The sequence below is a fragment of the Carassius auratus genome, chromosome 27 (assembly GCF_003368295.1).
Source record: "Carassius auratus strain Wakin chromosome 27, ASM336829v1, whole genome shotgun sequence".
NCBI classification, from domain to species: Eukaryota; Metazoa; Chordata; class Actinopteri; order Cypriniformes; family Cyprinidae; genus Carassius; species Carassius auratus.
The window spans coordinates 15,286,743-15,430,921 of NC_039269.1; positions in this window are offsets into that span (position 1 = coordinate 15,286,743).

The following is a 144,179-nucleotide window of genomic DNA, read 5'->3' on the forward strand; positions in this document are numbered from 1 at the left end:
TGTGTATGTGCAATTGTTTTCTAAACCGTTAATGAAGCATTGATGTAAAATATTACTTATAACATTCACAAACAAATACAATGGAAGGCAAATTGATGTAAATGATAAAATTATAGTGCAGTTAATTTCTTAATACTTGCATACTAATAGATTATGTCTTTAATATACAGTATTTATTTACAAAGAGCTAACATGAACGTGTTTGTCAAATGCAAATTAATATTTTATCAGGCTTTATTTATTGTCAGTGTTGTTTAATCTTTTGAAACCTTGCCTGTTGAGCTACTATGTATGAATGTATGTTTTTTACTGGTTACAATTTATTTTATGGTGTCCTTGTTTCAGTGTAATTATACATTTATACAAGTACTGAGTAATATTAATTAACTACTGTAAATGTACTTACTATCTCTTTAGGGTTAGGATTAGGGTTTGGCTGCGGTTAATTGCACGCAATTATGCAAAATTAGTTGTTATTACAAATAATTAGAAGTAATGTGTAACAAAGACACCTTAAAATAAAGTGTTACATTTATTTATTAAGTAATTAATTTGACCTTATACTATACAGAGAACTTACTTGTGTCAGTCTATGGAGAAGCTGGGTTCATACTATATAGTTTTCTCTTAGATATGTTGTGTTCAGCATTGTTATTATAAAATACAATTATATATATATATATATATATATATATATATATATATATATATATATATATATATATATATATATGTGTGTGTGTGTGTGTGTGTATGTGTATGTATGTATATATATATATATATATATATATATATATATATATATATATATATATATATATATATATATACATATATACACATTCACACACATTCATGAATTCATTGTAGTCGCCAAACTTAATTATCTTTGGTTGACTATTAAGATCTACTTTGAGTGGGCTTGAAGTGAAAGTATTATAGGGATAATTTTAAATGAAACCATTGCACCCATTGTTCCGGCCCAGAGCTGAATCTGCAGGTACAGCACCCAGAGCATGACTAGCAGCTCAAAAATAGGTCTTGCTGAACAGCTAAAGCGACTGGCGTGATATTCCAAAGTCATTTGTACAGAATTGAATTTATAATAACGCTGAATGAAAACAGAACTCTGAATATTTTCTGCTCCCTTTCTGCCATTATAGCTGGGGAGGAGGGCAAGAGGGGAAAGCAAAAGCATGGTTTATGGAAATTAGGGGCACTGAAATATGGAGGAAATCATTTATTGTGGCTTCATGAAACTTTATGTCTCGTTGATAAGTCTCTCAGCCTTCTGAGATGATATCGCTGAGAGCCGATGATGAAAGGAGAACGATTGCCGCTCTTTACATTGTGCTCTTTATTCTCAAACACATCACAGCAAAATAATGTGCTGCCCTCTTTGAGACTCTGTGAAGTTTTCAAGCTCTTCTAAGCATTTCAGGTCAGAGGATGCTTGCTCACACCATCTGCCATTGATTCAAGGGGCAAGAATCCTCATTAAGCTGCAAATTCACAGTGTCTGATAAGGTTAAGTTTTTAATCTTGTATCAGCTCTCTGAAAATAAAGAGTGCATTAGATATTTTGACAATGATTGCATTTGATATATGCAGGATGAAACTGACAGATCATTAGAATCTATCCATGAACAATCTGGAGTGTGAAGGAATCATACATTGTTAGCTTGTATATTTGCAAAGCAACACCTTTTCATTAGTATGTGGTTGCTACCTGTACATGTCTTAAGGTGTCAACACATATTATTTGCTACTCCAAAATGGTAATCGTTACATTTTGATTTGATTAATTTGCACTGCCATGCATTACCCAAATATATTAACCCATGGGCCCTTTTGAACACAAGTGCCAGGAAGATTAAGAGTTTGTTACCCCTTCGGACTAAAATAAATAAGTAAATAAATTGCATTTGTTGTGCAAAATTAAATTAATAGAAATACATGTACAGTAGTTAGGATTTTTTGTTAATCAGAATAAGTAAGTAAATAAATAAATAAATAAATATACATACATACATACATACATTTGGTTTTTGTTTATGGGAATAAATATGCTTAGCTTTTTTTTAAAAATACTCCCAAACAAGAATACAGACAGGGCCTTTTTTCATTACTAGTTTAAGTAAAATATTATTGGACAATAAAACATAAGTGACAGCACTCTTCAAGCCTGGAATCTGGGTTTTAAGTTATTTAATGGTTTCAAGCAAGACTCAATCAGCCAATCAGATTTTAAAGTCTACTATGAAAAGGCAGTTTTCACCACAAAGTGATTGAAGTTGTTTATCTGTTAAATGACTGTCTCTGGTTAAAGCTGGCCAGTAAGCTTTATGGCAGCTGTATTGACACAGCATTCATTTCACTGTCTAGACATGCTCAATTAATGTTAACACACTTTGTTTGAACCTTTTTGTTGAACACAGGCCCCGTTGTCGATGCAGCTGTCCTGTCACAAACCAAATACATTCACAAAAGAGGAAATTCAGTATGACTGTTCTGTAGCTCTGAAAGAACTCAAGCTTTGTCGGTAACACTTTAGTATAGGGTCCAGTGCACAATAATAACTAGTTGCTTATTAGCATGTCTATTATTAACATATTGGCTGTTTATTAGCGCTTATAAAGTACATATAATGCATGACATCCATAATCCTACCCAGTACCCTAAACTTAACAACTACCTTATAAACTATTAATAAGCTGCAAATAAGGAGTTAATTCAGGCAAAAGTCATAGTTAATGGTTAGTTAATAGTGAGAACTGGACACTAAAATAAAGTGTGACCGCTTTTTCCAATTTTCTTGATTATGTTTGAAGCATTAAGCATGCACTGAAATCATTCATTCAGACATACTCTATAGAGTATGGTATACCTCACATCTCTCTCATTTATGTACTTTTCACACTCGCCACTTCAGTTTGTTATGTTTGTGGTTTTTGACACTTACTTGATAAAGGATCTGTGTATTGTAAATTTGTAGTAATAGTTTACATTATAATTGTTCTCAGCTCTAAATATTACTTTATTCAATGTGTCTAGACAATGGAAGTGTGGGGAACCCAATCTGGTGCCTCTATTTGGCATTTGTATATTTTTGGCATGTGGCTTGAGTAATGGGGACATTGGACTGATAAGGGGTTATTAGTATTCTGGCTCTGCTAAAAGCAAAGCGTCTTGGCAGGCCTGAAGTATTTAGGTTTGAGGCAGCAGAAGGTGGGAAGGTTTTCTCATGAGATATTATAGCTACTGTGGCCCTGAAACTCAAAATAATTAATGTGTTCATGGTCCACTGGGGAAAAATAGGCCATGAACCTTCCTCTTTTGCGCAAGTTTAAAAATGTCTTGCACATTTCTGAGTTGTTTGTATTTGTGCAGCCTCAGCAAGGACCTTTTCCACCACTGTTGTCACTTTTCTCTGGACAGGCCCTAGACGGACTCATGGTCATTGTTTAAGGTGAGATTTTCCCGGAGCAAATCAGTTTTTTTTTTTTTTTTTTTTTTGAAGATGTACAGTAGGTGAATGTAATGGAAGTGGAGAGTGGCCCAGCTCAGCACTAAACAACCACAAGCTGTGCCATAAAACCCATTCCAGTGTGACTGTCTGACCTGTGTTTCATGGCCCATTGAACATGTTTCTGACAGACACTGTTTGATGGGACACAGCGGTAAAACCAAAGCAATGGCTTTGACATTTTGTACCACATTTGTAGCTGAAAAACCAACCTCCAGTCGATTTACAACAGTTTACTTGTGAATTCATTGACACTCATTATCTAGTAGCCAGGAAACAAGCAGCTCAATGCTTGTCACTGATACAAAAGCCTCACCAGAGATGAATAAAGGTTAGCTGATGTTTGAGATGTACTGATGACCTTAGCATAGCTGTGACACAATTCTCAACGCAGTTTAGGATCACCATGGAGTCATCAGCATTATGTGTCAGCGACATAATGTCTATGAGATTGTCATCTCTAATCAGGACAGAAATGTGGTCGTATACCATGCATGTGGGAAGAAGGAAGGAGATGGCACCCGGAGATAAGGTCAGCTGTTAAATGTTATCTTAGGCCACAGGAGAAAACACTGCAGAACTAGAAAAGACAGGTGAAGTTGTAAAATGGCTCTATAAATGCCAGTCTTTGTGAATCAGCCAAAAGCTTCAGAGAGGGAAGACTGGAATCGCAATGTTGAATCGTGTGTGTTGCAGATACTGTAGGCTTGGTCTGTTCCAGCAAAATTTTAGGGTAACATAAACACAATCCCAGTGCCAAGGCTTTTATAAAAGCTAGGCAACCCACCATATCTTAGCTAAATAAGACAGTATTAAATGTCCTTTACAGATAAAGCAATCCCAGAATGCACTGTGACTATAAAATATAGGCTATGTGAAAACATAAATCCAATATGGCATAAGAGATGAGAAAAACATTTCAGTGTAGTTAAAAGTAGAGTTTATCCCAAAACTGTGTGTATTATCAAGTCAAGTCACCTTTTTTATATAGCACATTTAACAATATAGATTGTAACAAAGCAACTAAACAGCATTAAATAAGGAAATATTGTGGCAATAAAACAAAAAGGCAGTTCATCATTGAATTCAATTATGTCATTATCCAGCTCAGTTCATTCTATACAGTGTCTGTCCAATCAAGTCAATGAAATCAATGGTAATTAAGTATCCCTAAATAAGCAAGCCAGAGGCGAAAGCATCAAAGAACCAAAACTCCATCGGTGACAGAATGGAGAAAAAACCTTGGGAGAAACCAGGGTCAGTTGGGGGGCCAGTTCTCCTCTGACCAGACAAAATCAGCAGTTCAATTCCAGACTGCAGCAAAGTCAGATTGTGCAGAAGAATCATCTGTTTCCTGTGGTCTTGTCCCGATGGCCGTCTAGGAGACAAGGTCTTCTGTATCATGTACGTTTATGCTGAAAATATTTCAGAATGTTTTTATTAAGGCTGGGCAAGTTAACTAATTATTATCATGTTAATGCATTAATCTATCGCTTTTGTCGCTCAGAAATATTCACACAATCATGCAGTACGTATCAGAGATCTGCACTCCGGTGCGGTTAGCGCTTACATTCACTGATATATATATAACTGAACCAAGCTCTGGCCCACCATTGCTCAGGGACTGCTAAAAAGAGTGATCACACTAGTCAGATGTTTTTGAAGTGCAATTCAAATCTGGAAATAAACTTTTAGTTTGTTAAAGAAAAAAAAAATTCTACATGTAAAAATCATGTTATGCTGGTATGTCATGTCAACTCCACTGGAAGACAGTCCTAGCTGAACCACACTGCTTGACTTGACTTGAACTTAAAGGGATAGTCCACCCAAAAATCTAAATTATGTCATTGATAACTCACCCTCATGTCATTCCAAACCTGTGAGACCTCAGTTTATCTTCGGAACACAGTTTAAGATATTTTAGATTTAGTTCGAGAGCTCTCAGTCCCTCCACTGAAACTGTGTGTACGATATACTGTCCATGTCCAGAAAGGTAAGAAAAACATCATCAAAGTAGTCCATGTGACATCAGAGGGTCAGTTAGAATCTTTTGAAGCATTGAAAGTACATTTTGGTCTAAAAATAGCAAAATCAATGACTTTATTCAGCATTGTCTTCTCTTCTGTGTCTGTTGTGAGAGTTCAAAGAAAGCAGTTTGTGTTATCCGGTTCGCGAATGAATCATTCGATGTAACCGGATCTTTTTGAACCAGTTCACCAAATCGGACTGAATCGTTTTAAACGGTTCGCGTCTCCAATAAGCATTTAAATTAAATTAAACTAAGCTGTTAACTTTTTTAATGTGGCTGACACTCCCTCTGAGTCAGAATAAACCAATATCCCGGAGTAATTAATTGACTCAAACAGTACATTGACTGAACTGCTGTGAAGAGAGAACTGAAGATGAACACCGAGCCGAGCCAGATAACGAACAACAGACTGACTCGTTCTTGAGTCAAGAACCGTTTCTGTCAGACGCGCCCGATTCGAGAACCGAGGAGCTGATGATACTGCACATGTGTGATTCAGCGTGAAGCAGACCGACACAAAGAACATCTGAACTGAACTGGTTCTTTTGGTGATTGATTCTGAACAGATTCTGTGTTAATGTTATGAGCACTGGTAAATCGAAGGCTTGAATCAAGGGCAATCATCGGCAATGACGCCATTACGTCGAGCGCAAAAGAACTGGTAAACCGTTTTTTTCAACCGGTTTATTGAATCGAACTGTCCGAAAGAACTACTGGTGATCTGAAAACCGATGCAACCGGTTCCGGTGTTCATCTTCAGTTCTCTCTTCACAGCAGTTCAGTCAGTGTACTATATGAGTAAATGGATTACTCCGGCATATTGGTTTGTTTTAACTCAGAGGGAGTGTCAGCCACATTAAAAAAGTGAACAGCTTAAGTCATTTGTGGATCAATGCGTATTGGAGACGTGAACCATTTAAAACAATTCAGTTCGATTTGATGGACTGGTTCAAAAAGATCCGGTTACATTGAATGATTTGTTCGCAAACCGGATATCACAAACTGCTTTTGTTTTGAACTCTCACAACAGACACGGAAGAGAAGACAATGCTGAATTAGGTCGTAGTTTTTGCAATTTTTGGACCAATATGTACTTTCAATGCTTCAAAAGATTCTAACTGACCTGACCCTCTGATGTCACATGGACTACTTTGATTATGTTTTTCTTATCTTTCTGGACATGGACAGTAAACCGTACACACAGTTTCATTGGAGGGACTGAGAGCTCTCGGACTATATCTAAAATATCCTAAACTGTGTTCCGAAGATAAAAGGAGGTCTCATGGGTTTGGAACGACATGAGGGTAAGTTGGGTGAACTTTCCCTTTAAACTATGCATTTACATTAACATGACTTGACATAACCAAACCATAACATTACCTTTGTTTCAGCAGTCCATGAAACAAAGGTAAATGTCACAAAATACATGACATGGGCCATGCATCTCTCTTTCAAAAATACTGCATGCTCCCTGTACGTACTAAACCAAATCAGACTGCAATAGAACAAACCGCTTTTCTGTGATCATTTTCCGAGTGTTTTATCACTGTCTTGGCATGAGCAACCACATCATTCGCCTGCCCTGAGGCTAGCATCATAATTCTGGTCAAAAGTACAGTCCTGAATTGTTTTGCTCCTGTGCTCTTGAGCAGTGTTAAGATGCTGTGGAGGCCTTCCACTACCTGGATCACCTTAGTGGATCACTCTAATAAGCAGCGGTCAAATTGCTCCTATAAATCAAAGACTTGGCACCTCTGCCCTCGTTTCTGAAGCACTGTACAGTAATCGTACAAGAACCGAAGATAAATTGTTTTTACAGCACTGCGGTACAATAATAACCCAGCAGAACTGGTCTCCTTAAGTGAAAAGAGAGGAGAAGAAGAAGAAAATCAATTTTATAATCACATGTGTGGTAGAGGAGGAAAGGGCAAGATGAAAGGATTCAGTTCTCTTTGGTCATTTCTCTTGATGAGGCCAAACATGGCCTTGTGGTCTAGGAAGGGCAAGAATGGAACATATGGAAAAATCTGTCATACCGCTGGTGCTAATTCTTGTTAGGATGAGGGGAAAACAGCTGAGCTGCTTTAACATTCCCATTTAACATACATTTACTTGTACCTGGAGTCATTTCATTAGCAAACACAATTTTCGTCCGACTCATTGACCTGAATGATAAAACAACCCTCGTGGAGACAAATCCAAACAGGCTGGAATTCATGGCTGCAAATTAGTAATGTGCTCAGCTATTTTCTTTTTGTTTGGACTCCTGGTAAAACGTCTACACAGGTGTCATACTTTGCAGAGCCAGAATCCTAATCAGCAGCCTTGGGAGATGCCTGCCGGAGGAGTCAGGTAGGCATTAATTACCAGGCTGTCAGCACACTGAATGGAAGCACTGAAGTTGGGTGCAGTGTTGTATGACTGTATCAACTTATCAGTGCCAAGGAGAAAAGGAACCTGACTGCCAGGAGAGGAAAACTGACTTTTTTATTTTTCTATAACCGAGGGACGAGGCCGCTATTTTTCAAGGCTCCATCAATAGCACAAAATCAATTATTTAAATTTAATAGCAATTTACTTGAGGTACTGGATGTGTTTCACCATGCAACAGTGCACAGAATGCCTAAACTAATTTGGGTCAATATTTAGCGTTCATTAAATCAGAAAGATGTCAAATTTTTCAGGAATGTTTATCTAAAAAAAAAAAAAAAAAAGGTCTGCCTGCCATTTTTAACAGCCCTTTGGAGTAATCTGTCAAGACTTTTTTTCTGTTTATGTGTCTGTGATCTGAATTCGATCCACAGTTGTATTAATGGGGAAAACTGTAGAGGTTGCATTTTACTGGCAAAAGATATATTTAAAGTCTGAAATTGCTGTCAGTTTACAGTCATACCTGTACTGTCCTGAACATGAGATAAAGCTATATTTACAGAAGATGTAAACAGGAAAGCAAAGTTCACCTTGGGCATCTTTGGGCATGAATGAATTAATAAATTAATAAATAGTATTGATTTATTTATTTATTCCAGGAATTATAATTAAGAACTTTCTTTTGCACTAGAGCGTTGGTTTGCAGTTTGAAAAACAAATATGTTTGATGTCAAGAATATTTAAAATGCATATGAACACTACATTTCTTTAAAAAGGGAAGGGAAAGCAGTAGTAATACTGTTTCATACAATAATAAAGAAGTGCTATAGGACACACCATAGCCAACCAGGAGCTTTCCAGTTTATGTATAGCCTATATATATGTCAATGTTTGAAGTGGATCAAAACCTTTCATCAAAGCTGTCCTAAAACCAAAACAATATCTGGTCTTGTCTTAGGACAACTTTGATGATTTATTTATTTTTTATTCCGCTTCAAATGTTGACTAGTGTGTGTGTGTATATATATATATATATATATATATATATATATATATATATATATATATATATATATATATATATTGATATATATACAGTACAGACCAAAAGTTTGGACACACCTTCTCATTCAAAGAGTTTTCTTTATTTTCATGACTATGAAAATTGTAGAGTCACACTGAAGGCATCAAGGACTATTTGAGCAAGAAGGAGAGGGATGGGGTGCTGCGCCAGATGAGCTGGCCTCCACAGTCACCGGACCTGAACCCAATCGAGATGGTTTAGAGGTGAGCTGGACCGCAGACAGAAGGCAAAAGGGCCAACAAGTGCTAAGCATCTCTCGGGGAACTCCTTCAAGACTGTTGGAAGACCATTTCAGGTGACTACCTCTTGAAACTTATCAAGAGAATACCAAGAGTGTGCAAAGAAGTAATCAAAGCAAAAGGTGGCTATATATATATATATATATATATATATATATATATATATATAGTAACACTCTACCATCTTTTGAGAAAGATTCACTGTACTAAACAGACTTCCTACTTAATTCAGATATGAGATGATTAGTCACTGATGTTCATATAACCTCAGGCTTTCATCAACCCACATACAGGCCTTTAGTGTTCCAGAGATGTTTATATTTGGAAACATCCCTGCAATTAACTGCTACAGAGTGCTCAGTGAAGTAAATCTAAATCTATTTACATAAATCTATAATCTACAAACCATCAATAATTTCCAACTGAGAGTTGATCAAATGTTTACAGCTGGACTAATAATATCTGCAGTAAAATGTTTGATGTAAAAAAATTAAATAAAACATACTGTGAAATAATATTTTAATATAATGGTCACGCTAATGGTGTAGAAGGTACACACATTAAGAATTAACAATCTTTAATAATCCACACAAGGTTAATCCATACGAGGAGGGCAGGAAACACACGTACACGTGATGCTACAACCACAATAACCAACAAACGAAGACTGATACGACACGAACATAAATACGCATGCAAATTAAGATAATTAATAGAACACAGGTGAACAGAATGACACAATCAGATATGAGGGAAAAAAAGGTCACACAGTTTGACAATAATGTTTTCTCTATTAACATAATTAATATAAAATGTAATTCCAGTATTTTCAGCAGCACCTGTTTTTTTTGGAACTTAATTTAATTTAAATTAAATTAATTATAATATGTATTTATATATCATTTTCTAAAAATGACACATGAACACTATTAACTAATCAAAGCAGTTTAGAGTGGCAAATAATACAGTATTGATTATGGTTTATCTACAACATATAAAACAATAGCTACAGGTTCAGACTGGCTATAAATCTCTTTGCAGACTAGACCTGTCTGCATCATGCTGATAATGTAGGAGGTCCTCTGAGTGTTGTGCACCTGGCTGTTAGTGAAGAATATTACTCTGAGATGGCATGATGACCAGATTCACAGGAAAACAACACAACGGGAGATGAGAAATCAGCACAAACAATAACTCACCGCAAACCTGAAGTTTGTGTGTGTTTGCTTTCTAGTGTGTGACTGAGTGTGCATGTTGGTTTTCTGATAGCAAAGTAATAACAAGGAATGTGAGTGTTCAGATGGACTATAACTGCATTAAGCCCATACCTTTTATTAGACAGTACTGTACAATATTATATTTCTGTTTGGCACTTATTTGACAGTCAGTCTTTCTATGCTGCAGGCTTTGTGGAAAATCAGATTAAAACTAGATCTAAATTTCTGAGGAAAATGTGAGTGGTATTTCTCCAGTCAAGACTTGTGTTGTGGATGGTCACCATGGTGTTCATGTTGTAGTGTAATGAAAGTAGTTCACTTTTTTATTTTTTTATTTTGACAACGTTTACTCACTCTCCTCTCATTCCATGTGACTATTTGTTCTGTGGTGTGTTTGTGTGTGTGTGTGTGTGTGTGGTTGTTTCTGCTAATTAGAATATGAATGAAAACTATAATAGTATGTCAATGATACTGACTTTGGGTCAATATGCTTTGGACCCCATTGAATTATTTATGCATCCTCATCAAGGGAAATCTCTAAAGTTCAATTGCTTATAAAATGAATAGCACACTTTCTCTTCAACAAACTTAAGATAAGTTTAAATTCATACTCCTAAGTTTAATGAGTCTGAGTGTTGAAACACCATATTATGTAGTATTTTAAGGGAATTTCATACATTCTAAATGTAATATAGATATGGTTTTTATATGCTACATTTTATTGGACAGTATTTAATTCTCCACTAGGATGAACTTTAGTTCCACTCCATAAAGAGCTTGTTGAACATGGTAATTATAACGCTTTGAGCACTAATAGTTACATTGCTAAATTAAGCCGGGGGTGAACATGAAGCTCATAAGGTGTGACTTGGTCTCCCCCCTGCTATCAGTCAATAATAGGTTAAATGACTTCAGATAGAGTCGTGATTGGAAAGGGACTATGAGGAGTCTTCTTAATTACAGCATGATTCACTCCGTCCTCAATCTCTTCCTTGTAGGAAATTACAAGCTGGTGTGCAGTATGATTCCCACCCAGGTATGTGGCCGTAGATGTACCATTTCCCTCATTTGACAGTAAACTGTTCATTTTACAGCAATTATGTATGCAAAAGGATATAATCATCTGTGATTACTCTGATGAAACATTCTCGAGAGCATATCAACCTCAGCATCCTTGATTCCCAGTTTATGCCCCAGCAAATGTACAGCACATCCAAACACCTTTTTTTTTTTCTTTCTATGGCGTTCAGTCCAATGAGTATAAAATGGAAAGGGATTCTATCTATAAATGTACAATTGGTGAGACCCACGTCATTATGGATTCACAGATGAGTCGGGCTCTGTGGGGTCCATCCCTCCTGTTCACCTGTCTGATGTTCTCAATCTTTACATCACTGGCACTTCTGCAATCTACTGATTATCATGAGCCTGCTTTCTCCTTGCATGCAGCCACCGCTCTATTATTAGACATAGGTGGTTTCATAATGTCAGCTCAGAAACCTTTTCTATACCTGTCCAGAGTCTGTTTATCTGGATGTAAAAGGCTATTTCACTCTGCTCAGTTTTTTTTATGATTATAGCTCTCAGTGCTGAAATAGAAATGGAGATACAGCATGAACCCTTGATGGCAGCAATAACGCTGAATAAGATCCCATATGTCTGCGTATTTCCCAGCCAGCCAGGAGCTCTACTGTCCTTTGGGCTTTTGTTCTGATAAGTAATTACTGGGGGTTTCATAGTCCCTAATGTCCTTGCTAGAGAGCACTTTATAAACATTGAGCACATAATAGCTGTCTGAATGCATTGGCAACATTGTGGGCCAATGTGTATGGAAAACAAACAGCAGGCTGAAAGATTGCTTGGAATTACAGGTGCGGTGTCATTCACTTTATCCTGTTTGGAAGTAACGCAGGGTATTGTGCTCTATGCGGCCTCGCATCCGCCCTCGGCCATCAACACAACTCATTGAAAACACATTAAGCTGTCAATTCTGGCAAAACATCAGTTAACTCCATCCTCTCTTCAGCTTCTTCAATGCTAGTTTTTATACGCCTTTTGATTTGTCGCACAAATCTTGAATTTAATCTATGTTCCTTTATTAAGTTACTTTTATTTAACAGGTAACTTGTGTTTTAGTCTTGATCCCTCTATTTTTATTTATTTTTTTGGATTTTGTCATTATATCTATTATTATATGATATACAATGTTTGTAATTATTTTTAATTTTAAATTATATAATATTAATTATAATTATAAGTATTTCAAATGTAGTATTCATTTCATTGTAAGAGTGTATTGTGATAAATACAGATATATAGACAGTTAAACAATTCAGGGTTTTTTCAAGCATGAATTCATTAAATTGTTAAAAAGTGACAGTGAATACATTTTATAATGTTACAAAATATTTATATTTCAAATAAATGCTGCTCTTGTGAAGAAGAAAAAAAGTATCAAGGTTTTCACAAGAATATTCAATAGCACAACACTGAAAATAATAAGAAGCTTTTGTGTGTGTGTGTGTGTGTGTGTGTGTGTGCGTGCGTGTGTGTGTGTGTGTGTGTGTGCAAATCAACCTATTAGAATGATTTTTGATGAGTCACATGACACTGAAGACTGAATTAATGTCTGCTAAAAATGCCGCTTTGCCATAACATGAGTAAATGACATTTAAAAATACATTCAAATAGAAAACAGTTATATAAAATTGTAATGATATTTCATATTACTGTTTTACTTTCATATTACTATTTTACTGTCTTTACAAGTTTAATCAAATAAATTTAATTTAATTTTTAATTTAATCTAAATAAATTAGAATGTTGTGGAAATGTTTATTTATTTCAGTAATTGAACTCAAATTGTGAAACTCGTGTATTAAATAAATTCAATGCACACAGACTGAAGTAGTCTTTGGTTCTTTTAATTGTGATGATTTTGGCTCACATTTAACAAAAATTTACATTAATTTAGTGGTAAACATCAAGTTTGAGATCACAATTTTTTTTATTTTATTTTTTATGTAGATAATTTTCATTACTAAAACATCTAATTCTTACATTTCCACAAACCTTTGCTCTCGAGCATCACATCATGCAAAGTTTGTCTGCTCCTGTTTCTGTTCCCTGTGTTTACTAGATGTACTCTTTAGTGGAGAAAAAGAGAGAACTCATAGCAAGTCTATCCCTTTACAAGAAGAAGGTATATGTTGGTTTCATTATTTAATTGGCTCTTAATGAAGGCTCTGTTGGCTAATAAAACCTCACTCTTTCCCTTTTTGAGCTAATGAACCTCTGGAGGAAGTGATTAAATTTGTTATTAAACAGGTAGAGGCTCAGACGCTCGAGTGATTAATTCCCATGGTAATGCTTTTACTATTTTCTAAGGCACAGTCTAAAAATAATAATAGGTGCAATTTAACTCATTTTACCTAGCTTTCTTACTTGCAAATCTTCTGCCATTTATGAAAAAGCATGACTATTTTTGGAAACCAGTGAAAGAGAAAAATGTGTTATGGCTCTGAAACAATCTTACAAACACCTTTGATTATGACTGATTGTGTTTGCATCCTAAGTATATACTTATGTAATGTGAATAATCATCCCCTCTGTGGTCAGAACTCATTACTCATCTGTCACATGTACATTTCAAGTCAGGTTTACCTATATCATGGCCGCCTGAAAGATAGAAGCATTAATTAATTATTGTGTGGGAAGACCGTGGAGATGGACATGAAGGTCGGGAGATTATACTGCCCATTTAATCTGCAGAGAGAAGCCAGACTCATTAGTTAACATAGCTTCAGACTGACAGGGTTGTATCCTAAAGTAATAAGGGTGGACTCCAGCTCCCTAATTGCACTTGCACAGACTTCAGGAGCAGATTCAGACACAGCAGGCTGGCTGACAAGCTGAGAGACTGACACCATGAGAAATATATCTCATCTGAGAAGGAAAGGGAAATTCAGATGTAGCTTCATAGAGTATAACATGAAATTGCTGAAGATCTGCAGGGAAGGGACACAGAAATCTAGTTATGTTCATAGATGCTGTTAAACAAGTCACATTTACCAATATTTGTGAGTTCATCTATCATTTTAAAGGAATTCCAGGCATCTGAAGGAATCTTCTGTGATCTTTCCCTGCAGTTGTGGCAATGGTCGAGCACTTCATGGGATTCTTTAGGTTTAGCCGATTAGCTTTGACCTTAACCGCAGAAGGTCACACCCATCGCTAATCCTCATTGCTATTTGTCAGCCATTGTTGCTACAGTACATGCCACCAACTCTTAAAGGTCAGGCATTTCGATTTTTCTTTTCTCACTGTTCCAGACCCCAAGTATGGAGTCAGCCTCACTAAATCAGGAAGTTTTAACCCCTATCTCTATTTTCTGCCATCCAGCTGTGTGGACACAGAGATTAAATAATTGCCTCAGGGTAGCAGCAATGTTTCCTTGGTGGCTTACATAAAGTGTAGGAGAGTGGACGTCTCCTTTGGCGCTAATAGAGCGACTCTATTAGATGTCTTAGAAGATTAATATCTCAAGGCTTGCCCTTTTTAAGATTCATTTATTACCCCCAGCTCATCTTTTTACTGGAAAAAATAAGGTAATGAATCAAATCCTCCTTGTGTCATTGGCCTTTATTTATTCATCATTTATTGTTCCTGAAAAAAAAGAAGCAAATTCTGAATATTTTTAAATATATATTTATATATGATACAAATAATAAACTTACTCACAATATTTTCACTCCGTGTCACGTTTGTTCCAGATTGCTGATGAGGCAAGGATCTATTTATAAGCAGTAAGATTTATTGCAATTAACAAAAGAGATATTACCTGCAAAACAAAGAAGGGAGTAATCTAACACAGGGAACACACAAAACACAATAGAGGCTTCACAAAATGTCTAAAGACAATGACCAACATACTGAAACAGAGTGAAACAACCTGTCCTCCAACCAATACACTCATATAGGTCGTTTGTCCAAATCCCTGAAATACGACCCATCAGAGAGTATACTACAATTGTGCCCTTTATCTGCAAAAGGTCATTTTCATATTAATGTTTTGTACTCTTTTATTTGCACACAGCTTTGCGTTTTGTGTAGCTCAGTTGGTAGATTATTGCGTTACACTGTGATATTGTCAGGAGAAAATGGGCAGGATTCAGATGCGGGTTTACGCAAGGCTTTATTTAAAGGAGAGGCGGCAGATCAGATGAGTCACGTTCACAGGATTACTCGTAGTGACTGGAAGAATAGTCGAAGCAGATGAATCAAACCGATGAGTAACGTTCCACAGTTATTTGTATGACCGCTGAGACCGGAGGGATGACACTGAAGCTTCCAAGAGCTCTGCGCTGGGGAACAGGGGGCAGAGAAAACAGCTAAACACACTGGAGCCTGAGGACAAGACACGACAAAGGTGAGTGCCAAGAATAGCTAGAAGATCGGAGCTATTGATACGAGTAACAACAGTCTGACAATAGACAGAGAAACACGGGGACTGATAAGGGGAAAAAATTTGAAGAACATAGAAAACAGGTGGTGAGTAATTAGGGTTCACAACACTGAAACAAGGAGGGCGGGGAAAACTCAAACAGGTAGACGCGGTGAGCTGACAAGAGACCCAAACACACACAAAAGGCAGGTGATTAGCCCCGAGACCCTACAGTACCCCCCCTCCCAGGAGCGTCACCTGACGCTCTAGGAAGGGGCCTACCTCGATGCCGCCGGAAGTCCTCGATCAACGAGCGGTCCAGAATGTCCCGGGACGGCACCCAGCACCTCTCCTCTGGACCATACCCCTCCCAGTCCACAAGATACTGAAACCCCCTGCCGCGTCGCCGCTCGTCGAGTAATCTCTTAACCGTATAGGTAGGAGATCCATCCACAAGACGAGGGGGCGGGGGGGTGGGCCGACTACAAGCAGGATTAAGGGGGGAAGAGAACACCGGCTTGACCCTGGAAACATGAAACACCGGATGAACCCGACCAAAAGTGGGAGGGAGCTTGAGCCTGATCGCCACCGGACTAACCACCTTGGTGATGCGGAATGGCCCAATGAATCTGGGTGCCAGCTTACGAGAAGGCGCCCGGAGAGGCAGATCCTTGGTAGAAAGCCAAACCCGCTGACCACACACATAGGCAGGAGGAGAGGACCGGCGACGATCAGCTGCGGTCTTGGTTCGGCCAGAGGCTTGGACCAGAATCCTCCTGACTTTCTCCCAGGTGCGCCAGCAGCGCTGGACGAAAGCCAGGGCGGATGGAACCGCTGCGTCGGGTTCCTGTGACGGGAACAGAGGTGGGTTATAACCAACAGAACACTCAAAGGGGGACATACCTGACGCGGCCACCGGAAGCGTGTTATGAGCGTACTCTGCCCAGGAGAGCTGCTGGCACCAGGAACTCGGATTGTTGGACGCTAGACAGCGGAGCATTCTTCCTAGATCCTGGTTGGCCCGCTCACACTGCCCATTGGTCTGGGGATGATACCCTGAAGACAGACTAGCAGAGGCTCCAATCTGTCTACAAAATTCCCTCCAGAACCGGGAGACGAACTGGGGACCCCTATCAGAAACCACATCCACCGGAAACCCATGGAGACGGAAGACGTGGTCCACCACCAGTTGGGCGGTCTCCCGGGCGGAGGGCAGCTTGGGCAGGGGGATGAAATGAACCGCTTTGGAAAAGCGATCCACCACTGTGAGAACAACAGTGTTACCCTTCGACGGAGGAAGCCCTGAGACGAAATCAAGGGCAATGTGTGACCAAGGGCGGGAAGGGATAGGGAGAGGGTTTAGCAAACCATCAGGAGGGCTATTGACCGGCTTACTTTGGGCACATGTGGGGCAGGCCAACACAAACTGTCTAACATCTGCGGCCATAGTAGGCCACCAGAAACGCTGTCGGATGGCAGACAACGTCCTCCGAATCCCTGGATGGCAGACTAACCTGGATGAGTGACCCCACTCAAGGACCTCAGAGCGCAGCGTAGCCGGCACCGGCAACCTGCCCGCCGGACACTCCCCCAGCACTTGCACCCCTCGACCGGCCTCCTCAACTCGCTGCTCGATACCCCATGAAAGAGCCCCGACCACCACCCCCTCAGGAAGGATGGCCTCGGCCGCAACCTCCCCCCCTGGAGCACCGAACAGACGAGAGAGGGCATCGGGTTTGGTGTTCTTGGCCGGTACGAGAGGGTGAAGTTGAACCTGGCAAAGAAGAGTGCCCAACGGGCCTGGCGCGAGCTCAGCCTCTTGGCTGAACGGATGTATTCCAGGTTCTTGTGATCCGTCCAGAACAAGAAGGGCTGCACTGACCCCTCCAACCAGTGACGCCACTCACCCAAAGCCAATCGTACCACCAACAGTTCTCTATTGCCGATGTCATAGTTACGTTCTGCAGGGCTGAGACGACGAGAGAAGAATGCACAAGGGTGGAGCTTCCCATCGTGGAGGGAACGCTGAGATAGAACTGCGCCAACCCCGACGTCCGAAGCATCAACCTCAACAATGAACTGGGCCTCAGGATCTGGAACCAACAGAACAGGTGCAGAGACAAAACAGGACTTTAAAATGTCAAAGGCTACCTGCGCTTCCCGGTTCCATCTGAAGGACACCTTAGTTGAGGTTAGGGCTGTGAGCGGTGCAGCAATCTGACCAAAATTTCTGATGAATCGCCGGTTGAAGTTGGCGAAACCCAGGAATCGCTGCAGAGCCTTCCGGGAGTCAGGAACCGGCCACTGGGCAACAGCTTCAATCTTAGCGGGATCTGGCTTGATCCCCTCCGTAGAAATAATGTGGCCAAGGAACATAACAGACTCAGCGTGGAATTCGCACTTCTCCGCCTTGACAAACAACTGATTCTCTAACAACCGCTGGAGAACCCGTCTGACATGCTGGGTGTGTAATTGGAGAGAAGAAGAGAAAATCAAGATATCATCCAAATACACGAAGACAAATTGATTGATCATGTCACCCAACACGCTGTTGACGAGTCCCTGGAAAACGGCTGGAGCATTGGTAAGACCAAACGGAAGAACCAAGTACTCGTAGTGTCCCGAAGGGGTGTTAAATGCCGTCTTCCACTCATCCCCCTCCCGAATGCGCACCAAGTGGTAGGCGTTGCGCAGGTCTAACTTGGTGAAGACCCGAGCTCCCTGTAATAATTCAAAAGCAGAAGACATTAAAGGTAGGGGGTACCTGTTCTTAATAGTAATTTCATTCAAACCTCTGTAATCAATACAGGGGCGCAGGGAGCCGTCCTTCTTCTGAACAAAGAAAAAACCTGCACCAGCGGGAGAGGAGGAATGGCGGATGAGCCCAGCTTGAAGTGACTCACGTATATACTTGTCCATGGCCTCTCTCTCAGGACCCGAAAGGGAGTATAACCGACCCTTAGGCGGAGAAGCGCCCGGGAGAAGATCAATGGCACAGTCGTAGGGGCGATGCGGGGGTAGCGAGGTGGCCCGGGCCTTACTGAAGACCGCCCGAAGATCATGGTACTCCGCGGGGACACCGGACAGGTCAGAGGGATCCTCCTGAGGAACACAAGACACAGAGACAGGAGGAAAAACAGCACCCAAACATGACACGTGACAAGACTGACTCCAGGCTAAAACAGCATTGTTGACCCAGTCAATGTGTGGGTTGTGTTTATGTAACCACGGGTGCCCCAGGATTAAAGGAGCCTTAGGGGAATCAATAATAAACAGTTCAATCAGCTCGCTATGGCTGTCAGCAATATGAAGGCTTATCTTGGGGGTGATGTGAGTGATGGTGGTAAGGGGACGGCCAGCTAAAGACCATGCTGATACGGGACTAACCAGAGGAATAAGCGGTATTTTCCAACGTTGAGCAGAAGCAGCATCGAGGAAGTTTCCCTCAGCCCCTGAATCGACAAGGGCGAGCCCAGCGTGAGATCGACTCTGGAAAGAGAGTTGGAACGGCAGCTGAGTCCGTGCCGCAGGAGAGCTTGAATTAAGAACCGTGCCCACCAGGACTCTCCGCCTCACTGGTGGACCCTGGCTTTTAACGGACAGTGAAGGGCGAAGTGTCCTCCCCTGCCGCAGTATAGACACGCCCCCGACGACAGACGCTCCTGCTTCTGTTGTGGTGTAAGCCGTAAACGACCCAACTGCATGGGCTCCTCCTCCGAGGGCTGTCGGCCGGCAGAACTGGCTGAACTGGCTGAAGAGGACTCTAGGTGGCGCCACGGGGCGGGCGCTTGCCGTTGTTTGCGGCATGCGGCTAAGACGGCCCTCAATACGGAGCGCGAGATTAATGAGATTATCCAATTCCCGCGGGAGCTCTATGGGCGCGAGTTCATCAGAAATGTGAAAATCCAACCCCTCAAGAAAACGAGCGCGCAGCGCGCTCTCATTCCAGCCACACGCCGCCGATAAAGTCTGGAACTGGATGGCGTAATCCGTGACAGAGCTCCTCCCCTGAGTCAGACGCGATAACTGGGCTGCCGCCTCGTCTCCCTGAGCTGAGCGATCAAATAACTTTGCCATCTCTCGACTAAAATCAGTGAAGGTAGCACAACAGGGAGCCCGCGATCTCCATACGGCAATTCCCCATTCGCGGGCACGGCCCGAAAGAAGTGTAAGGACGTACGCAACCTTGGCTTCCTCATTTGCGTAACGCCGGGGCTGCAGAGAAAACACCAGCGAGCACTGGGAGAGAAACGCTTGACAGGCGTTAGGATCGCCATCATAGACCGGCGGATTGTTGGCATGAGGTTCGGACTCGTGGGCCATACCGGTGTGAAGAATGGACCCCCGGTTTGTTGCCTCTCACTGAAGGTCGTCCACCCGTGTGAGGAGCTCGGAGACTCGGGCACTGAGAGCGTCCACATCCTGCGCGGTGGTGTTGAGCTGGGTGGCATGCTGTCCTAACAAAACTCACTGCTGCACGAGAGCCGAGCGGAGTGGACCAGATCCCACTGAATCCATGATCTGGTCAGACTGTTCTGTCAGGAGAAAATGGGCAGGATTCAGATGCGGGTTTACGCAAGGCTTTATTTAAAGCAGAGGCGGCAGATCAGATGAGTCACGTTCACAGGATTACTCGTAGTGACTGGAAAAATAGTCGAAGCAGATGAATCAAACCGATGAGTAACGTTCCACAGTTATTTGTATGACCGCTGAGACCGGAGGGATGACACTGAAGCTTCCAAGAGCTCTGCGCTGGGGAACAGGGGGCAGAGAAAACAGCTAAACACACTGGAGCCTGAGGACAAGACACGACAAAGGTGAGTGCCAAGAATAGCTAGAAGATCGGAGCTATTGATACGAGTAACAACAGTCTGACAATAGACAGAGAAACACGGGGACTGATAAGGGGAAAAAATTAGAAGAACATAGAAAACAGGTGGTGAGTAATTAGGGTTCACAACACTGAAACAAGGAGGGCGGGGAAAACTCAAACAGGTAGACGCGGTGAGCTGACAAGAGACCCAAACACACACAAAAGGCAGGTGATTAGCCCCGAGACCCGACAGATATGTAATCATGCTATCATGGGTTCGATCCCAGGGAACGGATGTGCACGAAAATGTACATGCTCAATAAATCATTATTACTTTAATAATGCCGTCCAAGTATTTGGACGGCATTTACTTTAAAACGTAAATATAGGTCGTAATAAGGTGCTTGTACAAACGGTCTACATTGTCGTTTTTTGTTGGAGGACAGGCTCCTCATAATGAAAAATTATAAGATGGGAATGTTCTGAGGGCTAAGATGTGGACGACAGTTGTACCACTGAACTCCCACCAGATTATTTTAGATAAGAATGTAGACAGCTTCACATGTTGTCATCTTGGAAGTACACAACATGGTGTGAATCCAGCAATAAACACAGGATAACACAGGGTAAATGGGATAGTTCACCCAAAAAATTAAACTTCTTTCATTAATTACTCACCCTCACGTCGTTCCAAATACGTAAGACTTCAGTTCATCTTCAGAACACAAAATAAGATATTTTTGATGCATCGTGAAAGCTCTCTGACCCTCCCATAGACAGCAAGGATCCTTACACAATCAAGGCTCAGAAACATAAAATAATCCACGTGTCATAGGAATCCAACTGTAGTTTAACAAAACTACGAGAATATGAAAAAAAAAAGACTATTCAAATTTCTAGGGTTCTAGGGTGACACAGAGGAGACGAATTGTTGAATAAAGTTGTAATCATTTTCTCTTTTGTGCAAAAACAAAATATTCTCGTAGCTTTGTAAAATTAAGGTCGAACCCCTGATGTCATATGGATTACTTTACCGATGTCCTTGTAACATTTCTGGACCTTGGTTGTGTAAGGACATTTGCTGACTATGGGAGGGTCAGAGAGCTCTCGGGAGGCATCAAAAATATCTTAATTTGTGTTCTGAAGATGAACGGAGGTCTTAAGGGTTCGGAACGACATGAAGTTGACAGAATTTAAATTTTTGGATGATCTAACCCTACAAGGCACAGGTGAGGGTAATTAGTAACTGAAGAAACAAACTAGAAACTGAAACACAAGAAAAATCCAGGTTAAGGAAACTGAAACTGATGAAAAGAAACATGACACCAAGGTGGATGTTTACTGTTGCATTAATTAAAGTTAACTTACAGAACATTTTCAAAAACTGTTACCAAATTATGATTACAATTGTTACACTAGAAGCTCTATAAGCAGTCTGGAAAATTTAGAAAAACAATTTAGACATTAATAAAAATGAATCTGTGTTTATCACTTTGAACATATGAATATCTATGACTGGGAACGGGACAAATGAGATCAGTATCCGTTCCTTTGTTGTCATTTTGACAAGTTAAAATGTAATTTACTATAAGCCATACATTTGCACGTGAATCTACAATTCAAAAGATTTCAGAATAGATTCAGAAAGACTGGCATCAGATTTATTTGGGGAGGAGAATTTTTGTTTGAAAATAAAAGTTTCATCTATTCTATTGAAGAAGACTGAGCTAAATCTGACACCTCAGGCAGGAGTTTCTGGATTCCAATCAGAGATAAGCACGAGACACAGAAGAGACTAATCAACTGCTGAGGTCTCCAGAGACTGGTCAAACAGAGGAGGAGAGCGGGTTCATGAAGCTGGAAGAAAAGAACAGGGATTTAGATGAGATGGCGGTTACACCATTTAAGGTTCTGCAGCACAATCTGGTGAATTAAGCAGTGGCGGACTGTGACATAATATATTTATTTATACAGCTGCATGGACTTAATGCTGGAAGAACATGGAGATAGCTTTAGGGGAGGAATTCACAGTACATTTGGTGAACACAGATATTTTGTAGATATCTTAAAGTGACTGCTCTTCCAAAATTGAAAATACTGTATAATACATATCCAGTATTACCAATCTGACATTGTTTGTCGGAATGTGAAACACTACTTTTTTTTTTTGATGAATGCTAATTACACCATTTATAACAATGTCTGTTTTCATTCATCCATTCATTCATTCATTCAATCATTCATTCAGTTTAGACAGGGAAATAAACGTGATTTGTGGATGTTGGCATAACAAAAATGGATGTTATTTTTTGGGGATCAGTACACTTTTTTGTATGCTATGATTGGAAAATACAAATTGTATTATTATTAGTAGTAGTAGTAGCATCCCACTGTCATGGTCAAGGTTATGTTATGGTCAAAAGAAACAAACTGCATTTTAAAATGTAGTATTGTCGCCAACTTGTGCAATTTTCCTAAAGATTCATTATATCAAAAAGCTAAACAATACTTTTTTCTTGTTGAACAGTAATGTTCCTACTAAAAAATAAAAAATGATTCTCCTTTTTATGTTCCACTCCATTATATTCCACTACATAGTTTAATTTTTTATTATTATTTATTTTGAGTACATGTAACTATCATGATTCGCTGGGGCGAGGGATTTATTTTTATTTTTTTTTCACAAAACAAGAGTCTTTAATGATCCAACAGGAAGACACTGAGCACAAGGATGAAGTTCAAGTCCCAACAAGGAAAGATGAGGCAGACTACACATTCATACTAAAGTTAACGAGGGACAGACAGGTGCGGGGAATCAACTAATAATGACACAACAAGCACAGGAACATGACCACATAAGGGAACACTGAAACAGAAACAGGGGCAAAACCACAATCCTGACAGTAGCATATGTAACAAGGACACATTAAAATAAAGTGTTACTCAGCTTTACATTTGGTCTTCCCTTTAGATCCAGCAAAACCTTTGCTGATGACTCACGCTCCTTAAGTACTGTAATTTTTCTAAATTACTGTTTTCTAGCCAAAGTTTCAAGCGGACACATACATTTAAAAAAATAAATAAAGTTAATTTTCCCAGCCTCCTATGTGCTGTCACACCTTATTAATTTTTAAAGCAAACACTGTCTGAGCCCAGAGGATTCAAAGAAATAGAAACATATATCCTCTGACTGCAGCAGAATCATTGGCCTGCATTCAAGCTGCTGTGTTACTAATGGGGTTTAATTGCTGTCCTCTGTGGCCCTGAGACGAGGCCTTAGTTTGAGTTATAACTCAAAGAGATTTCAAGACCAAGACAAAGGTCTTGTGTATCAAACCCAGCAGGTCTCGAGAGGCTACGCATGCTGCCCAATGGAGATATCCTTCCACGCTAGAGTATTACTGGCATGCCCCGAGGACACTGGGCCATGGTCCTAATTGAAGTTATCCGTGGCCCTTCGTTACCCACTCTTTATGTAATCAATTATTCATAGGTCAAGTCATTAGTTGAAATGGGCAGCCTGCAGATAGCAGAAAGGCTATTCTTATTTTAGCTGTTTGGCTGTGTTTTAATGTGACATATGCGAAGGAAAGGGATGCAAGGAATATGGTCCATTGCAGAGGGGGCATTTGAGGTGCTAGAAAATCGATAAGTTGTTTTATATCCAATTTCACTCACAAAAAAGAAAAAAAGTCCTCTTCAGAGCTCATTACCAGCCTCAGCTGGAGCTAAATTTGTTTTGGCACTTACTTTAGTTTAATTGGTTTTTCTATGAGATGCTATGTCGCCCACTTCTATTGGCATCGTTTTTTTCTTTTTTGACTTGTTTTGTCAGTTTTACATTTCAAACTGTCTCTATTTGTGTGGCTGAAAAAGAGTGTAGCTTTTATGGAACTGAAGAGGCATTTCCACGTTTAGTCGATAGTCCTTGCAGTGACATGCAATGCTGTTCCTGAATCCAAAGGTCATGATGTGACGTTCAGTGTAGAGGTTTGTTAAGCATCACCCACGAAGAAAGCATTTTCTTTCACCAAACGCAAGTTTTGAATTTTTTTTTTTTTTTTTTTTTGAGTGAAAGCTGGTTGATTCAGACATAAATCAGCATCTGAAAACCTTTCTATCAGCACATAAATGAAACATGACAGCTCAGAAATGTCTCTCTCTTACGGACTCTTATGGAAATGAGTGGAACAGAGGATGGTATCTTGCAGATATTGCTTATTGTTGCTAATATCATTTCTTTATTTTCTTTTTTTTTGTGTAATAGCTATTTGCGAGCTTGATTTAAATCTTGCTATTTGTGAGCTTTTCTCTGTCAAGCAGTAGAAGAATTCCTTTATCTGCCTGGTATTTCTGCAAAAAAAAAAAAAAAAAAAAAAATTCATTAACTATTAAAGTGAACTTTTTTCCAATGCTGTTCTATTGCAGAAGTTCAGTAATCTTTGTGAAATGTCTTTAGAAAATTGCAGATATGGCAAATGGAGAGGAAACTCTAGATTCACTAAAATTGATTTTCTATTATACAGTGCTGAATATATTTTTAGAATATAAATTAGAATATAAATTCTTGTCAGGGCCTGATTTTAGAGGAGTTTTGAGCACCTTTTGACAGGCCAGGCCAATCCAGGCTCATTTCCATCCATTCATTTTCCACCCCTTATCTGGGATCAGGTCCTGGTGGCAGCAGGCTGAGTAAGGAAACCCATACATCTTTTTCCCTCACCACCTCCTCTAGCTCATCCTGGGGAGGCATTCCCAGGCCAATCAAGAGATATATCCCCTCCAGTGTGTCCTGGGTCTGCCTTCGGGGCTCTTCTCGGATGGACATGCCTGAAATTTCAGGCATTTCCATCCGAGAAAAGCCTCAATTTGGAAGGCATCCGAGAGGCATCCTAACCAGCCATGCGAGCGATCGATTGAAATATTTGTCCTTTGGTTCTTTGAAATTGACCTAAGAAGCATCATCACCTTTACCGAACGTGAAAAATTATTTTCCGACTGAGAAAAATGCACGTGAACTCAAGTCGGAAAGCTCTAATAATACAAATCCAACAAATCTTTGTAGTAACTAGAGTGTCAATGTTGTTAAGTCACATTTCAACAACTCAAGAAATGAGAGCATCCGAGGAGCATGTGAATGCAGTAATTACACTTGCTCTGATGGCAGCGGGTAGCCTTCCGTTAACTAAGCAAAACATGCTTAAATTAAAATGCATAAAGCAAAATTTTCCTTGTATTCACATTTCTAAACCTGTTGTCCAACAAAAGAGAACATTATAACCTTTTTACTCCACAACACCAGTCAAATGCTTCCTTCTGTAGTCTGATGTGGCTTCTTATCACAGAATGAGGCAGAAAATATGTTCCATGGGCTACTTTAAAAATAATACATCGATTAGCAATGGATTATAAATACTTAATTATGAAAATACCAGAGATGGCTTAAATAACACAGATAAACTATATTGTCACAGTCGAGTGTTTATTGGCTTTGTTTTATCATTCCAAACATTTATATGTTCTGTTTACTCAGTTACAGCTATGATAGCGATGCCTGTCCAAATGAGTTCTGGTACTCTGACTAGATATATGGGTTTTTGCATAAATTACCCATAAATCACAATTATAGACAAACACAATCTGACTCAGCATTTAACATAAATAGCCAGGGATGGACTGGGAGTTAAAAATGGAGCATATCACCTCTATTTTAGCACATTTGGCTACCAGTTAAATTCAGAATTGAGTACAAGGTTTTACATTTTGTGTTTAAAGCCTTGCATGATCTGTCTCCAGTCTACATCTCAGACCTTATTTGGCCATACTCATCCCGGAGATCTCTTAGATCATCCTCGGATAATCTATTAACCTTTCCATTGTCTCGTTTGAAATCTAAAGGTGATAGAGCTTTTTCAGCATTATCCTAAACTGTAGAATTCATTATCTTAATCTGTTAGGTTATCATCCTCTTAATCTGAAATCATCATCGTTACAAACATTACAAACCATCAACTTTTAACCTTTAAAAGCATTATAATAATGGTTTCTTGTAGTGTGTTTTGGCACATATTGCATAAGGATTTAGTGGCAACAAAAGCCATGAATAGAAGGTGACCAATTACCAGTAGAAACCAACATGTATCATTGCAGTTTCCATTAAAACCAATACAATTTTCATTATAACCAGTAAAACCATTACAAATTATGTGATGCTTTTTTTTCAGCAGAGAACCGAAACAGGCTAACTATATTAGCCTATTGTATGTACTAAAATACTTAAAATCTACATGAAAAGAGCAGAATTCAAAATATATAATATTGCAACGATACACATAAGCCTAGAATCTAGAAATCAGAAACAATTTTTCAAACTGAGGATTCATACAGTATGTGTGTCAGACTAATCACCTTACAGGCTACTTCACTTACTCTATTTTCTAACTCAGTAGCCCTAAAATGTAACCCATTGTAAATCGCTCCTGTTTCTTTATGAATTAATAGAATATTAATGCCAGACAATGCTGATTGATACAAAGCAGTGGATGCTCGGACTAAGGGTGTCCTGGGATTTTAATTTAGTGGTATAGGCTACATGCTATGTGTCTTGAGAGAGGTGGGCAAAGGTAACCTTATGTAATTGTTCGCTATTTTTCCCTTTAGCTTCTCCCTACCACATTTATCTTCACGTGTTTCGCTTGTAATCACGAGCCCACTCTCTTTCACATCAGTTTGTTAGCCTACTTATAAACAAAAATATATTGCATTGTTGCCTCCTTTTGTCAGCCATCAACGTAATCTGACACTTCTTAAGGCGACTTCTACAGAATGTCCAGATGACTAGTCCACCCCTGCAAATGGCTGTACTTTCAACATCTAATTGAAGACAATGGGTGTTAATTGACATAGAACACTGGAACAAGTAAATCAACCTCTGTGTTATAATGCCTCCGAAAAGTGTCAGTTAAGGAGATGGATTTGAAAGGTGTGCAAAGCCTGCTTACTGACAAATCTGTTCTTCTCAAGAATGATTGGTTAGAAAATACATTGTCAAGATATTTTCAGTGGATTCACAAAAATAGACTTTTATATAGATGCTGTTGTACAGAGTCCCAACCACCTACACTACTGTTCATAAACCTCAATAATGGTGACAGTCAACAAACTTCATCTACATTTACTTCATAAAGCAACAACAACAACACAGTAATATATGTCTATAAAATTGACTGTGTCATTTAGACATGCTGGGAGCTCATGAATCCGTAACACTCTTCAGTAAAAAACTGGGTACAGAAAACTTCAAGCTAGTTTGGCATCTGGGGGAATGTTGCTGGTCTAATGTATTTTTATACAGACTGAAATTAATCAACATTTCTCAGTTTAATAAAGTGGTGTCGTGAAACCAGTGGTTTTACTCTAGACAGCAGCATATTGGCTAGTTTCTGAAACTGACACAACACCTCAGTGTCTTTGAGTCTGTGGTAAATCCAATGTTGATGTGATCTCAGAAGGATGACATGTTTTGTGAGTGATGTAGTGATTGGATATTGAAGGACTTGGGGATCTGGAGAAACAGTCCTGCACAGCATCCAAATACGAGGGCTAAAACAACAACAACGAAACCAACAACAATGTGACATAGTTTAGTTGGAGAAAAATGGCATGAAATTGATGTGAATTTGTATGTGTGCAAATCAAAAATCTTCTACCCTTTCATCATGAGATCATTTTGCAGGATTTGCTTGAGCTTTTATGAACAGATCTTGATGGTCCAACCAGCAAAAATCCAGAAGCCATAGCCTTATGACTCATTCCCTTATCACAAGGTCACTGCCAACTCAGAACCACTGGATAATCTGTGGATACTGGAGAGTCCCTTGTGTGGTGTGGATAATTCTGTGTTCCAGTGTTTCCTGAGTAGAGGCAAATCAAATCATCAGTAATTCCTAACTCTGTATCCAAGGAACCCAAATTTCTTCCAAAGAGATTTTAATATGATATGCTGCTCTGGAGTTTCCAAGTGACCAGGACAATTTAGTCATCCATCACTGGCTGCTGCAGGATCAGAACGCAGTATGAGAAAGACACATTACCATGGAGACTAAAGCAGAGGAAATTAGAGGCCACGATCCAACTCATCCCAGCTAACCTGAGTGTTTTCCCCCGAGTTACTGTATGCATGGAAGATTTTGGTGAATTTATGTGCTATGGAATGTAACAATTGCATAATTAGTTAACTGGCAGCAAAACTTATTCATTTTCACACTTCTGCCGTTGTCGCACAAATATTTTGACCCAGCCATTGTTACTGTGAACATCTAAAACAAATAGAGATATGAATAAATCCCAGTGACAGTGTGTTGGAGAGGTTCACAGCTGCCGAGTTTGTGTGGGAAGTCAGGGCTTTATGTGTCACTGGCAGAATACCTGAACAGCTGCATTGGCAGTGAAAGCAGTGAGCGCTCTTGCTTCCATTTCTTGCTTCTCCAGTTTTCCGTGGTAAGCTGAAGTTCGCCAACTCACCTTCTGTTTCCTCCACTGGGCAAAGCAGTTTCAACTTATTCAACAAACAGCATATTTGGAGCGGAATATATGTTTTATTTCACTGTTTTGTTTCATTTTTGTCCTTCTCAGAATATTGATTGTTGTTTTTCTGTCTCAGATACAATCATTTGACCATACATGGTTTGCATTCACACAGACAGTTTTCGAAATTCATCTGTAATTACTGACAGATACAGTATGACACTCAAATTGAACTTTTTTTTTTCTTTTTCTTTTTTTCTTTCAGGAGCCAAGGTTCAAGAGTGTATGTCCTGCTGTGATACACTTACTGTAAATATTTAATGAGCAGAAGACTGTTAGATCTATTAGAAATGACTCAGCAGACAGTAGCATGTTGTCTTCGGGTGGCTGGAAAGGCTTTTTTTTAATTTTTTTCTTGCCAAAGCTGAAAAACCACCTACAATACAGATGGCATGGTGATATAATGAGATAAATATTTGGATAAAATCACTTGGCCTTGCCATCTGAGATGTTTTATAACATACAATACATCTGAACATAGTATATGGGGACGAATTCGGCAACACGTGTTACTGAATGACTACCTACTGAAGCATCTCTCTAACAATAATGCAGCTTTCCTTCTAAATTCTGAATGTAGCCACTAGGGGGAAATCTGAGTCTACTGTAGGTGGAGTGATCTGGGTGGACAGCATTTCCCCAGCATGACATCATATGACTTGTCAAGCCCCCTGCAGTGGTTGCAGATATCCACTTCTCATTTATAGATGTGTTTCTAGAATACTGTATACTTTAGTATACAATTTAGAATTCAGTAAAATGCCAACCTCCTGGTTCTTTATCAATATCTCAGTACAAACAGGGTGAAGGCTGCAGGTTGAATATGCATGATAAAATGGCTTAACATTTACTAAAGCTGCAATTCAAAAACAGTATATGCCTGTACATGACAGTACAGTCCTCAAATTAGCAAACGTGAAAACAAATGATCATTATGAGGTTATTTCAGCACTGTGTCCAATTGTGTCTTTCAAACAAATCCTAAAAATATTCCAGAATGTAAACATAATATATGCAAGCAGATTATATTAATAATAAGCTTAGTTGACTTAAATGGACCCATATGTAAATATGCACCACATGCTAATTGGAAAAACATGCATGTGGCAACATTTTCGCTAAATTTCTTGCATGGTTTGCAACACTTTCAAAGTAAAATGTCTAGTTTTATCTGAAACAGATGAGGCAATGTTAAATTACTTAGTAATTAGCAAAATATTGGGTTAGCATAATATTAACAAAATATAAATTACAGCAAAATCTTATGATGTTTCTTGCATGCTTCGCAACACGAAAACAGATGAACATGAATCTGGTAACAATTAAAAAATATGCAACATTTTAAGTTGTCTCTTGCAAATTTCATAACACTTTAAAACAGATCAATATGAATCTGGCAACAAATTATTACATGAATTATTGTATGTAACATGACAGTTCCAAAATGAAATGTCTGGTGGTGAGTGACGCTAAAAGGTTAATGTTCTATCATGTGAAAATATGCACCACCTACACTAAACCTAACTAATAAGAAAAGCAAACATGAGATAAAACACAGCTGCTGATGCAACCATGCCATTTTAGATCGCTTCTACAAGTGTTGAAGCAAAAGGCCTGTCTGTCAGCCCTCGAATGACTTTGGATGTAGGAAAGCTTTTTGTAGACACTTTTGTAATTGAGAGATTCACTCTGCAATCTCTGTTTGATCCGGTTTTAACAGGACGAGTAGCCTACTGTACTTTACAACTACTCTTGTACCTCACAGGGAAATCAATGAAATTGAAATTTCCGCCATGACCAAAAGTGTACATGCTGTCTCTCTTTCGTTTTATTTCCTTTTCCCTTTTCCTTTGGCATTCTAGGAAGATATATCTAGCAGATTTACTCCTCGAAAATTGGTTTCTCAGGCCACATACCACTGAGGAAAAAAATAGCCATGAACTCCTCCTTAACACCAGACACAAGAATACATTTGGGTAGGCTGATTCTTAAAAAAAAAAAAAAAAAGTCACTCAGACGTCTGAACCGGAGTCATTGTACTGAATCAGAGGAGGACAGCTCTCATCCAGGTATAAGTTCCGTTTCACAGGCTGCTCTCCTCCGTGACTGTCACAGTGTATCGCTACACCTCCTTCCCAGCATCCCTCTGCTCTAATAAGTCAATGGTTGGGAGGGATCCTGTCATGAAGTTATCAAATCAGACCGCACAGAGAGGGGGAGAAAGCCAGAATCAAAATAAACACAATTTTCTGCTCTTCAGGGATTGGATTAAATGATTCTCTCTATCGCTCAAAAGAGGGTCTTTTTAAAATCCCATCCTTGTGTTGAGTGTCAGTGTCGCAGTGTGAGGTGGGGAATGAATAGGCTGTCAGTGTGTATGTGGAGAGTGAAAGACTGGAGGAGGGGAGACCTGCCAGTACTAGGAAGAAGAACAAAGCCCAGCTGTCCTCGGAGAACAGCAGCAGGTGAGAATCATGATGCAGGCTTTGGGCTGTTTGTGAAGCCACGTGACTGTGAATATGGGAGGAGGTGTGATAGAGGAGTGACCACGGCAGTGAGAGAACGAGAGAGATGTTCAGTACTCTCTTTAACACACTTCTCCACATGTGTCATTGCCTATTCTACGACTTTGGTAACACTTTACAATAAGGTCCTCTTAGTAATCACTACTTGATACATAAAATGGTTAGTCAACCAGTGACTTACTGCACATTTTAGAGGCCCCCCGTAAAATAACGAGATGAGGCCTCCCACCAGCAGTGATGTCATATATGAAAATGTATTGTGCACCTGCTGCAAAAATACTAATGAGTCCGTCTATTCCATTTACATAACTGATTTATCAGTAATGAATGTGGTGAATTAGTATTGCATTAATGCATTTGACATTATTATTGAATAGCATGTATAAGTTATATAATGTGCATATTTGATATTGCTTATAAGTCAGACAGAAATCCCTGCAGGAATAAATATTTAGTCAATGAACGTGGAGGTAAAAGTGCTACTGCTCCTATTTGATTGTTATTTTAGCAACAGAAGGAGGATCCCTCAACAATAATAATACAACAACATCTGTTATAGGCCACAAAAATGAAAATTACCCTGTGATTTACTCACCATCAAGTTATCCATGACTTTCTTCTTTCAGACAATTCCAGTCAGATGTATATTAACAATTGTCCTGGCTATTCCAAGTGTTATCATTGCAGTGGGTGGCTGTTTCTGTTCAACAGCCCAAAACACGTCAAATAAAGTGCACACATCCAAAATAAATGTAATAATAAAATGTCTTGTTAAATAAAAAAAAAAAAAAAAAAATCTATAGGCTATATATATATATAACTTTAAAAGTCATTTCAAGTCGTTATGTATACATATGCATTCATTCATTTAATCATTCATTTTATGTTAGAGCATTATAGTCACAGTCCTCATTCTCAAATTTATTTTTGGGGAAAAAAAGGCATGCAGTGTATTTAAAATAACATAAAAAATGATGTATGTACAATAACATATTGCATATATGAAGATATAGAGAAACACTACATTTGGAGTTAAGCAGGCCCATAATGAAATCTGCATCCACAGACATGCAGAAAGCTCAGCAGATTTCCACAGAATTACAATGCACATCATTCATAAAGATCATCTTCCCCAAACTATTGTCATTTATTAAATATTGTGACAAATTTATGGTTTCAGCTACTTTACTAAGTGTGCAAAAGATTCTCTTCTGTTCTTGCATGGTAAAATTGAGGCTCGATCTGACCAATCAGGACTGGAAACTGTGTTGACTTCCCAAGTGGGACACGAGAGAAAGAAAAAAAAGTGCTTTTGTTTTTGATCTTGATTCTCAGAACTGTCAGCATCTTAAGAGAGAGCACACTCAGGTGGCATTTTGCTTTCAGGGTAGCACAATAAACTTTGAGACGCTGTCATGTTTAATTTTAGGCTGCGCCTCAGAGAGACGCTAAAGTATATGTTTCTTTTTACTATGCCTTTAGAAACATAAGAAATTTCAAACAGTATGTATTAGAGAATTCTGATGAATTTGATAAAAAGATGCATGCTTGAAAAAAACATGCATGACATCACTATACATGTACATTAGACAACATATCATATTTCCTATTTGTTTCAGTTGACATGTTACCTTGCCTCAGGTTTAGGTCAAATATGCTGACTTTTTGTATTGTACTGTGCAGATTTTGTGCAAAGTGATTTAAATATGGTAAAATGTGTCGATCAGGGTGACGTGTCCAGCAGGCTTATAAGTAGGTCTAAGCATAATCATATTAGCCACAATATTAAATAAACGAGATTGAGGTTTAGGGAGTGAGATCTCTGACAGGTGTTGCAATTCTGCAGAAATCTACATGTCTGTGGACGAAGATTCATTGTGGGCCTACTTGTAAGTAAATCAATCTGTATTTTTTTCTCAAACTACAATTATCCTAATCATTATTGTACGCCAGCACTCAGCATTTTGTTAAATATATAGGATTCACTGATTTTACAAGGGGTTCTATGTTTTTTTTTTTTTTTCAGCCATTATACAGTCTTCGGTGTTGGTGTCAGAAATCATTCTGATATACTGTTTTGATGCTCGAGAACATTTCATATTTTTATTCATATAATTTTTCAGAATTCTTTGATGAATATGAAGATCAAAAAGAACATTTGTTTGCAAAATAAATCTTTTGGAACATGTATTTCCTAACTGTCAATCACTTTTAAGCTATTGCTGAATAGCTTAAAGGTGACATCATGAAAATCTGATTTTTCCAGGTTTTAAGCACTATAATCAGGTCCCCAGTGCATCTACCAGCCAAAGAAATGCGAAAAAGATTATCCCAGTAACTGTTTTAGTAAGCCTTTTTGTGCAAGTGTCTGAGAAAATGAGCGTGTCTGATTTTGCTCCCTTGGTGACGTGGCAATGGGATATCATTAAAATATTTCTGCTACTTAATCTGTAACAAACTATTTATTTCCCACTTGTTTACCTTCACAGACATAACCGACTGTTTTTGGAAACAGTCTGTAAAAAGGGACTTCATATTTCTCCTTTAAGAAAGAAAGAAAGAAAAAAGAAAAGAAAGAAAGAATGAAAGAAACTTACTTTTGAATGGTAGTATATTTGAGAATTTTTATATTTTCTGAGCATTATAAAATTGTGTCCTAGTAGGCAGAAGTGAGGCTGTTAAGTACAATGATTCATTCCTTCCCTTGACCTTCGCTCGTCATCGCTGATAAACACCTGTGCCAGCTCAGAGTCTGGCTCTCCTCCCCTGTTTCCATTCATCCATCTGCCAATCCATCCTGCATCCACTCCTGCTTGATGTATCATCTCTGTTTGCTCTCTCCTGTTAGCGTAAAGTTAATTTTAGAGACCACTGGCAGTGAATAATGGTGTTCCGTGAATAGACCTGCACGACTCCTGGCGTTTGTTAGCTTGTGTTACATTGTTTTAGCATCTGTATCTGCTGATAATGTTAAGAAATAAACAAGATTAAAGTCTTGTCTGCTGTTTGAGGTGTGACCCGTGATGTTACCCAGAATGCATCAGCAATTTAGACCAGAATATTTGGGTATAGGCAGAGAAATTCACATGCATCACCACACTGACTTTATGAAAAACACATGCAGTACAATTAATTTATTGAGATCCACAGAAGTTTGTGACACTGCTCGGTGAGCAATGCTGATTTTTATTTATTCATTCTTTCTTTGTTTTTATGCTTTCTTTTGCCTTGGAAAAACACTCTATGGGAGCAGTGCCAATACAACTCTGTCAGCTCTAGCATTGTGGCTGAAGCCTATAAGGAAAGGCCATCCTTGCCAAAACACACTGGTGTCTCAAAGTCACAGGCAATTATAGGTCATAACGAATTCCACTGTTGTTTCTAAAACAGCATCAGGGCGTTCGTATGCACACACCTTCGTGTTAAATGCTGATATTATTCTGCCTGACAGCTCGACACATGCACAAAGAATAAAAAGAGAAGCCCATGAGATAGGAAAAGTCAAGGGAGAGAGTATGCCTCCTGGCTCTTCATCTCTTTCGTTACAAATTCCTGTTGTCAAGAGCCTTGCATGGAGAAGCGAAAAAAACAACCAGAGGGTTCAGTATTAAAAAAATATGTAAAAGAAAAATCATTTTAGCAGCATTGTGACGTCACTTTACAGCAGTGTGATGCTGGTGTTTGAAGTACAAAGTCTTTAGCACAACACATTTCTCATTCACGTCCCGTAGCGCTGACACAGTCAGGTTTACCTGCACCTTTCCGTCTAATAATAGCCTGATGAATGAATGGCCTATTAAAGTCAACAGAGACATTAAATTATTTAATGTTAATGTCTCAATTTAAATGCAAATCACCGCCTTATGGCCTGATACAGTGGAGCTGTAAAGTTCAAACCTCCTGTTTGCATGTTTTGTGGCGTCTTGTTGTGCACATGCTCTGAATATGTGGTTTATACATCCTGCAGTGTTTAATGAAATCGAGATTGTAAATGTGTATGATTTGACATTCGATATTTGTCAGCTGTGTGTATTTCTATAATATATTTACTTTCGTACACACAGTTCAATAAACTGATGCTGACCTACCAACATCCTATGATTATATGCTGGTAATTCAGTCTCAACAACATGGCTAGTTGATGGCTAAAGCTAAAGTATGTAATGTCTAATCTAGTGTGTAATTTTTTGGTTTAAAACATTCAAGTTTGGAGATAGGTTTTAAGAAAATATTAATTTTATTACACATATTATTATAATAATAAAAAATCATTAATTTGACAAAAAGTAACAGTTAATGACATGTATAAATTCACATATAACTATAATTTAGACTTAAAGAAGATGTATATTACAGATAAGTGTTGTTATTTTGAACTTTCCGTGCATCAGAGAATCTTAAGAAAAATAGTAAAAAAGAAAATCAAGAAAATTCACGTTTCTCCATAAAAATGTTAAGCTGTACAATGGTTTTCCAAATAGTTGATAAGAAATGGTTCTTTTGCACCAAATCAGCAAATCAGAGGGATCATATGAAGACTTGAGAATGGCTGCTAACAAATCAGCTTTGTCTTCACAGATTTTCATCTTTGATTAAATAAATGCACCCTTGGAGAGCATACAAAGCTTCTTTAAAAAATAAAAAAAAAATCTACCTGACTAAACTATACACTATGGTAGAGTACAATATGTACAGAAATATTTATACACAGTGTTTCCTCGGATTTAAAGTGATACATCTGTGTCGAAATGTGACAAATTGCACTTCCTGTGTGTGTGTGTGTGTGTGTGTGTGTGTTTGTGTGTGTTTGTGGGCCCTGTGGGCTAATATAGGTCAGCATCTGCTGTAATAAGTGTAATCAGCAGGTTTAGACTTTATGCAAATTTACATTACTTTATAAATATTTAAAGAGGTAATTTCAAAGACAAAAGAAGGAAATGCAGGTGAAATTAACCACAAATGGAGTCTGCAGCATATTCTTTATTCCTGGAATGATACAATTTAACCCTTGTGTCTAACGACTCAGATTGAATTGCAGGGTTTTGACATTATGACTTCCAATATGTTAAGTCTAAACCCAAAATTGCCAATTTGTTTCAAACATCCTCCTTGGAAAGTGTCACAACAAGAGTTCAAAATATTCAATCAATCACAATTTTTGCTCATCAGCTCCCATACATAAACTATAAATGTTTCTAACCCTTTCTGTCTTCATAAAGCTTTGCTTTCAGTGTATATTTTTAGCCTGCATTCAAGTTCAGGTTCAGTTCTTTTATTTATTGTATTTATTTATTTTATTTTTGTGTGGGGGAGATGGGGTGGGGGTTGATGACTCAGGCTTGTTTCTCCCGATTTTATTTTCTTTTATTTTTCTTAAATAAAAAAACTTTTTAATCCTACAATTGATAAGAGAGTCACAGTATAATTATGATGAGTCTGTGGGCTGATTGGCTGCAGCAGAACTGGGTCAGGGATCAGGATGAGCAAGGGGAATAAAAATTGCCCTAGAATAAAAATTCATAACATCCTTTTATCAGAATTCAAAACGCAAAAAAGCACATGCTTTAGTCTCTCCATAGGGCAAACAGTAATTACTCACTTGTACATGAAGCCCAGGCGAGCTGCTGTAAGAATATGACATCTTTAACAGTTACAGACTGACTTCATAATTTAGGTCAATGTGATGCCTATGGCAGGCACAACAAAGCTGCATGCTTCCAACATCTTCTCAACAGCATGTTTTCAGGTTTATTTTAAGACAGTCAGCTATGACATTGTACTCTCTTTTGCCAGTGGAAATAATATTATAGCATAAACAGCAGCATATGAGATGTCCCACTGTTTGCCTTGTTGCAATGTTAAGGTGAAGTCATTATGTACAGTAAAACAGGTGCTTAAAAATATTACATTTCAAAGATGCCTGTCTGTTGAAACAAAATATGGCAGTGAATTTACAAAAACTATTAAAGAAAATAATGGCACAGGTTGTAATTATGTTAAAAAAAGTACATTAAATGCATATAAGTTGACAATTTATAGATTATTGTATTCCCCCCGTTTGTTGAGCAAATTCTGTAAATGCATTTTTTATATTTTATTCATTATTTGTAATCCATTCCATTATTTGTTGTTGTTTTTTTTTTGTTAATGCATTGGCTTTTGGGAGGTGGGTAACTGAATACAGCACACATCTTATTGTTGGATTACTTATCTGCAGATGATGCTGAATAACAGATGATGCAACATAAACCATAGCAAATCTTAAAGCATTAGCATTAGAGCATGAAGTAAAGCTTTGCTTTCACTGTTTGGCAACACAAATGTTTGTTGTGGTTACATACCTGTATTTATTCACCAGGAAAACATCATTACAGTGATGTTGAGTCAGTTTTAGTTTGAAGCAGACTCTGGTTTACAGTATATATAACCAATAAGAAGTATACAGTATCTAACTGATCTTTAAGCTTTGTTTAAACTTCCTTGTTTCACTTTCTTCTGGAACGTATCTACAAAGATATCTGTAAATTAGCAAGTCTTTCCAGCTGGCCTTTTTTTTTGTTTTTTTTTTTTTTTTTTACCTCGTGTGTTACTCAAATAAAAAGCAATTAAATATAAAAGACTTACCAACCAAGCAGAATGGCATGAAACTGTTGTCTAAGGGTTTGTATTTCTGCCAAGTTTACAGGCGTATCAGACGACAAAGTGAGCTTATTGCTTTTTATAATCTTTCTGCAACCGCTTCAGAGAAACACAATAGATGGTAAATGACATTTATTCCTATTCATACAGTGAAAAAGTGTGTGGCTTAAAGAAGCTGTAGAGTCTGTGGAGACAATTTAAGGCTCTGGGTTCATTTCAGAGGCATAGCTTTCTTGTCAGTGAATTCTGATTGATCTCACAACTGAAGCTGCTGCCTCCATCCCTAATTAAAGTTTTACTTTAAATAATTATCATTTTTTAACAGTGGATCCCATGCTAGTTTGCAGGGGGGTCCATGATTACGAAGGTTTTAGAAAGTCTGTTTCACTTTCAGAATGATTTAGGTTGTTGAAAAACCTTTCATGCAAGCCCTGACTTGTGCACAAACATTGAATTTAGATTATTGCTTTGACTAAGATCATTCTTGTCTATACACAGTAGCCAGAGCAAGAGATAGGACAGATTTATTTTGTTTATCATCTGACAGTGTAACATTAAGTAGAATTATTTTGAATGAGTTAAACCTGTATCCTTTTAACATTGAGAATATCACTATATATTGTTACAAAACCTCCACCAAACACCTGACTGGGTTCGAGCTTTAAACATGTTTTTTTGTTAATTTATTTAACATTTATCCAGTTTAATCACGATCAGTTTTTTTTCAAGATCCTGCATAATATTTATATAAAGTACAAGTAAACATTTGAGATCATGAAAGTGTCTTTTCAGGTAAAGTAGGCCTTCTCAGATTTATCAAAATTGATCCTGTATCTTGATTACAAGTTATAAAAAACATATTTATAAAGCTATTAATATGTTATAGTATGTTTATTTTTATATTTATTAACACACAGTATCTAACAAATATATTCAACAAAGGCCATATCATTTAGTTTAGGCAATAAGTCATAAGTTCTCTCAATGTTTGCGTAAAATTCAAAACACTTGAAATGTAACAGAATATTCATAATTAACATAGTAAAATGATATTGTGACTATAACACATGCAACAACAAATAGTCTAAGAAAAAAAAAGTTAATAAGACGAAAATTTCAAACTTTCTCTTCAGTTTTCTCTAAACACTTTGAATGAACTTTGCGATCATATTTTAAAGCTTCACACTCTGAATCTACATTTTGCTTCTCTCGTCCTTTTTCATTCCAGTTTAAACTTCAAACCTCGCCCGAGGTTCTTCGCTGTCTTTTCTGTATTCCAACTTTGACTTGAATTTCATTGTACTCATTAACGTTTATATAAAAAGTTAATTACACAAGACCATTGTTGTGCTCTGAAAGTGTAAACCCTCTGTGCACAGTACAATCAAGCTTTAACGGTCCACTTTATCTGATTCCACGCTATATTATTTGAATTGGATACTTGAATCACATGTTATTTTAACCAGAAAGTAGGCAAAAGGTCTAAATTCATAATGAAGGGTCATCAGGTTCACACTTCGTTAACATTTCCAATCATCTCAGACACAGGAGCTCAGCTATTTCTCATGACCCTCCCTGAGAATGTGATCTGCATGATTCTAGCCTTGCAAATGATACCACAGAACTTTTTAAACCAATCAAATGAGCTGTAAATGTCATGTGACCGATAAGGCTTGAGAACGCTTTATGACTACAATGATGATACCATAAGAATACTGTATGTACACTGACAAATTCTTCACTAGAAAATGATCCTGTGCTCTGGAGACCACACACAAGGAAAGAAAAGAAAAACATTAATGAATGATGTACTGCACCATCAACAGAGACATTCTGTCTGGACAGAATTAGGATTTGCAGAGGCTTGCTTTTACTAGATACAAACTAGTCCTGTCCAAAAACAGCTTTCACTCTGCTGCCATGGAACAGTATGGCTCTGTGAGTTAACACAATCCACTATCCATGACCTGATACTTGGTTTTTATAGGATTTAGACTGTTTTAGTGACATGCCGTTTTTAGCTTTAAGTTACAGCACTTAAATGTCTTTTTTGTTGGCCGAAAATGCTCTGCCCCAGGCAGATTGTCCATTTGTTCATAATGCAATTTTTATTCTCTGTCTCTCAGAAGACACAGTCTAAAAAGATTAAACCGTGAATGTAAGTCCATTTACATCATAAATCCATTTAAATGTTTTGCCAAACAGACTCATAGACTGGTTATATTTGATTATGGTCTAAACTTTTGTTCCATTTCGTCGTTAATGTCTTTTGAAATAAAGCTGTGAGCGTAATTGGACACTAAGCTGTTTTGTGTAAAATTTCATGGGCGAGGGGCAAATGGCTGTTGTCAAGTTGGCTTCTCAATGCCTTTCCACTTCAGTGTGTTTTAAATGACTGCAATGCTGCACTGGCATCTAGCTGACAGTGAAAGGAAGCCAATGTCTGAAACAAATGAGGAAATTAGTTTTTAATAATTCAGGGTTAATCAACCATTCAACAGGCCCCACTTCATTGCATGCCAACTATATTGACATTCATGCTGCTAGTACATTTCTCTTCACTACGAATGTAAGATAAGGAAAAAAAGAATCCTTTGGTTTGTCAAAAATACATTTCTGAAATTAATTACAGACATAAGCTATGAATTCTAATGAAGTTTAAGGGACTCCTTGAATGTGCATTTTTATTTTATTTTTATTTATTTATTTTTATTGAATGAAACATACACTCAACATCTTTAAAGTCCTTCACTTCTAAAACCAAATTAAAGTTACATATAAAAAAATTATCCACATAAACAATAATAAGTTACAATTTAGGATAATATTTAATTATCAAGACTATTCAGCACTTTCAAAACAGATGTAAAGGCTGTTTTACAAGTTTTTGAATACATATTCCTTTACAAACATCTAGTACTGTATACGCGGCATGGAGGCAAAAGAAAAAAAGAAGTCACATTCATCCCATAGGATTTTCATATGGTGGTCTTGTTCATCACATTTGTCTTTATCTGAGCAGTTGTGCTTTGGAAATTAATTTCAGCCCAGAAATACTTGGGAAAAGTGGTGGTTCAGCCCTTTTTGTCAATTTTCAGCTCAATTTGAATGGTACAAATGCTTTTTTTCCAGGGAAGCTGCAAGTGTCGCCGCAGACCATTTGTTTGTAAACAGTAATTTCATTTATAAACTACATCTGTTTAGTCAGGGTGTTTAGTCGATGCTGATCATACAGCTAGTTTCAGTAGTCCATCATCTGAGGGATGCTCCAGGCCTCTGTCTGGTATTTCTGGATTAAACAGGGCTATTAAAAATTAAAGTGTGAAATGGAAAAATTATCTGGCTCCCGCTCCCTCAACATGCCCTCGGACCTACAGCATGGGTGATGGCTTATCATTAATTTATGACATATTAGCCAAAGAAATGAGAATTGGCCATGCAAAGCAAAGCGAGGTTGATCCTCTTGGGAGAGGGAATGTGGAAACGTCCCAAGACGCTGCTTATAGAGCGAGACAGTATTTTGTGGGTCTGTTCGTTTCACCTGCTGTCATGTTTTCTTCATCATTGCTCTCAGAAATTTCTCAATGGTAGGGCTGGATTAGTAATCCGGCATACCGGGCATTTTCCTGGTGGGCCAGGGCACATTGGAGCTATTAAAAAAAAAAAAAAAAAAAAAAATATATATATATATATATATATATATATATATATATATATATATATATATATATATATATATATATATATATATATATATATATGTTTTATTTTGCCAAGTATTGTCAGATCAAGCAGAGGCTGCAGCCCATTGGTTTGTATTGTATTCATCCAACACTGGAAATATATGGAAATACTACAAAGTCTATAGACAGGATGTAACCAGAAGGCAGAAAATAGCAGAGAAAATATTGTTCCAGACAGAGCAAGCTCACTTTAATGCTTGAAATATTGAATTGGGGCTGGAGATGCTATGAATGTATCTCTGGAGTGGACTAAAGTTTTGATGACATTTTCTTTTCATCTAGCTTCCTTATAATGCATAAAAATGTAGCATTAATAAGCGCCACCTACAGGTAGTGAACGAATTTGCATTTTCTTCATATAAATATTGAAATTATACAATTTATTTTAATATAAAAAAATAATAAAACTGCTCATGCATGCGTGTGATGTCCTTGAGGGGGCAATTTGCATGCATTGTGAGTGTTTTCCAATGAAAAAGCTCCACTTTCGTTTGTCTCCCTTTTCGAGGAAAGAGGGGCAGCCATCTGTTTACGGTAGTTCAGGACCTGCTGCTACTGAGGTACGGAGGAGAATTAGCTCGTGGGGAACGCAGGCGGATCCGGTCGATGAGTTTAAAGAGGGGCTTTCCCTCTCACGCTCATCAACTGTGGATGAGAGTCCATGCTGATGAACTCTGGTCAGAGATACAGGGTAACATAATGCAAGTATAACCGATATAAATATTCATTTTTACCGTTGTCTATTAAATTAATTAATGAGCAAATGCAGGAAGATAAATAACGGTAATAGAGGGTACAAGAGGCAGGAACTGTGTTGTGTGTTTTTATGATGTATGTTCTTGAATTGAAATGTGTTTTACTCTTCATTGTATATGTTGAATGCTATATGTGTTATGTCTTGATGTGGCAGCAGTTTCCCTAATCTAAAACAAATTTATCCTAAGGGTGGCAATAAATGCTACCTTGACCTTGACCTTGACCTTGACCTTGACCTTGAGAGAGAGCCACTGGAGGATGATGTTATTTCCTTAACATCGTCTGATCCGGGGGCCAGTGCTCTGCTGGGTTCGGCCCAGGAAGAGCAGGAGATGTCTGAGGACGATGAAGAAGCTGAGGCTGAGCCTTCCCAAACATTATGCCTTTCTATGATGGGCTGTTTTAGGTATCGTGCCACGGTGAAGCTGGACTTGACGTGGAACCGGGCTAAGAAAGTGACACCACAAAGTCATCTCGATGAGCGTTATCTTTCTGGCCATAGTCATCCAGCTTAGGTGAGCCTTCCATTTCTTCTAGATCCCCATACAGAGATCAAAAAGGAATGGAAGATGCCATTTTTCTCACGCATTCATCAATTGCGGCATATGAGTTATGTCAATATCGAGGCGATGCATGAAAACAGCTACAAGAGAATGCCCCCTGTAGAAGAGATGCTGGCTTTATGGGTGAGATGTCCTCACTTAATACTCCCTCCTTGCCAGCTAAGCCCCTTCAGGATACACCTAGCTTAAATGGCAAGGCATACACAGCAGCTGGTCAGACTGTGGCTTTGTTGTACACGATGGTGGTGTTCCAGGCATATCAGGCTTATTTACTGAAAGACCTGGGTAAAGACGAGGGCCTTTCTCCTAATGAGGTAGCTGAGCTGCACTGCACCACAGATCCGTGCTACTAAGCAGACAGCCTCCAGTATGGGCAGGCCTATGGTGGCTATGGTTGTAACGGAGAGAGATCTGTGGGTGAGCCTGGCAGATATCCGGATGAAAGAAAAGGGCTTTCTTCTTAATGCTCCGGTTTTGCTTTCAGAACTTTTCAGTACTTCCATTGAGATGGTGGTCAAGATGTTCAGGGAGGCGAAGGTGCACTCAGCGGCCTTCAAGGCATTCATTCCATGAAGGTCCAGGTCTGAGCCCAAACATCAAAGGGGTCCTGGTCCATCTCGGTCTGAGGATCAGAGACGGGCATAGAAGGCTAGTGTCTATTGAGCTATTTGAGTTTGCCTCTCTCGTTTCGCTCAGTACTTCTGGGCATCTGTGACAGATGCTTGGGAAGCTTTAAGTACAAACACTAAGCTCTGTGTACTTTCTGAAATCCACATGATTGCTAGTTTGCCCACTGAGCACTTTGCGCACTTTAAAAAAAAACACATAAGTGGTGAGGGTGCACACAAGACTGCGCACTCTCTGAAATCATGTCCTGTAAGGGTTACGCGTATTATTCTTTTTCTCTGATCTCGTTAGACCCCGGTACCTTGGGCTCCACTCAATCAGTGTGTCTATTAACACACTTTAAAGCATCACTCCCCTCAGCATTGAGAGTTATTGTAAGCATGATGCTTCATTTCTTTCTTGGCAAGTCACAATGGCTAGCATTGTTCATTGGTTGAGCATCGGGCAATAAAATGTCTTATTTTGCACCAAAGCCCTGCCCCCGGCTCTGCTCTCTCACATCTGCATATACAAGTGCAAAAGTGAGTTTTACAACAAGAATACTACAAAAGGAGTAGCAGAAGTCAGAGGGCTAGGATTTGAACTTGCACTGCCAGATCTGAAAGTGCAAAAGTAGAGTGCAAAAGTAAATATGTCGTAAACATTTGTGTATGTCATTTTCTTTGTATGAATGCCATTTTACACATTTGTGACTTAATCTACAACTTCTAATTCAAAACAAGGGTGTTTTGATCATTGTCTGTGTGTGCAAATTGAAAGATTCAGCTTTTCACATCAGAGCTGTGAGTGTAAATTTCAATGTACAAATATTGGCCCGGTTCCCCAATAACGCTCACTCTTAGCGTGCTAAGAAAGACTCGAAAGATATATCTTACCAAAGTTGTTTATGTTCCTAAGTGTGTTCCCCGAAGTGTCCCTTAGGAAGCTTCTTAGCACGCTGCCTCTTACGTCCGACGTTACAAGAGCGCTGTCCAAAGTCAGGGTGCTGAATTAGTTGGCATCGATTGCTCATGAATCGATGTTCCACTTCACACGAAGGTGCAATACAGCGTTAAGAAAGACAACACGTTCTATGCTAATGAGACATTCCTCAAATTATTACAGTAACATTTATTTTAACATAGTTTAAGTTATCAGTAGAATATAGACTATAAATCAAATGGTCAGTAATGTGTTCACACGATATGTTGTGACGGTTAGTCGAACCCTTGCTAATATTCTACCCTCCTTATCCCGTTGTGCCACTTCTTGACATGGGTTTAATGACTTCTAAAAATTATATAATACACTTTTATATTAACGGTAAGGTACTTTACAATCAGAATTGATTAGCAAGCAGTTGCGGTTACTTCTGTTTAATGTGGTATTGATTGCCATTGGTTAATGTTTTCAATAAAAAGCAACCTATCTACAATGAACAGAGAGAGAGAGTTAGATACAGAATATGCTGAGGAAGCAACGTAAAAAAGGGCACCAAGCTCCTCGTCAGAGGAACTTGAAGTTTTGCTGGACCTTGCCACCAGGTCGGAGATCACACCCCTATGGTCCACTATAACCTGCATGTTTATAACCGTGTATCCCTTTCGCGATATGTACACCTGATTAATCACTGATGGATTGGCGATAGGGATGAGTGTGTCATCCACCAGGATGTAATCCCCGGCATGGCCCAGAAGGGCGTTGGTGACAGTGTGTACTCACCTCCACACCAAGGTCTTGATTAGGCCATAGTTCTCGATAAAGCTCTCTGTAGCAAAAAACAAAACAAATAAAAAAACGTAGCACTGCAAGCAGCTGGACTTCAGAGCTTAAAGCAAAATTCTGCCATGTTAGCCTGGCAAGCGCAGGTCTGAGAAGGTCCAGCAGGTCCATGATGAGCTGTCTTGGTAGGCAATTTTTTTATATATATATTGCCACGTCAGGCAAAATGTCAAAAGGGCTTAAGTTTTGCCGCATAAAAAATTGACATGGACTAAACGGCTACGCGTCCGGCTCCGTCTTTGAGTCAATACAAGGACACGTTGGATCGCTGCCATAGTTGGTCACTTACTGGACACCACCATGCTTACCTATTTATAGATCTTAGCCATTTAGAGCCAAATTGTTTGCCAGATTTTCATTATCAAATGTGATTGCCAATCTGCTTTAGCCTAGGCTAATTTCCACCATATTAGTTCTGATACCACATAAAGTCAACTTCATAAATAGGCCTGTATCCATTGGGAACATATTTTATTATGAGTCTTAACAAGTCCATAACATAAAATCATTGTTGAGCCACAATATTGTCAACATACCATAGTTTGACTTGTACTTCGCTGCGCTGATTTCTAAAGACTGCTGCACAGTGGCAGTAACTAGCATCTTGAGCTCAAACAAAGCTAAGAGAGAGCTCACGAATGGTCCAGACCAACCTTACGAAAGTGTGACTTACATAAGATATACTTAGCGTACGAACGTGTCGGGAATCATGCCATAATGTTAAGAGAGAGGTTAAAGAATAGGTTAAGAACTACTTCACGATAAGAACGTTTTGGGAAACCGGCCCTGAATATTAATAAGACAAGTTCTCACATTCAGATTTTCAACCTCTCGAGTTATGCTACTGATTTACCTCCATATTTACTGCTAGCCACTCCAGCATCATACCACAGATTGAGTTGATGACTCAAACATATTGGTTTTGGGATGTACCATTCCATCTATGAGCTGGAGTTTCAGATTGTTCCCCGAGAGTGCTTTAGAACAGTATCCTAAAATCCATGTTATGGTGAGTTCGCACACTAGAACTCTGCATGATTTTCTAAAAACCTATATAGTAAGGGCTTTGCGTAGTTGCTTCTTGCCCTTTCTTGAGCTGGTTCCTTCCACAAGCTTATGCAAGAGCAAGCAGTAGCCCCTGTGTCACAGGCAAAGACTTAGTATGATGCTAGGCTCTTGGTCGTATTCAATTTAAGGAATCTATTCTTGATTCAAAGCTTTGAGGGATAATATCACGGACAGCTGTCTAATGTCCCAGGAGCAATTTCCATGGAAATGGTAGAGTTGGTACATAGTGCTTGCCATGGTTCTGGCCTGCACTTCCCTCAGCATGGTGGCATGGGTATACTGTTCCATCGAGACTGTACCCATAGCGACCCCTAGAGGATGCAGTTAAAAATTCCCTTGAAAGGGAACGTCTCAGGTTCCTTAAGTAACCATGGTTCTCTGAGTAGGAAACGAGACACTGCATCCTCTAGCTTCCTGCAATGCTTCAAACACAAGCTTTAGATGACGAAGAGGATGACTTGTTCTCCTGGCACCTATTTATACCATAGTCGCACCAGTAGTGACGTCATGGGTTGTCGCCGACCAACGTGGGGTGGTTGGTGTTTTTCAATGTATGCTTCAGACACGGATCACAATGAGGCTTTCCCATAGTGACCCATAGAGAACGCAGTGTCTCGTTCCCTACTCAGGGAACCATGGTTACATAAGTAACCAGAGACGTTTCAAATGGTTAGATAGGTAGTTCTCACTGCAGTTTAAAAAAAAATTTAAAGTGGGGGTGAAATGCTATTTCATGCATACTGAGTTTTTACACTGTTAAAGAGTTGGATTCCCATGCTAAACATGGACAAAGTTTCAAAAATTAATTTGTACGTTTGAAGGAGTATTTCTGTTCCAAAAATACTCCTTCCGGTTTGTCACAAGTTTCAGAAAGTTTTTTTCGAGGATGGCCCTGTGTGACGTTAGATGGAGCGGAATTTCCTTATATGGGTCCTAAGGGCACGTCTGCCGGAAGAGCGCACGCTCCCGTATAGCAGAGCACTGAGAGGCTGAGCACAGACATACACTGATCAGAGTGAGAGTGTCACAAAAGGACATGTCACAAAAGGAGTGTGTTTTTGGTTGCCAGGGCAAGACAACCCTGCACAGATTACCAAAGAAAAAACAGCATTAAGGGACCAGTGGATGGAGTTTATTTTTACAGAGCATCAACGGAGTTGTGCAAGTGTTTTTGTTTGTTCCCTGCATTTCGAAGATGCTCAGGCCCAGTTTGACGACAGATTTGCGTATCGTTTATTTCTTAAGGATGACGCAATCCCAATGAAAAAGGGTCACGATCGTGTGTTGGAACCGCATGCGGTGAGTAAAACTGCTTCAAATATCTCTGCCTCCTTGTTAATGCGTCCCCTCCCATGCCGGAGACCCGGGTTCGAGCCCTGCTCGGAGCGAGTCGTTGCTGCTGCTGCTCTCGTTCAGTTTCAGCCTCGGGATCTGATTCTGGATCATAAATAAACGGCTGAATCTGACTGTTAGCCATGGTTTGTTTTGGATGATGTTTTTTTTTCCTCACGGTAATGTCACAGCTTCCAAACGCTCTCAACGCAAAAGCCCACTGGCGCTCGATTCTTTAGCTCTGCCCACACGTCACGCCTCCAGCCGGTCGTGTTTTTCCGGGAAAAATCGGTACAGACTATCTTTCTCTTATGAATAAAATAAAACTAAAGACTTTTTGGAGTTATGAAGGATGCAGTACTACTCTATAAGTACTCAAGATTAACAGGATATTGAGTGAAAACAAGCATTTAACGAGTGGAGGGGGAAGAGGACAGACAGCACAGAGCTTTGGGTTCAGACAGTTTCATTTCGCTCCCTTCAAGTTAAAAACACAAATAATAGCACAGCCATTTGCACTCTGAATCAAAAACATATATTTGAATGTGCTGTTGCACCTTTGATTACTTTTAAGGCTTATTCTGCATGCATTATGGGGCGGCAGTGGCTCAGTGGTTCATGTAGGTTGTCTACAAACCGGAAGGTTGGTGGTTCAATCCCCGGCTCCACCTGACCAAGTGTCGAGGTGTCCTTGAGCAAGACACCTAACCCCAGCTGCTCCCGACGAGCTGGATGGCGCCTTGTATGGCAGACACCGCCGTCGGTGTGTGAATGTGTGTGTGAATGGGTGAATGTGAGGCAAATTGTAAAGCGCTTTGGATGGCCATGTGGTCTGTTGAAAGCGCTATATAAATGCAGTCCATTTACCATTTACCATTTATATAAGCCTTTTGATGGGTTGTGTCACGGAGCTGTAAAAATGGTTATACTCACTAATTGTACTGTAGTCCATTTACATGTCACAAATTGTTATGTCAACACAATGTAGATTTTAAACCTAGAGGATGAAAAAAGCATAAAAAGCTTAAGATTAACCAGTTTATGCACTCTTATGCACTTTTGATTAAAGGAAAAGATAATTGGTATCAGAATCCAATTAATTAAATTTAATTAAAAAGAAAATGGGCTGAGAATTTTAGTGTTCTTCATTTTAACATTACAAAATAACACATATTTGGTAACTGGGTGCCAAAAACAGAATATATCATATACAATGAACGGGGAGTAATATGTTTTTAAAGGTAACATACATATTTTCACTAACCATTAGTTAGTGAAAAAAAAAAAAAAAAACACCTTTTGGTCTGTAATTTGTATTCTATTCATATAAAGTAAGAGCACTTTGCAGAAAATGTCTTTTGTACTGATTTCACACATATGTGCTTGAACAACTATCAAACGTCAAACTCTGCAGGGTATTAAATCCATTTGACACTTATGTAACTCGTCACATGACTCATTACAGTTATGATTGAGGGAGCTGATACATGTTGGTTTTGTTATTGTTCTCTGATTAAAAGTTAAAATGCAAATGAAGACTGAGGAAGTGTGAAAATGATGTAGTCACTATATCATAGGATGTTGTATTTAATTTATGCTGTCACTCTTTGCTGCCTTTGCACCTTTTGTAGAACAGATTTGACATCAATGTTTTGCTTAGTTTTTCTTACTAGCTGTAGCCTGAAACTGATTGTTTTCTCATCATTTTTCCCAATTATCTAATCTATTCCAGTGGGTGCTTTCTGAGTTCATGTGACAGGCATCCATGAGGAAGTGGAGTCAGTCATTAGTGAAAGCGAGGCACTTATGAATTATGCTCTTTGTTTGAGTGCTTGCCGTGGGACACACAGCAGAGCAATTGAAAACCGTTAACGAGCAAAGAGCAATTCAAGTTCAGGGGTCAACTAAAAGATTGTTCACATCTTCTGAGTTAAGTTCTCTTGTTCCTGTACTTTTTATGTTCTTCTTTTGTTTATATACAGTAGTATATAGTATATACAATAGACTTTTACCAAATTTTTATCATATTACCAGACCGGAGAGAAAAACAAGTAATCAAACAAAGAGTGAGGGAAGATCGTTGGAGAACATGAAAGAGACCAAACAGTATATTGGAGTACACACACTGACCATGATACCACAACACATGCTGTACTTTCCCCATCGTTTTTTAAATAGTAAAGAACTGAAATGGGTATATTTTCTCATGAGATCGGGTTAAATAAAGTTAAGAAACGGTAAGGTTTATTGATAATGCAGATATGAAGAGGATTGAAGGCAGGTGAGTATGGTTGATTAGAAAGTTCTGGGGTTCTTAACTCTTGATAATCGTGGGTTGGTTTGATGCAGGAATCCTGGGGAGGAATGGGTGCTGTGGAGAACCGGGATCACGGAGACGTTGGAGAATACAGGAGGTAAGGAAACAACTGGTAAGTTAACAGGTAAGGAGTCGGTATAGTTCAGGATAGTGAACGGTAGACCAGACAGTGGGATACTGAGTGTAGTGAGAAGATATAGCAGGCTTGTTTAATGATTGCATGATTGCAGGTACAGGAATTAGAATTCGGGTGATTGAGATCTGGTGTGTGTCGAAGGAGTTGACTGTGCTGATGTTAATGACTGTGATGTTGCCCTGACAATACTATACAAGTATATGACTTTGACAATAATGATTGTTTTAATAACATTGGAATGGAAGCATCATGACTGTATATGGTACTATACAGATTTTGAGTCAATGCAACATCCAGTTTTAATTTAGAGTCCCTGTGACATCACTTTAATTACCAATGGCTCCTTGGCCTGAACATGACCGAAGACACCTGATTTAAATTACAGTTATATAGCATAATATTATATAACTGTTTCTTTTTTTAATTTATTTTTTACTGCTTTGCTTTCACACTTGTTTCTTACAGACTGCAGCTTTTTCCCATCTGAAGCTCAGAATAAGGCACATCTGTGTGTGGTGATTTAATCAGGAGCTTTATTTAAACAGTTAGTGCTACAGTATGCTAAGTTGGTAAGCTACACATTTATGTTAAGCTAATTGATCACAAAAAAAAAAAAGATATTTAATTTGACCACTTTAGCTTTGATAATACAGTAGATTATAATGTGATTTGTACTTAAAAGATTCAGTTTGAATTACACATTTTTATGATCAAGAACAAATACATCCTCAAATGATGCTCTATCATTTTTAATCAAGCACAACTCATGGCTGTCATTCCCAAAACTTTGCACAGAGTTCAAGGCCATAATTAGTTAAAGTGCACAATGTTCTGAATGCTCCAAATACTAATTTGTTTTTGGGACTTGCTGGGATACACAGTGGAGTTAAGGAGTGTTTGGCTGCTCCATTGATTTAATTTTTTAACAAATGTCATGCCCCTAGTCAAATTACACATTCAAAATATGTGAATTAATTATGACCATATGAAATGTTCTTCGAAAATGCTATGCAACAACAGATGATGAGATGCATTTATTAAGCAGCTGCAGAAGTAAGATCATTATCTCAGCATGCTTCTGCTTTTCACAGTTCATTTTCATTCTAAAGAAATGGCGTCGCTTCTCATCACTGGATCTGTTTGGAATGTGCAAGTGTTGAATGCTGCAAACAACAGATTTTAATGTCATACAAAAATTGCAGCCACTTGAATCATGCTGCTCTCGCAACTTTGTGGAAGATGTGATTTTTCATTTGTCTTGATCAGCCAGATATGAAAGAAAGAGGAAACTTGGTTGCACAATAACAACCAGGCCTTGGAAAATTGAAGCTTGGCGTTTCTGACAAGTTGTAACAGAAAGAGATAAATCTGTCACTTTGAAAGAATAATTTCTGCTCAGATATACACTGTATGTTACCAGCCGGGGAAAAGCAGATGAAGAATCTGGCACACTTTTTCACTGCTGATGCGTAACCCGTAGATATTGTTGAAAGGTACAAGAGCGGTTTATCCCTGTTACGTGTGATGAAGGGAGTGAAGGATTTGTAAAATACAAAGGCCTTGGGTCTCAGAAAGTAATATATTTTGTGAAAGTTAACTTTAAATGCACACTCTGGCTATTTTTCTAGTTTTATGAGCAATACTTCTGCTAAGAGAATGTCCCTTTGGAAGAGCGAGAGAAACAGGCTTTCAGAAAGTTCTTCAGATGTTTTGTAACTTACCAACACTTTAAAAAAAATGACTGCAGGTTGTAAAATAACCTTTGACGACATCTCAAGAAGTAAAGACAAATAGTTTTGCAAGTCCTGGGACACCAGCCTCTTGTTGCAATAATACAGTTTTGTCCAAATAATGAGAAATTACATGACAAATATGAGCAATAAAGTCGCAACATTGCAATAACGCAAATGAATGCGCCATTGAAAGATTTCAAAGAAATCAACAACACTATGACCTGTACACCACCAAGGTTTTCAAAGTTATTGAAAATACACTTTTAGAGCTAAAAGGATCCAGAAACATATGCAAGTGCCCATTTCTTACCTTATTTAATATTATTGCAGTAGTAACTGGCACACATTCAAGGGCTGTTAATCTGTCTGCATGAATTTTTCATCTGCAGTGGCTCGTTTCCAAGTGCCAGGGTGCCATGGGACTCTCATCTGAAAAGAATCAGTACCACATTGCCTAAACTAAAGAGTTTAATTTTTCTGACGTTAGCAGTACTAAACTGAATTGTAAAACAAAAAACAAAAGCTGTTTAACAGGTTTTTAACACTCCTCAAATCATACATATTTGAAGAAACTAGTAGTCCTGCCTCAAAGTAAGGCATTGCCAGAAGTTGACATGTTCAACTCAAATGAACAGGGTGACAATGAAAGATCCACAAAGCCACAGTATTACACTCTTCAGGGAAATCAGCGACCAAATGGCTAATTTATAGTTGTCTCTGTGCATTAAGCTGAGATAGGAAAGTGTTTTAACATTGGGGAAAACATTTTAATCATACACACACCACCAAAACAAAAATGGTGAAATTTTACCTTTGAGAACATAAAACCTGAGAAATTCTTTCTAAATATTTCCTTTAAACTTAAATGCCGTACACACATGAATATATGTACACAACTGGTAAAGTATTTGGATATGAATTTTCTCAAATGATTTTGTGCTCCAGTCTGGATAACATTGGCAGTTAAGCTTTTAGTGTTGTGTTTCTGAGCCTCTGATGGGTATTTTCATTAGCATAATGAAACAGTTGAAAATATACACAAAAATAGCCTGCATCACAGCGAGTGGATAGTCCAAAAGTGCTTAAAGTCAATCTAATCTCAGAGGGAATGCTGTTTCCTTTAATGCCGGCGTGTTTATTCCACAGCTGGGGAGAAGAAAATCTTTCATAGAACTGTTGTTTTAATCATCTGCCGCAGAACAACGGGAGTTGAATGTGTTCCCAGTATCAGCTCCAACAATAAAGACCAAGTTATGTGTTGAAAATGGGCACTTCTCATGTTGCAGGGAATTAATTAATGTGCTTGTTCAGTTATTTCATTGTTGTGATGTTTTACCACTGTTTTTTTTCTTAATCAAACTCTGCACACTTTTTAGATGTTCTATTACATGTTTTATGAGTGCTGCATTCTGTGAAACCCACATTTCCCAATGGCATCTCAAGTCAGTGTCATATGTGATAAGAGTAACTGTAGTAATTGATATGCAATTTTGTTCATACATACAGGACATTATAGAGACCACTGGCTTATCCAAATTCAATTACAATTCAAGTAAACTACATTATTGGACCATTATGGCTAATTGACCTCATAGAGACCTGTTACTGGAATCCTGCAGAGGATGCCTGCATTCTCTGAAATGCACTTATGAGCTTATCAAAACCAGACAGGGAGGGAGATGGGAAAATGAATGGGATAGATTCAAAACAGGCTTTTCCGCTCCAGATATATCTTTGAGTGAATATATTATGCAATATTTTATCTTTCTTTCTAAAGTAGTTTTTCCAGTTGAAGACTAAAGCATAGCACATTGGGGAAGAAAAGTTGCAAACCCAAGGCAATTTAAGTCTTTTAATCTCTTAATGACTTAATGGTTGCGCCTATTAATACTACTTTTAGCCTTTCTGGATTTAATTTAAATGTCCTGTTTTACCAATTACTTCTTGACTTACTTCTTGATGTGCAAATGTCTTGTTCAGCAATAATTTCATTATCTTGTATAATTTTAGTTGAACACTGAATATTGTAATCAGCGTTTCTGAGGAAAACAAAATAACAAGCAATAGTTTTATATAGATACACATAGACGTATTCAAACATGTATGTCTCAATAGCAGTGAAACAGCAATCCAGAACGTCTGGTCTTCAGTCAACCCTCAATCTCACTCCAGTTTTGAAAGCTGGCTTTCAGGAATACAAATCTGTATACTCCTTCCCACCAGCTCAGAACACTTAATGAGTGATGCCGTGTTGTTCCTTCATAATGAAGCAAAAAGTCTCTCCAAATCTTTACCCCCTCTGTTCCTGCCTAGTGGAAGAAGCTGCTAACCTCCACCCAAACTACCTAGACCATCATCTCATGAGAATTTGTTTGTATTTTATGTAAAATGGGGTTCTACAAAATGTACATTTACTTAGGTTTGTATAAACACCAGAACGTCCAATACTTATGTATTTACAGTGCTTAAATATATACAATAAAATTGTATTATATTGTATTCAAATGTATTTAAACACACCAAAAAGATGCAACAAAATTACAAAAAGAAACTAGTGCACTGTAATCCAGACCTTCAGAAACCATTTGACTGTGAAGGACAGACCCAAATTCAAATATTTATTCTCCATCCTCAACAGTGACTTTAAGCATAGATATTAATAGGTTGATGCCACATGATTCAACCACTCCAGGCACATTGACAAAGTCTTGGAACCATCAATATGTCATCACCAAATAAAATTTTGTAGCATCTGGTTGTAAAAATCTGCTTAATTTAAATTCATGAAGAAATTAGATAACACTTCAGAGATAAAAATGCTTACGTTTGTGTTTTTTTTTTTTACATGAAGGGCTTATGAAATAAGAAATGTTAATTCTTTTGACATTCATTGTCAAGAGATCATTGTACTGTAAAAACATTCTTTAAGTTTCACAACGCAAAACTTTCTTGTTAGTCTAAAAACAGCTTATATTGAAACCAGTCTGCCAAAATGAGGTTTGTGGAATGTTCCACTCTATGATGTAATAGTGTGGATAAACATCCACCTCCGAAGAGGATCAACCCCTGCTTCTACATCACTGCTGTTTAGCCCCGCCCACCGATCCGCGCATGTACTGATAATAACAAGGGGGAAACACAGGTCTACGCAGAAGCTGAAATGATAAAGATGGCTCTGAGGACAACAGGATGCTATTCAGTGCCAAGTTGTGTTAAATCAGTCTTTGCATTGCCTTCCTTCTGATCCCAATATTGGGAAAGAGTGGATGAACTTTATTTGAATGTAGACCTAGATCGTGTCAGTAAGAACTTTGTTCACTTTATTTTACTGTGGATTCATTTACAAACAAGGCACAATCCGATGTAGATTTTTAAAGAAATAAATAAACTAAAAGATGATGCTGTGCAGAATATATTGGATCACACTAGTATGAGTAACATATCATTTGATATAAGTATTTATGTGGTTTTAGCACAAAATCACAGCAGCTTTCCAGTGGTGGACGAAGTACACAAATCAAGTACTTGAGTAAAAGTACAGATACATATGGTAAAATATTACTCCAGTAAAAGTAAAAGTACTCCTTTTTCAATTTTACTCAAGTGAAAGTACAAAAGTACTAAATTTTTTAAGTACTTAAGTAAAAAAGTACTGCAAGATAGATGTTTGCAATATTATATAGGCTACTTAATTTAATTTTATATTAGCACATTTTTTTATTATCCTACTGCTCAAAATACCTGGGATTTATTTTTCAAAATAACCACTATATGGAGTCAAGATATATTTTTGTTGTTGATATGGACTACGCTGATGAGAGTAATGTTCACTGTGAAGCTTACACTGTGATGTACCTCAAAGAAAACAGAGATGACCATCTGATTTTCACCAGTAAGAACAAAGTATTTTAAAGTTTGTTGTTTTACAGAACATCAAAGTTACAGTACAGACCAAAAGTTTGGACACACCTTCTCATTCAAAGAGTTTTCTTTATTTTTATGACTATGAAAATTGTAGAGTCACACTGAAGGCATTAAGGGCTATTTGACCAAGAAGGAGAGAGATGGGGTGCTGCGCCAGATGAGCTGGCCTCCACAGTCACCGGACCTGAACCCAATCGAGATGGTTTACGGGTGATCTGGACCGCAGACAGAAGGCAAAAGGGCCAACAAGTGCTAAACATCTCTCGGGGAACTCCTTCAAGACTGTTGGAAGACCATTTCAGGTGACTACCTCTTGAAGCTCATCAAGAGAATGCCAAGAGTGTGCAAAGCAGTAATCAAAGCAAAAGGTGGCTACTTTGAAGAACCTACAATATGACATATTTTCAGTTGTTTCACACTTTTTTGTTATGTATATAATTCCATATATAATTCCACATGTGTTAATTCATAGTTTTGATGCCTTCAGTGTGAATCTACAATTTTCATAGTCATGAAAATAAAGAAAACTCTTTGAATGAGAAGGTGTGTCCAAACTCTTGGTCTGTACAGTATATACATGTCATTTTTGTGACAACATCACAACAGCACCAAAGTGAACCCCTTTTCCATCAGTTGCTGCATGGATAGAATGGCTGTAGGCTTCAACTCTAGAGAAAGAGAGAGTGAGAGATATATATATGAAAAGTGAAAGTCCTTGCAGCATGTGGTGCATCTCTTCAATTCGGGCAGGGATCTCCCTTTTTGGATTGTTATATGTATCTTGGAAAAGAGAGAGTGTACTTGTTAGAATATTTTGAGATCATGAAAATATCCCTAGTGCCTTTTTTAATCATCTGTCCTACAATGAGCCTAATCGAATCCATAAAATAACTTCATATTGGCCATGCAGAACATGACAGAAACTAACACATGATAGCAATGTATAACTGTATGTGGAGTAGACCTGCAGATTAGGCCAAATTGTAACAAACTATTAAAATTGCCAAATGCCTCATTTATCAATGCAACACAATGCCAAAACAACAGGCTAACACATACTGCAACTAGGCAGTCAGTGCAGTTTAATTATAAAATATATTTTATACATACATATGGTAAAACAACAACTATTAAGCCAGTATTCACACAAATACATTAAGCTGCAGGTAAATCTTAAAAACCTTACATCAACCATGCTCTTGTCATCTGATAAGTTTAATTAATGTGCAGGCTAGATTCACTTATAATACTTCGTCATTAAACACAATTAGGATTTATGAAATCATAGCCACGAATTAACGTAGTAGTAACGTCATAGTAATTAATAAAACTGGCTCACAAATTCTTAATTTGGTGGGAATTAATTATTAATTCATAGGTAGCAGTTCTCACTATGTAAACTTTGCACCGTTTAAACGTTATAAAATAAAACTTAATTAAATATCGATACTCACCATCTGGTTGCTGTCCACGTCGTCCATCTTTAATTAGTGTTGATTCAGTACAGTAGGTGGCGCTGTCACAAAAATACTAGGGTCCTAAAGCTGCTGTCACAGAATTGCGGTCCTGTAACTGCAGCCTCCGGTTGTGCAGGAATATCCTTCTCGATGAGGGGGTCAAAATAGGACAGAAAATAGCCTATTACTTCTAAATTACCTTTTTATGTTACAATTTTGATAACAGCATAAGTGGACCTCAGAGAAATGTACAAGACAATATACAAAGGCAGTTCATGACTCCTTTGACTCAATATTACAGGTTTTTAAACTATAGTACCCTCTCAACACAATTAAACCAATGCATTTTTACATACAGACTCTCTCTGCTTTGTTGCTCTTTTATAAGTCACTTTGAATAAAAAAGCATTTCTCTCATGTATATGTCATAGTAGGGAAGAAAAGACAATTTCCGCAGTTTCTATTTCTCGCTGACTTTAAATCAGCATCATTCTCCCATATGAAATAGTACACAGTTAGGATGACATATAACAGATCTAATGTGTTTTAAACCCGTACCTATATTTATTCAGGTTTGTTTTCCTTTGTAATTGTCTTTATTTGATCAGGAAGGTGTACCTGGGGCAGGTGGTTTAGGGACTTATAAAACTGCTATATTATAAACTGAAAATGAGGCCTAATGTATTAAAGGGGGCATATGATGCAATTTCATTATTTCTTTTCTCCTTGGAGTGTTACAAGCTCTTGATGCATAAAGAAGATCTGTAAAGTTGCAAAGACTAAGGTCTCAAATCCCAAAACTTATTCTTTATAAAAATTAAGAGTCAACCACGCCCTCCTAAAACAGCTAATTCTAACATGCACCCACATTTCTATGTGATGATGTTGGAAGATTTGCATAACGCCGCGCCAAATATCCATGCAAAGAAAGAAGTCGTACCTTTTATTCTCACCGGTGCTGCCGGCACCATGTTGTGGATATGCTGTTTCATTGTGAAAGCAAAGCTACTTTTTTTGACCTTCCAAAAGAGGACACAACTAGAAATCAGTGGTTAACAGTGGTGTAGTCTTTTTTTTTTTTTGTAGTGAGTATACTGTAATTTTTCCCAACCCAGAGCAGCATCTCATAAGCACCACCACATTTATTTAACAGGGAATTATGATTGTTTTTATTTTTAGGAGCACTTGTGCTGCTAATTAATAAATAAATAAAAATTCAGGAGCACCTTCTGAACAATAACAAAAAAGTATCCTGGACTCCTTAAAGTGATTTACAGGGGCATTTTTATCTAACTATATTCAAAGTATTTTATCTTTTATGTCAAATTCAAACGACTATTTTTCTAAGTTTTTTTCTAAATTTCGAATTAAAACAATTGAACAAGAATAATAAGTTACTGATAAAATAAAATCAGTATTAATCTATTAAGGTCTGTCATAAAACAATGTTGTTACATATCCGCACTCTTTTTTAAGTGGATATATGAAACTCCTTGACCTTTCCTAGTGATTTTATGGCGTATCACATGGACTACACCACTGGTGGTTAAGTTGTATTTACAACACTGTTCCAGAACAGTTCAACCCACATATTCAGATGTGTGCAGTGCATTTTGGAGGACAGGGACTGTTTTTGTGAGAGTAGCCTACAATGCCGGTGTCTGTTTCTATAAAGTGGGGCAATTCCAACTTTGCAAGGACAGTCTGGCCACTGATGATTCAAACTCGCTTCTCTGATCACAAATGCAGATATAGTTTTATGTTTACGTGGCACCCACTCGATGCAACAAATGCCTCATTTGTAATGGGTTTTATGTTTTTGCCTTGTTGGACCGGGACACATGGTATGACAGTATGGTAGGGGACATAACATTTACGTCATTCGGCCAGTCACAATGCACTGGATATCTGGCCAATCAATGCACACCTCGCTTTTAAGAATGATGAGCTTTGTAAAAATCTAAGCTTTTCAGAAAGGCGGGGCACAGAGGAGAAACAATAATGTACAGTATGTGGAAAATAATGTGTATTTTGAACCTTAAACCACATAAACATTGCATTACACTAAATACACAAAGTAGTGTTCTTTTCAGCGATGTCATATGACCCCTTTGAGGTTGTGATGGCTCACTAATATGTCTACAATTGTGGTTCTCATTCATGATCATGTGAAGCATTGCTAATTGCTTCATGTCAATTACAGGACATGTGCCAGATTTGCACTTCTTGTTCCAGTAAGCACATACAGCTTCAGGACTCTCTTAAAGTCATTTAAACCTGTCTCCTGCAGTAAATAAAAAGAGAAGACTGGTCATTACTTATTGAAAACAAGGAATTGCCTGAAATCATCTCGCCATAGTGTGTGCCCACGGCCTCAGGCACTTTCAAATCCTGCCTCATTAATTTCTTATGGGGGCCCCATCAGAACTGATCTCTCATGTTGACTTGCTGGTAATGGATAGCATACCAGTGATTGCATATTCAATAGAGGACACATGTTTTTGTTGGAATAAAGGTTGTGCTGTAGTTTGCATTTAATTCAAAACAAATTTTTCATACTCATAGAGCTGCTTTCATTCATGCAGTGTTACATTAATTTCACAAGTCACTAATGAGGCTTGTGAGTAAAATTTATTTTTATGCAGTTCTGTTTTATTCAGTTTTATTCCCACTTTCTGGGATGATTTTACTAAACGTTTGAGCCATTTTAGCATCTGCTTATACCTACATATTTGTACTTAACAATAATTGGATGGTAATTGTTTCTTATGGGGTCATCTGCAAAAATACATATGCATGAGACTTCAGTGATAAACCACATGCATTCAATTGACAGTTTATTCATAGTTTTGTGATCCTATTTGAACTTGAAATATGTGTCAGTCGCTTGTTCAATAATTATTCAAATATTAATTTTAATAAAATGAAAACTGACATGCTATGGAAAGAGCAGAAATAAGTTAACACAGGCCTGGATAAATCAGACACATTATTATTTGTTATTTATTTAAAAAAATAATAATCCAACTAAACCCTCACCCAGCAACTGAACTGGGTGCCAGCACGTCTGTGAAGCCACAGCTAACAACCAAAGGCATCTGTGTCTGGTAACCGTAGCAAGGACACATTACTTCACCCTACTGGAAGTCACTTCAAAACAGGCACATACTACCCATTAGAAAAGGCTTCTTTCATTAATTCAGTTATGTGTTTGTGATTTAGTCATTAAAACTTTGTGCACAAATTACTTGAGTTTCTGATTCTGTCACTGCTTGCATATCAATGTCCCTTAAACAATTATGAACTAGTGCATTACTACTGCAAGAAAGTTATTGTAATATTACAGGGCTCATGAAATGAGAAGCAAAATTTCCCTTTATGTTTTGTCATAGAAGAGATCTTTGTATACAGGCACAGGCACTTAATTGGAACTTCTTTGAAGGGGTCATCAGATGCCCATTTTCCACAAGTTGGTATGATTAGGGTCTTAATGCAAAGTCTATAACATACTTTGGTTAAACCTCTGGGGTATCCAGGCTTCATCACGACAAATTCACACGTTCAAAGATGCATTTAGGTAGATCGGGGGCGCATTCCCTTAAAAAACCTAAAGTAATCCACTGCATCTTCAGTGGCTCAGATGTTGGGAGTAAATGATGACTATGTTCATTATTACATCCAACAACAGAACATCGCAATCGCTTAGGAAACATTCAAGTGATTTAAAATAAATATGGAAAAACAATACACAATAGATACAAAGACGATATATTGTACATGTCCTATTTACAAATTACGCAAGGGAATGTGGCTAGACGCAAGATATATTAAAACAATAACATATGTATAATAAAATAAAAAGTGTATTACAAGTAAAAGTACAGTATATTTTAATGTGCCATTAAAACACTGTTGTACACCCAACAGTTTGACTGGGTTATATTAATATATCAGTCTACAAACAAAATATCACAAACACATTTATATATAAGTTACATTAAAGATGTTCGACCTTCCGTGTACTTTGAGTATGAGAAGAGAACATGGACTTCCCATTAACTTCAGGCGCTCTGACAAATGCATCACGTTCCCATCTTTGACATTTGCTCCTTGAGTTCCATGACCTCTAGAGGATGGCTTGAGGCTGAAGGTATAGCCAGATCTGAGCGGCTGCACTTCACAGCGTCCAGAACTCATAGAGGAGATGCACTCGTATCTGAAGGGCTTCTTTGGGCATGTGAAGTCTGGCAGTTTGACTCATCCATGCTAGTCTATAATGAGATTAAACTTTTTTGACTGCTTGCAGCATGTGTCTGTCAGTATATGATAGCTGAGACTGCTCATTTCCTGAATATTAAAGAGGTTACAGTCGGGTAAGGAGCACTGGGGGCCTGATTTGATGTGATGAAACCTGATGTGGCCATTGCTCTTCTGTTGACTGATGGATCGCAGTGGCAGTGGAATGAGCCCACAACAGGGTGCATACCCTTTGGTTGGGCCATTGGCACCAGCAGTACTTCAGGTAAAGACTACTCCATGCCATGGAGAACAAAGATGGATATTAAAGGGATTATATGAAGCAACTACAATTTTTACTTTCTATTTGGAGTGTTACAAGCTCTTGGTTCATTAAGAAGATCTGTAAAGTTGCAAAGACTAAAGTCTCAAATCCAAAGAGATAATATGGTAGCACTTTATTTCACAGTCCCCATGTTCCCCATGTACATACTATGTACTTTTTATAGTAATTACAATAACTATGTAATAACTAGGTACTAACTGTGAACCTACCCCTAAACCTAACCCTACCCAAGAGTAGTTACCTTGTATTACCAGAACTTTCTTAGATAAATACACTGTAAGTATACTATAAGTACATGTTAGTACACGTACTGTAAAATAAAGTGCAACCGATAATATTTATGAAAGTTAAGACTATGACGAGTGGGGCGGGGCCGAGGGACGTGGGAACGAGGAGTGAGGCCAGGTGTAGTGATTGGAGATGAGCTGCACCTGCGACCCACCACTGGTCTCAAGTCCCACGTAGGAGATTGAAGGATATAAAACTATAGCGACGACAGTGAAGGACGAGAGAGGACCAGGCCGCCCAAATGTTCACGCAAAGACAGAAGGAGTAAAAGGTCCCTTTTATTCTGTTTCCATTCTCGTGGAGAAGATATGTGTTTCACTGTAAAATTGAAACTACTTTGTTTGGCCTTCCAAAAGAGGACAATATCTGCCTTGTCATGCCTAGAGCTGATCTGTGCATGTCTCTGAGGAAATACATCAACTTGGCGCTGTGGATCGCCAATTCGGTTTACACTGTGGATGAAGCGGAGTCCAGCCCAGGGTCATCACATGTGGTTGGCACAAGCCCCCGGCCACTCCTTCATCAAATCTGCTGGCCCTTCCTCACTCTAGCCCCCAGCCGTTTCTCACTCTAGCCGCCGGCCCTTCCCCACTCTAGCCACTGGCCGTTACTCACTCTAGCCCCCAGCCGTTTCTCACTCTAGCCGCCGGCCCTTCCTCACTCTAGCCCCCGGCCCTTCCTCACTCTAGCCACTGGACGTTACTCACTCTAGCCCCCAGCCATTTCTCACTCTAGCCGCCGGGCATTCTTCACTCTTTGCAAGGATAGGACGTTTTTTACATTTAACGATTTAAAAATGACATTTAAAAATTTGCCACTGATGATTCTGATCTTCACTGATGAGTTGCGCTTGTGTAGAGTAGTGCTTCTGTTGTTTATATAAGCAATATAAACAACAGAAAATCCTGCTATTTCAAAATAGTGTAAATATATTGTATGCTGTACCTATTCGAACTTAGTGTAAATAGTATATTGCTTAGAAAATCTTTTTTTTGTTGATGTTGTTGTTTTTACTTAGTGTACTTATTTTTGAGACCATAACACAGTATAATGCAAATAACTGCATGAAATTATACTTTGATAGGGAACAAAGGTTTTGGGGTTTTATTGCCTCAGCTGTGTATTTCTACTAAAACTGCAATGAAATGTGTGTAATGTTATCTTTGTCCAAGCATTCAGAAATGTAGCCAGAGTCTAATGAGCTGGGCTGGAAAACGAAATCACATAATGTAAAAATTTATGCAACAGATGCATTCTCTATTGAATGTGTGTGTGTGTGTGACTTTAGACATCAGACCTTAATATTCTTAAAACAAAGGAGAACCTTGTATTAAATTGTCCTGGTAGATATCATTTTTTAATATTTTTTTTTTTACCTCATAATCTAATCTTCCTAGTGGTGTTTGACTAAGTGTTATATCTAATGGTAATTTATGTAGAACACTGCCCTCTGGATACTTAATTGTATTAGTCTCCACTCAGTAATTAAGAACAAGCTTGGGCAATATTCATCTTCGGCCTGCATTGCCCGAACTGTCAGGTCTTTATGTTACAGTTATATATTAGATGTTCCTCTGAAAAGCTGTCCTGATGTTAAAGTAATAACCATGATCAAACAAGCCTTTTACAGAGCACTTATTCAAATTTTACTCTCTAGGCCAATTATATAAGTGACATACATACAGCAAATTCAGCCATTATTGCTTTAGCTAATGATTTAAGTGTTCTGCATGAGAACATTTTCACTTTTTTGTTCATATATATAATATGAAGGATGTAATGAACGTGCAAAAAAAGAGAACATTATGATCTTATAAATCAATCAGTATTTGCCAGCTCTTCAGAAGTACAGTATGTACAGGTATTGTAGACAATTGCATGATTCTCAAACTTGTGTGGCGAAGACCCAGAGGAAAAGTAAAATATCACTATTATCTTCTAAAATCGCACATGTGCTGTGTGATCTCATATGCATAGGAACATGAGATGTGTATGTATGCGTTTTCTCCCCCATGTTGCTTATTGGTAGGTGATAATTAACCTAAAGGTTAAATGGCTCCTTGGTCAGTCTGATTCTTATTACATTCTTATTAAAGTTCTCTTCCGGCATATAGCTGGAATCTAGGATTAAGTGCTAAAACTCTTATGGGGGTCCTTGAGTTTCATAATGAGAGAGAGGTCATGTATCTGATTCTCAGAATAAATCATAATAAACTGAACCGATATTCGATATATGATGAATTGTGATGCCCCACCCTCTAAAAGGTTTAAATTTGCCACTGATGCTACTATTAAACCATCTTTCAGACAAAATGCAGTGTAATTTATAGTGCACAAAAAGCCCCTCTGCCTATTGCACACCATTGTTCATATTCATTCTGCATTAGAGACAGTGTGCGGTTGTTTTAGCTGCTCTGAAAGCAATTTTATGGTGGCTATAATGAGTGAAAGCTATAATTGAATAATGCCTCTAAAACCATTAATTCAGTCAGAGGATTACCATAATACTGGGGATTAGTATCTTCACATACATTTAGAGAAGTTTCTGCTTTGAAAATACACTGATCATCATTTCTTTGTAGTGATTTAGTCCCTAATTAAATCAAAAATACATTTCTGCACTGAGATCATCTAAAATAATATATATATATATATATATATATATATATATATATATATATATATATATATATATATATATATATATATATATATATATATATCAGACAGATACTAGCAGATGATAGATAGATAGATAGACAGACAGACAGACAGACAGACAGACAGACAGACAGACAGACAGACAGACAGACAGACAGACAGACAGACAGATAGATAGATAGATAGATAGATAGATAGATAGATAGAACCTGGTGTTTTTTTCCAGGTATGTACATGTTGTATTATCTAAGCACTTATCCATTACAACCTCTACATAAAAGAACATTTCTTATAAAAGGCTTGTAAGAAGCACAGCGAGTAATGAACAAAGGAATCATTACTGTCAACACTGCAACACTCAGCAGTTTACTCCATTCATTTACCATATACACAACACACAGGATGATGGTCTCTGGATAAGTAATGAGGATGTGAACAGTTCAGAAATCAAAATTTGGTAGAATAACAGTGATTTTCAATCACAGCTTTTACGCATCTTGGCATGATCTCCACCAATCTTTCACTTTGCCATTGACTTAATGTAACTTCTGGCACAAAAATTGAAGCAGCTCGGCATGGGCTGATGGCTTGTGACCATCAATCTTCCTCTTGATCACATTCCAGAGGTTTTCAAAGGGGTTTTGGTTTGAAGATGGCTATGGCTATGACAGTGTATTGATATGGTAGAAGATGGAAGAAGATCTGTAAAGTTACTAAGACTAAAGTCTCAAATCCACGCCCCCCCCCCAAAAAAACAAAACAAAAACAAAAACAAAAAAACAACTCATTCAAACACGGCCCCACATGTCTACATTACTATGTGGAAATATTTGCGTAATGGCACCCAAATGTTCACGCAAAGAAAGAAGGCATGGTTTCAGTAACCGTGTTTAGTGTTGAAGCAGACATGTCAGAGAGATGCTGTGTGTATCTAGGCAAAAGCAAAAGCACTTTATTTGGCATTCTGAAAGTATATGCATTTAGGAATCTTTAAGATTACTTACAACAGAAGAGCAATGCATTTTATGGACAACCGTTTCGTGAACCTTGTAGAGGAGGTTATTCTGACTTTGCTACAATAATCTGATGCTTCTGAATCAGCTACTGTAAGTATGTTTTGTTAATAGTTTAAATATTTGCTATTGAATGTTCCATTGCAGAGTTTTGCACGCGCGTCTGAGAGAGAGAGAGAGAGAGAGAGAGAGAGAGAGAGACAGGGTCACACAGTGGAGTCACCTGTCTTAACCGTCAATGGTTTAACACATACAAGCTGTGTCACTGTGTCTGTCACGTCTTTACATTTATTTTGAAATTATGGAAAGGGACGTTACATTTCCAATCGAGTGCTTGCAGTGTTCAGCCAAGCACAATGCAAATGCATTGGGTCAGTTGGCCAATCAGAGCAGTCTGCGCTTGTCGGAAGGATGGACTTTGTAAAAAACAACGCATTTGAGAGAGGCGGGGCATAAAGGACCTACAATAATGTACAATATTTGAAAAGTAATGTGTTTTTTGAACATAAAGCATGTCAACATATTTTTGTTACACCAAATACACAAAATAATGATCTTTAAAACAGCATCATATGACCCCTTTAATAAATTAAATCATGCGATTAATCGCATTATTGTCATGAGTTAACTTTCAAACTCTAATCAACATGGGCATGGACAAATATGGATGCTTTATATAAATGTATGTTTATTATTAGTGAAAATATACTCAACATAGACCATGAAGACCTGACATGATTCAAAGGTCATACTGTAGATGTTTTTCAAATCATTTCTTCGTGTATATTAGAGGTTCTCATTACTTATCTTTCTTTGCACTGCAGCAAGCCTGCGTATATTATTTGCAGGACATGGCAGCTCATTTCTTCTGAACATGCAAAATGTACATTTATTATTTATTACATTTATTTGCCTCTCTGTTCCCTCATACTGTAATTTGATGCAGCCAGATTCTCAACAAAACTGTTTTCAATGTTATATTTTACTGTTTCTGTTGACAGACAACCAAATTAATATGAAATAGTGACTGAAATGGACCTATTAAGACTACATAACCAGCTCTCCCTTCCAAGATGTTAATCTGCACAAAAAATGTATTATCGAGCCATCATGTAATTAATTCAAATACATATAAGATAAAGACAATGGCTGTGCTGAAATTTCAGGTATACTTGCATGTTAAATTAGAGAAGTAATATAATATCTGGTTTAAAGCTCCTCAGCTGCAAAGCCTACCACATACCACAAACCATTTATTGTTGCAATCGCTTGTTTTTATACATATTAGGGATTTCCTAGTACGCCATAAGTTGTTAAGTCTATATGTACGTCTTGGACTTTCTGCACAACAGCGAACTCCGGCTTTGAGTATGAATGAAACATAAACTGCATGAGGGTGTTGAGCGCTCCATGATGTTCACATCACATGGATACAAATAAACATCAGGTCATGCACAGACTACCCTTTCTCTTTGAATTTAAATCAATATTTATTCCAATGGCCCTTGAAAACCTTGAAAACAATGTGAACATGCTTGTCTGAAAAAGTGCAGGGGACAAATGTACGTGTTATTAAAACTTCTACACTCATGGGTGTGTGTGTGTGTGTGTGTGTGTGTGTGTGTGTGTGTGTGTGTGTGTGTGTGTGTGTGTGTGTGTGTGTGTGTGTGAGTGAGTGTGTGAATAATGACCAAAAATTAATATGTAATTTGCTAATATGAATGAGTGGTAATAATATGAAGAGTGGGCGCTATCAAGTAACATTAAAATTAAGGTTAAAAAAAAAGACATAGAAAATTACAGTGATACAGGAGCACAACTGAGCAATGCTTCAACTGTACAGGATATCATTTTGGGAGAACAGATAAAATAAACTTCCCAGTGCTATTTTAAAGAGATACCACTATTGTGTGTTTGATTATTGCTTCAGCTTTCTCAGTCTAAAAGGCTGTAATTTGGTTGTACATTTCTATGTAGCACATCACTTTAAGATAGGAGATGCTATCGACTGATTGCACCTATAAGAAAAGTTGACAATAAAAAAGAAAGCAGCCAAAGTTGCTGTGCTGTTTCAGTTGAATAACCATGATTTCTTTGGACAGTGGTGGAGGACCCATTTAGGCCAACAGCTTCTATGGGCTTTTGTTTACCTGTAAGGGAAGGAGACCAACCAATATCACTTGGTGAGATGGACTGCAGAAATAAACTGGCTTCCCTGAGTCAGACCAATCCACTCAGGAAGGATTGCTGAGGCCATAACAAAATGTCTTGCAACTACTACTTGTGAGATAAAAAAAAAAAAAAATAGGAAAAAGTTTTTTTTACTCTTGTGAAAAAAGTGCATTTAATTGTACTAAATGTGCACTTGAAGTGTATTTCAAATTATGAAAGTGTTAATATACAGTATATGTATACTAATGCCAACTAGCTATACTTAAAGTTTACTTTTTAAACTTTTTTACGCTTTCAAAAATATTTTCTTTAAAATACATTTTTAATCATTATGTTTTAAAGGGTTCTGATTATGCTTTTTACATTTTCAACTTCCATTAGTGGGTAATGTTGCTGTTTAAGCATGAAAAAGATCTGCAGTCCATCAGTAATTGCTGTTTCTAAACTCCCTCAAATGCCTCAATTTCAGTCCTAAATTTTCTTCCAGAAATGTCTAAGCCACAATATCCCCAGTTTGAATAACTCCTGGCTGAGATGTGATAGTAGTGTGTTAGTAGTATTGTCTCCATGTCCAAAAGACCATTGAGTCATTGTGATGTATTTGCAATCAGCCCTTTTCATCTGTTCGCTTGTCTTCTACTCTCTGTGTTCACATACTATATGTAACGCAGTACCAGTGTTGGGCAGTAGAGTCGCTACAAGCAGCGAAGCTACTAGTTTAACTACATTTCTCAGTAGCTTGGTCGTAGCTTCGCTGCTTTCTGAATCAAATAGCTTTTCAGTAGCGAAGCTCTTTTTTTTTTTTTACCAAGTAGTGCGGTAGCTTCCACACAAGCTACATTTTCGCAAGCATTTCTGAAGCTCAAACTAAAATCGGGAAATACAACTGCTAAGATCGCTGATCCTGGGTCAGTAGTGACGCGACGGCATGTTCATCTTGTTCGTGTTTACGGTGGATAGCAACCAACCATCTTTATGATGCATTACCGCCACCTTCTGCTCCGGATGGTAACACTCCTTGGCCAGTCACGCTAAAAATTATTTGATGAAATGATGGCATAGGATGAGGTCAGAGAACAGTTAATCCCGAGGAGTGAGTCGCTGTGGCAGTTCCTCGACAAGTACATGACACTGACCGAGATAACAGAGAGAAAATATGTTTTCAGATGCTGCTTGTAAAAATGATCAGGGTCCAGCCTTGCCATTTTTTTTTTTTTACTGTTTGGAGGTCTTGCATTTTGTTCTGCAAAGGCCTACAGTATATTAAGCATGCCCATGCAACAGGTGCATACACTTACTTGTGCGCACATTGTTAATTACATGTATTTTGATTGTTTTTGTTGCCAAATTGATAAGGAACACAAAAAACTATTAAACTAAACAATTACACCTGCCTATCTGTTTGACTGACAGTTTAGATAGCATTGACTTGTAATAAAACGTGTTCAACATAAAAATGTAATTTGAAAAGTAGCTTAGATGTAGCAAGCTACTGTTGATGTAGCTTAGCTTGCTACATTTCCCAGGGGGGTAGCTTCAGTGTAGTGAAGCTTCATTTACATTAGAGTAACTGGTAGATTAGCTCACTACATTTTCCAAGTAGCTTGCCCAACACTGCGCAGTACATAATTTGGGGAAGAAGGAGTTGGGAACCAGCACACTTTTAACAAAACCTTTTTTACTTCTTCTTTTATTCTTCTGGAGCTATTGTGGTGTGTGTTGCAGGTATCGCTCATTATCATTTACTCCACTGGCCTTGCTCTGCTCCCATGGCTCTCGGCCCAACCCCACCCCACCCCACCTCATCACATTGTATTTAATACTACCATATTCCCAATAAAGCTTTACTCATTTACCTATTTTTCTATTTCTGTTGTCAGACAATGGAACAACTTTGAAATGTAGTAGTAGTAGCCCTTTATTTTCACTAGTCACAATTACCAGCGAAGTTAGCCATCAACATACTATACTATACATGTTCACAAGCACTTCCAAGCCATTTCAAGCTGCTACTGTGAACTGCTAAATATCTTATCTGGCATGAAACTCTAGATATCGTAGTCTGATAGGCCTAGCTCAATCTGATGGCACAGATGATTGGATCTCTCCTGTATTGGTAGCCAATGGGCTTTCCACTCAACATTCAAATATATGACTTGTGATTGCTGTAGCAGTAGCAGTAGCAGTGTGCCTCAGAAACCCCCCACCTTCCCCAGCTCCACCTGGATAGATCTGCCACATATGCTATTTGGTGGTTATTCCATGTATGTTACACGTGCAGAAGCAGTATTTTTTACATGCTCACAGCAGCATGTTGTGGATGCATTGACAGTAACAAGTCTTGGTACTTGCTCTGCTGTAGCAGATCTATTCCACTAAGATCTATTCTGCTAAAACATATTTACATTTTCATGTACATTACCATGCAAAACCCTCTTAGAGATGTCGTGACAGAACTAGAGTCAAGAGTCAAGAACTATGGCTTCATCTGGGAAAAATAAAATCAACATACACACACACGATTCAGAGCATGCAAGTTAAATATAATGGCTTTACTGTGATTTCAGCTATATTTGCATATAAAATGACCCAAGGCATGTCCTGTGAAGGCTCTTCTGAAGTGGATGGAGAGCAGCAGCTCATTTTCATTTAAAGAGTCACAGACAAAAGGGTTTTGCTTCAACCCAAGAAAGGACATTTACAGCATGGAATAAAAACAATTATCCATGAGGTATTTTGAGCTGACACTGTACAAACACATTCTGGGGTCACCTGAGACTTGCATCTTATAATTGGGCCCCTTTAATAAAATGTAGTAATGCCTTAAATAATAAAAAATATGTGGATGTGCTGAGAAACACACCAAAACTCATCTAAGGTACTTATGATTTTAACTTCTGTATGTTTTATTTTATATTACATTTAAAGTTGAAATATGTTACATTTACTCAGTTGCAACTTCATCATTACAAATTTGTAATTACAGATACATTTAAATACGTGATATGCAGATTCCACATAAATTAAAGTTTATTTCAGTTTTCCATAAATGCTGGTCAGTACATTCAACAGAACACTATCTAGGTGATAAAGAATTTACAAAGTGAAATATAAATACACTGTATGTCCTACTTAATTCCTAAATATATATACTTATTTATTTTTGTATTATTACATTCATAAGTTCATTATGGATGAACACTGCCTTGTCCCTCCAATTGCTGTGTAGATGCCAATTTCTCAACTGGAGTGGAGTTTGAGAGGAGGGTCCTCGGCCCCTAGAACAGCTGAGGCATCTAAAGATGACAGATGGACCGGACCCTTCCCAGAGATCCCCTGTCTGTTTTACCCAGCTGTCTCTTTTCCTTTCAGTAACAAGGTGCCTCCCCTTTTGACTGCAGTTACTGAACTCTTTATCCATGGCCACTTTATTCCCTTGTTATATATGTGTTTACACTTTAAGGGGGGAAAAGTATCTTGTCATGATGCAACTAACCTCACTGTGCCTTTTTTTTTGCTTTGAGTTTCACACAACCAGGTCTGCTGGTTAGTCAAGTTTTCCCATCCCATCATGCAAAGTCACATGAGTTTTTATGCTCATAGGGGAATTTATTTGGTAAAAGTGTTTTCATTTATACACATTTTTTCTTATCAGATAAAAAGTTTGTCCTACTCAATTGTGAACATACAATTTTAATGCTTTCTTTAGAATTTATGCACATCCATCCAGCATTTTTTTTTTTTAAATGCACTATTCTAAAATGCACAAAAATAGGTGGATGGAAACTATTTACTGGCATATCTTATATCTTCTCTGTGTTCTCTGAGTCTGCTTTGCACTTTGATCATTACCAGTTTCTAGCTCAGTTAGTCATTTTGTATTTATACCCCTTTTAGTTCAGTTCTCAATCCATTATCATTAATGTATAAGTTGGTTTGCATTTCTCCTGCATTGTCCTGGTGAGAATGATTTGTATAAATGTTTTGTATAATAAATCTATACATCTTTCGAATAAGATCCTCACGTCAACTCTCTCCTTTCCTTGGACCAACAAAAACATAAGCTGCATCTCCCAATTTCAGAGGTCATTTTAACCTTGCTGTAGTGTGATAACATTTAATCATGAAACTTTTAATGTGGTACAGTAAAGATATCACATTATGATGCAGAGTCTGCACATTCGTGTTTATTGCTGTTTATACTTGTATGCATGTTACGCTTTTAATTTCCACTGTGGCAGGTTGTGGCTTGTTTGCAGATTCAGCAGAAGCATCTCATTTTACCCATCAGGCTATATTTCATATTATTAACCTTGATATATATTTTTACCAAGACCTCATATTTGTTTAGTGTTGGATCTGCTGTTTATTTTTCATTTCGGTTGGATCTGTTTATTGTCTCCCAATATAGCGCTGTGTTCAACTGCAAACCAGCCATGAGACTCACAGAAAAAAAGGTTACAGACATGTGTTTTCATGTTCTTTTTTTATAAATAGCATAACTGACCACTCAATAAATACGTTGGACTTTCAGTCCTATTCATTGCACATCGTCTGAATATTGATGTGAAAGGTTTTAATTTTATGTTCTTCTATAAAACAAAATTCACTATCAGACAAGATGTTTTTCCCCCTTCATGGCTTCCTTCCTTATCTTCCTCTCCCATCCTTCCTTTTTTATCTTCTTTGTCTAATTGGAAAGGGTCAGCCTCTGGGGCAATGTCCTCATATCCTGATTTTATCCAGAAATGTTATATTACGAGACATAAGAAAGGGTAATTTAGAAAATAATGTCTTAGGCTATGATTGCTGCACAAATGACTGGTTGAAAATGTCTTCTGGTAGGGTTCCCGTTCCCATGCCTACCACAGGATCTTGTTCTCTTTGAATTGAAGTCATTTATACACCAATGTGATGAACATCCTTTAGTGCCTCAGTTTTACAGCTTTTTGTATTATATCTTTGCCTGGAAGGCTGAATAATTGATCGATCTACATAGCAGAAAAAAATAATTGTGCACATGAATGTGTGTGTGCAAATGTGAATGGCTAATGAACATTTATAAAATTGTATAGAATCAAATGTATGAAAGTTATGTAAGTCTAGTATAAAATCTTAAGCAAATTAAACCTTCACTTAATGCCATTTATTGGCGTTGCATTTTTAATTGCATCCAAGTGTCTAAAATCATATTGAACATTTAAATCTGGATATAAAGCATAGCACATTCACTGTGTTGGCATTGTGTTATTTGATGAAGCATGACGAAGGAGGAAGTCGTGGCCTAATCAGACTGCCAATCGAAAGGTTGTGAGTTCGAGTCCAGGGCCGGCAGGAATTGTGGGTGGGGGGAGTGCATGTACAGTTCTCTCTCCACCTTCAATACCATGACTTAGGCAGAGACAGAGAAAAAAGTTTGTGCCATGCTAATTTGTTATAACGCTAATTTGAAAGAACTCAGTGATGTTGTCTCGTGTGTGGCGTGACACGACAAATCCCAGACAGTAAACTGCTGATTCGTTCAGTTTATTATGTATTGACACATTGTTAAAATATTTGAAATGCTTCATCGCGTCCAGTCTAGATACGATTTAAAAGCAAAAACATGGCAAGTGTGTAGAAAAGAAAAGTGCACACTGAAAATAGATGATTAAGATGTGAATGGACTGAATAGTTTTGAGTGACATATCTTTGTTATAGAATACACTTGCTGGTTCACAGTAAGTTCACATTTTTAACGTACAGATCTGCTTTAATTTATTTTCAGTATCTGCGGTAAAATATCTATTGTTGCTTTCTCTATGGCTATAAAGATAACACAAAATAATATAAAAAACTCATATTAGACACTTTTAACATTGAATAAAGCACATAATCCTGAGATACCTGAGATTATCACAGTCATATTTTGTATGTTTTTCCTGCCGCGAGGTTGCAGAAAATAAAAACCATTCTTAAAATAGAATCCCATGTCGCTTATTGTCAAGTGTGACTGCGGGGTGGTTAGGACAAAAACTACAAGGAAGAGATACTTTTTATCGCGTCTTATTATGGTATTACAGTTTGACCCCCAAAACAGTTACAAAATGTCCATACGTCTTAACAGATGCAGTATATGATTCAGTAATTTGGAACCCACTGCAATAGGTCAAATAATTAATCTGAAGATTATCTGTAAATACCTACACTATATTCAACTGTTCAGTCATAAGCATTTTTTAATAAATACTTATATTCAGAAAGGATAACATATATTAAATAACCTCCATATAAAACATACAGGTGCATCTCAATAAATTAGAATGTCATGGAAAAGTTAATTTATTTCAGCAATTCAACTCATATTGTGAGTTTGCACAATTCAATGCAAACAGACTGAAGTCTTTGGTTATTTTAATTGTGATGGTATTGGCTGGTTTCTTTGACAGTGGCCTTCAGCTCATCTGCATTTTTTGGTCTCTTGTTTCTCATTTTCCTATTTACAATACCCCATAGATTCTCTATGGGGTTCAGGTATGGGAAGTTTGCTGGCCAGTCAAGCACACCAACACCATGGTATTCTAACCAACTTTTGTTGCTTTTGGCAGTGTGGGCAGGTGTCAAATCCTGCTGGAAAATGAAGGAAGCATGTGTTCTCCAATATTTCATGGTAAACGGGTGCAGTGACTTTTCAAAAAACACAATGGACCAACACCAGCAGATGACTTTGCACCCCAAATCATCACAGACTGTGGAAACTTAACACTGGACTTCAAGCAACTTGGGCTATGATCTTCTCCACCCTTCCTCTAGATTCTAGGACCTTGGTTTCCAAATGAAATACAAAACTTGCTCTCATCTGAAAAGAGAACTTTGTACCACTGGGCAACAGTCAAGTTCGTCTTCTCCTTAGCCCAGGTAAGACACCTCTGAGGTTGTCTGTGGTTCAGGAGTGGCTTAACAAGAGGAATACGACAACTGTAGCCAAACTCCTTGACACGTCTTTATGCCTTGACCACAGCCTCAGTCCATTCTTTACTCAAATTCTTGAATCCATTTTGCTTGACAATCCTCATAAGGCTGTGGTTCTCTCAGTTGGTCGTGCATCTTTTTCTTCCACACTTTTTCCTCCCACTCAACTTTCTGTTAACATGCTTGGATACAGCACTCTGTGAACAGCCAACTTCTTTGGCAATAAATGTTTGTGGCTTACCCTCCTTGTGAAGGGTGTCAATGATTGTCTTCTGGACAACTGTCAGATCAGCAGTCTTCCCAATGATTGTGTAGCCTAGTGACTCAAACTGAGAAACCATTTTGAAGACTCAGCAACCTTTGCAGGTGTTTTGAGTTGATTAGCTGATTGGCATGTCACCATATTCTAATTTGTTGAAGTGGTGGGTTTTTGTTAAATGTGAGCCAAAATCATCACAGTTAAAATATCTAAATACTTAAACTACTTCAGTCAGTGTGCATTTAATTTATTTAATACACAAGTTTCACAATTTGAGCTTAATTACTGAAATAATTTATTGAGATGCACCTGTACATGAAATTGTAGCAGATCTATACAGGTAGAGCTGGGAGAGGTGGAGGGTTCTGAGGTGTGCTGCAACTGCTACACCAAGCACCAGCCAAGTATGTGAATGTTGAGGAGAAAGCTCATTGGATAGGAAATTAAACCAGGAGATTTCAACCTTTTTTTTTTTTTTTTTTACTTTCTATTCATCAACAAATCTGTAAAAACAAAATGTGTCATGGTGTCCTAAAAAAGATTATGCAGCACAACTATTTTCAAATAACCAAATTAGCATATTAGAATGTTTTTTGAAGAATCACGTGACACTGAAGAATGGAATAATGACTTCTGAAAATAGATCACAAAAATAGATTGCTGTACAATATTATTATTATTATTATTATTATTATTATTATTATTATTATTATTATTATTATTATATATTTTTTAAGGTGTATTTCCTGGGAATAGAACAAACAACCTTTTGCCCTGATAACAAATTTTTTTGTGACATATCAGGACACAACTCTGTATAATGACACGGGTATGACACAGATATTACAAGGAGAGGGTGACTTTTGAAGACATAACCCATGTCCCCATTTTTCAAAACGCTTAAAAAACCATACAGAATGATTTTTTTTTTTTTTTTTTTTGAGAAGATGAAAATGCAAAAAGTTTCCTGTGAGGGTTAGGGTTAGGTGTAGGGTTGGTGAAGGGCAATATAGTTTCTACAGTATAAAAACCATTACGCCTATGGGATGTCCTCACTTTTCACAAAAACACCCCTGTGTGCGTGCACCCATGTATATCTATCTATCTATCTATCTATCTATCTATCTATCTATCTATCTATCTATCTATCTATCTATCTATCTATCTATCTATCTATCTATCTATCTATCTATCTATCTATCCACATTGATACTGTTCTTAATGTTTTATTTGATCAAATAAACACTGCCTTGGTGACCATATTTTAACAACAGTCAAAAAGTCTTACCAACCACAAACTTTTCGGTAGTGTATACTAGATGTTGTTCATATCATCGGTATGCACAAAACTCTATCAACTTTTCTCTAAACATTGTGCTCTATATAGTTTAGGGTTGCAAGTTCAACAGTTCATCAAGTGGATGAAGTCATTTTGGACTTTGATGGTCTTGTAGGCTTTGCACTTTTAGCACACAGTAGGTGATGCTGTTTCCAGTTGAATGGGTCTTAATTTGTCGGAGGAGAGTTGCTGCTCTACCGAGTGTGAAAACTCACTCATGGGGTGACTACAGCAATTGACAAGTGGCTCAATAGTCTTGAGCCACAAGTGCTCCTCAAAACAGCACTTTACTGTGGCCTTCACACCTCCTAACCATTGCAGGTCAAATGAATGACTGTCTTAATGATTCTAACTCAATGATCTCTGTATGTTCTCAAAGAAAAAAATTAAAATAAATAATGATCAGTCCACTAATATTTTAAAATGCAACGTGAATAAACTATACAGAATTTTATATGAAGACAGAAGATTTTTCTCAGTTCTCTTATTCAGACACACTGCAAGGCACAACGATAGTACAAGACAAAAAATGTTGTATCTCTTTTGAGAAGGTGCTCAACTGAAACAAAGGAGGTGCTGCAGTTAGATTGTACACTTTATATTGTCGATCAAATCATCCAAGGTTTGAAATAAAAGACTTAATATTCAAGATACAGTATATAGTAACAATGAAGCAGAGCATAAACCTCTATGAAATTGAAAGTAGATCTGAATGATTCTTATATTAAAGCGATCATGTTGACCTTTTCTTTCTTTCTCTCTCTCTCTCTCTCTCTCTCTAAAGACTAAAGAAACCAGAAAATCTAAAAATCTGATTATTTTTCTGCCTGTGTGAAAATAATTAAATAAATTAATTAAATAAAATAAAAGAGCAAAGACATTGCAATAGTTTAAAATTATTTTCAGCATCACCATAATTTTACTCAGCACATTAGTACAATCACAAATCTGGTTTAGATTCATAATTTGTATGTATGATCAGTTTGATTAATATGATTAAGCTTTTTAAAATGTAACATTTCTTTAAAAAATAAATAAATAAAAAAAGAGTAATAAAAAACTCAATTATGAAGTGGCCTATGGCTATAGAAAATGAAATTACTAGTTTAAATGGCAGAGTCATAATTCAATCCCAAGTAGCAGCCTGGTCTAAAGCCATTATTTGGGGCTATTTTTTTTTTTTTTTTTTTTTTTTTTTTGGTGCCAACCTGGGGCTGTATGTATCAGTGTCTGGATTCTCAGTTACATTACATCATAAAAGAACAGCTTAGGTTCTTCATTTGGATGCCACCAATTCAAGGGATGTCACACTTTAATCTAGTTTCTCACTCTTTTAACTTCACAATTTTGAGGGACCTTCTCTTTAGCTCTATCAGAAACAATGCTGTGTTCACTTTTTTATTTAAATATCTATTTTCAAAGTGACTCATCTCTGAAAAGGTTATCAGATGCATGGATCTGATGGTCATTTGAAATCCTTTTGCGATGAGAGACACCTATTTTCTTGCCTAATAGGAAATCAAATCAAAGAAACGGTTTCAAACTTCTTCGCTAGTAGTGCTTCCTGTTCAATGCATTTTTGATCCGCTTAAAGATGTCTGTTCCGCTGACTGAAGCTCTGCAAATTGCCAAAGCAATCAAGAACACAAACTTTTCTCTCAAAAAGATGACACCAGAATAAGAGTTGTTTTGACATTTAGATAATCATTTTCTGCTTTTAAGGTTTAGACTATTTCTGTTTTATTTGCCTTGGTCTTTTATTTCATGACAGTGAAAGCTCCATTTGACAAAAAAAAAAAAAAAAAAAAAAAACAGCAACGTCAACATAGTAAACAGAACAAAACAGACCAAGGATGTAACCACACATTCAAGATCAGGGGAACCAAACATAATAATTTAAGAATAAAACCATGTACTTAAATGCTAGGGTGACAAGACATATAGTGAGACTAAAAAAGTAGAGGGACATGCCCCCCTCAATGCTCGTGCTGCTATGTTATGATTAACTATGGCAATTGGTTTACTGGAACTTTGTTTTAAGTTCAGTAGATAATTAACGTTTAATAATCATTTAGGTAAAGCATGTTATTAATACATGATATTCAGCAAACAGAATTTCAAAAATAAAAATCGTTAGATATGTTTTCCCTTAAAAAAGTTAACAACTTTACCACTATTTTAATTAGTTCCCTTTTCATTAAGCACTGCATTATAAAAAGAAAAAATAATTAGTATTGAAAACACTGCACACTTATATATCATGTTTTACATTTTTACATGTAAATTTTTCCTGTGGTGGCTTTATTTCATTTGAATCATGATGTCTCCTTCTTATATTTTTTGTGGTATAGAAAAAATTAACATGCCACCAAGAAGGAGTAATATAGAAATTATTTTACAGAGATTGATATATTATTGCACTGACTATGATTGGTGTAGATGTATCTGCACATTTCAGTGACTGGTCATGTGTTGAATTTAAATTGGATGTTGTAATTGTTTGTGATAAAGCTCATGAGACAGGAATATTGTAAAAAATAAATCTCATTTTTGATATGTTTGTACTGAGAATGTGGGGCATTAATTCTTTTTTTTTTCTACATTCAGTGTTGAAAACTGTTCTTGTAGAAACATTTTCAAAATGACTCATTTGAAATAGAAATATTCTATAAAACTATTGGATGGTCGGACGGACGGACGGACTGACAGACAGACAGACAGACAGAGACAGATAGATAGATAGATAGATAGATAGATAGATAGATAGATAGATAGATAGATAGATAGATAGATAGATAGATAGATAGATAGATAGATAGATAGATAGATAGATAGATAGATAGATAGATAGATAGATAGATTTGTAGATGTTTAATTTATTTTCAGCAATATTCTTAGCCATGGTTTCCTTTTTTCTTTTTATGACAATAAATTATAACTATCAAATTGAGTAAAATGATCACTCTGATTACTATTCATTAAAAATACAATATATGACTTAACAAGAGATACATAATTGCACCACAGGACTGTTTATTGACCAGTGAGCATTAAACAATATTGTGATCAAGTTAATGTACCAGTCTGTCCTGGGAATTCAGCCTAATTGCAGTTTGTCTCCAGTGGTTAAGAAAACAGTCTCTGTCAAATGCTATTGCATTTTTCAAACGCAACAGAGCGGAACAATACACTGGAGTACCAATATAAATCAGATTGAAACATTCAATATTCAGCCTCAAAATGGATTTATGCACAAGATGTAAAGTTTTTATTCCTTCTTTCGCTCGGAGATACTTAGCTCATTAGCAAGCATTTGAGCAAAGCTGAAAGATTATCACAATTGACTGTGGTTTTTACACCATAACAGTTTCTTCCTTTCATGACATGCACAGCATTAACAGATTATATGTTCGGCCAAGGCTGGACTCACAAGTATGACTAAGTATTTACTGACATAATTTCATTGTTTATTTTGTAATTAAAGTATGCCATTCATATGCATCTTTGATTTTAATTGATCACTTTTTTATTATATTGTTATTGTCATGCATTCAAGCACTGTCTGTCTGTTTGCATCAATATTATCGGTTTAATTTGTTGATTTATCTACATTAATGTCTTATTTTTGGGTGCCGCTCAGATTGAAGCCCTTGACAAGGCCTCGGGTCTCAAAGCTAAAATAATAAAAAACAAATAAATGTGCAGTCATTTTAAAACAAAACTCACGTGGGTATACTGTGCTTTTCAATCGTATCTAATTTACACTAATTAAAAGACAAAAATAATAACTTAGAGGCCTAACATTTGTTTTTTGAAGCAGTTAATTAATTCTGAAGGTGTTTGTTCTGTTATTGTCTCATTTAAAGTGCATTAAAAATCCCAAAGAGATTCTGCACTAAATTAAAATTAAATTAAAATTAATCATATGATAAACATGTTGGGATTCAGGGATTGCAAACTTTGGTTATTTATTAATAAAACCAAGTCAAATTCACTCTCCAAAAAAGATTTCTTAAAGTTATTTTGGGTTAAATGACATGATCTGTCTATAAATTATGCATTCAACTATCCATCATTTTGCAGAAAAGCATAAAGTAAACAAAACAAAACATGCAAAAGATATCCATGATTGTTCAGTAATAAATGAGATGAATATCATTTCAGCAGACAGGGGAGTTTGGTATCTTGCGGTTACAGAACAAATCCCCTCATCTCAATTAAATTTGACCAAAACCATCAGTATGGTGCAAAAAAAAAAAAAAAAAAACCTTGTATGCTTTTAGTAAGCCATACAGAGCAGTCAGTCCCTTGCACTCCCATGTAGCTGAAATTGGAATACATCTCAGGCTTTGTAGTCGCCCCCACATTTTTTTTCATTCTGCAGTCTGATTAGAGACTCCCCTGCTGGGATGTTGAGAGCAGAATGGTGACAGGTATCTGAGTGGCTCCCTCCATGGGGCCCAACTGCCAGAGAGAGAGGAGGTCGACTGCTGAATGCAATACTGTCAGCTCCGACATTCCACTGCTCTCACCTTATTTCAGTCCTGATGCATTCATGTGTGCTTTATTTACTTAAAAAAGCAGTTTTGTTGAATTCTCAGGACAGAATCTTCACCAGATTTAACCGAAAATCCTAAACCCTGAAAATCTTGAAATCATTCAAATGTTTGACCTTTACATCGAGCATGTATAATTTACAGCGTTTAATGTCTTGCTGTATGGTTGAGTGCATGTTACGTACATCATATAATAAATGAGTATTTCAGTTTAATGAAAAATGGCACTTTGATGGCCCAGTATTTTTCCACAGAGATCTGACCCACTACTGTTTCAATGTTAATTTCATGTGATTAATCAAAAATTGAGTGATAGTAAAATACTGTATAAAACAACCCCATCTTCATTTGGTGGCTTTTATAGCAAATATTTATATACATTTCTATTCAAACATTTGGGCCTAGTAAGACAAAACAAATCTATTTAAAATAATTTCTTGTTCTTTTAAATTTTTTACCATTATATTATAATGATTTCTGAAAGATCACGTGGTGTTAAAGACTGCAGTAATGGCTGTTAAAAAATTGGCCTTGCCATCACAAAACTAAATTAGGTTAAAATAGAAAAGTTATTTTAAATTGTCATTTTTTTTTCTTTTGTCTATTGAATATTTCTTACAAAAAAAAAAAAAAACTTAAATAATTACACTGTAAAAAGGATACCTTCAAATAAATTGTAGCCAAAAATAATTTCAGACTCCAAAACTTCTGAATGCACTTCCATTAATTACTTGCATATGTGGTGTGTTACGTTTTTCTAGTCCAACTTTGTGATTACTTATTTAAAACAAATTCTGAAGCATAGATTTCCAGTGTGAGCGTAGACATGTGGACCCCACTGTATACACATTGTTCACTAAGCAATATCTGCTCTTTGGAAATGCTGCTATGCCTGTGTTTTACAGATTAAAAGCTGATTTCATAGCTGATTGTCTCTGAGAACCAAAGGCTAGTTCTTAGTTTCATCTCAGTGATTTCAGGCAGTTACTGAAGGTCTTGTGACAGAATTGCATCATTAGGTTTGAACCTCAGACCTACAATCTGCTCGACAGTATCTGTGCCCACAGATGATGAAATGAATGACTCCAGCGCTCTGTTTAAAAAGGGAAGAGAAACGTCGAAGGAATACTTTCTTTCTTCCACATCTCTGGTCTATAAGCTCATTATGAGATTATGTGTAATTACAATAAGATGAATGTTTGAAGATTTTAATTCAAATGAGATTTTTCAGTTTCGTTTCACATACAGCTGATTAAAAGAGATTCATTTAGGTGTTTAACACATACTGTCCCACCAGTTTCTTCCGACCTGCAATCATCAAACCTCAGAGAATAATTTTCTGCATCGTGAGAAAAGGCTTTTAACAGCATTCAGAACTGGGGATGGGTAAAAAGGGCAGAAATCAATTAGATGTTGCTCTTGCAATGCATAACTTAAAGACTGGCTTCATATTCCTGTCAATCTGTAGAGGAATAATTATGCACTTAAACATGGCAGACTGAAAGGTGTTTCATTACAAACTGGTATTCAATTTGTGGAGTGGATGCTATTCCCTCTTAATTATTTTGTGGCATTCTGTTTAATGTTAAACTTCCCCCTCAAGCTGGCTCTTTCTGCCTTATCAGCCATTTGCATTCTCAGCCTCCTCATTCCCCTCATAGCAGCTGATTTTCTTTGGGCTGAAATGAATTAGCTTTTAATGATGAGTTCATTTATTGATATAGGAGACGGATACTCACAAATTCATATTTAACTTTGAGCAACTAATTCCTGCATTCTTTCTCGTAACCTCTAAATCTCATTGCTTTCTTGAGTTAGACATCTTAATTGGAAGGTTGTAAGAGCTTTCTGGATAGTTTTGGATGTTCTGTTGCTCATTGAGGCTGAATATTAATTTTTTATTTTTTATTTTTTTATGTTGTAAAAAATACTGTAGTACTATAGCTTGGAACAGGTTCAGAAATGAAATGGCATCAAGTGATCAATGGCAATTAAATGGCAATACAATCAACAAAAATGCTCACTAAATTCAAAATAAGTGTTGTAAAAGTGTCAATTACTGCATTCATTAAGTGTGTTTTTGCAGCCCTGAGCATTCAAATCAATCATACATATTTCTGTTGAGCATACAAATGCAATGGCCAATCAGAAGCATTTAGATTAGTCACTGCTGAAAGCACTGGCATTTTATTTAGTGCATGATTATTGTATTCTGCGTTCAGATTCTTTCATCATAAACAACAAAGTGTAAACAGAGATTAATTTCACTGTGTGTAAACAGCTTCAGTGACTATAAAAGGAGTTGTGCATAACTCGCACTAAACAAGTCATGGACTACTTTGATTATGGGGAACGTTATTTGCTTACTTTCTGTATACAATTTATTTTCAGTTTGAATAACCTCCATGCTACTAAGACATGTAAATTTAAATACAGAAATGCATTGCCATTTTAAATATTGCATTGTAATTTTGCATATTACATTTCAAAATGAATTTTGCCCATATGCTGCCATTAATATGAAGTTTTTATTTCCTAATGCATAAAAAGCAATCATAAATTGGTTTGCTTGTGTAGCTTACAAGAATATTATGAGCCGTTTCCCCACACATAAAAAAACATTTTTAATTTATTGTAATGTATAATCGAATAATCATTATTACAGTACCAAGAGCAAGGATAATGAATAATGAGTCATAAAATATTGCAGTCCTGCTCTGTAATTAATACCTGTTTTTAATTGTATCATTTATATACTTCATGAAGGCTATTTATTATATGCCATATTATGTGATGCATGTATGTCACCTCCGAGCAGCATTAAGCAAACATGCCATGACAGAAATAGCTTTGCAGTGTATTCAATTCCATCCCTCCAGGAATTGAGTTTGACACTCCTGATCTATAGTATTGCGATTTAATAAATTAGTTAAATGTAAATATTAAACATAAAAGACAACACTGTCACGGATCCAGCCAACCAACCAGCGTCAGACCCTACAGCTCAACCTTCCCGTTCCTGCTCACCTGAGTATTAAGTCATTGCACCTGCCGCTGCCCAATCAAGACGTGCATATAAACCCGCACTCACAGACTCCTAATCGTCTGGTCTCGTCTATCGCGTATGTGAAAGACTTACCCGACTCTTGATCTCCAGTTCTCAGATCCTCTTCGTCCTCATCCACGTCATCTTCTGCCGTTGGTCAGTTGCCTACCATTCTCCTCTGCCCTGAAGTACACCAGGACTTGCTTAGTGGAAGTTTATAAGTCTCTCGGATACTGGGCTTTCACATCCGTTCATCTCTGCGGTGTTTCCCCAATCGAGTATTCTCTCTTCATTAAAATTCTGTGAATTCTCATCTTGTCTCCTGTGCTTCAGTGGTGTGTGACAGAAGACCAGACCACTATTTCACGAAGATATGGACCCCAGTTCTCCGACCACGTCACAAATCGATCCATTTGCCGAACTCGTGAATCAACTCCGGCAGTCACTCTTTCCTCCAGGCGCCGCTTCCTCACCTGAACTGCCGGCCGGTCCTATGGCCCTACCAGCGCCGTTCAGTGGCGCGGCGGAGAATTGCAGCGGCTTTTTACTGCAGTGCACCTTATTGTTTGAGATGCAACCTCAGCGCTTCCCCACAGATAGAGCCAAGATCGCATTTATTATCTCACTGCTCTCTGGCCGTGCTCTCCTGTGGGCTAAAACCATCTGGGAACAAGCTGGGCCTGCAACTCATACCCTGGAAACCTTCGTAACACATTTTAAGGAGGTATTTGATCAATCTGCAAACTCCCTTTCTGTACATGACCAATTATATCACCTAAAGCAGGGAAGATCCTCGGTGGCGGAGTATGCAGTGAAGTTCCGCACCTTAGCAGCTGCGAGCGGATGGAATGAGGCTGCTCTCATCACAGCTTATAGACAGGGGCTATCCCCATCTCTCCGATTACATCTCGCCATCTATGATGATAGCTTTGGTTTGGAGAATCTGATCCAACGTTCAATCCGGGTAGCCCAGAGGCTAGCAGCATGTGATCTGGGATTGCCCGCGCCTCCTACTTCACCTACCACCACCGCAGTAGCCCTATCTTCCCCAGTGCAATATCCTTCAGCATCAGCCATCGAACCGATGCAAGTTGACTCCTTCCATCTCTCACCTGCTGAACGTCAAAGACGGCTGCAACAACACCTGTGTCTTTACTGTGGAGCAGATGGTCATCTCAGGTCTGAATGCCCCGTTCGTCCACCTCGTCCAGCGGTGAGTAGCCTGACCTCTAGGGCTGAAGTTGTATCATTAGTCTACTTTCCTGTATCGGTGATCTCTGGCCCCAACTCCTTTTCAGCGAAGGCCCTCATTGACTCGGGCTCCGCGGGAAACTTCATTTCCAGACACCTCGTCAGCCAGTTCCACATCCCACAAATCCCTTGCCAGAAGATGAATGTACACTCCATTCTGGGGAAACCTCTCGGAAAAGGTATTATTTCTCACTGTACACCATCCCTTACCCTACGCATTGGGGTAACCCATTATGAAAGGATCTCCTTGCTGGTGCTGGATGGATCAACAGCAGATATCATCCTGGGACGCCCTTGGCTTAGGCAGCATAACCCTCACCTTTCCTGGACTACTGGCGACATCCTCTCTTGGAGCGCCTCCTGCTTTGAAAGTTGTCTAAAACTTCCTACTAGACCCTCTTCCCCTACTAGATCAACCCAGTTACTCCTCCAGGCCACAACCATCGAGAGTCCCCTAGGTCAGCATGATATAGCAGTCCCAGAGGAGTATAGCCCATTCCGGGATGTTTTTAGTAAGCAACTCGCCACCCGTTTGCCCCCGCACAGACCATGGGACTGTGCTATTGAACTGCTGCCAGGTGCAACCCTACCTAAGGGAAGAGTGTATCCCCTATCCATCCCAGAACAGAAGGCCATGGAAGAGTATGTAGAAGAGGCTCTTCGTCAGGGTTACATCCGCCCTTCTACATCCCCTGCCGCTTCCAGTTTCTTCTTTATAGCAAAGAAAGAAGGAGGCCCAAGACCATGCATTGATTACCGGGCCCTTAACAAGCAGACCGTACTGTACAAATATCCCCTTCCCCTGGTACCAGCGGCACTCGAGATGTTGAGAGGGGCGTCCATTTTCACCAAGCTAGACCTGCGCAGTGCGTACAACCTCATCCGGATACGGAGGGGGGATGAATGGAAGACTGCCTTCATCACACCTTCAGGGCACTATGAGTACAGGGTCATGCCATACGGACTAGCCAATTCACCCTCCGTATTCCAGGCCTTCATGAATGAGGTATTCCGGGACTACCTACATCGGTTTGTGATCATTTACATAGATGACATCCTCATATACTCGCAGAACGAGGCCGATCATCATCTCCATGTGGCACAGATCCTCCAAAGACTTAGGGATAATCACCTGTACCTCAAAATCGAAAAATGTGAGTTTCACCGCTCCTCTATTCAGTTCTTGGGCTACATCATTGATGCCAGGGGAATACAAATGGATCTGAAGAAGGTGGAAGCTGTCCGGCAGTGGCCCATTCCCACTTCGACCAAAGAACTCCAACGATTCTTGGGTTTTGCGAATTTTTATCGCCGCTTCATCTGTAACTTTAGTACCTTAGCAGCTCCCCTCACTTCCCTCCTACGGAAGACACCCAAGCATCTATCATGGTCTCCAGCAGCATCTCAGGCATTCTCCCAGCTAAAATTAGCCTTCACTACAGCTCCCACTTTGATCCACCCTAACGCGGAGTTACCCTTCATTGTTGAAGTTGATGCCTCTACGACAGGTGTGGGAGCGTTGTTATCACAACGGGTGGGTGTCCCACCGAAGCTCCATCCGTGCGCCTTCTTCTCCAAGAAGTTATCCCCGGCGGAGCAGAATTATGATATTGGCAATCGAGAACTGCTAGCCATCAAACTAGCATTGGAAGAATGGCGTCACTGGCTGGAGGGAGCCAATCATCCGTTTGAAGTCATCACTGACCATCGCAACCTAGAGTACCTCCGGGAAGCTAAACGCCTAAACCCTCGTCAAGCCAGATGGGCATTATTCTTCACCCGGTTTAAATTCACAGTGACGTATCGTCCAGGAACAAAGAATCAAAGGGCCGACGCCCTTTCCCGCATTCATGCCCCAGACCAACCCACCAGTCTACCAGAATCCATTCTCCCTCCAGCCATCATCGTCAGTCCCATCCATTGGGCTCTAGATGATCAGATCGCCCAAGCAACTCTTACTGAACCTGCTCCACCGGGAGTCCCCGAGGGTCTGACCTATGTCCCATCAGCTCTAAGACTGTCCCTCATGAACTCAGTACACTCTTCCTTAGGGTCAGGACACCCAGGGAGCCAACGAACCCTCTCGCTCATCCGCAACAGATATTGGTGGCCTGGCATGACCAGAGATATCAAACGCTTTGTTCAAGGATGTTCTACCTGTGCCATCTCCAGCGTACCACACCATCTTCCCGAGGGGAAGTTACTTCCACTGCCTATCCCTCGCCGACCCTGGTCACACCTAGGAGTGGATTTCATTTCGGATCTGCCCAACTCTAACTCCTACACTTGTGTTCTGGTGGTGGTAGATCGTTTCTCAAAGGCCTGTCGCCTTATTCCACTAAAGGGTCTGCCATCAGCAATGGAGACTGCTGAAGCCCTATTCAATCAGGTATTCCGGAACTATGGGCTACCCGAAGACATAATCTCGGACCGAGGACCTCAATTTATTTCCAGAGTTTGGAAGGCCTTCTTCCGTCTCTTAGGTGTATCAGTTAACCTAACATCTGGTTACCATCCGCAATCGAATGGGCAGACTGAAAGGAAGATTCAGGAGATCGGACGCTTCCTAAGGTCGTACTGCCATGGCCACCAACATACTTGGAGCCGGTATCTTCCCTGGGCCGAGTACGCTCAAAACTCTCTCCGCCAGTCCACCACAGGCCTAACACCTTTCCAATGCGTGCTTGGCTTCCAGCCACCTCTGTTCCCCTGGTCAGGAGAGCCCTCTGAGGTCCCAGCAGTCAACTATTGGTTTCAGGAGAGCGAGAGGGTCTGGGACTCAGCACATGTCCATCTGCAAGGGGCAGTTAGGAGGCACAAGATCCAGGCAGACATTCACAGAGCAGTAACACCTACATACCTCCCTGGACAGAAGGTCTGGCTCTCTACTAGGGATATACGCCTCCGGCTGCCCTGCCGCAAGCTGAGTCCCAGATACATGGGGCCATTCACTATTTTAAGGCAGATCAATCCTGTCACTTATCGTCTAAAATTACCTCCAAATTGCAGAATTACCCCTACATTCCATGTATCTCTACTAAAACCTCACCAACCTTCTCTTCTCCCTTCTCCCACAGGGTCTGATGTGGCTGAGGTACCTCCTCCTCCAATCGAACCAGAGGAAGACCCCATCTACACTGTACGGACCATCCTGGATTCACGGCGACGAGGAGGCCAACTGGAATATCTCATTGACTGGGAGGGTTTCGGTCCTGAAGAAAGGTCCTGGATTCCACATGAGGATGTTCTAGACCCTGCCTTACTCCAAGAGTTCCACACCAATCACCCCGATCGCCCAGCACCCAGAGGAAGAGGCCGTCCTCGTCGCCACCATCATCGGGCTTCAGGAGCTGCCCGTGGAGGAGGGGGTACTGTCACGGATCCAGCCAACCAACCAGCGTCAGACCCTACAGCTCAACCTTCCCGTTCCTGCTCACCTGAGTATTAAGTCATTGCACCTGCCGCTGCCCAATCAAGACGTGCATATAAACCCGCACTCACAGACTCCTAATCGTCTGGTCTCGTCTATCGCGTATGTGAAAGACTTACCCGACTCTTGATCTCCAGTTCTCAGATCCTCTTCGTCCTCATCCACGTCATCTTCTGCCGTTGGTCAGTTGCCTACCATTCTCCTCTGCCCTGAAGTACACCAGGACTTGCTTAGTGGAAGTTTATAAGTCTCTCGGATACTGGGCTTTCACATCCGTTCATCTCTGCGGTGTTTCCCCAATCGAGTATTCTCTCTTCATTAAAATTCTGTGAATTCTCATCTTGTCTCCTGTGCTTCAGTGGTGTGTGACAAACACAAGTAAATTTAATAATGTACACTTTAGGTCAGGGGTATGCAAGCATCCCTGCAGAGTTGAGCTTCAACCCTAATCAGACACACCTGAACAAGCTCTTCAATATCTCAGGATTACTTAGGCTACAGGCAGGTGAGAGGTTTTTTTCAGGGTTGGAGCTGAACTTGCCTACCCCTGCTTTAGGTAATGAAATATACTTTTAAGTTACTACTATGCAACATATAGAGGTAATATGGTTAATAAGCCTTTGATAGTACACTGTACACTACCAGTGACAGCTGTCCAGAAAGCACCATTTAAAATTAAAAACCTACTGTAAATAAATAGTGATCAGTTATAGCAGTTAAAACTTCCCTATATTCATATACATTTTGAGGACGGACATTTTTTTTGGGGGGGGGGGGTGCATTTGCAATCATTTTTTAATGACATTTTAATTTTACTGTGGGCCTATGTAATCTACAATGACATTAAATATAATAGCCTACTGATTTTTAGCCTACTCATTTTATTCTATCCCTATTTAAGAAAAACCTCACAGGTAACATGTTTTCATTTGCTATAACAAACAACAGCAACTGAAGCGATACCTTGTAGAGCGTAGTCTACTGCACTTCTCTGTTCGACAGATCCCGATCTGCGGGCCCCATTCAGATAACAGCGGAAAGAGCTTCAGCTCCGATACACCTCAATAACAACAAAAAGTTACAAAACTCTATTGTAAAACAAAGAAACTTAACAAGGTGTGCTTTCCACCATGTCAATCTCCCTAAACTTCTTTCTAAAACGCATTAGAAATGAACTAGGCTCATGCATCACAGACGAACCATGTCTATAGAAAGCTTGACATGTCTATAGTTTAAATAGAAAAAAATATAATTTTATGTTTATGTTATTCATATGAAACCAATGAGAGGTGTAGTGTTTATAAATATATTATAATATAGTTAAATAGTTAATACAGTTATTAATATATAACTGTGCTATGTAAAAAATAAAAAATAAAAAAAAATAGAATAAAATATATTGAAATAGAAAGTAGTTGGTTTTTATTTGTAATAATATAGTATTTCACAGTATTAGTGTTTTTACTCTATTTGAATTATCAATTAAATAGCATTATTGCGCAAAGGGACAAAAGCATTTTAAAAAAAATAGCCTAGAATAAAATGATTAGGCTACATTTTTTTGTATCATATTTTATTCCATGTCGTTGTAGATCACAGCCTGATGTAAAATTCAAATGCAATCTTATTGGTTCTGAATAAAGTAATTTCTGTTATGTCAATAACATGGAACAGCCGCAAATATATATATATATATATATATATATATATATATATATATATATATATATATATATATATATATATATATATATATATATATATATATATATATAAAGCATAATCTCATTTTTACACATAAACAGAAATACAACAAAAATCAGCTACATTTTCAAACAAGGAAAATTAAACCTCATTTCTCTTTATTTCTTTTTAAATAGACAATCAAATGACCAAAAGATACACAGACCCTCCATATATAGCCTATATAATAATAATAATAATAAAATCCCATGAATAAACATTTTCAGTGACCACAATGTACAGTGTATGTGCCTCATTTTTGGCATAAACCATCCCTTTTTACTATTTAACTTGGTAAATTAAATGTGAATGAAGTGTTGGTTTCCAAGTGAATAAAGTGTCTTATGCAGTTGTCTCTCAGAAGCTATTTCCCTGTCATAATTTGCAACAGATTTTTTAGTCTTTTACTTCTGCAGTAATAGAGAAATGTTTCCTCTAAGTGAAGCCAATAGCTTTCTCCCAGCAGAGATGTTCAGTCAGAGGAAATAATGTAGCCTTTCATAATACTTCCCATGAAAACACATAAGAGGCTTTGTTCATGTCATTAATGGTTACTCATTCTAAATAGTGAAATTAAAACAACACAGATGCAGATAACAACATTTTGAGAACAACCCTCTCACAAATAAACACCCTTGCTGCTTCTCATGAGTTCACATCTCATTTCTTGCTCGGAGTGAAGCCGCTCTCTTTCTTTGAGAATGTCAGCATGCAATAATCTATTAGGATTAGTGATCTCCAGCAGCTGAGAGTTGTCTCTCACAGTTAAAGGGACAGTTCACTCGAAAATGATCATTCTTCAATTTACCCGCCCCTTGTGTCATTCTAAACATACAGTACATGACTTACTTTCTCCATTATTCTGACACATAAGGAGCTGACTAGCATGGTGTCTAAACTACCTTTGTGTTAAATTTTTGGGTGAACTATCCCTTTAAGTGCATAATCTTTGTAGATTCTTTAGGAAGGCTTTCTGCTTTCAGGGTGGCTGATGGCTTTGATTATTAAAGGTGCCATCTTCTCTTATGTCATGTGAAATATTTATCATCTGGTTATGTCAGCCAATTATAATGTGCCAACAGTGAATTATTAACAAGTGTCTGATATATGTGGCACCTTTTTTTTTTTTTTTTTTTTTTTGTTTTGTTTGTTGCTACATGTATGTCTCCAAGGATAGATTCCTGTTCATCTTGTTGTGTTTTTTTGGAAGTATGGATGACAAAAGCCAAACTGCATCCCAAAGAAGAAAAAGCTGAGGTTATATAATGCATTTATACTTTAGAGATGAAGTCATTTGCGTTTCTGTTACATAAATAAAACAAAACCATTGTAGCATGTTTATCATATTGTTAACATGTTTTAGGATGTTGCTATCATATACCATATTCCTAACACTTTTCTTGAATGTTTTAGCATGTTGTTAGCTGTTGTTCTAGTGATTGGCAGATGGACAGATACATGGATGGATGAAATGACAGAAGTGTTTAGCATATGTTTAGCACGTTGATAGAATGTGTTTATGTGTTGCTATCATATATTACTATGGTGTTGATGGCTCTGTAGCATGTCTTAACATGTTGTTAGCATATATGCTTTTCTAAGTGATATGCATCATAGATAGATAGAAATGTTGATTCTCTGTAACTTATCTATTCTTGCTGAGGTATCATTTGACTTCATTTGTTGTGATTGAAGACACACAGAGACTGCCAGAAGTTCACAAACTCCTGACACATCACTTACATTTTGAGCTCAAACTCAAACTGAAAACCAAACAGAATATAGAGGACACCACTGTCTCCACCTCTGCCAATGCTGAGTTTTGAGACTGTGTGGAGTATGGTGTTATACAGATGCTTTTGGGGATTTGTCAGTGAAAGACAATGTTCATGCCAGAAAACATTTTTGGGGTATCAAGCAAATGTGCCAAAATATAATAGAAAATGAAAGTTGCAGAAAAGCACAGTTTTATCAGTTTTACTTGTAGAGTGCTGATGCCAATCCGCTTGTGCTCTGACTGCAAATGATTATTCTTTACCACTGAGAGATTTAAAATATTATGCCAAATTTATTATTGGTTGCTCGCCTTGAATGTTCTGGGTCATAAGATTAAGATGAGGTTTGCTTAATCTACTATTCAACAACATTTACAATTTAAAGCTTTTAGACAATTTTGCAACTATGCAATATGAACAGTTTTTTTTATTTTATTTTTTTATTTATATTTTTGGGCATAATGCTGTATGCAGCATAAATTGGCCAGCTATAATTTACCTCTTTGCAATATGCAGAGATGTTTTTGTTTTTTTCTAATAATAATAATAAGAAGAAGAAGAAGAAGAAGAAGAAGAAGAAAAGCTTAATCATCTGTGTAAGATTCACATAATGTTTTAAGTAGATTAAAATAAATATTTCTACACTTGGACTCAACATTTGAATAAAGAGATTGTTTTTTTTTTTCAGATAGCATTAATTTTAACTCTGAAGCAAGTCTTCATTCTCATACTATATGAGAGTAAGCTGAATGAAGAATGCAATACATTGCATAAATGCTAGGTGAAATTAATTAAACAACTGAGACAATTATTTCTTGCAGCATTAATATTATGGACCAAAAGTTTAAGCTATTCCAAAGCACTGCTATAAAAGAATGCTTTTATTATATTTTTTGTTATGGTTATAGTGCAGCTTTATTGATACTAAACAATTCACAATGCTATGATAACTGGAAATCGAATTTGTTTGGGTCATGTTTCCTTCTACTATTACTAGGAATGGCTCTGTATGTTAGTAAAACCAAACCAACAAACTGACATAAGAAGCTCAAATTAGCTTAAGAAAATTAAATGAGTCTCAAGTGAAGCTCAGAGATCTGGGGAGCAAATATTCAGAAAGAAATGAAATCATTCCTCATGTCTGACACACATTACATATTATATGTAAATACATGATAAATAAATAAAATATATGTGTACGTACACTACTGTTCAGATGTAAAGTTTTTAATGTTTTTGTCCCTTATGCTCACCAAGACTATTTAGATCAGTAAAATAAAGTAAAAACAGGAATACTGTGAAATACTGTGTTATTACAATTAAAAACATCCCCATTTCTATTTGAATATATTTTTTAAATGTAATTTATTAGTGTGATGGCAAAGATGAATATTCAGTAGCCTTTACTATTATCACAGTCCGTGTTTAGTTTCTTTGTCTTTTGGTTTTCCTTGTTCCCGGTTTCCCGTGTACTTGCTAGTTAGTCTCCTGGATTGTTAGTAGTTCTCCACACCTGTTCTGTTTCAGTTAATTATCATCTGACTATTTAAGCCCTGAGTTTCCTTAGTTCTATTTTCCATTCTCATCTTAGGTCGTATTGTGTTTATTCTTTCTATTGACTTTCGTTGTCATGGGTCTCATTACGATCACCTATGTGACAATTATAGTCTTCAATGTCACATGATCCCTCAGAAATCATACGCAGCTAATATGCTGATTTACTGTTTACAAAACATTTATTCTGTTGAAACGGCAAACAATTTCATTTTTATTATAATTTGATAAATAGGGAGTTCAAAAGAACTGCATTTATTTGAAATATAAATATTTTGTTCAATTTTACAATGAATGTCTTTCCTGTCACTTTTGATCAGTTTAATGCATCTTTGCTGAATAAAAGAATGATTCCTTTATAAATAAGTTAATATACTGAACAGAGCCCAAACTTTTTTAACATGAGACATGAATCATAAGACTGAAGATATAACATCTGATTAGTGATCTGCTTGGGTTCATTTCTTCTTCATGCAAAAAAACCTTGACTGGCTAAAAGAGGTTAAACTTTCTCCTCTCATCCTCTTATGTCTTAAAATGGTACATCTTTAGAAGATCAAACAATCACATAGCTAAGACCAACATGAAACATTCACTGACAGATCAGATTTTTAGCTGTTCTGTTCATGACATTTGACATTCTTCACTATTTCTGCAGTGCACCAAGAGAAAAGAACAAACAGTTATTTTAAAATGGTTCTGCATATTTAAAGTATTCTTAAATCAGTGCAAAAAGCTCAATACTGACTATTCATCCTTAGTATTATCTTATCTGTTAAAAATTTAATGCAAAAATGACTAAATTTGTAATCAAAGAACAAACCAGCATCTTTTACCCTCCAGCGGTGTGAACGCTTTAGTATCATTTTGACATTTTCTGTTTTATGTAACCTCATGCATTTCAAATGAGCTTATTATAAATAACAAATGTCCAAAAGGTTTTTAAAATGATGATGAAACGGCCTGGTTTTAGTTTCAGTAGTAGACTTGCAGGGAAGGAAGTGTGGAAGATGATCTTTGGAGCTATAGGTGGAGTGTGAAGCTCTGGTGAGAAAAGGCAGAAAAAAAGATGTAAAGGTGGTAAAAGGCGGCAAGGGAGTGAAAAAAAATGAAGAAGAAAGGAGTGTTTTAAGAAAAGTATTTTAAATGTAACAGAGCACCTGTACAATATCCTTTAGTTAGGAAGGACATGTGAAGCTGAACAACTTTTCAAGTAGTTTGTAAATGATGCATGTTCAAATCAAGGCAAACAGTGTGCTTAGTAATCACAGCGGGTTGCAATGGCCTGTTTTCTTCTTCTGAGTGCCACTTCACTCAGATGTTTGTCAGCGCAAGAAGCTTTTCCCATCACAGGTTGACATCTGGGACATGACCGTGGGTGACCCGCCAGTACTGACTACCATTACCTCACAGGTTAAAGGTGCAAAAATTGCACCATTCTGCCTCTAGAACCAGTATTTTGTCAACAGCTAGTAAAAAGACAAGGCTTGTTGGCCGCTCTCAACGGGTGGCTTTCTTACCGCTGATTAAACATGGCAGATTTGTTCGACACTTACCCAGATGAAATTATATATCTATGCACTTCTTCTCCAAATCACTGGTGTTACATTGTGTAACAATTTTCTGGTTAAAGATGCATTAATACAGTATATCTGTAATCAAAGTCTTTTTAATATTTAATGTTTGCTCAAAAGCAAAAGTTTGCAGTTTAAGATTATAGAAATTTGCAGTTATTAATTCTAAATACCCCCCTGTGGTGAAAATCATGTTTTAACATTATTTGCATGTATTTTTATTTTTATTTTGTCTTTGAAACTGCAGTTTAACAAAAAAAAAATAAAAAGGTCTCAAAAACAGTTTGCTGGGGTCATAAACATGTAACCAATCTCTTCATCTTGTGGAGTGGAGCTCTTCATATTATTAGCAAAGCAACCATTTCTTCTTAAGGATGATGGTTTTTAGAAGGCAGCCATCTGAGATGGCAAATGGGAATATGGTTTCTGTAACATTTGCAACACATTATTAGCTGTTGATAAATTAGTAAAGCCAAAGGTTAATGATATCAATTACTATTATAATTACAATTACAACCTTGCAGAATTTCCTTTTTCCTTTCTTCTTCGAAATCAGTTCCTGGTTTATACATTCAAGGCTGAATTATTCCAGCATTGCCACTTGTCATTGTGTAAAGTTTACTTCTTCAGATTACAGAGTGAAAGTGGAGCAGGTAGTCTGAGCTGGTGGTATTAAGTGAAGGCAAAGTCTATTTTGCATTGGATTTTATTATTATAATTATTATTATTTAAATATATCATTTTGATGATCAAAGAAGAGTCTTATGGGATAAAATGTGTAAGTGCAGGGGACTTTAAGAGATCATTTATTCCAGGAGTGAAAATATCAAATAAATATTTTAAATGTTTTTGAGTAAACCTGAGTAAAGTACACCTTTAACAAATTTCATGGATGCAGTTACTTACTACTTTCTACCTTCTATTTTGAAATATGTAATGCATTAATGTATATTTGGGACTGTACCATTTTCCCCCATGCTATTAATATGTATTAGATCTGTTTTATTTTAAAAGGCATAACTGTATAGTTATCGACATATTGTGACTGTTTCTAAACTCATGCAGTTAATGTTGATCTCATTTGTCATGGTGAAATTGAGTTATGATATCAGTCTCATCATACTCCATCTGGTTCTCATCCACGAACAGCATAAAACCCCTTTGCAAAAATAAAGCAATCGTCTGTCTGATTTCCCTCTCAGTTTGACTCCAGAACAACAGAAGATCACTTCACATTGGGCAAACGGTTCTATTAGGATTTAGAAAACAATTGTCTCTGTCAGCCGTATCTCAAACACAGCCATGACAATCATTTTGTCATTTGTCACTCTGCTTTCAGACTATAAAGTCATCAGCTCCAGTCATGGCACCGTGGTTCAGAGTGCTGAGAGGATTTGATCCGTGTTGGAGTGAACATTTTTCCTAAAGGACAAGCTGATGAGTAGCACTACACTCAATCTGAAAAACTTTACATTAGTGTCTTTTACTATACTGTGTATTTGTGTCAAAATATTTAAATATACTAACATAGTTGACTACAGGTAGGTAGTTTTCAATTTAAGTACAATGTAAAAACATGTACGTACAATTAGTTACAATTAGTGTGTACAATACATGAATTAAAGACACTTCATATAAAGTGGGTCCACAAAACGTTTCACTTAAAAAATTGCTAGTAAATAAAAAAAATATATAGTGATTATGAAAAAATGGTACGTAACACCTTATTAAATGTGCAATTTTGAAGCAGAGATACTAAACAGTATATTCTCATTATGCATATTCCAATAATATTTGTTTAAAGTACAGTGTGCCGATAGAGGGTGAAACTCTTTAAAATCGATTTTTTTAAAGTCAAATTAAATGTACTGTTTATGTATTATTACACAGTAGTTAAGAATCAAGATATGATTGGCTGTTATATATTTGCCTGTACTAAAACCCATTTATGCTGTGTGTTATGAAAAAGTGTGTGTGTGTGTGTGTTTGTGTGTTTGTGTGTGTGTGCGTGCGTGCGTGCGTGCGTGTGTGTGTGTGTGTGTGTGTGTGTGTGTGTGTGTGTGTGTGTGTGTGTGTGTGTGTGTGTACTTAACCATATTTTGGTGTCAGATTTGTACCAGAAAATTAGCAATAACCTGATAAAAAATATATATATAAAAAACACTTTTGGAGATGTCCTTTGTGTTTGTAAAAATGCATGGTGTAAAAATAAACTTAACAAAGTTGTTGTTTTTCTTTCTTTCTTTTCATTGTGATTTCAGGGTGATAAAAATACAGTATGTACAATATAAAACCATTATGCCTATGTCCCCATTTAGATAAGTGCATATGTGTATGAGAAACAACAACAACAAAAATGTTTTTATATTGTGAATGTACCTATTGATTATAATCTGCTCAATTTTACTTTGTATTATGCTGACAGAGTATCTTTCACAAATGTTAGATGTATAAATCTAATTAATGTTAGATGTAGGGATGTAACGATTCACTTAACTCACAATTCAATTCACGATTTTGATGTCATGAGTCGATTCAATGTGATTTGATTTTTTTTTTTTTTTTTTTTTTTTTTTTTTACAAAATTATATTCAAGACAAATTATAAATTAGTAATTAATTTGGTAATTTAATAAAGTAGTATTATAAATTATAAATTCATTTTTGTAAAACTATACATAAAAATGATCTGCATGAGAGGCAGATTCACTCTCTGCCAGCAGGTGAGGCTTAAAACGTTTCCTTGGTTTCCGCTGTAAACAAAGCAGCTGCAAGTTGTGTACTTTAATATCCATTAAACAGAGGCATCTTGCCTCTGAAAAGAAAAAATGCCTTCTAAACTTTTCTAAAGACAGTAAGTTTCCCTCAGACATGCATTCATATAAACTCCTACCCCTAATTAAATCACGATTTGTTTTGCATCTCAACCGATTTGAATCGTCACATTTTAAATAAATTTTCAACCAGCTTGCAGTTAATAATACATCCCTAGTTAGATGTATAAATAGTATATGAATAAAATAAATGATTGATTCATTTATTGGTTTACTGATGGATGACCCCCTTGTCCCAAACCCCTAAACTGTAATCCCTTGCAACAGATTGCTGCACTCCTATTATTAGCTAAATAAATAAATAAATAAATAAATAAATAAATAAATAATAATAATAATAATAAATTGCACCTCTCCCAAAATGTTATTAAACATAAATAAACAGTCAAAGTGGAGCCAAATGAGTAGACAGTAATGCCAGGCCTTCAAACTGAGCTTAAATCATTTAGCAAGGAAGATACTTCTAGTATCTGTCTCTGCAGGTATGACAGATGTCAGCTTACAGAAGGTCACCGGCAAAGAGATGCTGCTGTAATCAGCAGTCAAGTAATTATAGTACGATCACAGCATGTCACCATCTGATTAGATACATAATGGTGACATTTGCCACTGCAGAAACCGATTTCATTTGAAACTGGGTCACTTTTGGCAACTGTAAGCTTCTCAAATTTACATGTTAAACTGGGTCATTAAGATAATGTCTCATCGATGAATTTCAACCCTTTATATCATGTCCTGATTATTGCTATAGGAAGACAGAAACTGACATTCCACCCTAAACCGCACCTGTCCCCACACACTCACTCCTCGAATCATCTATAAAGCACCACACACAAGCATGTTTATGATGAGACATTCCTTAGCATGTCCCATTAAATGTGTGATTGATTTGAGGAAGAGAGTAACTGGTGCTAAACTTAACATGAAGCAAAAACATACCAGTGAAACAGTGTTATTCTGGTGTTCTTACATCATCTCGGTGAAAATCGCCCGAAGGATTCCCACAGCAATTCCCAGCTGATGCCCTGTTTGACCACGGGTTCACATGAGACAAAATGGAAAAGGAAGGTCTATAGTAGGATGTACTGACATGAACGTATATAATGGAATGGAGGAGATGATAGCTTCTGACAAACACATGCATTGTGGGACTTAGCCTCTGCTTCAAAGCTGGAAGCCAACAGGCCAAGGACACTAATCTCATCCTGTGTGATAACTCCTGCTTCTCATATGTTTGCCGTCACCCGAATGCATAAATCATAGCTGTGGACTCTTTAGCAGTGTTGTCAAAAAGAAAACATAAAGGAAAAAAGAGAGAGTGGAGAAGGGAAAATAACACTTAAAAGGGCCGCATACACTCTGACTTTCCGCAGGGTGCAAATAATGGAAGGAAATCCGATTGAAAGGCTTCATCTAGCTGATAAAACCTATGCGATTGAATAGAAGAACTTTGATTTGATATTTGCTCTTTTATATCTGCAAAATATAAGGAGAAGACAGAGTGAGCCCTCAAAGACAAATGTCAAATGAACACAATTACAAATAAAAATGTTGAAATGCATTAAATAATAAGTCTAAAATGTAAAGTACTCAAATCACTATTATGTTGAAATATCCAACATGACAATAACCTATATAAACATATATGTTTTAATATAGGTTTTAAATATATGTGACATATATAATATTGGCAGTTTTCCTATATTTTATGTATATATATGTGTGCATATATGTACATATAATATAGGAAAACTGCCAATTTTATATATATCACATATATTAAAAACCTATATCAAAACCTATATTAAAACATATATGTTTATATAGGTTATTTTCATGTGGGTGGACTTTTCTTTACTGGAGAGCCGAACCTCAGAGTTTGTGCAAACATCTACATCGGTGTAATCAAATGTGTTCTTAAGTGCTGCTTTTACATTGCGGTCAGTTTTTGTTGTGTTTTATTTAGTTATTGAGAGGCATAGATATATACACCAGATGTCGCCTTGGCTACGTCAGTTCATTGGAATGAATGCATCAACAGAGCCGCCATCTTGGAACAGGGGAGCCCCTCCTCTTTTATGCATCAGCGTTAATGTAGGCAAAGGTCTAACCGAAATAAAATTACCATAAAGCTCAGAACTTGTAAAATTTCCACGACCTACAAATTTTTTCCTTATTAAATGTTTAGATTTCCTTTCATTTAAATAATGCCCCCTTTCTTTATCATTTTCTTTTTTGTGCAGGTATATAGGAATCTTTGTATGTACAGGTATATTATGTGCAAAAATTTAAGTGTCACGGTGTTTGGTCTGTGTTTCCCTGGGTGTCCACTAGTGGTCTCCCTTCCCCATAGGCAGCTCACCGCAGGCACTACAATTCCCACAAAGCCTTGTCCCTTCATCACAGTAATTGCACTCCTATTAATTGCACTCAGGTGTCTTCACTTTCATAGTAACTATCCTGCCTATTTCAACCTGTCTGTTTCTGTTTGTGTCATGGAGTCCTTACTTTCCGTCACTTTGTTTCCTCGCATTCCTAGTATTTCAAGTTCCTGTTCCTGTTCCTGTTTGTTTGTTTGTTTGTTTGTTTGTTTGTTTGTTTGTTTGTTTGGACTGATTTTTGGTTTTGACCCCTGCTTGTTTTGATTCTGATATTTGGATTACCCATTAAACTCACACTGCTTTTGGATCTCTAGTCTCCTGTGTTCCAGTCATTGGACTCCATCATGTCTAGATCCAGCGGTGTGGGACTTCATATTCGTTCCCCAGCCTGTGTGGAGGAGCGGAGGGCGAGATTCCTCAAATTAACCACCCTCCGTCAAGAGGGGAATGAGGTGGGTGGTGTAGCACAAGTATTCTGGACCCTGGTATTAGGAATGGGATATAATGATGCGGCCTTGAAAGACATTTTCAACACCAATCTGGATAACCCTATACCAGAGAGGGAAATGGGTAAGCTGGAGGCCTTTGATTTTTGGGGTTTCAATCTGTACCTACAACATCGGTCTCAGTGGGATACCCCAGCCACACCTGTCTCTCCCGTTGGGAAGGCTGATTCTAGACCGGAGTCTACAGACAGCACCACTGCACAATATGGCCGCCAGCCCAGCACCACAGCACAAGGTGGTCGCCAGCCCAGCGCCACGGCGCAAGATGTCAGGTCACTGTTTACACTCCAGAGTCGGGTCAGGTCACTGTTTAAACTCCAGAGTCAAGTCAAGTTACCAACGACACTCATGAGTTAAGCACTATCACAGTTATACCTCAGGAGTCAAGTCACCGGTGATCTTCATGGGCAAAGTCAAGTCACCAGTTTTCTTCATGGGCAAAGTCAAGTCACCGACTATCTTCGTGGGCAAAGGCAAGTCACAGACTATTTTATTGGGGAAAGGCAAGTCACCATTGATCTTCATGAGCAAATGCAAGTCACCATTGATCTTCATGAGCAAAGTCAGGTCACCATTGATCTTCCTGAATCCAGTCAAAACACCACGGATCTACCAGAGTCTCTCCACATCTCTGCTGAACTACGAGAGCCTCTCCATGTCTCTGCTGAACTACCAGAGCCTCTCCACGTCTCTTATGAACTACCAGAGCCTCTCCACTTCTCTGTGGAACTTCCAGAGCCTTGTCACGTCTCAGCCGGACTCTTTGAGCGCTCAACTTATCCTGTCGTGGCCACGGAGGCCACCCTTAACCTGTTCATGTTCCCTGTTTCAGACTTGCCTAACCAGACTTGCTCTCCTGTGTCATCGATCCCACTGTGGTGGTTTTCTGCCTCGACCCAATGGCTGTGGTGGTCTTCTGCGATGCCCTGGTGGGCTTATGTCCCGACCGCACGGCTGTGGTGGTCTTCTGCGCTGCCCTGGTGGGCTTCTGTCTCGATCGCATTGCTGTGGTGGTCTTCTGTGCCGCCCTGGTGGATTTCTGTCTCTACCGCATGGCTCCAGTTCCACCTTGCTCCAACCTCGATTCCTGCCCTGTCGGCTCGGCCCTGGCCCCCTGAACTTTCTGTTCTCTCCTGGCCTTGTGTTTTGTTGTTGTTTTGTTTTTGTTTTTTTGCCCTTCCTGTCTCTGTTACCCTCTATTACCTGGCCCTCTGTCCCTCCCCCTGGTCCTCCGCCGGTCCACCTCCCTCCTGGTCTCCTTGTTTTTGTTATTTGCACTTCCTGTCTATGTTTCCCTCTGTTGCCTGGCCCTACGTCCCTCCCCCTGGTCCTCCGCCGGTCCACCTCCCTCCTGGTCTCGGTGATCCTTGGTTTGTTCTTGTGTTCGGGTGAAGCATCGGGTAGCTGCTCTGTAGGGGAGGGGGAAATGTCAGTGTCTGGTCTGTGTTTCCCTGGGTGTCCACTAGTGGTCTCACTTCCCCATAGGCAGCTCACCGCGGGCACTACAATTCCCACAAAGCCTTGTCCCTTCATCATGGTAATTGCACACCTGTTAAAGGCACTCAGGTGTCTTCACTTTCATAGTCATTATCCTGCCTATTTCAACTGTTCTATTTCTGTTTGTGTCATGGAGTCCTTACTTTCCATCACCTGGTTTCCTCGCGTTCCTAGTATTTCAAGTTCCTGTTTGTTTGTTTGTTTGTTTTTTTGGACTGGTTTTGGTGCAATAAACCGATTACACAATACTCCGGCAACCGTTATTCCCCCTCTCTTTCCTGCTCTCTCTTTCCGTCTAGCTCCCTCAAACATTCCAAGAGCGAGCCGGCCTCCACAAGTGGTTCTGTCAGCTACTCTCACCCCTGCTTCCTCCATATCTCATGCCCGTTCATCCTTTTCCCTGTCCTCAGCTAAGCTCCTACCAGTGATGCATGGGTCAATGTATTAATAACCCGCACCCAACCGATGTTTTCAACTAACCCACCCACAACTCGGACCGCAAAAAATAACAATAAAATATTGTACCCGACCCGCTTCCTGACCTGCATTTTTAAAAAGCAGTAAATGTACATCGTAGCGTCACTGGGCCATAGGAACGTAGGCAAAACTAACTAGGCAAAAAAAAAAAAAAACATAATATATTATAATTTTGTCAAGAATTAAAAAAAATCATCAGTAAGCTCATAATTTGTTCTAAAATAGTCTAGTCCGGCCATGTCTATTTGTATGTTTCTGCAAGGACAGCAGACATTGAGGCTCGGGTTTGTTCCGATCAGGGCTCGTGAGCGGAGAGCGCATTTCTGAATATCCCGATCCGCTCGCTCATTCCGTGGGGTCTCGCTCAACCCAGAATGGCCTGCTGGTTTGAAAATATGCAAGGATTCATTTTATTGTTTAGTAATAAACTGGTGTTTTCTGTGTTGCTGCAAAGATGAAGTTGACGACGGAGACTCATGAAGGCAAGAGAGAAATGCACATTTCATATGGATTACATCATCAGAGAGTAGCCCGTTTATTTTGGTTTGAATATTTTCGTTTAAAAGTAGACATTTCAAGCTGTCTGTAATATATAGCCTATATTTTTCAAATCTGTGAGGCACACGATGAGTTTAGTTCACATGCAATGCAAGTGATCGTGCCGGCGCCTTATTACATTGTAGGCTATATATTTGCTTCTTATTTATTAAACACAGGCAACTGATTGATAAAACATTGATCAAAATTAAAATACAATTTATACAAAACGAAAATCTATTAAACAAAACTTAATGAAGTCGTCAAAATCATGTTTTACCGAAAACAGCGCTGTTGCTCTCCATGCAGTCTTCTTTGGCGCCTCCATCTCTACGTGCAGACTGAGCTCGTGTGTCATCTTCATGCCCGTTATTCAGCCAATAAAGGGTAGGGCTATGTATTTCAAAAATGTGTCTAGTACTAGGACCCGACCGACTGCGACCCGAATATCATAAAAAATATTTTTGAATGACTCCTAACAGTGGGCGACCCCAGGCACCCACTTATTTTGGATCAACCCGCGCATCACTGGCTCCTACCCATGCCCCTAAATGCCCCCGCCTTGGATCCTACACCTATCTCCAGTAACATTCGGAACCAAATTCTGTCAGGTGGTGACATATATATTTTTTCCCTCCTGTCTCCTATTCGCCTGCATCCTCCGACCGCCAAATTGACTGCGTCGAGTTTTCAGTCACTTTAAAAAACACTGCACATATTCAGTCCCGTATTCTATCATTTCCCGAATTCACCATTGCTTTCAATTGCTACACCGAAGCAATCTGTTCCTCTTTTCTACAAAGGAGACGCGAGCTCAGTGACTATCTCACAATTATCGCAGGGCTCGCACTATCATATGGGGGTTCCCATTTCTACACCTACCATAAACTATTCTCTGAGTGTCTCAGTGGAATCAGTATCCTTATTGGGGGGCTTTGGGCACTGAACTTCACAATCGGGAATTTTCAGGCTGCAGCAACATCACGTGCAGTATGCCGATTCATTGTACACTCCTTCACAACGTGCCCCTTCGTCAACCCATCCATTCCTGCCTGTGCTGAAACATCCCAGCCCAAGTCCACCAATAATGTACCGAATTTCCCAAACAATCATTCCCTCCCCAATTCCACCAACCACCGCCCCCTTTCTTTCTCTGGCAGGCAACTCTGCATTAGCTTCAATGCCGGCAGGTGCTCAAGACAACGCTGCTAATTCGCTGTATTTTGCAATTATCATGCCCGCTTGATTTGCCTTGCACAAAAAGATGTCAATAAAAAATGAAAAAAAAAAAAAAATACTTATTGACTCCTGTAAATATTTTTCGTCTATCTTCCGAATTCCTCCACCACCCCGACCCAGATTTTTCTAACTATTTACTGTCGGGTCTCTCACACGGTTTTCATCCCGGGGTTGAAAGTCTCCCCTCCCAAAGCCTCATGTTCCCCAACCTTCAGTCTGCTCTCACTGAACCCGAAACAGTTGATCTTTTAATCAAGAAAGAATAGATGCAAATTTCATGATCAGCTTTTTTCCGTCCCCCCTCCCCTTTCCCCTCCCCCCTTCAACATCTTCTGCATCAGTCATATAGGCATAGCAACTAGAAAATTTTCTGGTAAAAAACGGCTCATTATTGATCTTTCTTCCCCACATAATTCCCCACTCCCGAGCATTAACAGCCTCATCCCACTCGATGAATTTTCTCTTCACTACCACGACATCGACCAAGCCATCACTATGGATCAAAGACGCAGGTCACGGTGATGCCCATCCAACCAGATTTCTGGCATTTATTCGCGTCTGCTGGAGAAATAAATTTTACTTTTCCATCAGGTCCAAGCACTTCCATCGATTTTTTGGGAATCAACCTAGATTCACAAAAGTTTCAAGTTTTTTCTCTACCCCAGGAAAAAATAGACAGAACGATTCTGGTAGCTTCCACTCTCTTAGCAAATCCAAACTGCTCCAAACGTGAGCTGCTATTCATTCTCGGTCATCTACATTTTGTGATGCACATAATTCCTCAAGGCCCCCCTTTCATCCCTAACCTCCTCTCTCTTGCGTCCTCTGTCTACGAGCTAGAGGACCAATTATTGATAACCAATCCATGCCGAGACGAGCTCAGTTTATGGATATCCTTCCTTAATCAATGGAACGGATTATCCTTCTTTTACAGCCGATTTGAGTTCTGTTTTCTGACAAAGGCAAACAATTCATCCTCCGCTAATGGTCTGAACTCATCAGTAAAGGATTGGTAGACAAAGCGCCTCATCTACAATAAAGCTTCAATTCTGGGGATTTACTGATTTTAGCCCATGCACTTTGCATTCTTGAAACCAGGAATTTTACAGATAATAACCAAGCTGCCTCTTAAGTAAACAGGCGGGAACCTCCCTTGTGTGTTGACCTTGCAACGCTTCACCATAGCCCTTTTATACTGTCACCACCCCTCAAAGGAATATCACAATCTCCCTAGTCACCCATCTGATGTCAGATCCTGTATTTGTAAATATAATGAAAGCCACTCGGCTCATCACCTTTATTCCACTGTCTGCCTCTTTTTCCAGCCACACTAATCCTTGTGAAGAGATCTTTCTAGGTTGAAATCTTGCAGGTAATCCTTAATTTCCTACACGAGTGCTTGCCTGAAGATAAGTAGCTGCAAGCCAGTGTCCTTTAATTCAATATTCAGAAGGGATGTTCTTCAGTGCTTCCTATGAATTCATCTCCATATTGTTAAGATAAATTTGATTCTTTCCGGAGCTTGTTTTTGGATGAAGAAATTGGCAGCATGATGCAAAATGCATGATGCATTGAATCTGTAAAGCTTCTCTTTGAAATGCTTCAGCTCATTTTGATCTTATTACATGTGCGTATTTCCTCTTATTTCATAGAGATGCCATTTGCGATAAAACTGTACAAACAGACATGTTATTATGTCTTATTCAGTTAACTTTATAATATTATGTTATTGGTTTTACTATTTTGTAGTACAAATTAAAATCATCAGTAGGACAGGACAAAACAATCGCAATGAAAAGAAGCAGAAAAAAAAAAAAAAAACTGACAAATTATGAGTGGCTTGCGATCTGATTTGGTTTTTGTTAACAGCAAATTAAATTTTACAAGGCAGATAGCAATAGCATAATTTCAAGAATTTACAAGAATAACATATACCTAATTGCCGTACTTAGCACACTAAATTGCATTGACCTGAGTTTATAGATAATGTGCTTAAATTTTTGGTTTTGGTGACTAGGGGCAAGTTTCTGATCACTTTTTGATAATTAAAATTATTAGCGGATGTCCTAGAATAAATTATGATCATAAATAGCTAGCTATCATATACTCTACATGTGCCGGTATTTGGAAATGCGATATATCATGGTAATGAATATGTACGGTATTGTTATCGTGGGCACTTCTAAATACTGTGAATAATTATTCATTACAAATTATTTCGAATTTGGAATGCATTTTAAAAATACTATTCCCATCAACTGGTCAAAATTAACAACAGCGCTGTATGCTGCTTGAAAGAGTGTGCATGATCAAACAGCATTAGAAGCACATAGGGGAACATGTGAGAGAAGGCTGAATGAAAGCACATTCACTCTCGGACACCAGATGGCGCTAAACTGCAGAAAATGCAGCCCTTACATTAGAAACCTCATAAATAAAGCAGCTGCACTACTTTCTAAAACATGTTTAAATAATTGTATACAGCCATTCAGATTTGTGTATTCGCTATAAAGTTCATCGCATTGCCAAATACATAAATATTTAGACTTAATAGGCTAATTATTTTCATTTTTTTTTTCATTTTAATCTGGACTACAGCACGCCTTAGATATTTTTTGAAAGTATTTTAATTATTTATTCTTCACTCACACATTAAGGCTTCATTAGTTAACGTAAACTACTTGAGAAAATTTTTTTCTGAACATTCATTAATCTTAGGTATTCCAATATTTAATAACACGCTGTTAAAATCTAAAGTTGCAACTGTATTATTTAATGAGCTAACGTGAACTAAGTCTTGTATTTTTAAACAAAGATTAATAACTTCTGTAGCAAATGTACCTATTGCTTTTTTGTGAATGTTAATGGTTAACAAATGAGATCTTATTGTAAAGTGATACTTATGGGTCTTTATAGTTTTTTTGCACTTTAATTTGTGTAAAACTTTTAACTTTATATATTTTTCTGTATTGCTTTACTGTATTATTGGAAAGCCACTGCCACCAGAGATTGGATGAGCTGGTTGGTTTCCTGCTAACCTGAGTTGGAACATATATTTTTGCCGTAGGACCAGGGAAGAGATTGAATTAGTGGAGTACAACGTAGGCAATCTTTAAAAATACTCAAATTAACTTCACATAACATCAAAATAAAACATGCTGAGAGCAGCAAAACAAGGCTTCAGACCAGGCACACGACAATTAAGACTCACTTGAGACATACACATTCCCTGCATTGGGCTTCACATGCTACAGTCCTTGGCCATCCAAGGCTTTACTCTATTCCCAGTCCACAGAGCTATCACTTGTATGCGATCTTCCTGTCAAACACAACATTTACATTTAATCATTTAACAGATGCTTTTATCCAAAGTGACTTACAAATGAGAACAATAGAAGCAGTCAGGTCAACAAAAGAACAACAACAGTATACAAGTGCTATGACAAGTCTCAGTTTGTCTAGTACAGAACACACATAGCCAGGTTTTTTTTTTTTTAAATGAAAGACAAGAAAAGGAAAAGTGCTAGTATAAGTTGGTTAAAGGGTTAGTTCACCGAAAAATGAAATGATATTATTGATAACTCACCCTCATGTCGCTCCAAACCCGTAAGACCTCCAATCATCTTCGGAACACAGTTTAAGATATTTTAGATTTAGTCCGAGAACTCTCAGTCCCTCCATTGAAGCTGTGTGAACGGGATACTGTCCATGTCCAGAAAGGTAATAAAAACATCTTTAAAGTAGTCCATGTGACATCAGAGGGTCAGTTAGAATTTTTTGAAGCATCGAAAATACATTTTGGTACCAAAATAGCAAAACTACGACTTTATTCAGCATTGTGTTCTCTTCCGTGTCTGTTGTGAGTGAGTTCCAGTTATTTTGGGAACTTTTTGCCCCATGTGCACAACAAGTCATTTAGACATTTGCAACAGTACTTTTTTTTTTCACACACAGACTTGTTCAATGCAGTTGATCTGTTTTGTAGTTCTTTAAAGTGTTCTTTTACAACGTGCCAAAAGTGTAAAGGCAGAAAAATAGAAGTCAGAAGCATGCAGATCATATTTATTTTGCTTTAGCATGAAGCTGCAGTTTCACAATACTTGAATAACACTTATGAGTGACAGTAAAATGCTGCAAAATTTTTTTTTTTGTTTTATGTACACTTCCACAACTCCTGCCATGCGTATGCAAATCTTTATGACGTCATTTTTACTCCATAGTCACATTTATGTTGGTGCAAACTCTTTTCGTGTGTTTGTATTTGCAAATAAAGCTGCTCAATTATGTCAATTATATGTAGCAGAGATGAATGTACAGAGCCCCTAATTCATTAATGTACCTAATTAATGTACTAATTCATTCCCTCAATGTACTAAAACGTGCACACGTGCGTTCCTTCGATTTACTATTGCGTTCCCTCGATTTGCTAAATCGTGCACACGATTTAGCAAATCGAGGGAACAAATTAGTAAATTGTGCGCACAATTTATAAATCGAGTGAACAAAATAGTAAATCGAAGGAACGCAATAGTAATTGTGTGCACGTATTAGTACATTGAGGGAATGAATTATTAAATCGTGCACACGATTTAGCCCACTACGAATGAGTGCTCGGAGGTCAGCAATTTAGCTTTGTTTGTTTGTTTGTTTGTTTTTTTGCTATTTTCGGGATTCTAATTGGCTTACGTGTGCTAGAGCTTCTCGTTACACCGCCACCTAAAGGTTTCGCATGCTCTTAACGGCGTATAAACATGGGACGTGTAAATTAACACTTTTCTGAAAACTGACATGTGTGCACGAAGTTATTTTTTAAACCGGAGAGGTTGAAATGTCCATTCATGAAAGTAGCCTAAGTGTGTGTTGGAAATGTATACATGTATACAATGTTTTTATTTTTATTTTATTTATTTTTTATCCTTATTTTAAATCCCCTTTCTCAAATTAGGCTGTACGGAGATTCCTGTCAGAATGACATAGTTTTGCACAGGCTGCTCCCACAATAGTTGATTGATAAGGCCGTCTTACCTTAGACCCACTGTGTTCTGTCCGCCATTGTGTCCACTCCAGTGCAGGGGAAGACAAGAATGTCTCTGTTTAAGGGATTGTCATCGCAAAAAGGATGTTTCTTTTTTTTTTTTTTACACTACCATTGAGAAATTTTAAACAAATAATGTTATAGACTATGCTATAGATTAAGACCCTATAGAATCATATGAACTTTTGGAAAACTGGCATCTTTTGACCCCTTTAACAACGATTAAATTCAAACATGTTCACCAAACACTCCCCTTATATGCCATCAGTCAGGCAAGCAGATAGTCTCACACCATTGGTTGTTGTATTGTTTATAGCCAGTGGTCAAATTGTAAAAAAAAAAAAAAGAAAATTCACGGGGGACGGTGTGGTCATTGATCCTGTGGGTAATTTTACACAACGATTACAAAATGTATCTAATTTTTAAAATTTATGTTTTTATTTAAAACATATATTTTTTGGTCTGTTTGTTTGTTTTTCTGGGGTATATTTTGGTCAATATTGATAATTAAACAACATTTTGCTAAATGCATTTTTGTGCTGGCTCCTTGGCTGGTTTAGGACCGTAAAGAATAAATAAGTATGACAATAAAACTGCCAGTAGGTGGCAACAAGACCTTGTTTTAATAAATGATTTATTGAATAATTCAAATCAAACGATTTGTATAAAATGGCTGATTCTGTCAGAAATTAAATTAAGGGAGTCCATCGGAATGGATGGCCAATTTGTCCAAAAACAGATTCATTCAAGGAACAGACCATTTTGCCCTACATTGTTGTAAAAAAACTAACAGCACAATACAGTATGTGCTAATATTTAGAAAGAAAAAAAAAAGAAAAAAAAACCTTGCTTGTGAAATTATTATAAGCCCCTTTTTCATTGCGAAAATTCTAAGGGCATTCTAACTGCATTCTAATAGGCTTTTTCACGCAGTGAATGCTTTGGACTGTAAAGATGTGCTTTTTTTTATTTTTGCAAAGTTGGATAATGGTATTTTTCTTTCGTCTCTCAGCCACTCACAGTCACACAACACTGTTGTCTTCTGTCATCTTTTAAAGAACTCAAAAATTTTAGCTTAAACTTATTTTTTATTTTATTTTATTTTTATTTTTTATTTTGCGTGAGAAATGACGAAAACTTTCTTCAAGCTTGTTAGAGTAACAAGTTCTGATTGGCCAATTGGCTTAATTTGGTTCATGAATTATCATTAGTAAAGAAATTTTAACATTTCATGTGCATGATAAGTTTTATGTGATACACACAATTAATATTCCAAAGGGGATGGTAATCCCTGCTTATAGTTATATCTGCCTATATATGATGGGAAAGGAAAGATACCTTTAACAACTTACTTGCATATTAACCTTATCATGCACCATAATCCACCATTGCTTGTAACAGGCTACTTTGGCTGACTACGTCTTGTTTTAATTTTTCTAAAAATCCTGTCAAACGTGCACAAACTGACTAACTATTGTAGAAACATAATTTTCTGTAAAGTTGCTTTGTAACGATTTGTATTGTAAAAAGCGCTATACAAATAAACTTGAATTAAATTTAATTGAATTAGCTAAACATATAAATTTTAAAAAGCTTACATTCTGAGAAACTGAAGATCCTCAAAAACAAATCAACATTGTTTATAAATGCAACACATAAAACTTTTCAGTCTTTAATTTTTTTTAGATCTTTAGCTATGTTCATTTGTAACAACTGTAAGTAACATTTGCATCTTTAATTTAGCGTGAGCACCAGCTATTTTTGCTAATAAATCAATTTGTTTTATTTAATTTACAATTTTTGTATTTTATCATTTTTTACAATTAATTTAATTTCCAATCTTACACCCTCTGGGAGGAATTATGGGAGTGTCTCATGGCCTGACTTCTGGAAAGTGTCCTTTATCTGTTCCCTTCTGTAAGGGTCATTTAGGAGAGCTCTTTGGCATGAGCTGTTCCAAACCCTTCTGTTTGAAATGCCCTGCAAATTGATGACATTGCCACTCGAAGAACCGCGGGTAAGGCTTTCAAAAATGCATTTAGATGATCCCCACAACCATTTGGAGTGGTGGAAATGGCCAATATTGCAGCATAATAAGTACGTAGGCACCGCTGAGTGCATATGGCGAAGGTCAAAATCAAATATCACTGGACGCAAGTGACTAATATTACTTTATGACCATCTGCAATGAGCATTCTTTAAACTACTTGGGTTAAAATGAGTCTTCTGGCTTACACACTCCACTAAAGTATAAAACACTGGCTGGAAAATAAAATGCAGATTTTGCCCTCTGATGCCCACTTGTCAGCATACTATTATATATATATATATATATATATATATATATATATATATATATATATATATATATATATATATATATATTATGATTCTGTCAGATTAACCAATACTTTATCCATTTTTTCAATGTATTTTCTTGTATTCTGTGCTGTTTATTGATTTTATTTGCATTTCTGCTGTTTTTATCTGTTATTATTATTTTAATAATTACTTAACAAATAATCACTAAGAATGTACAGTGATCAGACTTCATGTTCTTCATATACCATACTTCATATACTTAAGACCCATTTCTAATGTAGATTTAATGTCAATGTCATTGAAAGAACCAATGTAGACCATGTGGTTGAGGTTTGACTAGTAACCATGATCCACTTAACACTTCCTGAAATGCATTGTATCTATATCATTAGTTATAAAAGGTGTCTCTACTGATGGCCCTTTAAAGTGTGCAAATGTGTACATTACCTCTTACTAAAAAATGTTTTATAATCAAATAAAATATTTTGCATGCAACATATATTTAACTACGTATTATATATGCAATTCAATATATATAGGCAAAGTTCACCCAAAAATATTTAAATTCTGTAATTAATTACTCATCACGCCGTTCCAAACCTGTAAGACCTTTATTCACCATCAGAACACAAATTAAGATATTTTAGATTCATTCCGAGAGCTTTCTAACCCTTCATAGAGAGCAATGCAACTGAAATGTTCCCAGACTCAGAAATGTAGTAAGGACATCGGTAAAATAGTCAATGTGGCATCAGTGATTACACCATACTTTTATGAAGCTGCGGGAATACTTGTAATGACATACAATGTACTTATGCTTGATTTTGCTGGACGAAAACTGCTACAATCCTCCTGCTGAGCAAATACAAGAATTTATTCGGCTTAGACAAAATAACACACACACACACACACAAGTTTGGGATCAGTAAGACTTGTAAAGTCTCTTATGCTCACCCAAACTCTGGAATAACCTACCTATAACATTGTTTAGGAAGCAGACAGGCTCTTTCAGTTTAAATCTAAATTAAAGACCCATCATTTTAACCTAGTTTACACATAACACACTAACACATTTCTAATATTCAAATCCTTTAAATGATTTTTAGGCTGCATTAATTAGGAAAACCGGTACTGGGAACACTTCCCATAACACACAATGTACTTACAACATCATCAGAAGAATGGCATCTACACTAATATTAGTCTGTTTCTCTCTTATTCTGAGTTCACCGTAACCACCAGATCCAGTCTGTATCCAGATCAGATGGTCACTGCCTTCACCCGGATCCAGTACGTATCCAGACTAGATGGTGAATCAGCAACTAGAAAGGACCTCTACATCCCTGAATGTCAGAGGAGACCAGGACAACGGAGATGAGCCCCAGAGACAAATCCCCTGTAAAGACCTTGTCTCAGACTGCCACCTCGACAAGACCACAGGAAACAGATGATTCTTCTGCACAATCAGACTTTGCTACATCCTGGAATTGAACTGCTGGTTTCGTCTGGTCAGAGGAGAACTGGCCCCCCAACTGAGCCTGGTTTCTCCCGAAGTTTTTCTCTATTCTGTTACTGATTGAGTTTTGGTTCCTTGCTGCTGTCACCTCTGGCTTGCTTAGTAGGGGACACTTAATTTTGAGCTATATTGTTGACTTGATTGCACAGATACTATTAAAACTGAACTGAGCTGGAAAATGAATACAATGATGAACTGCCTTTCAGCATTATTGACACACTATTTTCCTATTTAATGCTGTTCATTTGCTTTGACGATCTCTGTTGTTAAAAGTTCTATATAAATAAAGGTGACTTGACTTGACCTGCCTTGACTCATTTATTTGATAAAAAATGCAGAAAAAAAAAAAAAAAAAAAAAAAAAAACTAATCTTGTAAAATGCTACTGAAATATAAAATAATGGGTTAAATTTTTAAATCCTTTCAAATATTATTTATTTCTCTGATGCAAAGATTAATTTCCATCAGCCATTATTTCAGTAAAGTGTCACATGATCCTTAAGAAATCATTTCAAATAGAATTTATTTCTCTGATGCAAAGATGAATTTCCATCAGCCATTATTTCAGTAAAGTGTCACATGATCCTTAAGAAATCATTCTAATATGCTGATTTATTATTATAATTATCAATGTTGGCAACAGCTGTGCTGTCATATATTTTTTTGGAAACTGTCATACTTTTTTCAGCGTTCTTTGATTAATAAAAAGTTACAAAGAAAAGCATTTATTCAAAATATAATTATTTTCTAACAATCAAAATGTTTGCAATAACTTTAACACATCCTTTCTGAACAGAAGTTTAATTTCATTCAAAAAAGAAAAGAAAAAAAAAGTTACCTACCCCAAACATTTGAACTCTAGTATATGTTGTCAGAAATATTTATATTTTAAATAAATGCTCTTCTTTTTATTCATCAAATAATTCTGAAAAAACGTATCACAAGTTCTAAACAGTTTCCAGCACTGAGAATAAATAATAATGATATTGTCACAAGACTACTGTGAGGAGACAAAGGAGATTCAGAGCATAAATATTCTTTGATTAAACCCAAGATCACAGGGACCACACACATAAGCACACAAAGTAGACATATGAGACTGAACGAGGGACTCAGGAAAAACACAGGGCTTAAAGGGTTAGTTCACCCACAAAGGAAAATTATGTCATTAATGACTCACCCTCATGTCATCCCAAACCCATGACCTCCATTCATCTTCGGAACGCAGTTTAAGATATTTTAGATTTAGTCCGAGAGCTTTCTGTCCCTCCATTGAAACTGTGTGTACAATATACTGTCCATGTCCAGAAAGGTAATAAAAACAGCTGTTAACTTTTTTAATGTGACTGACACTCCTTCTGAGTTCAAACAAACTACCGTATTTTCCGGACTATAAGTCACACATTTTTTCATAGTTTGGCTGGTCCTGCGACTTATAGTCATGTGCGACTTATTTATTAAAATTAATTTGACATGAACCAGGAGAAATGAACCAAGAGATAACATTACTGTCTACAGGCGCGAGAGGGCGCTCTATGCTGCTCAGTGCTCCTGTAGTCTACCACTGAGCAGTATAGAGCGCCCTCTGGAGGCTGTAGACGGTAATGTTTTCTCGGTTGTAAATAAATGCGACATATAGTCCAGTGTGACTTATATATGTTTTTTTCCTCATCATGACGTATTTTTGGACTGATGCGACTTATAATCAGGTGCAACTTATAGTCCAAAAAATACGGTAATATGCCAGAGTAATTAATGTACTCAAACAGTACACTGACTAAACTGCTGTGAAGAGAGAACTGAAGATGAACACTGAGCCGAGCCAGATAAGGAACGAAAGATTAAATCGTTCTCGAGTCAGGTTTTTGGGAATATTCATCTATAATTTAAACACGTAATCACAATGATATCAGATATAAAAATCAAAGATTTTAAAAGAGAATGCAACATCACGGTTGTTTGAACTACTGAGCACATAGTTCACCCAGGGATAGTTCACCCAAAAATGACTTTTATGCATTAAAATAACTTTTATGCATTTTGAGAGCTCTGTTGACCCTTCCATAGGCAGCAATGTAATTATCACGATCTCCAAAATGGCGCTAGGGTGACGCAGAGGAGACGAACTGTTGAATAAAGTTTTTTTTTTTTTTTTTCTTCACTTCACTGGTCAGCACAGCCAGCAGAAAGCAACTGTGCTTGACTGCACGGATGATTCGCAATCTCAATAGATTTTTTTTCTAATACGTCGGCATGACAGAGCAAGGCGGACTGCCCTCGGACACAATTCTAAACGGCATGCATCTTGCGGTGATCACCAGTGATCAGTTCTGTTAAGATTGCTCAAATGAGCCTAAAATAATGTTACATGGATCAGGAATTACTTCTGATTGCCTCTTGCCACACCATTAAGAGAGAGAGTTTCACGAATGAACTACTTATTTATAATGTTAAAGGGTGGGTGAAATGCTGTTTCATGCATACTGAGTTTTTAACACTGTTAAAGAGTTGGATTCCCACACTAAACATGGACAAAGTTTCAAAAATTAAGTTGTACATTTGAAGGAGTATTTCTGTTCCGAAAATACTCCTTCCCGTTCGTCACAAGTTTCTGAAAGTTTTTTTTCCGAGTATGGCTCTGTGTGACGTTAGATGGAGCGGAATTTCCTTATATGGGTCCTAAGGGCACTTCTCCCAGAAGAGCACGCTCCCGTATAGCAGAGAACTGAGAGCACAACAGACATTCACTGATCAGAGCGAGAGCGTCGCGAAATGTCACAAAAGGAGTGTGTTTTTGGTTGCCAGGGCAAGACAACCCTGCACAGATTACCAAAAGAGAAACAGCATTAAGGGACCAGTGGATGGAGTTTATTTTTACAGAGCATTAACGGAGTTGTGCAAGTGTTTGTGTTTGTTCCCTGCATTTCGAAGATGCTTGTTTTACAAACAAGGCCCAGTTTGACGCCGGATTTGCACATCGTTTATTTCTTAAGGATATTGCAGTCCCAACGAAAAAGGGTCACGATCGTGTGTTGGAACCACATGCGGTGAGTAAAACTGCTTCAAATATCTCTGTGTTGTTAACTTAGCTATCGGCGCGTAAGCACATCAAGTAAACGACATGCGATGTTGTCATCAAACTGCACGAGTAAAACTGCTTCAAATATCTCTGTGTTGTTAACTTAGCTATCGGCGTGTAAGCACATCAAGTAAACAACATGCGATGTTGTCATCAAACTGCACTTTCCACATGTACAGGTTAAAAAAAAAAAAAAAAAAAAAACACATGACAAAGTGAAACTTAGTCATTTTCCAAAACCGCTAAGCAAATATATACAGTTTCAGTACATACCACATAGAGACGTTGTTGCTGATGCTGCTCTTGTTAAATTTCAGCCTCTGGATCTGATTCTGGATCATAAATATACGCTGAGTCTGACTGTTAGCCATGGTTTGTTTGGTTTTCAACATTTATAATAATAAGAAATGTTTCTTAAAATTATTTCAGTTTGTAATTGCAAATAGTAAATCAAAACACACAATGTTGTATAGTTCACTGAACAGGACTGAATAGCGTGTCTGTTTGAACAATTTCATCTCATGAGACTTCTGTCCAAAATCAAAGAGGAAATATGCACACATAAATCATTCTTCTGGGGCAATCAGCCAATCAGCTCCAGTGTTTTTAGTCCATGAGCAAATATGGCAGTGTGCAGATCACACACAGCCGAGTGACTGACAGCTTAAACAGCTTTCTTCAGGTGTTTCAGACCTCAAAGCAGGCCATGTTGCCAACGATTAACCTCAGATTGCCGGGATTCATTTCCTGGAAACCACCACACACTGTTGTCAACTGTGATTATAATTGAGTTAGACTAGTGTTTGGAGATGTCTTTCTTAAGAGAGACAGCCTTCAAATCATTCATTGTCAGTGCTGTCTGCAGATGTTACGCCCCTTAAGCGGGCGGAATATATGTCTAAAACTTAGTGTTCATGTACATAACACACATGCTCCATTTTGTCAGTAAGTGTAGGCCTTTCAGTGCATATCCAGTTATACATTCTGCTGGTCTCAAAGAACAGCATTTAGTGTGATTAAAAGGAATAAATGTATATTGTGATCCAACTGCACGTATAGAAGCTAGTCACCTGTTCTGTTTATTTGTTTTAATGCGAGTAATAACAAAGGTGTATGGATCTCGCTCTAGACCTCCGAGCTGCAATGGCTGTCATATGCCTTCTTATCATGCTGTGCAAGCATGTCCATTGTAGGGACTGATGTAAGAGACACACTCCAGTTTAAGTCACAGATCACATATTATACAACATTTGCAGAATAATATAATACCTTACGGAACCGAAAGACCTTCTGCTGAGAAGCGACTCAAGTACATCTTTAAATTGAAAGTGCTGACTTCTTCATTTATGTGTGCAAAGGACATTGTAACGTCGACATGTACCATTCAAAAATCAGCATGGATTTTTAAAAGGTGTTGCATAAGATATTCCTTTTGAAAGCTATTATTTGATCAAAAATAAAATGAAAACTGTAATAGAGTGAAATGTTAAAACAAATAATGTGATGGCAAAGCTGATTTTCAGCAGCTGTCACATAATCCTTTAGAAATCATTCTAATGATTTGATGCTCAGTTAATATTTATTATTATTGTCAATTTTGTGCTGTTTAATATTTTTGTGGAAATTATGATACTTTTTTAGGATTCGTTGATGAATAGAAATAAAGAAATGCATTTATTTAAAAAAAGTCTATTCTATCCATTTTGACCATTCTAGTGCATAACTGCTAAATAAAGGCATTGTAGTGCAAAACAATAAATAAATTGCAAAAAAAAAAAAAAAAATGTTTATCTTAGTTACCCCAAAACTTTTGACTGGTTTGATTTTTGTATGTTTCTACATACTGGAACCTAACTAAGGATGTATTAATAGCATCTAATACATTAATCGGGCCATTCTGCAAGAGAATGACGAACATCTGTCCAGTAGCACTATCAGAAGTCTGGGGGATGCAAGAGGACAAATACACAAAACCTCAGAACTAAAATCAAAAACAGAATGGCTTCAACAGAAGAAAATATCCCATTAAGTGGTCCAGTTGACCTCAGCTTGATTCACATCAGACATCCCAGCAATATTGCTGAACAGACACAGTTTTTGAAGAGTAATGGTGTGAAATTCCTCTTGACCATCGTGTAGATCTTATGTGTAATTACAGGAAATGTTTGATGGAGGTTATTGCCTGCAAAGGAAGGTCAACGAGTTATTAAATCCAAAGGTTCACATACTTTTTCCATCCTGCACTGTGAACAATGCCTTTGTTTACTGTGTGTAAGTCTATTGTTATGACTTAGTTTAGTACTTTTTTATGGCAGTAATCCATGACGAATCAATAGACATGGTTCGCATAGTTTTTTTCCCTTATATTTGCTTTAAAAAAAAAACTGACTTTATCTGAACAGCACAGCTTAATATTCTGTCTGTAAAAATAAATAAATAAATAAATAAATACTACATGTATTGTGCTTTTTCCTCTCTGCATGCCTGCATTAACATATACTGTGTCCGGGATGCAGGAGGCATTGGTCACTGCGGATGTTACCTCTGTTGGATGTAATTTGGCCTGTGACACTTGCACTTTGAATAAGATTAGCCTTGTGTAGAGTCCAGGACGCTGTGGCATTCAGACGTCAGCTCAAAATAGATTTTTTTTCAGCATTTAGCTGAGAGTGTGCACAGGCAGTTGAGTGAAGATATTATTGAAATGAACTTGACATGTATTGTACCTCTGCAAAAGAAAACAAAAAGTGTCAGGGTTGTTTTGTCTCATCTGTTTGCTTACAGATTTGCTATGGAGAATCACAGTGAGCATTATGATAAGCGCTATGGATGTAAATCTGTTAGCTTGCCAAGATTCTTAGCTCCAGAAGGCTTTGTGCTTTTGTATGCAGTCATTTAGGGTGTACATTTTATTTGTTACATCTCTCATTATAGTAAAAAAAACTGAGACACCTGTGCTACTTATATCCTTAAGTCTCGACACATAATAATGCAAGGTTCATTTTTAGTAGCATAAACTGTCTTATTTGTGTGCGGTTAAATGTCTTTTTTTTATACTGTCAAAAAAAAAATCACAGATTCCTCAAAACTTCAGCACTTCTGAAATGTATTGTTTTATAAAATGGCAATAAAGCAATGAATAAGCCTTCTTCAAGGCAAACTAAGGGTGTAATAAAGAAAGATCATCTTTGAAGAAATTACGTTTCACATGTAAAATATACTGTAGGATACACAGTGGCTCACCTAGTACAGCACCTGCGAAGAGGAGAAACTTGAGTGAAACACATGTCAGAATGAAAGAGATCAAAGAATTGTACATCTCTCAGATTTGCTTCTGTTAACACTAAAGGTTAGGATTTGTACATGTAGTATGTCATTTTAATTTATTAGCGCCACTCACCAGGCATTTCAAACTGCTCTGAAACAGTACGTACAACAACCAACGTAAACAGATAAACAGTCATCTGTTAAAAATAAAACTGAAAGAACCATTTTAAAATGTCATGAAATGTGCAAGAAACAACATAATAGTTCTACTAATGCAAGTTTGAAGATGTGTCATTGATATGAAGCACTAGGGAGGTGTCATGTCTTTCTTCTGCCTTCTGAGAGCAAGAGATCAGCTACAAAACCAGGCAAAGAATATGACAGTGGGTGACTCTCCTAAGTCAGAGTTTAAACAATTTGCTGTCAGGAAATAATATTTGAGAAATAAAGAGAGCGGCAGAGGAAACAGCAAAAGTCCAGTGACACAAGGGAGCACCACAAGTTACAAATAACTTGTGAGTGATACTCAGGTCAACAATTTATTAAAGCTATTTGCGTGTTGGTGACCTGTGGAATTCAGATATTTGAATGTACAAATGTTCAAGGGCAACCATGTCATGTTAATCCGTTGCTTTTAACTAGAAGTTGCTTTTATTGTAGTGCTTAATTAGTGCTACTGAGAACTTTCCACTAACTACCCAAGCAACACATGGTAAGGGTCAGCTTATGTCTTACACATTCAATATAATCTTTCTGTCTCCACTGGAATGTCTAGGAAACTCTTCAGTCAATTTTCTACAGTATTTATAAGCATTGAAAGCAGAAAAGAAACAATTATTGATTCCTTCTTCAGTTAACTTCGCTCCACTCAAGGTAAGACTCATTGTGCAAGTGCAAAAGAATTTATTTCTTTTTTGGTGAGGTAAATGGTATTTTCCTCTCAAACTGTGATACTGTGGAGACTTGGCAACCTGCCATGGACAATTCATATCAAGCTATTTAGTCCAATTGCTGAATATGGAGTCATTTTTGTCTCACACCCAAAAAATTTTTCAAATCCAATGGGGCCTTTCCAACTCACCAGTTCTGCCTTATCAATTAGTCTCCCAAGATATAGTGTAGTGGCTTGCAAAATGATACTACATTTTTGTGACAAGCTTAATTTATTGACAGAAAGGAAACTCAAATGGCAGAAAGCCACATCCTATTTGATTTCTTTATTTTCAAAAGCAGAATGTTTTATTTTCATTGTGAGTTTACACAAATAAAAACAGAACTTTATAAAGTGATGCATTATTAATAAGACAATGAGTGTTTAAAGGGGGGATGAAATGCTATTTCATGCATACTGAGTTTTTTACACTGTTAAAGAGTTGGATTCCCATGCTAAACATGGACAAAGTTTCAAAAATAAAGTTGTATGTTTGAAGGAGTATTTTTGTTCCCAAAATACTCCTTCCGGTTGGTCACAAGTTTCGGAAAGTTTTTTTCGAGTATGGCTCTGTGTGACGTTAGATGGAGCGGAATTTCCTTATATGGGTCCTAAGGGCACTTCTGCCGGAAGAGCGCACGCTCCCGTATAGCACAGCACTGAGAGCACAACAGACTTCACTGATCAGAGCGAGAGCATCGCGAAAAGTCACAAAAGAAGTGTGTTTTTGGTTGCCAGGGCAAGACAACCCTGCACAGATTACCAAGAAAAACAGCATTAAAGGACCAGTGGATGGAGTTTATTTTTACAGAGCATCAACGGAGTTGTGCAAGTGTTTTTGTTTGTTCCCTGCATTTCGAAGATGCTTGTTTTACAAACAAGGCCCAGTTTGACGCCGGATTTGCATATCGTTTATTTCTTAAGGATGATGCAATCCCAACAAAAAAGGGTCACGATCGTGTATTGGAACCACAGGCGGTGAGTAAAACTGCTTCAAATATCTCTGCCTCCTTGTTAGTGCGTCCCCTCCCATGCCGGAGACCCGGGTTCAAGCCCCGCTCGGAGCGAGTCGTTGCTGCTGCTGCTCTCGTTCAGTTTCAGCCTCTGGATCTGATTCTGGATCATAAATATACGCTGAATCTGACTGTAAGCCATGGTTTGTTTTGGACGATGGTTTTTCCCTCACGGTAATGTCACAGTTTCCACATGCTCTCAACGCAAAATCCTACTGGCGCTCGTGATTCTTTAGCTCCGCCCACACGTCACGCCTCCAGCCGGTCGTGTTTTTCCGGGAAATCTTTCTCTTATGAATATAATAAAACTAAAGACTTTTATGAGTTATGAAGGATGCAGTACTACGCTATAGGTACTCAAGATTAACAGGATATTGAGTGAAAATGAGCATTTCACCTCCCCTTTAAAGTAGATTTAGCTGGTATAAGGAAACAGTTGAAGTGATTGCGCCGGCACGCACACACATACACACAAAAAAACACATCAGTTCCAGCATTGCTAACTTGATAGCGAAGTTCGTACTTTACCAAAATAAAATACAGTGAACCAAACATCAGTGCACCTGCCTATGTGTCACTGTTGGAGCACGCAAAGCCTATCATTTACATATTAAATAATAGTTTAGCATTCAGATGTTACATCGCAAATATGAAAATATATGGAATATTTGGATTCGTGCCGAATGAGAGAGGTAAGATACACGAGCACAAAGATCCATTTCGCAAACAGTTGATTATATAATCCTTTAAAGTAAACTCCTTTGTCAGTCTGTGTGAGACTAATTCAGAGTCAGAACATGCCATGGTCACCGTCTAGTGGGCTTTGTTTTCAAGTGCGCGACTTTGCTGTTCTTCTGCTGGCGTCTGGTTATGAAACAACATTGCATTGCTGCAGTTGTGTGTATATATATATACACACACAAATATATATATATATATATATATATATATATATATATATATATATATATATATATATATATACAGTATTGTTCAAAATAATAGCAGTACAATGTGACTAACCAGAATAATCAAGGTTTTTCGTATATTTTTTTATTGCTACGTGGCAAACAAGTTACCAGTAGGTTCAGTAGATTCTCAGAAAACAAATGAGACCCAGCATTCATGATATGCACGCTCTTAAGGCTGTGCAATTGGGCAATTAGTTGAATTAGTTGAAAGGGGTGTGATCAAAAAAATAGCAGTGTGGCATTCAATCACTGAGGTCATCAATTTTGTGAAGAAACAGGTGTGAATCAGGTGGCCCCTATTTAAGGATGAAGCCAACACTTGTTGAACATGCATTTGAAAGCTGAGGAAAATGGGTCGTTCAAGACATTGTTCAGAAGAACAGCGTACTTTGATTAAAAAGTTGATTAGAGAGGGGAAAACCTATAAAGAGGTGCAAAAAATGATAGGCTGTTCAGCTAAAATGATCTCCAATGCCTTAAAATGGAGAGCAAAACCAGAGAGACATGGAAGAAAACAGAAGACAACATTCAAAATGGATAGAAGAATAACCAGAATGGCAAAGGCTCAGCCAATGATCACCTCCAGGATGATCAAAGACAGTCTGGAGTTACCTGTAAGTACTGTGACAGTTAGAAGACGTCTGTGTGAAGCTAATCTATTTTCAAGAATCCCCCGCAAAGTCCCTCTGTTAAAAAAAAGGCATGTGCAGAAGAGGTTACAATTTGCCAAAGAACACATCAACTGGCCTAAAGAGAAATGGAGGAACATTTTGTGGACTGATGAGAGTAAAATTGTTCTTTTTGGGTCCAAGGGCCACAGGCAGTTTGTGAGACGACCCCCAAACTCTGAATTCAAGCCACAGTACACAGTGAAGACAGTGAAGCATGGAGGTGCAAGCATCATGATATGGGCATGTTTCTCCTACTATGGTGTTGGGCCTATTTATCGCATACCAGGGATCATGGATCAGTTTGCATATGTTAAAATACTTGAAGAGGTCATGTTGCCCTATGCTGAAGAGGACATGCCCTTGAAATGGTTGTTTCAACAAGACAATGACCCAAAACACACTAGTAAACGGGCAAAGTCTTGGTTCCAAACCAACAAAATTAATGTTATGGAGTGGCCAGCCCAATCTCCAGACCTTAATCCAATTGAGAACTTGTGGGGTGATATCAAAAATGCTGTTTCTGAAGCAAAACCAAGAAATGTGAATGAATTGTGGAATGTTGTTAAAGAATCATGGAGTGGAATAACAGCTGAGAGGTGCCACAAGTTGGTTGACTCCATGCCACAAGTTGGTTGACTCCATGCCACACAGATGTCAAGCAGTTTTAAAAAACTGTGGTCATACAACTAAATATTAGTTTAGTGATTCACAGGATTGCTAAATCCCAGAAAAAAAAAAAATGTTTGTACAAAATAGTTTTGAGTTTGTACAGTCAAAGGTAGACACTGCTATTTTTTTGAACACACCCCTTTCAACTAATTGCCCAATTGCACAGCCTTAAGAGCGTGCATATCATGAATGCTGGGTCTTGTTTGTTTTCTGACAATCTACTGAACCTACTGGTAACTTGTTTGCCACGTAGCAATAAAAAATATACTAAAAACCTTGATTATTCTGGTTAGTCACATTGTACTGCTATTATTTTGAACAATACTGTATATATATATATATATATATATATATATATATATATATATACACCGTGGATATGGATTTAGTCACCTGTTAATGTGGTCATCTTTTGGTGAAAAAACTAAAATGAAAAAAAAAAAAATGAAATTCACACTTGGGACATTTGTTGACAAACAGTTGACAATTAAGTATATGAAAATAATAGAGACCACAGATTTGGTCACCAGTTGCAATTTGGTCACCTTCAGAGTCTTTGGAAATTTCCATTATTATTTTTTTCTTTGCAAATAATTTAAATGCTAAAAAAGTAAAAAGAAAATAAAGTAAAATCCTTTCTTCAAAGTTGCAAATGTATTCACTTTCATCAGCACCTCATTCCTCATGCTGTATGAATTTGAAGAATTAAATTTGGTCAACAGGCCTCTGTGACTAAAAAAAGGGAAAAGATGGCCATTCAAGCTTCAGTCTGTGGAGGAGTGTTTAGAATAAAACCAGTTGAATTCAGGATGGTCCTCCTGCACCAAAATGCCAGTAATCCCTCAATAGCTCCTTCAGTAAGCCCTGTGGTCTTATTCGGCTGTAATGGCTTGTTCTACACAATTCTTTTGTTAGCACAAAAACTTTTGCAGGTTTACACCAGATTTCGAAGCTGCTCCAAGTTGCCGCAATAGTGCAATTACTTGAGCAATTTAGGAAAAGCCTGTTCATGCAAAATTAAACAAAATGTATGAAAACTTTACATAACAAAATTATATTTTAGACAAAGGAGCAGTTTCCAGATCATCACTTAAATCAGTTAACAACTGCAAAAAAAATGGTTACTTCCATGCCCAGAACAACTGGAAAGGCTGTTTTTCCAACACATATGAACCCAAAGCTGTTCTTCCAACTGGAATACATTTGAGTGTGTCAGCACTTGATAACAGGCCACAGCTGGAAGAGAGATGCAATGAATTCTCACCTGAATTCCCGTACCGGTAAATAGACGACTTGCCACATTTGCATATAAAAAGCCGTGCTGATAAAAAATCTCTCTTTAACTGGAGTTTCTATCCATTCAACATGCTTTCTCTTTCAGTGGTTTGATAGAAGACTTTTATCTCCATGGATCCCCTTTATAAGATAATTGTATTTATTTTCAGCAGCAGCAAAAATGAAAGGAAGATATGGCCATTTGTTCTTCTGTAGACCTCTTCTAAACTGCAGAATGTGCTTACACACATAATTTGTTTCTGCGCTGATGTGCCTTCCAAGCAATCCAAGAAAGACACAAAATAGAATAAGTGCTGTCAAAGTTGATTTGAATCCATGGATCATCATTTAATCAGATATATTGATTAGGTTGCTGAAATATTTTCACCAAGAATTTAAAATATTTGTTCACAGAGCAATTTGAAAGCTATATTAGAAAGCAGCCAATAACATAATTGCTTTAAATGTACTTTGAGGTACTACATTGTACAACGTTATCAATATTTAAATACATATTATACAATCTATTTATGTATTAATATTTTATATAACAGAGACAAACACATATGGGAGGACTATACTTAAAAAAATGAAGAAAGCAATTGCTGATGAAATAATATATTTTTAAAATATTTCGCATACATATATAAATATATATTTGACAAACATATTACATATATAAAATTTATGCAAAATTCTAAATATTGATTGATTGAAACCTTCACCATTTTTTCCCAGATTCTTAACAAATTATTATAAGAGACCATGGATTTAGACCTATTAGATAAATGGAAAAATGAAAGGAAAGTAGATTTTAATAAATAATAAGTGGTATTATATTTATAAATATTAATATAATAAAAATATAAATATGTATACTTCTGAACAAAAATACAGTGAGCCATAATATACAGTATTGTTCAAAATAATAGCAGTACAATGTGACTAACCAGAATAATCAAGGTTTTTAGTATATTTTTTATTGCTACGTGGCAAACAAGTTACCAGTAGGTTCAGTAGATTGTCAGAAAACAAACAAGACCCAGCATTCATGATATGCACGCTCTTAAGGCTGTGCAATTGGGCAATTAGTTGAAAGGGGTGTGTTCAAAAAAATAGCAGTGTCTACCTTTGACTGTACAAACTCAAAACTATTTTGTACAAAAAAAAAAATTTTTCTGGGATTTAGCAATCCTGTGAATCACTAAACTAATATTTAGTTGTATGACCACAGTTTTTTAAAACTGCTTGACATCTGTGTGGCATGGAGTCAACCAACTTGTGGCACCTCTCAGCTGTTATTCCACTCCATGATTCTTTAACAACATTCCACAATTCATTCACATTTCTTGGTTTTGCTTCAGAAACAGCATTTTTGATATCACCCCACAAGTTCTCAATTGGATTAAGGTCTGGAGATTGGGCTGGCCACTCCATAACATTAATTTTGTTGGTTTAGAACCAAGACTTTGCCCGTTTACTAGTGTGTTTTGGGTCATTGTCTTGTTGAAACAACCATTTCAAGGGCATGTCCTCTTCAGCATAGGGCAACATGACCTCTTCAAGTATTTTAACATATGCAAACTGATCCATGATCCCTGGTATGCGATAAATAGGCCCAACACCATAGTAGGAGAAACATGCCCATATCATGATGCTTGCACCTCCATGCTTCACTGTCTTCACTGTGTACTGTGGCTTGAATTCAGAGTTTGGGGGTTGTCTCACAAACTGCCTGTGGCCCTTGGACCCAAAAAGAACAATTTTACTCTCATCAGTCCACAAAATGTTCCTCCATTTCTCTTTAGGCCAGTTGATGTGTTCTTTGGCAAATTGTAACCTCTTCAGCACATGCCTTTTTTTTAACAGAGGGACTTTGCGGGGGATTCTTGAAAATAGATTAGCTTCACACAGACGTCTTCTAACTGTCACAGTACTTACAGGTAACTCCAGACTGTCTTTGATCATCCTGGAGGTGATCATTGGCTGAGCCTTTGCCATTCTGGTTATTCTTCTATCCATTTTGAATGTTGTCTTCTGTTTTCTTCCATGTCTCTCTGGTTTTGCTCTCCATTTTAAGGCATTGGAGATCATTTTAGCTGAACAGCCTATCATTTTTTGCACCTCTTTATAGGTTTTCCCCTCTCTAATCAACTTTTTAATCAAAGTACGCTGTTCTTCTGAACAATGTCTTGAACGACCCATTTTCCTCAGCTTTCAAATGCATGTTCAACAAGTGTTGGCTTCATCCTTAAATAGGGGCCACCTGATTCACACCTGTTTCTTCACAAAATTGATGACCTCAGTGATTGAATGCCACACTGCTATTTTTTTGAACACACCCCTTTCAACTAATTCAACTAATTGCCCAATTGCACAGCCTTAAGAGCGTGCATATCATGAATGCTGGGTCTCATTTGTTTTCTGAGAATCTACTGAACCTACTGGTAACTTGTTTGCCACGTAGCAATAAAAAAATATACGAAAAACCTTGATTATTCTGGTTAGTCACATTGTACTGCTATTATTTTGAACAATACTGTAAAACGAATTATTATTACAGTTAAAAAAGTTATTACAGTTTGAAAAGTTAAGTTATTTCTGCCTGCCGCACCTCTGAAGAAACCATTAGGGCTGGCTGCAGAGTCGTCAGCTGGGAGAAACCCATCGTTAAAGTTTTGCTCCTTTAATCCCAGAACTTCTGGCACTCCTAACCCTCCATACAAAATACAAATAAAATATAGTCTATAAAACGTTCTCGAAGCTGTTGCAGAGTGCCGTTCATTTTGATGATAACAAAGGCATCTCTACAGGCTTTTACCAGTAAATATCTGAAATACTTGAGAGCTTCTATGAGAAACAGTATTAACAGCTCATTAGGCCCACTATCCAAACTTCTTTAGACAGTACCATTTCTAGGCATAGGCGAGCTAGGCGGTTGCCTAGGGCGCCACCAGCTGAAGAGGTGCAATGAGCGCATGTACTGGCACTACATTTTAGCAGGGTTGTGATAAAGAGTGGCACGGTCACCCTGAAATATGATTGCTGCCCCCACAGGATCCCCCAACATCATTAGGCTAGAGTACTGTCAAACTGACCATACCTGTATGCCATTGGATCAGAGCGCTGTCATTTGCTGCCTGATTGTTGCGCAGTAAGTTGCATTTGGGGCACTCATTAATGCCATTAGACCAGTGGGCTCTGTCGGTACTTTGGCAAGGTAACGCTTTTTCTTTTCTTTCTTTCTTTCTTTCCTTTTTTTTGCCATGCAATAAAGCTAAGTTCAAAGGCTAATTTAAAATATTGGTACAATAAATAAAGTGCCAAAAAATCAGTATTTTGTTTAGGCAGTATTTGTGGCAGTTTATAAATCATGTTGCAAGATTTGTCCAAATGCATTGCACCAATGCATTGTTAAAGGATCAGCATGTTGCATAATATTCCCAGATAAACTTTATTAACCAATTAAAAATATTGGTTTAGTAAAATTAACTAATTCACAAGATCAATACATCATACATACAGAGATGCTTAGCACTTGTTGGCCCCTTTGCCTTCTGTCTGCGGTCCAGCTCACCCCTAAACCATCTCGATTGGGTTCAGGTCAGGTGACTGTGGAGGCCAGGTCATCTGGCGCAGCACCCCATCACTCTCCTTCTTGATCAAATAGCCCTTGATGCCTTCAGTGTGACTCTACAATTTTCATAGTCATGAAAATAAAGAAAACTCTTTGAATGAGAAGGTGTGTCCAAACTTTTGGTCAGTATTATATATATATATATATATATATATATATATATATATATATATATATATATATATATATATATATATATATATATATATATTTATTTATTTATTTTTTGGTGGGGGGTGGTGGTGTTTCGGTATTTCGCTTAGGCATGAAATTGGCTAGAAACAGCCCTGTCTTTGAGCTTTAGTCAATGTTAAATGATTCCTTGTCTTCCCCAGGGCAATAGAGTCAGGATTGGAAGTGTTGGGCAATGTGCACATTACCCAAAGGAGAAGCATGGGCTTCTAATGAAATTAATCCCTAAATTATTCATCACCATCACAGAGTCTGACAAATGTCGGAGGATTGCAATGATGATGAGCTGAAGAAATTTTTTTGGGGGGATAATGTTTTTCATCTCATTTGTTTATAACCTCAAGATAAAGTTTATTTTTCTGCATAACCCATGGGTCCCATAATCCTAAATACCAATAATTAATTAGATACTGTGTTTAAAAATTGAGAGTTCCAGGCACAAATGATTCAAGGTCGACATTATTGTTCAGAAAAGTACATCTGTTTAGGAGTCAAGCAGAGGGCATGATGTTTGAAACCCACCTTGATTTTCAGATCATCTGTATTGGTACATCTATCCATCTGACACAGGGAGAGCAAGAGTGGAGTGTCTCCGGGGTGTCATTCATTTGGGTGGATGTTCAATCAATGAAGTCAACCATTGATCTTCCTGTCAAATAGTTTTATTCTCTCTGTAATAATCTGCTCACATTTGACAGAGACCTGTGTGGAATAGTAACGAGACAGACAAGGTAAATGGTTTAAATTGGGGCTGCAGACCACTGGTTGCTACATGAAGCTGCTGTGGGAGTGATGAGCTACATTCATGTAAAAATTTATCTATTCTGGGCAAGAGTAGACATTACATTACAAAGCTGAACCTATTGCCTCCTGTGTAAGCTGTTTCTTCTTAATATATATGTATGCAGATTCATACATATATATGTATGTAGATTCAACAAGGTGTTGGAAACATTCCTCAGAGATTTTAGTCCATATTGACAAGATAGCATCAAGCAGTTGCTGCAGATTTGTCCGCTGAACATCCATGATACAAATCTCCAGTTCCACCACATCCCAAAGCTTCTTTACTGGACTGAGATCTGGTGACTTTGTAGACCATTTGAGTAAAGTACAGTCATTGTCATGTTCAAGAAACCATTCTGAGATGATTTGAGCTTTGTGACATGGTGTATAATCCAGCCAATGAACGAGGTAGATGGGAAGGATTTGGAGGGTCAAGGGTGGAGCAAATGGTGCAGCAACCGAGGCGTAGGCTAGGATCTGGAAGGCCTCGGTGGAGCTGGAGTGACAGAAGACTGAGGTGGAGCTGGAGGGAAGGAGGAGCCTGACAGGGCCTGATGAATGGCTGTACGAGGCGGAGCCAGTGGAGAAGAGTCCTGAGGCGGTGGATGGTCGACGACTGACCAAGGCGGAGCCGGAGTGATGATGGAGCCTAGTGGAGCTGGTGGACTGACAGGCCATGGTGGAGACAAAGGAGCTTGGAGCCATGGTGGAGCCACTGGGTTGAAGGGCCGAGGCGGAGTCAGGGACTCAGAGGCTGGAGAAGGAGAAGAGGACCAACCAGCCATGATGCCGATGGAGACTGGCAGCCCCTTGGTGATCCCACCGTACAGATGGTGGGCATAGGGTGAGCAAAGGGGCAGACAGGCAGCAGCGGCAAATGGCCAGATGATGGCAGGGCTGAGGCAGCAGTGGTAATATGAGGCAAGAGATGATGGGTGGGGATTTGTGGGTGTCCACATATAAATCTATATTAAAGTCAATAGATTCCCCAGAGTTCAGTGACAGCTCACCCTCAGCAGTGGTGCAGTGGGCAGGGCTCTCCTCCAAGCCCTCGTGCTCCCTTGCATCTGCCAACGGCGCATTCTCATTTGTCCGGCTCTCGCACCTGGTTAGACGGGTCCAGCTCAAGCTATGTTCAGACAAAATGAGAGAAAAGGAAAGGAGGATCCAAGTGCATCAATAACATTTATTTGAACAAACACAAGAAAGTTAAACCAGGCAGGAACTTGAATAATCTAGACAAATCACAAATGTAACTAAAATAAGACAAAGACAAGGACACATGTACCAGATCAGCTTTGAAGTGGCTGGCCTGACACTGAGGAACAAGCTCCCACGCTATATAAGATCGGCTTCCAGTTTGTCTGAGTTCAAGTCATCTGTCAAAACGTATTTATTCTCTGTTGCTTTTAGCCTGTAAGAGTATTCTGTTTTAACTGTGTTGCTACTTTTAGTGTACGTTATAACAGTGTTTTGTCTTAACTGTTTTGCTGCTATTAGAGTGAGTACCCATGTACAGTATTCTAACTTGTACAGCACTTTGGGTCAGCCTGTGGCTATTTTAAAATGTGCTTTGTAAATAAACTGAACTTGAACTTGAACTTGAGCATGTAACAGTCATAAGGGACACAACACCAGACAAATAACCAGGGCAAACACATGGGTTTAAATATGGGTTAACATGGTTAACAAGGGGGAGGAGTAAGTGAATTACTGTGGTCGCTAATGATGTAACTATTGCAACAAACCAGGTGGGCAAAGGAACAATTGGGGCTGCATCTGGAAACTTAAGCAGAAGACCTGCTTCTAAGGCAGCGTAATGATTTAATGATTTACAATAAAATAGAATTTTTGTTATAACTAAACGTATACTTAATTACTATAATACTGATTTCTTGCTAGAACTAACATCAAAAGTGCAAAAAGTTAGTCAGAAATATACATTAACACACTATCTGACCATCAAACGCAACTTTCAGATGCCATTGATTGTGGAACGCACTGGATTGTGGAAAATCAAAGGCAGCGAAGGATACATCTATGCTGCCTCCAATATTCGATCAGAAGAAAGTACCAGTGTCATAAAGTAAAGCAGAATTTGGATTCAAACATGCCTTGATGCCTTGATGCCTTCCTGCCTTGGGATGCTGTCTCCGAAGGCAGCATTCTAGAGTTTTCGGACAGAGCCTGGGACATGAATTAAAAACAGGAACTGAAAAACAGAAACAATGGCGACTTCAACATAAAAGTCCTTGTGTGTCACTTTAAGAGTGATAAAAAAAATAAATAAATAAAAAATCTTTGAAATCCAATTTTGAACAGCCAGAGCATTCAGATGGAAAAAAAAACATTTGTAAAAATCAGATTGGAATCACATATCAAAACATCCATTTGAAATGTGGTAAAATCTTTTCTTTTCTATTTTTTTTCTTTCTTTGTTTTCTTTTTTATTTTTGCTGTCTAGACTGTCAAAAGCCCAATAAAATCTAGATATTCAACACATCTTCTTTTTGCTAGCAGTCTGAACATAGCCTGTACCAGATAAACTGACTCCCTGAACAGATTCAATAAAAAGAGAAAGATCTCTCTCTATGAAAACAATGTTATAGACCATGTGGTTTTTAAACCAAGTTATCATCATTCCCCAGCATGATGACAGGAGAAAATACAGTATATCACCCATCAACCAATTTCCTTTAAATGCGGATAGGCAGCAGGTCTTGATTGCTGTTTACTAGTCTCTGGCTAGGCACTACTCAGAGAACCCAGCCCCTGCAGGAGGCCCTGTTCTGGAGAGCCTCCACGGATAAACAGAGATCTCAACAGGACAGGGGAAGCACACATTGTGGGAGCGGGCAGAGCTGGCAGCCATACAAAAGGTTGCATCCGCATGGACCCACCCAATGATTAGCAGGCAGTGGGAGGCTGGGATTTGCCGCTCCCCTCTCCGAAAGAAGGCAGGATGCTGGGGTGATTTATTTGTCTCATTAACTCATGAAGGACGGAGCTGTCCTGTGTCTTAAAGAGAAAGAACCCCATATGGTTTTTTCTAACGCTGATCCATCTAATATGCACAAAATTACTTGGAAAGTAAATGCCTTCCTTTTTCTCTCTCTCTCAATTAAGTTTCCTTAGAAACATAATTACAATAATTATCATAATTATGTTTTATTGTTAAGCAACCTACATCACAATGTCAGCAGTAGCATATATACAATATTGCTCATTGCTATTCCAAACTGATTTTAAAGTCATATTGCTTGTCCAAAAATAAAAATTGTCATCATTAGAAGACAAGAAAGTCTTGTGATGACACATGATAACTTAACACAATTTGAGCAACCAACCAGATCACTAATTTGAATTTAACAACCAAATCAGTCCTACACATAAAGGACTCATTCATACTGGTTTTTGAGTAGATTCTTAAAGTTCCCCTATTATGAGATTTTTACAGTTCCTAATATTGTTTTGGGAGCCTCCTACAATAGGATCACATGCATGCAAGGTCAAAAAACACTTTTGTTTTCTCAAAATATGCATTTAATCTGTCTCTCTAAACCTCTCCTTTCCATGAGCCTGCTCTGCTCTGATTGGTCAGATGGCCTAGTATGTTGTGACTGGTCTATGGTGTACGGTGGTGTCAGAAATGATTCACTAATTTTAATAGTTTTGTATTTTGAACTCTCCATAGAAAATATAAACATCTATTATTTATCATAATTGCAGGTTGTGATTCAGTCGAGCCGCTGGTACAAATAAACAGGATACTGATTCATCTTTCAACAGCAAGCTTTTTGTGAATCCCGCGTTGAACGTGCCGAGATTACAGAAGCAGTCATGTTTGTGGGCAGGGTCAAGTTGTTCATTGCTGGCCAACGTTCAACATAGGCAGTCACTGTGATTTGCCAAGTACGACATGTTCCTGGATCAACATATTTTATTGATCCTGGATAAAACATTATTATTAAAAATATAGATTTAACCCAATCCCTACCCCTAAACCAAACCCTACCCATATTTTATTGCTAAAATCAGTGGGAACTTATAGCTGATTAACAGAAGTGTAGAAGCACCTAACCCTGATTTTAAGCCTAAAACAGATTTTTCCTGAAAGGTTATATCTGAATTCTGTAATTCTGAAATTGGTTGATTGGAATGTTGTTCCAGGATCAACAAGGATGTTGATCCAGGAACATGTTGTACTTGGTGAAATCACTCTCACCAACATAGGCACACATTGCGCAAATGTGTTACCCTTTAACTTTATTTATCATGCACTTTCAGCGTTACAAATTTGCTGATTATTTACATTCACATACAGCTACATTTCACACTGCAATGAAAGGCAATATTGGAAATGGCAAACTACTAGCACTACAACGAGAAAATGACTCATAACACGTATACGTGTTAATCGACTCGAGAGGGTTACCAGGTGAGACTCAAAAGAACGTTTCTGCATTGGATATTGCTTACGATTCAAACAAATCAGTGTAAAAAATCAATCAATTTGTAAATTAACGTTTCAGAACACTTCAGAATATAAAACATATTAACTGACTCATTGAGATTCCATCAAAAGAGTGATTTATTCATAAATCAGACATCAGTTCACCTTAATTAGTGTGTTGACCATAATAAATGTATAGTTGAATTTGTGAACTAACCATTCAAACAATTTTTTTTTTTTTTTTTGTAAACTGGACTGAGTCATTCGTTTAAAATGTATAATGTTTAGCGTCATTAATGAATTGGGCATTGCTACATCTCACAAGACAAGTTAGTAAGTTGTTCACGAAAATTCAAACAGTTATGAATAAACCATTGAGACAGTTTTGTGAATATTATCAACTGATTCACTGAGAATGATATTCTCAGAAACAAAGGAGAAATGTTTTTTTGTTGAATTTGTGAATTATTCAGACAGATTTCTGAACTGGATCAACTGATTGAAAAGATCCAAATAAAGTAGTGATTAATTCATAAAGCAGACAGTAGTCAACTTGAGAAGTAAACCAGCCTGGTTCGCAAAAACATTTTGTTGATCAAATCGATTAATTCTATGAAATCCAACTCAGAAGTGAAAATTATTCATTAGTTGGGCATCTGCTTCTCATGACTCATAATTAAAATGGTTAGGGAAGATTTTGAATAAAGAGTAGAGTGGACCACTTTATGGACCTCTACTAGAGCTTGACATCCCCGGTCCTCATTTACTGTCAAGTCAAGTCAAGTCACCTTTATTTATATAGTGCTTTAAACAAAATAGATGGCGTCAAAGCAACTGAACAACATTCATTAGGAAAACAGTGTGTCAATAATCCAAAATGACAGTTAAAGGCAGTTCATCATTGAATTCAGTGATGTCATCTCTGTTCAGTTTAAATAGTGTCTGTGCAATCATTTGCAATCAAGTCAACGATATCGCTGTAGATGAAGTGACCCCAACTAAGCAAGCCAGAGGCGACAGCGGCAAGGAACCAAAACTACATCGGTGACAGAATGGAGAAAAAAACCTTGGGAGAAACCAGGCTCAGTTGGGGGGGCAGTTCTCTTCTGACCAGACGAAACCAGTCGTTCAATTCCAGGCGCAGCAAAGAGTGCAGAAGAATCATCTGTTTCCTGTGGTCTTGTCCTGGTGGTCCTCTGAGACAAGGTCTTTACAGGGGATCTGTATCTGGGGCTCTAGTTGTCCTGGTCCCCGCTGTCTACTGTCATTATATTAAAAGAGTTGTCAGATATTCTTGAAAAACCCACCTTTTGTGTTCCACAATAAAGAGTCATGAACACCAGTAACGCCAGTTTAAATAGTGCTCTGTCCAGTACAAATTACAGAAATAATCAGTGTGATGATTGAATTTTTATTCACTTAAGAGAGGTTATTAACTAGCCCAGATCAGTATATGCTGACACACTCAATAGTAAGGAATTCAAAACAGCAAATGAGTGACATATGGTAATCCTTCAGAACCTGATGCATCACAGCCCTCACAGGAGATTCAAACAATAATACCCACTTTCTTCTTAAGTCACGGCTTGTGTGCGGTGAAAGAGTAGGATGGGCTGTTCTGTCCCTGATGACTCTGTGGTCTGACCTTTCTCTTTCTGCCTTTTGTCCACCTCTCTGACAGCATCCGCAATGATTTCTCCATTCCAACTCTGACAGGACAACACAATGAATTGGAGCCATTATAAAAGAGACTTTTCCACTTCATTTAGCCAGGGTCCCAAAAGCTTGGAGGGCACAGAATAAGCAATTTATCTTGAGTTACAGCTGCTTAGAAGGGGCTGCATGATAAAATGTGAATGCCTTATTTTTTTCCTCGTTGTAAAAACCCCTCTGGGCACCCTCTGGTGTGGGCATAAACAATCAATATTAGCAAATACATTTCTTCAATTATGGAAATTGGATCCTATTTAACACAGTGCATGGCATGCTTACAGGCATTTGGACAAGATCAAACAACAATGGGTCAGTTATTGTGCAGGCTGTGAGAGGAAATGGTGCTGATGATGACACAGAGACTGGGAATGAATTGTTGTGTTCGTGGACAATGACAATGTAATAATGTCTCTCGGCAGGCTTGCGCTGATTGATTCATCATGACCATCAGTGCAAGCCTATTTCAGGTGGTACGTCAAGTCAGCTTATCGATGGATTGACTTGAACTGCATTCAGGCTTTAAATGAGGGCTGCTAATGATTGGCTGAGGATCCAATCACAGAACATACAGGAGGGCTGAAATTCAAGTAGCTTATTTCAACTAAAGTAAATATTATGCTGTAATAAGTTGGAATTTGGTGGTGTTAATAGGTCACTCAATGGCGATTCATTAATTTGCATTTCATAAAGAAACATGACAACTTTGAAATCAAGCCTTCAAATTGCAAGCGTGAACTGGCTGAAGTTAATGTGCTCTTTTGATTCCTGGTTCAAAAACACTTTGCTATCTGAGTTTGGAAAATTTGGGAGTATTTTCGGCAAACCATAGTTGAAAAAAAAAAAATAAAAAAAACCGAAACCAACCAAGATCCTTGTGGTGTGGCAGAAGTCACTGTGAATCTAAACCAAACCTCCCAACAAAAACATACAACCATCTGTTCCATTTTGACATTTTTGTGAATCTCTATATTCTAATGAAATGCTGGAGGCTCAGAAGTGGTTTCAGATCGATGGGTTTGGGAGGGAAAACGCCCTAGTGGTTCGAGGGGTTTCCTTCAAAGGCCAGATAAAGCCCTCAAGAAAAATATAAGCATTCTTTCAGTAATTACAGAGTAGAATTATGGCAGAGGTCAGATAAAGGACTGAGGAACTTACATTTTTTTTCTATCTTAAAGTGATAGTTCATCCCAAAATTGTAATACTGCTATCGTTGACGTGTTTGAAGAATGTTCTGACTGCTTTTCATAATCAATGAAGGTGAATGAGTATTGGGGCTGTCAAGCTCCATCATGACATAAATAACCACTTATTTATCATTAAAATGTAGTAATGGCCTTTAAGTAACAATGACATTTACAGACGTGTGTAGAGAATCGTGTAAGTTAAAACAAAAGTGCAATATCTGGATTATATTACTAATGTGTACTGTTTACTGTAATGCACCATAGTGTTCATGGCAAGCCTTCAGATGCACAGCAAAATACTGTGTCAAGTTGTGTTGTCTTTATTGATCGAGCAAAATAGCTGTCTGTTTTTTTCCCAACTCAATCAATGTCTTCTGACCTGTGGTAACCTTCAACAGTTGAACACAAGACAAAACAGTTTAGAGAAAATATATTTTAGGATGCTTTTACGGAAGTTGAAAAAGGTCAATAAACTATTCACTGACAATCTCAGTAATGTGCCTGAAGTTGAATATACTTATTATTCAACCCGGTTTCTTCATTTATCCCAGCACACATACGATTCTGTGATTCTGTGTTTACTCTTTAAAAACACAACTTAATATATGTTACAGTTAATTAAGATGAAAAAATAAGAGGGTAGTAGGTTTTAGTTTGGCTGGATTAAATGTACTTATTATACAGTAGATGATAATACATCTTAAAACACAAAATAGTTAATAGTTAATTCTGGTAATTTTCAGAATGTGTTTTGTCTTCAGCACAGATGGCTGTGCACTGCTGCATAAATGTGCAGTAACTCTAAAGAACTTGTTTTACTGGCACCCAGTTTGTTGTTTATCACAACATCAGAGTAACATAGCGATATTACATGTAGCTTTTGCAAAAATATATATATAATAATACTACTAATAATAATAATTGTACAAAATGCAAATGTACCGTCACCTAAGGTCTAACATAATCAGTGCACTGAATGGGTTTCTGGCAGTCTCACGATTCTCACACATGCCAAGGTTTTTCTTAGAACTGCTTTTTGATGGAGAACCAGACCACGATCTCTATTCTATTGCACAGCCTCATTTCACAGGAATTGTAGCGATTTGGACCTCTGCTGCAATATAAGGTGATTTCATAGGAGAGGATGAGAAAAAATAGCTGGTTCCAGATGAAGCAGGGTGGGTCTATTGATTTCCACCCCAAACCCCCCTCCCCCTTGGAGATGTGAGGTAGAAGACATTTGTCTCAGTGTACAGGTATATGGATTATTTTACCTACAAGATGTCCAGCAAAGGTACAGCTACTGTGAAAGACACAGACAAGCCCTTTTTATGCTTCCTTCTAAATGAACCACAGGCGATCCAACGGTTGAGTATTTCAATCCACTTTGAAAAAAATAAATAAATAAATAAACTAACGTTATTTTAGCTATACTTTAATTTTTTTTAAGAAAAGAAGCAATGGGCACTTATTTTTAAATAAAATAATCAGAATTTTAATTTAAAAAAAAAAATAAATAATAATAATTATGTATTTGTTTCAGGAAAAAAACAGCAACATTTTATAATTTAGTTGTTGAAGAAAAACCATAAGTCATAAGAAGGGGCCATTTTGCCCCAGTATACTGGAGTAAGATGATAAATAAAAAGACAATGGAGCATTAAAGCTGCAGTTGGTAACTTCTGACGCTCTAGCGGTTAATAAACAGAACTGCTTGCATCTTGCGGAGGAACATTGTAGCCGGAACTACTTCTCTCTGTTTATGTCTATGAAGAATCACAAAGGTACTGGGTTACTCCGCCGCAGTACGCCCGAAGCAATCTAAACTAGTCAGAATATAAACACTTATTATAGGTGCACCCTAGTGATTCAGGACAAGCTAAAAACACGGTTTGGAAAATGGATTCATGGTGTAATCGCTTATTATACAAATTTTTCTACATTTTGAACACAAACAAAGTTACGGAGCTCTGATTGGTTGTTTCTTAACGGGAGCGATGTATTTCTGCAAATGGCAATAGGACCACTGGGAGGAGCCAGAGGAGCTTGATTTTTTCACAGATTATCTGTCTCATATTCTACTGTCAGGACATAATGACAGGCTTAACAAATATGTAAAAAATATTTCTACAAAAGTTACCTACTGCAGCTTTAAGTGACATCAAGTTGAGTGGCATCTGCTGCATATAAACCCATGGAATTCTCTCTCTGTCAGCATTTTATGCTATTCTTTATTTGAGTGAACGATTGAAAGAATCACTCATAATATTCAGAAAGATATTTACATATATCTATAGTTTTATGGTGTGGTCACATTAGTTACATGTTGTGTGCTTAAAAAGGGGATAACTACAACTACATGTCAACTAGCAGTCAATAGATTATTTGTAGACTGTCTGCTTAATATCTTCTTAACTTAACACTTTACTTTGATGGGTCCACAACATACTTACTATGAGAAAGTTTGCAAGTATATGTCAACTTATTCTACTAACCTTCAACCTAAACCAACAGTCTACTCTGAGAGTTAGTAGACATGCAACTGTAAAGTTACTTATAGTTTGAACAATGTCTAAAGTGGACTATCAAAATAAAGTGCAACCAAGTCAGTCAACTTGTCAATTGCCAATGCCATAAAAATATATGACGCATAGCTCAAAGAGACATCACTTTCAAATCAAGCAGCTTTATGTTGGTCGCTGTGGCATATTTGGATGACCAACTTGAACATGAAAGAAAACCAGATGGTGAATTTATTCGTCCTTATGTGAAACTCCAGATTGTGCGGGGGTCCTACTGGATTTCATTTGCAATTTTTTTTTACAAAGTAATAAACTAAAAAGTAAAAAGGTGCATGTGACTGTACCTTGATAATATAATCTACAGAAACAATCACAGTGAGAGTCAATATGATTTTTTTTTTTTTTTTTTTTATCAAACTATTCCAGTCAGTGGGATGAATCAAAGCACTCTACTAGATCTTAAAGCTCTTCTGGGATATGTAGTAGTTTGGAAATCTTGGTAACATACACACAACGGGCGTTTCCTCTTGACTGCCATCACTGAACTTGTCTCACAATTCTCAACACCTCAGAATCAAATAATTGATGCTTTTATGCATCGACAATTTTGGCGCATGGACACCTTTGTACATTACTATAATTTCAATTTCTCTAAAAAGAAGCATGTAACTCGGCCCTGTGACAGAATTGTTTTTTTTTTTTTTTTTTTCGTTTGAGCTTTTGTTGTTAGCGCCTATCAGATCATCAGTTTTAATTTGTAATGTGCCCCTGAGAGAACTGAACTCTGTTACTGAGCCAAATCACAATCAGTCGAGGGCAAGAAACTCACCCACCGAGGCCTATTACTCATGCCAAGGGGGAGATAACAGAAGGGTTTCACTTTCAAAAAACTGTTTCTACTAGTAATTTACTCGTTCTTGACTCTCATCGGTACCATCCACAGGGTCAAAAGCTGCTAAAAGCTATGTAGACTAAGCCCAAAGGAAGCTTTTCCACTGACAGATGCTCAAACATGAGCATAAATTTATATATTTTTTTTCTTAACATCAAACAGGCGACAGATGTTTGCATATTAATTGAGTCAAGAAGCCGCTCACTGCTTCGTGAAGCTTGAGAATTGTGCAGCACATGCCTGGATCACTGGAAAACCTTCACAGATGGGGGAACATCTCAAGTATGACCACAACCTAAGATATTTTTTGGAAGAAAAAGTTCCGTGATGTGAGATAACATTTGTGTAGCTGTTCATGGTGGCCAGAACCTGGGTCCTTGTAGTTAGTTCATTAGAGAAACAGTCATACAAAAAAAAGCACTAGGCTGTTACTAAACGAGATTGGCATTGCCACCAAGGGGATTCAAGTTTTAAAAAGATTGTTAAAAGCATTAGAAGTGATGACATTTTGTTAATGAAGGAAGCAAGAATTTGAATTCATGCACTTTGATGAGAAGGCAATTAGCACTTAATAAAAAGGTAGGTGTGAGCAAGCTTTATTTTGCCTTCAAGGCCACATAAGTGGAATAATTCACCATATAGCACAGCACAGTATATCAAAATCCATTGCCAGGACAATTGAACATGAAATAAGTGTATGTGTTCATGCGAATGCTCATGTACCAAGAATATATATATCCCAAGAGAACATGCAAGGTCAGTCCTCTGGAAGAGTGCACTCACTTCTGGGAAAATGCACTCGCTTTAACTTATTTGATCACCGGTGGGCCTACATTTTCCATTTGAGACAAATGAAGCTGTTTTCTTGTCGCTTCTATAGAGTGATATGTCACCAGCTTCTGAGATATAAAAAAAGCCTGTTTCCTCCCTTATGAAAAGAAAATACATTTTCTTATACATTACCAATCAAATTAATGTCTGTAGTATATTGAAAATGTATATTTAAAATATACGTAATAGTATATTGTTTTAATTTACTGTATTACAATATATTTGTATATTGCAACTTTCAATATATTGAAAAATATGTAACAATATATTTACTTATATATTGTGATGTATGATGTATTTACTTATATATTGTGTCATTTTCTATTCAGTCATACACTTCATATCTTATAACCAATATAAATATAATAAAATATTTAATAAATGTATTTGAACATAAATGTACTTTGCATTGTACTATATATTGTTATATTTTCAGACAGTATATGACATGTCTGTGCAAACAATAAAGTAATATGAAATTTAATAATTTCATATAATTGCTGCTGCCACACTGTGATTTAATTATGGGCTGTTCTCTGTGTATTTAATTATTGGACATTCATGAAAAATAAATAAATGTTCATGCAAAATGACATTGTTCACTGTAGGCAACTTCACAGCGCCTGCAGCTCGGCTGATTTATTGCACTCTAATCTTCATTCCAAAAGCACAACAAGTCTGAAAATAGGCACAACAACAGTGCGCATGGCTTTGCTAATATGTCATGCTTGTTTGAATGGAAATGTGACGGGTTGGTTTTTAAATATGCATTTCTTTCTGCTGGGGCTGCATTTGAAGTTGACACAGGGCTCTGATTGCCTACGGAGCGCCTACTCGCTCGCTGTGAATCATTTGCATTAAGTCGTTTCCACTTTATGACTTTCATTCTTATCCTATATGTGACCCCAAACGCAGTGCAGCCATCAGGGAGTGTAATCACTTTCAGCGGAGAAGCGAGGGCTGAAGAGTTCTCGAGGAGCATTTCAACAGCCCATTTGTGATTGTCTTCGGCAAAATCAAACGCTCTTAAAAGTAAACATTTTCACTAACAGGCCATTATTATCACACACACTGCGTAGAAACATACAATTCAAAACAGGAAAGAATAATTTTACCATGTATTAAAGATTTGACCCATTTGACCTTATTGCCAAGAAGAACGTCTGGCATTTCAAACCTTAATCTAAGATGGGTTTGTTTGTTTGTTTGTTTGTTTGTTTGTTTGTCTGTCTGTTTGCTTATTTTTTGGTTTAAAAGATCTTCACACCCCCTGCAATTTTTTCAAAATCTCAACCTCACCTAAAATGAAAAGTTTTTAAGCAGCATTATTAAAGTTTCAGAAAGATATATCAGAAATATTTTGTTTCTGTAAAACATTTCTAAAGTGAAAATAAAATATATAATTGAAAATATGTGTGACCCTAGACCACAAAATTGTCATATTTTAACAAACCATACATCAATGGAAAGCTTATTTATTCTTATTTATATCTCAGTTTAAATAAATTGACCCTTGTGACTGGTTTTGTGGTCCATGGCCACATATGAATCTTTTTTTTTTTTTTTTTTTTTTAAGCAATAATAGGTAGGAATTATGCAGATGTAATGCAGATTCTTCAGCTCATCTGCATTTTTTTGGTCTCTTCTTTCTGATTTTCTTCTTGACAAT